Genomic DNA, 144179 nt, shown 5'->3' with positions numbered 1-144179 from the left:
GTGCTTCCCGTCTATGCTGCCAACACAGTTGGGAAAATTCCATTTCGTGCTGTAAGCTTGTTGGATGTGCTGCCACTGTGCTGATGTTGGGCACTTCAAGACAACTGGTGACAGGCAGTCCCATATCGCTGGCAAAGTTTCCCTTAATATTTGCGACACTGTTGAAGTGTGCATGCAGTACGACATTCCAATGTCTTGTATGCTGCAGCCTGAGGCAAGGAACCTGTAAGCATTTAGCCGTCATAAAATAAAAGTTCAGCAATCATAAAATCGATATGATGAGCATAGTTTCGCAGAAAATGAATTTTGACTTGTTTTAGTAGCTGTTTGACTTTGTGACAGGCTCACAGCAATACAAAATGTGCGAACCAAGGCAAGCAGAGCAAATTTTTTTCACCTCAAGCAGTGATGACCTCGTGAGTTCTGGTTGTAACATGCCGTTCAAAATACACAGCCTTAATTTCAGCACCACACTCACCTCAGTGTAACAGCCAGCCTTTCACCTGGAGATATCGGTCTGCGGTGGTTGGGAGGATGCAAAATTTTGAAGTATATGAGGTCCAGCAGGCGGTCGAAAGATGCTTTGGTCATTCTGCATGAACAGACAAACTGTACTGAAAATCTGCCTTACCGGTTTGCAGTGGCAATTACACACAGCCCGTGTTGCTTCAATTTGCGTCAGACCATATAAGTCGTTTCGATTATGGCAGAAGAGCGCTACAGCGCGCTCAGTAACTTTGGTACCTGAGCACTAGGTATACCACAAAAAAAAAAAAAGAAATGAATAAAGCTACTTGCGACGCACGCCACGGGTACGAACGAAAAACTCAGTGCTGAAGTGTCGCTACACATCACCTTGCCTCGAAACCCGATAAAGTAAATATAACACGTGGAACTTTTAGAAAACGCTACTGTATCGCGGGACAGGAGAGCAAGCTGCAGGACTAGTTGGTGATGCATGTCGTGAAGAAGTCAGCGCAAAAAACGGACGAGAGAGAGAAGAGATGACACAGTAGCACTCATGAACTTGATATGTATCTTCTCTGTCCCTCGTTTGTTGCGTTGACGTCTTCACGACATGTATTGCGGGAGCACTATAAAATTGTTTATGTTACCTGAAATACTTGAAATGGTACTCCGGGTCCACTCGCCGGAGCTCCTGTACCAGGTGGTGGTACTCGCCAAGGTCTGGCCTCTTGTCGAATATCTCTCTGATGTACATTGATCGCCTACGTTTGCGTCGAAGACGCTGCACTAGCAGTGCTAGTGCAAGTTTCTTTTTCGCCTCGTGCGTCAACGGCATACTGCGCGAATAAATTTGCGCGTTCTGCAAGTAGTGAAATTTGCGCGGTAGCAGCAGAAAAACAACGTGCTCGCCTGGCCGCGGTGAGCGCGAAAAAGGAAAAACCTGTTCTCCGCAGGCGCTGAGGCGCTGGGCACGTCAGACGCGCCAGACTCAAGACAGGCCGGTTTCCCGACGCGCCCGTCGTAGCCGGCGTAACGTAGCCGACGTCGCCCGCCGGCGCGCGCGCGCGCGCTACGTTGGACTATAGACCAGATTTTTTTACCCTCGCACGCAGGCTGCGGACGCGCGCCTACTCTCGACGCCAGTCGCCATCTGTCGGCGCGCGCGGCCCGAGGGACTGCGGGTCGCGCCGGCGCCGCGCATTGAACGCATGTTTACGTGTTCGCTTCTGCCGTTTTGTGCTCCATCAGCTAACGTATGAGGGTGTGTGCTGTGCGTCACTACTCACATTTGCCCTCTTCCAGACAGTGCTGCGGTTATCTTGTGCGCAGTTACTCGTTAACGTGACATCCGAGTGTAGTCGACCAAGTAGTGTACGGACTGGAAACCGGCACTTCTAAGCAGATTTCTTCGCTGTCGTGTCGTTTGTCGTCGCCTTTTACGTGCGATATCATCTATGATAATTTTATGCATCAGAATGTAGATCTATTGATTTGACTCAGTGGAGTAGTAACTGGATAGGCGAGCTGCAGACTGAAGGTTGTCCCGACGGAGCGCGTGTTTTCGATCACCATGTACGTGTTCGGCACCCTTGCGCTGAGCTTGCTCTTGTTCCCATTAAACACATTTCATGCAGAGGATTGTAAGCACGACCGCTACCGATTTCAGCTGCTTTTTCCGCACGCATGTTAGAGGTATCTGGGGAAAGGTTTATCTATAGTATCTTTCTGCTGTTGGTATCTACCTTAGCTTTGTTTGGTTTATTAAGGTTTTACGTCCCAAAGCGACTCAGCCTATGAGGGACGCCGTAGTGAAGGGCTCCGGAAATTTCGACCACCTGGGGTTCTTTAACGTGCACTGACATCGCACAGTACACGGGCCTCTAGAATTTCGCCTCCTTCGAAATTCGGCCGCCGCGGCCGGGATCGAACCCGCGTCTTTTGGGCCAGAGCAGAGAGCTGTAACCACTGAGCCACCGCAGCGGTGCGGTAGCTACATTATTCATAGGAAAATATGCGCGATTTCATTACATTTTCCACACTTAGCCAAACGCCTACGCAACGCTCTCACACGCGGCGAGAGCTCCTGAATAAAATAACGCGACTGCGGACCTCAGAATTAGTGAAAGCTGGATTAGCTGCTCATATCTATTCAAGCTTTTATAAATTAAGCGGAAGTACGTTTTTATGCACCAGGTTGCATAAACCATGACAAAATTTGTTTTCTGTTGGCGCTGCGACTCAGTTGAGCTCACAGCGGTAATTTGTTGATAAACTGGCGCGGCGACAAGAAAGCCGTTTGTGGAAGGGGGGGGGGGCTTTATGGCCGGCAGGAAGGAATAAGAGTGCATGGGAATTGGAACTGCATACTAGCCGCACACCTAATTCTTGATATTGAATAAAAAGTTTCTTTGCGGTGGAGCACCAAGACGGAATTCGATTAAGCACGAGCGCGTTCTAAGCGCCGGCACAATTAACTTGAATGTCAAACTAAATGTCATTAAAACGCGTCAATATTATCGCTTTGATAACGTAAATACTTCCTGCAACACAGCCACGCAGCGGAAGTATGCTCGACAATGTTTTTTTAGCGCCCGAAGCGCGGCTATATGCAGGCGCGGCCGCGGTACTGCCGCAGCCCCGCAGTCCCCAACGAAACGCCCGCACCGCGGCGCGCCAGTCGGTGCAAAATGGCCGCGCCCAGGAGAGGCTCAAAAATCTGGTCTATATCTACGCCTTCACGGACGTACGTGAGATTCGGATCTTTGCGTTGCGGTCTTCACGTTGCTTGCGTACGTGGCGTTGGCAAGATGGCGGCGCCGTGCCCGCCCGCTTCACAACGATAACAGCTTCTTCGCTAATCCCTCGACGTGGTATCGTGCTGTAAACTGCTGTACTTGCCTTCAGTTGGTTCATTCTTGCTCTCGCATGAAGTTTTAGGTGAGAACTAGCTTTTGTTTTCTAGATAGAAATCCGTTTCAGCAGCTCCTAAGCCTGACGGAGAAGCGTTTGTGGTCGTCATAGCAACGAGTGTGCCGATGGTCTCGCCAGCGAGGAGGCGTTGGTCTCGCGAGACCACGCGAAGCTCAAAACCTCGCGGGATATCGCGAGACCATCGGCAGTCAGCGGGAAAAGCAAAACGGTGCACGTTTTCGCTCCATACGCACACGTCGTCGGATGAGTGGGAAACCAGCGCGCCTTCGCTGCTCGAAAAGCGATGATGATTTAAATATGCTGCGGGACGTGAAGGATATGCAATCCCTTTGAAGGTAGCATGCAACATACAGCTCGGTGGAATGAAATCGCTCAACGTTTGTCAGAAGAAAGGGGGAATGTATTTATCGCCCGCACTGTGGCTTGGACTGGCTCCGCTCCAAGCAGCTCGACTAAACAAAATTAGCTTTCTTTATTTGTACCAGATGGCGCGGCACAACATGCTAGCGCATTTTTTAGGTTCTATGGCAGATCTACACAGTTTGCGTCTCGTACGTGTAGCTAAAATGTACGAAGCGACACGAGCGTACGCTACGTAGACAGCTCACGTTTACGTACATGAAGGTTCTACGTACGTAAAACTAAAACCGTATAATGTCCATACTGACCATACTATACAAAATGGGTGATTTCTACCCACATGAAGCATTTTTTGCATCTGGAATAACCGGCTTACAAAGCTGTATCCACATGTTCTCTCTAAGCATGTACACGGCACCAAAATGTCTGTCCGCGTACTGCGTTTAGTTGGATCCTCGAAGGCATAACTTCCGTGAATGCATGCAGGATCGGGAAAATGACACTGTTAGAAGCAGAGTGCAGAAACTCTTCGCGAGGTGATGTGAAGCCCTGTCGCTGTTTGTGCTGCAAGATGACGTAGCGCGAAAAAGAATAAGGCGTACACAAACGATCAACAGGCATTATGCAAACGCACCAACAAACCCAAGCCAAAACTCGTTCTATTGCCATTTCTCACTGACTGCTTGGAAAATAAAACGATGCAGCAGAATATCCTGTCACACATTAGGCGGAATAGAATTGCCACTTTCTTAAATGAACATGCAAAACTCTGCAAGCAAACTGGTTTCCCAATCCCTAACGCCAGCTTTAATTCCGTCTTGACATAACTCTTGTGGCAGATAATGCTGGACGGAACTGTATAATGTCAGATGCAGTTCCGTCTGGACGGAACTCTAGCCACAGCCTTCTCCCTTTCAAATCATCCCTTCAGGCATCCAGAAGGTGGGTCTGATCGCCAAAGCAAACGAGAGCTCCCTGGGCGCACCTGTGTTGAAAGCGATGTACCGTATACTAGCGCGCGAGTCCCAGCCCCATAGCCTTGGCAGCAGTACATAGTGCCGCTGGGAAGAGGTTTAGGTAGCCAGCATAGATGTGCGATGAGGATTTAATTCAGCGTGAGAACCTTCGGGGAAGTTCCCTAGTGCACTCAGCTATGTTAAGTGAGCCCAAAGGTATGAGAGATATCCATGCGTCTGCGGTCCGTGCTTTGCCAGCTGCACTGCCACTTTTGGTGTAGATCTAGAAAATATTACTTTCATGGAAAAATCGCGAAATTTAATGGAAAACTCACGCTCTGGACGGCATTGTAGTGGTAGACTGCTGGTGCAAGGAAGTCAAAGGTGATGACGAACAGCTTTATGCTGACGGCCAGCCCCATCATTTTCAGTGAATTCTGAAGGGCACCGCCAGTACGAAGCAAAAAAAAAAATAAAATGAACAACGTTATAGATGGCCAGTCGTGAGATAATGCGTCATATATCTCGAACACGGCGATCATTTAAATGGCGATGCTGACTTCAGGTGCTGGTACCATAGGTTGCACGGAGTAGTTTTTTTGCAGCCGCTCTGTTGAGCTCACTGAAAGGGTCGCTGGTAAAGGTTAGCGTAGTTAAACGCTGTAACCTAAAAGTGGGCTTTACAATTCCAGACGCAACAAGTAAGCTCCGAAGAGAAATAAAATTTCGCCTAAATAATGCTTTATGAAGCAGCATAAAATTATTTCAGGTCAACAGAAAGTTGGGTAATTATAAGTTAAATCTTAATGTAGTGAAGGCAGATGGGCTTCTGAGTGCCTAGGTATATTTCGGTTTGAGTTAGTGACATATATGTTAAGAAACGTGGAAATTCAACAACCAGCCGGAAATTCCAGCAAAAGATTGTTTTTATTTTGTTATCAGTGGAAAAGAGAAGTGTTATGAAAACATACAATGCTGATAAAGTGGGGATTTAAAGTTTACCATAAGCAATTTCCGGCACTACAAAACACAACCTGTTTCGCTTTTTTCCTTTTCCTACCAGCACGAAAACATCATAAAACAAAAAAAACTTCACATGAAATAAACACCAAGTACATGAGAATGGAATAAAAGGTTCTAAATTAATCTCTTGACATTTCGAGGGAAGTGTGCCTTCAGAAGACGAAGTTAAACTGAAGGCAATATGAGCTCAATCACAGAGACTCACAGGAAGCGCGCTAGCAAGCAGAAACCTACCTCCGGAACAGCGGCATCCTGATTAGGTTCAACCTGGGGTATCTTCTATGAAGTGACCATAAAGAGAGAACAAGTGGTGAGACGTTAGCTTCCATGACATGCTGAATGCGAGCTAAAACTCGAAGCAGAAGCTCACTGTTCCGGTACAGCATTCATTGGCTGTAATGACAACGACAATAATGGCTGATGTGGTCGTTTATATTAAGAGTCGATGAAACTTCGTCAATTCAAAATGAAGTGTTTGTGACCAGGCAAGATGGTTGGTTGGTTTATGGGGTCCAACGTCCCAAAGCGACTGAGGCTTCAAAATTGGCTATTAGTAAATGCTTTTAAGAAGGTCAGACAACCTCAGCGACCATTCGTGGCTAGGCAAGGTTCTCGAGGCTCCCATCCAATCAAATAAAAACATCAACCTTCTCAGCAACGTGAATTTGGCTGAGGTGTATCAGAGTATTAGCTAGGCAGAGTGTAAGAATTCTCTGCTTTTCAAGGATACCGGCTTGCCCTAAAAAATGTTATGAGCACATGCCATATCAATAATTGCATAATCACCTAAAATCAATCCTTGATGAAGAAGTATGCGTTCTTTCTAAAATGGACCGAAATATTTTTCTTGGGTGATTCAAGTTTTCTGCATGAAAACAAAACCTGGTTTACTGTCAGTTCATCTCCGCACTTTTCCCAAAGAGGCTTGTCTTCTTTTGTAGAAGTTGTGTGTAAAGTGTTGATTGGTTTATGGGGTTTAACGTCCCAAAGCGACTAAGGCTATGAGAGACGCCGTAGTGGAGGGCTCGGGAAATTTCGACCTCCTGGGGTTCTTTAACGTGCACTGACATCGCACAGTACACGGGCCTCTAGAATTTCTCCTCCAAAGAAATTCGACCGCCGCGGCCGGGATCGAACCTGCGTCTTTCGGGTCAGCAGCCGAGCACCATAACCACTGAGCCACCGCGGCGGCCTGACCAGGCAAGAGGGTTGATGTGAATGCCCATAACCTGAATCACAGACGACCTGTAAGCTACTTGTTTAAACCACATCTTACATTAACATACCACATTACATTAACGCACCAAACTAAAGGCATAGAAAATTTTTCTGCGTGGTTTTAAAAAAAATGTTGAAACAAAAATAGTGGTGTAGAGGGCCTAAAAAATTTATACTACCTAGCGATGACATATGAAACGTAATTTTAGAAATGGCTAATAGTAGAAGCTTTTAAGAAGGTCGGGTGAACTCAGCGACCATCCTTGCCCGGGAAGGGATGTCGAGGCTCCTAACAAACCAAATAAATACTTCAGCCTTCATTTCAGGAATGAGAAAGTGGCTGATATGTAGCACAATATGAAGCGCAGCACTCGGTCACAATTCTGAGTTTCTGAAGAAAACCTGCTTCTCCTAAAAAAGAAAACCAAAAGGCATGTCAACAATCGCAATATCACCTAAGAGCAGCGTAGGGTGAAAAAGGGTGCATTCAATATAAAATTGAGTAAATAACTTTTGTTTAGTTTTTCGAGTTCTTGAATACAATAATAAAATATGGTTTAATGTGAGCTCGTCTCCACATCTTTCAAAACGATTTTTGTCTTGTTTCGTAAGTAAGAAGTTATGTTTAAGGTGTGTGTGTCTCATGCGAAGGCGACATAAGATTACTTCAACAAAATATTCCTGGAGTCTACATGACTTCCATTTTCCTAGGTGGGCTTTGCGAAGTTTGTTGTTCAGTCCATCCCACTCCTTTTGCCACATAATGAAATTAGTGTCCCTGAATAACGCATGAGAAAAAGTATCGCCAAACGTACCCCGTAATTGATAGCCTTCAGCATCATAACATTGGCGGCCACGCTTACTCCGGAAACTATAAAGGCGAGGAGGTCGTAGATCTCGCCGTAGGCTGTGGACAGAAAGATTGTGTTATTTCGTAGGAACCGCATACTGCCCTTATAATAACGGTTTGTTGCCTTAAAGCAAATGAACCTTGACTGGGAACGCTAAATTGCGTTAATAAATCTGCGGCCGAAATCTCCAAGTTCGTATATTATTTATAACAGAGATTTCACGGTGCCTTGCCTATCGTACACAGAGACCGTAATACAGGATGGTATAAAAACATCTGCTTTCGTCTTCCCGTTAGAGCAGATTTCGATACATATCAGGCTTGCTCCAGTAGGGGTTGTAAAAGCGTCCTGCCTCCTAGATCAAACAATTTTTTCCGGGGGGGGGGGGGGGCACACAGTCGGAAGTTCGACCCTTTGGGTGAAAGCTGGGAATGTACTGTTTTCGAAAAGCGCATTGCTTTTATGGAATGTTGTACGTCCACATTACAGGCGATGTAGTGCGGTCGACGGTGGTCTAGCGCCTGCATTGACAGGGTTGGTCTCACCGAGCTCGGCGTGCTTGAACCGTTGGGACTGGGAAAAATAGGCAACAAACAGAACCGCGGCAGCGGACCACCCATTTCGCATACCAGACTGAGTGAAAATCCACGAAATGAAGTGACTGTGCGATGTAAAGGAAGATAGCATACCAAAAGGGTACGGAAAGGAATCAAAGGCCTAAGACAGAACGATGATCCCCAGGGACGTTTTCTTGTTTCTTTGTTTTTTTCTTGTTTTCTTGCTTTGTTTTGTATGATGGGAACCGCAAAGATTTTTTTTCTGTTGAAGGTGTTTATTTTCGTATCAACAAATCATGGGTATCCACAGGAAAATAAAAGCTGGAGGGGTCACATAAGATCTTAAACGTGTGATGGGGGAGCGTTCTCGGGTTAACGCCCATATATGCTGATTTGGTCATCGTTCACTTTACATTCATAGACCGTGGGGAGTCCTCAAGCCACTCCTAGCGCAGTGGTGCAGCAGTTAAGCGATGTAGCACGCCCCCGAAGGATGGCTGTTTTAAGCACAGCCACCGGTGCGGCTTGTGAGACGCAGGTTCCTCGAGCAACCTCTCCGGATTTTCCGCTCACGCCGACGAACGGCGCCGAGTTTTTCGCTCAACGAAACTAGACAGTTTTCGTTTCACGTACGTAGAGCGCTTACGGGTCACCAGTGCGCATGCGCAGAGCGTGAAGTGTCTGCGTGGGTCTCACGGACGGACGTGAGATTCGGATCTTTGCGTTGCGGACTTTGCGTTGCTTGCGTACGTAAGGTTAATTGCGAAAGCACTGGCTGAAAATCGCACTGCTGCGTCACGGACTAGGCCGACTATTTTCGTTCTTGTCCAAACATGTGAAACTGGCCTCTGACGACACTGGCGCTCTAAGCATTTCTTTTTTTTCTTCAATTCAGAATTGCACCTTTCTGGCCTTCCTGGTGACATTTTCGTCAGGTTTAGCGTCTGGACGTCGTGGGAATCCTTTTTTCTGTCTGCACTGATGAGCGCTCGATGACCACGCCCAAGCTCACTACAGATAACAACAAAGAGATCCCTGTATTAAGACGAAAGCCTTTAATGCCTCATACTGTCGTGACCAAGGAATGTTAGCAAATGTGTCCGCGTTTCGGCGTCACTACTTAAAAAACACTCTGTCGAGCCTGGGAATCGAAACAGGGCCTTTGGCATTTGAAGTGGAGACAATACCACTCCGCAACGAAGGCTCAGGGTTTGGACATGAATAAAGGCGCATCTAGTGAATGCATGGGTTTCATAAATAAAATAAAAATAAGGAAAAATAATAATTAAAGATACCTAAAAAAGAAATAAAAAATAAATATGACAAATAAAAAACAGTGCGCCAAGAAAAGCTTTCGCCTTGCAGCACTTTAGAGAGCCAAAGTGCCCCCTGAAATTTTTAAGAACAGACTGTACGACCGCGTACAAAACAAATTTAGATAGAAGGAAAGGTAATCGATGTTAGCCAGATGACATAGGAACGAGAGGAACGTTAATAAGTGGTAGATGAGCAGGAAGAAGATATCTTGGTCAGAACGCAGGGGCTTCTGAGGACAATCTTAGAAATGCATTACCGCACCACTTACATCGATCTTTTTGCAGAAAGCATAAACTATAGGTTCGTTATCCTCTGAAGAAAAGGCTAGGGGCGTATTTTAGATCTCTTTTGTTATCTTTTTTTTACATCTGCCTGCATGTTTCCGTCCATCAGATTACAGAAAAGGCAAACGTAACTGATTTCTCGCTATAAACCTAGACCGCACCGGCGGCAGTTGCCAACCGGTCATTTAATGTTCAATCAATCAATATTTACATACAGGAGAACGTACTCGACAGAGGTCCTGCCCAACGATAAGTGGTGATAAATAATACGTTTATTTCCCGACTGAGCAACTGGAAAAAGTAAGAATCGAAAAAAGAATCGTTACCAGAATACAGCCCCTGTTTTTGTTGTAACCTGGGTATTTGGAGTTCTTTAATTAAAGGCCCACACTCAATGTTGTTTAGAGTTAGTTCTTTGAACAATGCCACAACTTTTAGGTGCAGATAATGGAGCAAGAGGATAATGTAACAGAAAGGATGTACTCACGCACAATCTCTCTGGTCAGGTCCAGCAGCGAAATAAGTGCATACATCACGTCTAGTCCCTGTAAGTGTCAAAGCCAAAGTCGAGTAAAATGGATGAACCAAGTTGATAAGCGTCATTGCGAAATGCAGTCCACTCCAAGCATGATCCCGACATAAGGTGGTACTTGTGACTTCAGCTTGTGGCACTTCGGGTTAGGACACTGAGCGCCCCTTTGCAGCTTCATACACGAGGTGTTTAACTTGCTTTTTTTCTTACACTTGGAAGTAACTTGAACCGACGTTCAAGCACGTTGGTGTGGCAACGCAGCACCCGTTGACTGAAGGTTTCTAATACGAGGCTTCTCTACTACTGTGAAATCTCAGCACGACATGGTGCATAGATTTATTGGTTGGTTGGTTTATGGGGTTTTAACGTCCCAAAGTGACTAAGGCTATAAGGGACGCCGTAGTGGAGGGCTCCGGAAATTTCGACCACCTGGGGTTCTTTGACGTGCACTGACATCGCACAGTACACGGGCCTCGAATTTCACCTCCAAAGAAATTCAACCGCCGCGGCCGGGATCGAACCCGCGTCTTTCGGGACAGCAGCCGAGCACCATAGCCACTGAGCCACCGCGGCGGCGCATAGATTTGTATTTGTTATATTGTTGTGTAGGCGTAAATTGCAGCGCCGAAGAAAAATTAAGCTTGAAGTCGTGTTTACTACGACTGCAGCGACGCTCTAAAGTGCCCTTTTTCACGGACGCGTGAAATCAAGAAGCCAAAATGCTCTCTGCGCAAATTCAACCAGGCTGAACGAAGCCTAACATGAGCGCGTAAGCGCCGATTAGGTTTAGATTAGATTAATTGGGGTTTAACGTCCCAAAGCGACTAAGGCTATGAGGGACGCCGTAGTGAAGGGCTCCGGAAATTTCGACCACCTGGGGTTCTTTAACGTGCATTGACATCGCACAGTACACGGGCCTCTAGAATTTAACCTCCATCGAAATTCAGCCGCCGCGGCCGCGTCTTTCCCGCGTCTTTCGGTCCAGCAGCCGAGCGCCCTAACAACTGAGCCACCGCGGCGGGTGAAGCGCCGATTCAGGAGATGACTCTCGTCTTCGTCTTATTACGCATACGCGTTGCGGGCACACTCTATGCCTTATTGCTTTGTGCAATGGCTACGGTTTTAGCAGCGCAGTCCAACGAGCCGAATCATCTTGCTGCTCTTCCCTTATCGACAGCCACAGGAAGAAAAACTGCCGCGGAATACAAATGCTTACCGCCCAGACGTAACATATTGCCGACACGGTGACGATAGTGACCATTTCGGTTGGTTGGCCTCAAATAAAATGGCACATACCCACTACGGGGAGCGGCCAAGACGCCGGCGATGGATTGCTTCTTCTTCTTCATCTTGAACTTGTTCGTTCGTCTTTCCCCGATGTTGGTTAATTTCTTGTCGGCGGGTCAAGAGTACTAGGGGATTAAAAATACAATGGCGATTTTCGTTTTTTTTTTTTTGGGGGGGGGGTGTTTAACGAAACCCAATATCTTCAGAGCATCTTCAGAGATGTTCTCTCTTTGGTTGTATCCCCAGAGTCTTCTCTGTCGTGTCGTCCACCTCTAATCAATGATCGGTTCCCTCAGTCCAGTGCTCCGCTGGCCACTGCCGCCCGTTGAGCTCGCTGTGCCAAACCTTGTTGGTCTTCACAACGGTCGCTGGACAGCACTCTCGCATCGCCCGCACTCGGGTTTTGTATTTTGGGGACCACGTCTATGTTTTGGCAGGCCCATGTGATGTGATATAGTGTGGGATTTTCGTCGCACCAGGGACATTTGTCCGCGTATATCGTAGGGTGCAGTTTGTTTGGCATATGTAGGTTTGGCTAAGAGCCTGTCTGTAACTGTCTCCAGTGACAGCTTCCTCTTTCTTGAGAGATTTGTGCGGCGGGGGATACCGCATTCTTCTGCCTCTATACAGTTTTCTAGTATGGCCGAGAATTCCTTGAGTGCTGGCATGAGTTCCGCGGTCTCGTCGGACGCTCGGAAAGTAATGCATCCTCGAGCTATCCTGTCGGCCTCTTGGTTCCCTGTCACACCTGTGTGTCTCGGCACCCACACGATTTTGTGTGCGGTCTTGTCGTTTCCTTCTTCGCAGCTTTAATTCTGTCGCTCGCTGCGAGGAGTATATGGAGTGCGTGACGACCTATCCTGCCATTCATGCAATTTCGGCAGACTGTTTGAAAGTCCGTGAGTATTGTTAGCGACCGCCCAGTTCTATAGCCCTGCGCCACCGCTAAAGCAAAGGCTACTTCCTCGGCCTCTGCAGCCGTGCAGTGTCGCATAGATGCGCTGGTCATTTCTCGTAGAGACGAATCGACCGCCGCGGCCACTGCGATTTCGGTGTCTCCTGCTATCCAGGACGCCTCTGCATACACGGTCGTGTCTTGAGGAGCGTATGTTTTCCTCCTGCCCTCGCTTTTTCTGGCCCTTGCTTCTCTTCTGCCTCGATTTAGGTTCGGATCCATGTTTCTTGGTATTGGCGCTACCTTGAGTGTCTTGCGAAGCTCGTCGGGTATTGTTTCCGTCCTCGTCATTTCTCTCATCTGCTCGCGGTATCCGAGTCTCTGTGGGAGCGCTCTTCCAGTCGTTGTCTGCAGCAGCCTGAGTTTTTGCGACTCAAGCTGCGCCTCTCGTAGCTCCTCAAAGGTGCCGAACTGGAGTTTTTTCGGGTTCGGTTCAGGTTCTGGTTAACACGTTTTGGGGTGAGTTCCGGATTCGGCTCCAGAGCGACATTCTGTTCCGGTTCGAACCGGTTCGGACCGTATTGAACCGGTTCAAGTGGGTTCAGTACAAAAAAAAATTTAGGACTAGATGGGTTTTAGTCAACTTTGTTATACTGCTTGCTTTTTTCTGGCGCATCGATATATAAAATAAAAAATGCAAAATTTTTCTATTGCGAGATGTTCTCGCTTTACCCACTTTATTTATTGTTCGCGGAAAAACGACGAATTTGCGGCAAGAACCTCACAATGAAATGAACTCGAAATTAATGTAAATCGGTTATGTGTACGCTATAATCCGTCTGTTGAGGTAGAAGGCGGAAAGCTGGTGGATTTTGCATCTACAAAACCCTCCTGCTTCAGCAGTTTCGGACACCCCATCGCCCGAGTAATTGATCTTCCTTGAAGCTCGAGTTAGTAGGGAATTTCTCGTACGCAGTGGACTTACGCGGCCACCGACGTGAACGCCGCACGCGGCCTCTGGGGTCCTGTACACTACTGAGAAACGAAGCTGTCATGTATCGGCACCTATAAAGACAGACACATTTCCGTCGCCCCGAAACCGACTTGCCAGTCACCCTCCCCCCCCCCCCCCCTCTCCTATATGGTACGAGAATAAACAAGACCTCTTCCACTGCCCATCCCCCACCCAACGACATCCTAGTGGGAGCACTGGCTCTCCCTAAAATCCAGACCTTACCAAACACATTTTATTTAAATCACCTCTTCGATACCGTTTCTGTGACTCGCGTATAGCTCAGTATATATATCTTCGAAAACACAGCTAATTGCGGGTTCTCGCTAGTACAGTGAAAAATTACGACTTTGGCTTATTATGACGACGTTGACCTCATTTGTTCTGATAAAAAGAGTAGGCTAAAAAAGCACCTTGGGATGGGTCGAGAACGCTTCGTTTCTGCACGCACACAAATTGGCATTCTGCGAGACAGAAGGTATACTTGCACTACCACTTTCTGGCAGCTGTGCTTAATAGAAGACTAAATGCTCGTCTGTCTTTTTTGGACATGGTCGTGTGAAAACTTTGTGCTGATACATTCAGTTTTTTCACTCTTCGCTTTTCCTTAGGATAGCTGTACGACCTCTCCACAAGGCAGATAACAAAGCTTGTTATCGATCATTACTTCCTCTACCCCCTATATCTGCAACCTTACCTAGCCTTTCTTGATACCAGTGTATTAAAGCGAATTCAGTAAATGTAGTCGAGCCCACTTATAACGGCGGCACGTATAACGAACGCTCGCTTAATACAAAAGGGTGTGGTGCTACCGTCAAAATATGCATAAGGGCAAGGGGAATTTAACGCGGATACAGCGAACAATTTTGGTGCACGACTCGGTTATAGCGAACTAGGAGGTGCCGTAAACTACTTCCGAAGCTGAAGAGTTCTTGCTTCCAGTAGTGCGGAGATGAAAGAGCGCCTCTCAACCTTCACGACACCGCCCAGGAAAGAACATGTTGACCCAAAAATGCAATAAAAAGCGAACTGCCATGTGCAGCGATAAACGGAAAGTCCGGCGTCCGATAAAACCGTAAACGATAACGCAAACATGGTAACGATATGCTATAACTCTCTGTTGAAACAGTAAGTAACCACCAGCCAATCCCGCGTCGATGGCCTACGAGCGTAATTATTGCCTGCGAGTTCGCCGGCTGGGCAAAGCATCCCAAGTGGGGAAGAAGCGCGGTGCGCGTGGTAGAGGGGCATCGTCGAAAGTGAAGCTACTGACCATGGTTGTGGATCAACTAACAGCAGCGATGTGAAGATTTTGAAGGCCTTGCTGGCCATGCTGGCCACGCGTGGTATACATAGCCTGCCCAGGCGGCTCCATCTTTTCCATTGCTACCACGTTCAGGCAGCGTCATGCTGCGAGGCGTTCCAGGCGTATCAAGCGTAGCCAAGTGTAACGGAGCTTTCGCTCTAACTAGGTATAGAATAGTTAAACTGCTGCCATTTTTATTTTTTCACCGTACGGCAGCGCACGCGCGTTTTTGCATTTAACCTCCATCGAAATGCGGCCCTCAAGGCCAGGATCGAGCCCGCAACCTTGAAATCGGCAGCCGAGCTCCACAGCCACTGAGGCATTTTTTTTTATTATTGCACCGCTGAACCACCCAGAGGGGGGTTTGCTGTCTGAGACAACACTTACAAAAGTAAATGTTGTACTACCACTGCGGTGGTTCAGTGTTTTGGGCGCTCGGCTACTTATTCAGTGCACCCGGGTTCGAAGCTGGCGGCGTTTCGATGGAGGTGAGACGTGAAAGGCACCCGTGTGTTGTGCGATGTCAGTTCACGTTAAAGATCATTAGTTTGTCCAAATTATTACGGAGCCCTCCACTAGGGAAAATGCTTCTCTCGCTTCTTTCACTCCCACCTTCCTCCCTTGCCTTCCGGCGCGGCTGAGGTGTCCATCGAGAAGGGTTACTGTTACTGCGCCTTTACTTTCCTCAAAAACTGCGACCACAACGCTGTTTCGTCGATGCACTACTGTTTAATATATTTGTGGTAAATGACCCGAAGAGAGGGAACATATTCTGAATAGGTGCTTAAAGGGTAATACATAACTAATTTTATTGCGGTTTCCTTTTCCAAATGATGACCTATATAATCGTCATGGAATACTGTGATTCCGTAATCACCGTGTGGTATTCGCCTACGGCCGCTGAATAATTATGAAAAGAATTTATTTGCCCATGCTGTTTCCGTAACGGTTTCATTAACAGAACGATGGCTGTGACGTGTTGAACATTCCCAAGCAACCACCGATATCCTTCGGACGGCCGACAGAGGTCTGTTTCGGATGTTCTGTACGTCCGCTGAACATCCGCAAACAGCCGGTAGACGTCCGTCGGCCGTCCGAAAGGTGGCCAAAGGTATACGGTTCGACCGACGACGGACGTCCAGTTGAGTACGTCCATTGGCGGATCTTTCTCGAATATTCGCATATATGGTTAGTTAGTTATATTGATTATAATGGCGCAAAAGCAACTGAGGCTATGATGCGCCAAACACAAGGTTAGAGTTTTTGTTAAAGGTGAAGCTTTCTATACTTAGAGTTTGTTTAAAATGCTTGCTTCCTTGAGAAACCTAAAAATACATGAGATGTCAACCAGTGCTCGATCACCTAAAAGTAACATGGGGTGTAATGGGATGGTTTCCCTGTAAAATGTTGTAAAATATTTCTTTCTTAGCTCTTCTAGCTTTATACATGAAATTAAAATGTGGTTCACTGTGAGTTCAGCACCACACATGTCACAGAGAGGTTTGTTTTGTTTGGTTAGCAAAAAGTTGTGCGTGAGGTGGGTGTGTCCAATGCGGAGCCGACATAAAATAACTTCGGTAAAACGTTCTTGATGCCTACACGATTGCCATTCCCCTAAAATGGGCTTAACAGAATGTAATTTGTTGTTTGCGTGCTCTTCCCATTCTGCCTGCCACTTATTTCTGAGTTTACTGTAGATAAACTTTAAACAATCTCTGTGCGGTATGTTCACTTGCTTTATTTGGCCATTCCGGGCTTGTGCAGCACATACATCTGCTTTCTCATTACCTACAATTCCAACATGGCTAGGGACCCAGCAGAATTTAATGTTGTGCTTTTGTTTTGTGATTTTAACTATGTTATGTATGATGTTTCCTATTATGGGTTCAGTAGCATTCCTGGAGTGCAGTGCTTTGAGCATACTGAGGGAATCGGTGTAAATGATGCTATTTTTGATGTTCTCTCTTACTATTTTTTCTACAGCTATGAAGATGGCATAACACTCAGCAGTAAAAACTGATGCGCATTCTGGTAGTCGCATTATCTGTTTAGTATTTTCTTGGATTACTGCGCTTCCAACGTGATTTTCTGTTTTTGAGCCATCGGTATAAAATTGAATGCAGGTGTCATACTTTTCTTGTAGTGCAAAGAATTCCTGTAATATGTACTCATTTGGCGTTTGCTTTTTATCTAAATGTGTCATTGTGAGGTCGCATACTGAAGGCAGGCTGTACCATGGTGGTAAATATTCATTCCTTTGTGCAATATTTGGTAGGGCATCTAGCACTGTTAGCTCTTCGCATTTATCTTCAAAGCGCAGTAGTAATGGCCTGATAGAATGTGGTTTGTTGATGAATAATCTTTTAGATGGGCACTTGGTGACAACTGGATGGCAGAGATGTTTCGGAAGAGAACGGATTTTTAAGACGTATGTGCATGTTAGTGCGATTCTTCGGTCCTCAAGAGCGGGCTCATTAGTTTCAACGTATAGGCTGGCTACTGGTGATGTTCTGTATGCTCCAGATGATAGGCGGAGACCAAGATTATGAATGGGGTCTAATCTTTTCAAGTAGGATGCTCTTGCCGAGCCATATACTATGCACCCGTAGTCCAGCTTGGAGCGCACCAGAGAGCGATATATTTGTAAAAGGCTTGCTCTATCGGACCCCCACCGCTTCCGTGAGAGCACTTTTAAGACATTGAGGGCTTGAGAAGCTTTCTTTTTAAGGTTGTTAATGTGTGGTAGAAATGTGAGTTTCTTGTCGAAAGTTAGGCCTAAAAATTTGTGTTCTTGTTTAATTGGTAGCGCAGTGTGATTCAGGTATAGACTGGGATCGACCTGTAGGCCTCGTCGCAATGAGAAAAGAACAGCTACTGTTTTTTGAGGGGAAAATTTAAATCCATTTTTGTCTGCCCAAGAACCTAGTTTATTTAGTGTGATTTGTATTTGTCTCTCACAGGTTGATATGCTGGAGGACGTGCATGCTATTTGTAGGTCATCTACATAAACTGAATACATTATGGACTTGGGTATTACTTTAGCTAAGGAATTCATTTTTACTATGAAGAGTGTCGTGCTTAGAATGCACCCCTGGGGTACGCCGTTCTCTTGGGTGAAAGTCATGGAGAGAGTTGCTCCTAGGCGGACTCGGAATGTGCGGTTAGCCAGGAAGTCGTTCAAGCAGTTCAACATCCTGCCGCGGATACCTAGCTCTGCTAGGTCACGGAGGATGCCGAACTTCCACGTAGTATCGTAGGCCTTCTCCAGGTCGAAGAAGACCCCAATACAGTGCTGCTTGTGGATGAACGCCTCCCGGATGGTGTTTTCTAGGCGGACAAGGTGATCTGTGGTGGAGCATGTTTTCTTAAACCCACATTGGTGTTTATCTAGTAGTTGCCGAGATTCAAGTATGAAGGTCAGTCTAATGTTTATTACACTTTCGAAAGATTTAGCAATGCAGCTGGTGAGGGCTATTGGTCTGTAACTGCTAGGACTTGTTGGTGGTTTTCCGGGTTTGAGAAAGGGTATTATGACTGCTTTTTTCCACTCGTCAGGTATATTTCCAGTTATCCAGATTTTATTAAAGAATTTTAACAGTGCCTCTACAGCAGCCTCGGAGAGATGTGCAAGCATAGCGTAATGCACGTTGTCTGGTCCTGGTGCTGTCTTTTTTCCAGAAGATAATACCTTATTTATTTCTTGTAGTGTGAGAGGCTGGTTGTAATCCTCATGAACACCTGCTCCAGATGGAAATTTTTGTTTTTCAGCTATTGCTTTGTGTTTTTGAAATGTGCTTGTGTAGTTGGATGAGCTTGAGATCTCAGCAAAATGCTCGCCCAGTATGTTGGCCTGTTCTTCTAAAGATGTTTGTGTCCCGGGTGCTGTCAAGAGAGGAAGTGTGAAAGGGGTATGGTCACCAGTAAATTTACGCACTTTTTCCCACATTTTCTTTGATGTTGTTGAGCTGTTTATTGAGGAGACATATTTCTGCCAAGAGGTTTTTTCTGCATTTCTTCGGACATACCGCGCTCTGGCTTTTGCCTTCTTAAAGGTAAGTAAGTTCTCTGCAGTGGGATATCGACGCAGAGCGCTCCAGGCTTTGTTTTGTTGTTTTTTTGCTAATGTGCATTCTTTTGTCCACCACACTTTGTGTTTCTTTTGTGCAAGTCCTGTTGTTTGTGGTATAGCGAGTGTTGCGGCCGATATTATGCATTCAGTAAACTTCTGATTAATTTCATCTGTGCTAAGGTCTTCACAAAATTCCTTTTCCAGAGTGGCACTTTTTGTAAAGAGTGACCAGTCGGCAAGCTGAATTTTCCAGCGCCGTGGCCTTGTGGGGATGATTGGAGTGGATGATGAGAGCCTGATGACGGTAGGTAAGTGATCGCTGCCCATGGGGTCATTTAAAACATCCCATTTAAAATCGTTAAAAAGTAATGGTGATGCGAAGGCTAAATCGAGAGAGCTCATTTTTGCTGAGCTTGGGCAGCAATATGTGGCTTTTCCCGTATTTAAAAGACAGACATTATTCGAAAGTATAAAATCTTCGATTGTTTGGCCTCTAGAGTCGCAGCGTTCGCTTCCCCAAAAAGGGGAGTGAGCGTTAAAATCCCCGACTACTAGATATGGTTCTGGCAGTTCATTACAGAGTTCTTGTAGGTCACGGACTGTTAATGTTATATGTGGAGGAAGATATACAGAACAGATAGTTATAGTTTTGTAGCTGACAATGCTGACCGCAACTGCCTCCAGTTTTGTTGTGAGTCTGATCTCTTGAGCAGGGACGCCGCTTTGTACGACAATCGCGACGCCTCCCGAGAGTCTATTTGCCTGCTCACGATCTCGTCTAAAAGTTTTATAATGCTTCAGGATGTTTATATGTTGTGGACCTAGATTGGTTTCCTGGAGACATAAGGCTACGGGTGACATTGACCCTAAAATGTTTTTTATGTCATCGTAATTTCTCAACAATCCTCTACAGTTCCACTGAACTAGAAAAGCCATGTTTATGTTTGGGGTAGGGACAATAAAGTGTTTACTTATTTTCTGGGCCCGTTATGAGGGCCCTGTCCTTCTTCCGCTCAAGAGAGCTGTTCCGCCGCTGTAAAGCAGGCGGGCTGGGGGTTAGATCCATCACCTCGTCAGAGGTGCTGGAAGACCGCGGTGAAGCCGCGGGCGTGTGGGGTTCAGGCCTCCCCCGACGGGGGGAAGTCCTGCGGGATGCTGGCCCATGTGCCGGCATTCCCTGCTTTGGGGTTGGCAGAGCAGCTTTCGCTGTCTCTGCCTGGGGCGTGGGTGGCACTGCCACAGGCGCGGTGGAAGTGGCCGCGGCAGGTGCAGGAGTGCTGTGTGGTGCTACGCCCCTGCGCACCACATCAGCGAAGTTTGGTTTCGCTGTGAAAGAGAAAGTGTTTGTGACTGCGAATCGCTTTCTTGCTTCTCGAAATGATATATTCTCCTTTGTTTTTATGGTGATTATTTCCTTTTCCTTCTTCCAGGACGGACATGCCCTGGAGTACGCAGCATGGTCGCCTTCACAGTTAGCGCAGCGTAGAGCTGCGTCACATTCCTCAGAATGGTGGTCCTTTGACGCGCATTTCGCGCAAGTTTTGCGGCCTCGGCAACTCTGTGATCCGTGTCCAAACCGTTGACAATTAAAGCACCTTCGGGGGTTAGGGATATAGTGTCTAACATTTACTTTGAGGTATCCAACGTCGATGGTTTCTGGCAATGTGCATGTGTTGAAAGTCAGGACCAGGTGTTTGGTATCTACATCTTTGTTGTCCTTGCGGATTTTGATTCGGTACACATCAATGACGTTTTGATCGGAAAGGCCTTCCAGCATTTCTTTTTCTGTGAGATGTAGAAAATCATTTTCGGAGATGACGCCACGGACAGTGTTGAGGGATCGGTGTGCTGTGATGGAGACAGGTGTCTCCCCCATACACACTATGTTTGCGAGTTTGGAAGTTTGAACATTATCTCGGAGTTCCAGCAATAGATCGCCGCTGGCCATTTTTGATACTTTGTAGCCGGGGCCCAAAGCTTCTGTTAAGCATTTCGATACGATGAAGGGGGATAGAATTCTGGCCTGTTTATCTTGCACTTCACTGTGGACGACATGGAATTTGGCGAATGTTGGTTTCTTTTTGGAAAAAAAGTACTCTGCTTCGTTCCGCACTCTTTTAAGAGAGCGATCAGGTTTGGAAAGGGGGGGAGCCATAAAAAATTGATGTTTTTCGGTCATGGTGCCAGCCACCCACCATGGAGCCCAACAAGGGGACGCGACAGGAACTTGAAAGAAAGTCCTGCCCACGCCAGCTGTACACCTTAACTATAACCTAATATGACTCAACTCAGGGTAGTTGGTCACACACGGTTAACCCTCGCCGCCAGGAAAAAGAGGAAAAAACGAAGAAAAGAGGAGGATACAGGAGAGTTGTAAGAAAGGAGATAGTAAAGTGAAAGATAGAGGGGAGGATAGGAAAAGGCGACTGCCGATTTCCCCCGGTCGGGTCAGGCCGGAGGTGCCGTCTACAGGAAGCTGGGGCCAAAGTGGTGTGTTGCCTCCGCCGAGGGGCCTTAAGGGTCCAAACGCTCGGCATCGGCTCAACCACCAGGATTCCCTTTTCCCCGGACACGGCGATGCCACGCACGGCTAAGCGCGGATGCTCGGGTCCGTGGTGACGCATTGTTCACCATCATCCCCCTGAGGGGATGTCCCTGCGGATGCTCGGGTTAACCCCGTGGTGTCGCCACTCACCAACGTCTGCATGCTGCAGACGCCTCCTTGCGGGGATCGCATATATGGTGCATGCGTGCTTTATTCACTCCGCGCGATGCAATAAAACCAAAAACAATTGGATGCATAGCACGCATATTTTATTGTGGTTGATGAGACATCAGCAGAGCAATAGGTTATATTCGGAAAATTTCTTAAATGTGACTCTTCAAATGTGGCAAGCTTGGGACACACATCCGTAATCTTCCCAACCACAGGATTTCTGAAATAAAAAAGAACGCGGCAAACATCAGTCATGTGAAACAAATGGCACAATGCAGCAGCCCAAGTTAAAAACATTGGAACCAATAGAAGTGCTGCAAGTATAACAGACAATGCACTTTAACAAACACCTTAATAAGTATAAGGCAATAACAGCTCTCACGTTTCCACACCACATTTGACAATGTATCTGCTCTTTATTTATTCTCATGGGCCTTAGCGCACTAACCTGCGCAGCGGTGTACGCGACTGCGCACAGAAAGCCGCAAAGCTTCCGTTGCGAACCACTGCGAACTACACGTGCTTCCTATGGTCTGCCTTTCGCGCGTTGTCACTCTTTATACAGGCACAGTGAAACTAGCGATGCCTTAAAAATTAACAAGATGCGATAATACTCCGTCCCGCAACTTTGAAGAGGAGTGGGAATTAGCCGCGCGAGTTGAAGGCTCCCGCAGCTGTGTGATGTAGGCTCCAGAAAGTGTGAGAACAGCACACACTTGTGGAAGCCATCTCCTCGCGCTTACTGCTCCCACTGTCCTGTGAACGAATGTTATATGAGCATGCTGCATTGTCCTAGAAGCAAGTTCCAAGAAGTGTACTGGATACATACCTTCGTAGGCAATCACATGTGCACTAAGCCTTCTTTAAACCAAGGTTGACGCAGTACGGGATTCCGGTGTTCCAGAAGACCTTCAGGCGCTCCTAGTATCTTTCGAATTGCTTAAGTTACATACTACTTTCGTCCACAGACCGAACAAAGCCACACATTATAATAACAGAGCTATAAAGCTCTGCGCGACACTACGCGACAAATAAACAGCGCTACGGAGCCGTACTGATGGATTGGATTGGACTGACCGCAAACTGACATCTATGATAATGGTGATAGGAGAATGCACGGGATATTTGATACTTACGAATGGTTTCAATGGCAAGTTTAGCTGTCTCACAACTCCACTAATTTGGAGAAGTTTTACAAATATAAAGCTAGTCATTGAGTTCTTGCAAAATTCTGCAACACCTCCTTCCCCTCTTAGATAAATTTAGCTCGTTGGCGGCTCTTGCACTGCAGGTAGGAGTGGAATCGCACCAATTTACAAACATCTTCGCGTCAAACCCTCCAACTGATGCAAATAAAACAGTATACATACACGAAAGACGCGAATTTTCTGTGAAATAAAAAACGTCCATACTCATGGCCTGGGAAAATACTCGGCCTTACATCCTTCGGACGTACACCTCGTCTCTCATGCGGATATACAAAAGTGGACACTGCCCGTATGTCCGGCGGATGTACGAATACGGATATCCGAAATCGGATTGTGTTCGTACGTCCGATTTCGGCAAAGGACGTTCGGATCTAGCTCGTACGTTCGACGGATATCTGTGGTTGCTTGGGTTAGGTCACCTGAGGCGTGGAAAAACTGTGATGTCAACGCTGATACGTTGTTTTGGCTCACTACAGCACATAAAAGGCTAGATTTACAACAAACGACGCATTAGCAGTTATACTGCTGCTTTATTCGTGCGTCACGTAACCTAAATTAAACAACATGTCACAACCATTGTTCTGTTCATGAAACCAAAATAGCGTTAAGTATAAATTCAAATATAAATTATTTATTGGTCGCAGGCGAATACCACAGTGTGCTCCATGTATACCAATGTCGAAAGCATCGTTTTAAAGAAGAAAACACGCAAGCGAAAACTTGGTGCGTGTAGTACTTTATTGAGTTAGAGCAGTGCTAACAATTTGATCAAAACCATACGCAAACATGTAAAAGGGGAGAAGTGATAACTCAAGATTCACATAAACCTTGCGTACGCTGCTTTAGAATTGGCGCTAGTACATTAGAAAAGCGTCTATTAGGCTTCTTCCCAGACATCAGACTTCATTCAGTTTTGTTGTCGCACACAGTACCATTTTCCCACTTTCCAGCGCAGACAGCTTCGGATGGGTAAACCTCCGCTCTAGACCATCTGATTTTGACTAAAAAAATGGCTGTAGCTTAGCTAAGGTTAAGCCTGGATATCTCGAAGCTGCTTTTCAGCCAACTGCCAAGCTACCACTTCTGGATCGGTGTTTCTGCGCCGTCCGACTGTTGCTTCTCCTTCCTTGGCGAGTGTCTGGGCCTGTTCTATGGGCGAGCGCGCCTTATGTACCCCTCCTATCAAATGCGCACTGCGCACGGCTGCGGCGAAAGGTCAGATGGTGGCGAGGAGAAGCGGCGGCGGCGAAAGGTCAGGCGACGGAGTCAGCGCGCGACGGCGATGACGGCTGCGGCAGCAACGGCCACCTGCGCTCCGCGTGACGTCACTCGGTTACGCGCAGGCGCAGCTTTGGCAAATCTGTACTGTGACTCACGCGAAGCGCGGTGTTGACGAGCATAGTGAAGCTTTGTAGAAGCAAAACTGCACTCCGAACAAGTAAAATACTCTGTTGCTCATCAATAAATTATTTATGTATGTTTTTACATTAATCTCTGCAGGCACGATGTGGTTCCCTTATCATGGATGAGATGTCTATTAAACAGGCTACTATATACCACAAGCAATCAGATGCTGTGCATGGTCTCGTCAACTTTCGAGGTGCAGAAGTTGATTACAACCTAGAAGATGAATTAGCAACACACCTTCTATGCATTGTTTGTTGTTTTTGTTGCTATGAATAATTATGTGCTAAATCTTCTGTCATGTTTGCATTCTGCCTGTTGTGTATGGAATTTATAATGGTGCTTTAAATGGACATAATAATCATTATTCAACTTTGTTTTTCTAGACACCCTCTAGATGAAAGTCGGCAGCTCTAATTGTCATTTGACTACTGCCATATCCTGAAAATATCAGGCCGCAGTTTCTTGTTCTTCACCTTCTAGAATGGCACATACCCGCACAGGGGGATCGGCCGAGAAGACGGGTGCATAGAGAATTTTTGTGATGTTTCTTGTTTGTTTTACTGGGGAAATCAATAGATAAATTAAGTAATAAATAGAAATAACAGAATGCTGGGGAAGAGAACCTTCAAGAGAAAGCAGAAAGACTAAAACGAAACGAAAAATGCATAACGCACGCAGGAGATGGACTCTGCAAGATATCTGGAGAGGGAGTTGAAAAATAAATAAATAAATAAATAAGAATAATTATAATAGTAACAGGAAAAAACAATGGTGATTAAAAAAGTATCTATACACATATATATATATATATATATATATATATATTCCAATAAAAAATTTTGAATGGCCGTAAAAACAGACCTGTGGCTGTAACCAAGAATGGTGGCACCAAATGACAATATCATCGGGCTGACTCAAAAAGCCAAGCTGTTGCAGTGGCCGCTCTAAAAATCGTCGTCTCATCATGGAGAAGCGTTGACAAAACAACAAAAAATGGTCTATTGATTCTTGTTCACCACAGAATGCGCAGAGGGGAGAAAGTGCGAAACCAGACCTGTGCAAATAAAAATTTAAGGGGGGGGGGGGGGTTCCGGCAGCGCAGGGTGCTTTTAAAATGGTGTGGTGCCTGACAAAGAAGCACCTCTGGCCAAGTAACTTCGAGAAAGTGAATTTCAGTAGCTGTTGACATTTTCTTGCCGCAGGTAAAATATGCATTGATGACCTTTCTTGATGAAAAGAGAATTTTCAGAAACAAAGGGAAGCTGATCCTGCCAGATTACTTAAGGTAACAAACAATGCTTTCTTGCTTTGTAACTTTTGTAGTATTATGCTAACCCTTATTTATTTTTGTAGGTTGCTCTACAAGGTGCAGGAATGGCAGGGTGCTTTTAAAATGGTGCGGTGCCTGACAAAAAAGCACCTCTGGCCAAGTAACGTCGAGAAAGTGAATGTCAGTAGAGCTGTTGACATTTCCTCGCCGCAGGTAAAATATTGTCACGTTGTAGTGACGGCAATCCAGCACTCAGGAAAACAGCAACAAGTCTTGCAAACGAAGCTCTTTATTTGGGCTGACTTGCGCCCGCAAAAGAACTGAATCACTCGGCGGCGGCGTAAGCAACAAACGTGCTCGTCAGTCGTCGAACTACGAATGCCCGCTGCTCGCGGCATCGTTCAATTTAAAGCCGGCAAAGAAACTTCGCGATAACAGGCCGAGATCATCTAAAGTAATCTAGAAACACGTATATGCAGCTGTTCATGGCTGTGAACAATCGAGATTAGTCCGGTCGCTTCTCGCGTCACGAACACCGCTTTTATGCGGCCTTGCGCGAACGAACAGACACTACCCAGCAAACCACAAACCTCCCATAGATGTCCAGATTAAGTCTGAACGTCTATGTACCAAACCAAAATCTCTCAGACGTCTTATCTACCAACCTTTTTTCGTGGAAAAGCTGCAGACGTACCCACGACATCATATCTGCCTTAACCTAGACTTCTCGTAGATATTACTTGTCACGTCCTGGGTATGTAAGCGAGATATATAATTTAAGAATTCCATATTTTTCAATCGTTCGATATTTCGTGTTGCCTTACTGCATTTAAAGTTTGAAATCGCTGTTGACTACAAATTGGAGGCATGACCAGCGCTGCCTGTGTTTTTGTGTTTTTTCGTGCTCGCTTCACGGCAACATTATCCTGCCTAGAAAGAAGAAAAATACGGGAAGTAGTACAGACAAATCTGAATGCACACACATCAGGTTTCTGACTCAACTGTACGCAGTTGGTTTGAAATGCCAGTCACTTTGGTCAGGATTCGCATTGTTATTTCATTACTATTCTTACATTCAATTTATACCTTGTGCTACACCCTGCAAGCTATCTCAACCACACTGAAAAGTGAGGACACACTAAAAAACTTCTTTGTTATTTAGCAGCCAGGACTATATAGTAACCATTTTTTCTGATTAAGCATGTTTTATTCAACTTATCCAACTATTTAAAATACAAGAATTGGTTCAGTTCAATTTTTGGGAGTTATTTTTTTTTTCAAAAATGTCTTAAATCTGCTAATCGCGCTAGCAATGATAACTATTGGAATGTTGAGCTGAGGAAAGCTTAGACATTTGTGTTGCTGAATGTGTGACCTCATATTTCTTGAGAATAAACTTCTTGAGTCCCGCTTTTTATCATCATGTCAACACTGTAATCATGTCCAGTGCAGGCCAAAAATTTCTCCAGTTAACCCTGTGCCAGCGGCGGCCCCCTGGAATAGGGGCACCGACCCTGTGAGAAGAAGGAAGATGGACCTCTTCTTTCTCGTCTGCTACTAGCACCTTTCTAGAGCAATTAAAGTCTTTCCTACCTACCTACCTACCTACCTACCCTTATCCCAGCAAACTTCCGAACCTCATCTGCCCACCTGCCCTGATCCTCTCTGCTGTGCTTGCATTCTCTGAATCCAGCCCGTTACCCTAACGATAATTGGTTACCTTGCCTTCATGCAACATGCGCCGCCCGTATGCCTGTTCCAGGAGGCCTGTTCTATGCCGCGGACAGGCGGCGGCGGGGAAAGTGCGGTGAATTGTCTAAGCCGCCATCGCGTTGTAGTTCGTATCGTATTTTATCAATAATAGCGCAAACTGCGCATGGCGATTGCAGCTGTGAAAAAAGTAATATGCTACAATTTAAAAATAATTAACTTATCTTTCGTGCCACAGCAAGCCTGCTACTAAGTACAAAAAAGAGACGATACAAAATATGTGACAGTTTCGCACATCCGCACGAAGCTAGGTTCAGCCATGGCGGCAGTGGTAGAGCGCAGGGCGTGTGCGATTTCTATCGTGTTCAACATTGTGTTTGAAGAACCTCGACACAGAATTAATTATTCCCTTATTATTGCTTGCGAGATTGTTCAACCGTTATTTCCTTGATGGAGCTGAAGGAAGACAGTTTGCTTGCTTTTACTACTCGGCGAAGTGGACCCGTCAGTACGAATTAGGACTACAAGTCGTTTTCACCGGCTGGGATCGTGACCTTTCTTGGTGCGTACTCAGTCTCAGTTTACTCATTGAAGTGTATTTTATGCTATTTTTGCGTTCGTAATGAAAAAATTCTAACGCATTTATCGGCACGTTATATTTTTACGCTCACTCGTTTGGCTGTTTTCCCAAACTCGCTGTGAATTGAAACAAAGGCTGGTGATGTATGCAGCTGGCCTCTACTACCGAAATGTGGGCATGCGTTCGGATGGTGTGCCGAAGTGCGTGTGCAAGCACACTCCGCTCAGCACGACTGCCTTTTAGTGCTGCAAGGGCAACCTTTGACGCTTCATAGACTTGCGTCGGTAAAAGTGGCGTAAATTACTGGGTTTGTTTGTTGTGGTTGCTGTGCCATTCTCTTGTGACCTGTAAAAGTGAACAATTATGCTTTCTTTTGCAGCAACCCTGGCTTATTGGGCTCGGCAGAAGAGTATTGATGCCACCGCAGCTGTTAACCTGACGATTATGCTCAACGAGAAGATTCAGTGAAAGCGCCGAGCGCAATAAAATACTGACGCACTAGGAAGTCATCTGCAGTGTTTTGGGCTCCCATGATGGCCATGTACTCGCTTACTCAACTGTATTTGAGCTAGCTGGAGTGCTTGGACGTCCCGACGACTCCATAGGGAAGTCTGTGGCTGGGATGCAGTAGGTCTCCGTTCCATCTGGAATTGTAACAGGTGTCAGCGGCATCTCGTATTGCAGCTGGTTCCAGTCTGGAAATGTCTCTCTTAAAGGGACACTGAGGAGAAATTGAAGTTGGCTTGTATCGACAGAATACCAGCTTCTGATTACAAAAACGCCACTCATACTGACAACAAAGCTCTAGTAACGTAGAAAAGAGCAAGAACCAAAATACAGGTATCGCCGCCACAGGCCAAACTCGCAAGTACAAGCGTCATGACGTCATATAACAAAACAGTGTTGCTAGAACCAATGGTTCTAGCAACGCTAGGACACGAGAAGCACAAATCACCGAGGCGCAGCCAATGCATGCGCACATCTCCTTGACGTCGCCAGATGGCGCCACGTGCCGGGCAGCTACGCGCTCGCCTGAAGCATCGGGACCAATCAGCGCCTGCTCGCCGGCGTTAGGCGGGCTCCCGGTATTCCGCTAGCGGTATCAAGGTACACGGTATGCTAAAGGTGTCTATTTGCGAGAACTTCGTTGGCGACTTCGAGAACGAGATCCATCGTAACGCTCGCAAAATGCCGGTGCAAACGTAAGCGAAGCGACTGTAGCGACGGCCGCAATAGCCGATAGATGCCTTCAACGTGCGGCCGGCGGTAGCTTTCTTTTCGGCTGCTGCTAGGCCGCACTGCTGGCCGCCAGAAATCACGGAGTCTGCATCACGTCATGTCACGTCATGTTTCACGTCACTTAGTCCTCTGTCGTCATAGCCGAATCCCAAGTTTGAATCACAGCGGCGGGAAAAACCTTTTCAACTTCGAATCCAAATTTCTTAGAAATAAATGCATTTTTCGCTGCCGGCCAAGTGGCAACAAAGCCATGACATGCCGAACTATCGGATTTTGCTATAAAAAATATATTAATAGTGCTCTCCTCAGTGTCCCTTTAAAACAGTAGCACTGGAACCAGTTAGAAATTTTCACCTGGATATTGATTTATGTATAGTCATATTCTCTTTATATAGACGTCTAGGCTACGTAGACTGGGTGTACTTACATGTTCACAAATATCTGAGAAATGTAGAGCGTGATGTCTGCAGTACGTACCTACAACGTGAACTGGACCCCAATTTTCATGTTGTAGGTACGTAGATTTTTCGTAAACGGTACTAATATGGATGTCTAATGGAGGTGTCTAATGTCCAGCGTAAATATCTTGCTGATGTCTATGGTACGTTTTATGGTTTACTGGGTATAATGATAAGTGGCATTACCCCCCTCCCAAATAAGCATCGTCTCGATGCTTTAAAATGAAAATAAACACGAAGAATGCAAACTTAAGAGTCCTTTAGGGTTCATAATATGGCTTCAGGCGTAAGACATGTACGACTTCCGGGCGTGTGCGGCGTCGCTGAGATGCTGTCGTGCCGTCGGGGATGACTTCATAGTCGAGGTCACCGATGCGACGGAGAACCCTGTACGGGCCAAAGTAGCGTCGCAGCAACTTTTCACTCAATCCACGGCGGCGAACTGGCGTCCATATCCAAACACGATCACCTTGCTTGTAATGCGTGTCTCGTCGGCGCAGATTGTAGCGTCGGGCGTGGGTGTGCTGCTGGTCTTTAATGCGATGCCGCGCAAGTCTTCACTCTTCCTCGGCGCGATGAAGGTAGGCGGCGACGTCGAGGTTGTCTTCGTCGGAAACGTGCGGGAGCATTGCGTCGAGTGTTGTCGTGGGCTTCCTGGCGTATACCAGCTGGAATGGGGTAAACCTGGTTGTCTCCTGGACGGCAGTATTATAGGCGAAGATCACGTAGGGCAGAATGGAGTCCCACGTCTTGTGTTCGGCGTCGATGTACATGGAGAGCATGTCTGCGATGGTCTTGTTCAGACGCTCTGTGAGTCCGTTGGTTTGTGGATGATAGGCAGTTGTCCTCCGATGGCTTGTCTGGCTGTAGTTTAAAATGGCTTGCGTCAGCTCCGCTGTAAATGCCGTTCCTCTGTCTGTGATGAGCACTTCGGGGGCACCGTGTCCACTCAATGTAGCATTTTGGGCAAAGCTTGTCGCCTGAAATTAGGCCTAGTGTCGTTAACCTTTGAGCCAGAACAGTTGAAGTAACCTTAGTCCCACGGCATGGCCTCGTGTGCCTCCTGAATGGGTCTATGCACAGCTTTGAGGCTGTATGTGTTGTATATTTTGATAAATACACACAAGAATGGTGCGCACATATTGTACTGATTCCATCTTTGGCTCTTCTGGCTCGACTGGAAATAATGTCTTGCTGCTCAATAGGCAAATCGGAAAAAAGTTGAAGCCATGTCTTTCGTACGTAGTGCGTTTTGTGGCATGTTCCTGGTCCGAAAGAACAATCCTGCGGAGAATCCAGAGCCCTGGAATGGGCAGAAAACATCCACTCTTAGCAAGCAAATAGCGAAGCATATTGCAATTGCGTACACGTGCTATGCTCTTGTATTTCTTTGAAACAATGCAGAGATTTTTTTATTTTTAGCTTGACTGCATATTATAAACAAACCAACAAATATCTATGCTCAGAGCAAAAATAAATAGTTACATTTTGCCCCTTTCATCGCCACAAAATATTAATGCAAACTTCACAAGAGGTAATGCATGCATAATGACAGCTTAATCAGTGCAGTTAGCGAAAGGCTGACCAGTAAAAGTAATTCAAGGCACTGTTCTTTTATCAACGCACCAAATACTTGCCGGTTGCACTCACAAGACACAAACAGTCATACCTGTGCAAGGCAGAAGCAGCCACATCACCATCACCGTTCTTCATCGCTGGTGGGTCTGTGGGCTGATCACTGTCTTCATGGCAGCAGTCGACACACGCTATAATTTGTTAAAGTGTTGTCTGCGATCCCAAAATTATGTCAAAAGCCCGCAGTCTCAAACGCCACGCAAGGCATAAAAGATTACTATTTTCTGTTACTCAGAGAAAATATGCATGTTTAAAAGCTATATTAAAGGAAACAGACCACACAGAGAAAGTCACACACTACATCCGACCCGAGTGCAGAGCGCGCGTCACGCGACCATAGCAGACGACGGCGTGCGCGGCCCACGGGGCCACGCGGGGCCAGTTGACCACGCCGCGGTGACTCCTGCGCTTGGACTGGGACGAAATCTGCCATTTGCACAAGCTGAACAGGTTTTGGTGTGCAATTTCTGGAGCGGACCAAGATGGCTCAAAGCAACTATTGTGCAGCGCACCGGGCCAGTGTCGTACGAGGTCAAGGTGCAGGCACCCCACGGATCATGCACGTGAAGGCGACACAAGGAACATTTGCTACGAGCCTCAGCTGCGAACACGCTGTCACCATTTGCGGTGGGGGAGGGGGGTAACGTTTGACAGGTTACTGTCATGGTCCCCACATGTGCAACAGATGAAAATCAAGCTCTGCTCTTACGCCTCTATTTTTTGCATGCTCTCCACCAGCAGAAGAGGCTGTTCTACACCATCATTACTACGACTGTATGGAGCACTCTGTGAAGGCCTTCTGTGGTAGTCTCCCAGCTCTGGAGGGTATTTCGCAAACAAATATTAAAATCCTTGAAGCTATGCAAGTTAAAGCCTTGCGAATCTGTCTCGGCCTTCCCAAAAACACCTCCACAAAATCTAGCTGAAAGCAGACGTCTATCGGCATCAGTGCTCTTAACCCAGGAGCTCCTTCGTGCCCAGGTGCGGTTTGTGGCTCGCGTACCAAACCATCCACTCGCTGAGTACAGCATGGAGGAAATTTCCAACATTCTCTCATTACAATACCAGCATCCTGTCACAACCTGCATGGAAAATTAAGATCACAATCCTTGGCATTAAAAGAAAAACAAACACCCCCAATCCTGCACTTAAATACTTTGCGCTTGAGCACATTCATAGTTGCTACAATTCGTACAGCCACATCTACACTGATGGCTCTGTCACGTCCTTATCATCAGTGATTGGCATCTGGATTCCGTCAACGTGCACAATTTCAGCGATACTCAGTCACCGAACCTCGACTACTGTCACCGAGCTGGCTGCTCTGCGTGTAGCATTTACTTACATCCTACAACAACCGCCAACAGCGTGGGTTATCTTCAGTGACTCTCACGCTGCACTACAGTCGATAAAGTCATTAGGAAACCTTCAGGAGCAGATCATCGATGACTTGAACAGGTTACACACCGAGGCCTGTGAGTTATGTCACCGTGTTGTGCTTCAGTGGTTACCCGCTCACTGCGGCCTCGCAGGCAATGATCGTGCTGACTGTGCACCAGGATCGGCGCATGGCGACACCTCCTTGTTCATACCCATACCCTTTTCTCGTAGTGATGGCGCGAGACTTCTCGCTACTAAATCCTGGCAGATGCAACGCTCTTTGTGGTTTGATCGACCCCACTTGTGAATTCCGCATGCCATGCAATTTAGATAGACGTGACTGTAATTGCCTGCACCGAATTCGTCAGGACGTTGCCTTTACTAAATTCTATCTTTATAAAATTGGTGTATCAAGTAGCCCTCTGTGCCCGACATGTGGTGTGCGTGAGGATATTCAACACTTGATCTGCCACTGCCAAATATTTAATACTCATCGCAAGGCACTGTTAGGTGCTTTAGGACTTCGTCAGGACGACCCTGTGCACCTGGATCATGTCCTTGGACCCTGATGCGACTTCTGCTGAGCGAGGGACAAAAGCTTTCTTTGTTTTTCTAAGGGACATGGGTTTAGTGGACATACTTTGATAATCATGTGTGTTTGTGAGTGTTGAGTATGTTTGACGTCACCTTTTCTCTCTCTCCCACCCTCATGTGGAGTAGCATGCCAGGCCTATAACCAGGCAGACCTCTCCATTATTCATTAGTCTCTCTCTCTCTCATTTTGTAACCTGACATCTGAGGATATTAGAGAGTTTTAGTTGGGCGGGTTTATGGCCAGCGGAGCGGAGCGGGCCAGCGGGGACGCCACTGCGCATGCGCACAACGCTGAGGAAGCGAGCGGGTTTACGGAGCGGCGCTTACGTCCGCTGGGCGGCCTTTCCCAGCAGAGCGTACGCGTCGCGTGAGCGTCTCCCAGCGCGCGCGGGCGTGCATGGGTAATTCAACATGGCGGCCTGCGACACAGACGCATCGCCGACTGCGCCGACCGCGGCGCAGGCCCGTTTGCAAGCGAAGAAGTCGCGTAAGTGCTACGCCGCGCAGGAAGACCTCTGTCTGCTACGCGAAGTTGCAGCGACGAGGCCATTTGGTGATGACATCAAGTGGATGACTGTAATCGCAAATGTAAAGCAAGCGATAAGCCGCGAGCTTACACTGCGCGGTGTGAAAGACCGGATCGATCTCCTCATAGGATATTGGAGGCAACAAGACGCAAGAAACCTGAAGTGAGTTTTGTTGTTCTTTACCCTTACGAAAATGCACACTGACAAGCAATTAACATTTTATAGAGTATTTATTTAGTCTATCAAAAGCCTATTAATACTCAAATTGTAATGAGTTTGGTCTATAAAAAGTCAATATGTTCTTGACTGATATGACCCAATATAAATTTAATTGACAAGAAGTGAATTAAAACTCAAGCAACAAAAAATCAATTCACAGCCGATTTCTCACTGTGTCATTAAAAAGTCAAGTTTGAAAAAATGAACTTAAATATTTACTTAAAAATTAAATATGGCACTGAAATGTGATTTTTGAACTGCATTACTTGCAACTTACAAGTGACTTCAGAATGTTAAGCTCATAAAGGCCACAGCTTTTATGCTTCTCAGGCCAGCAATGTTTCGGACTGAAACCTTTGAACCTCGTTAAAACAGATGCTTGGGCAAGTTGGTAACTCATTTTCACCGGAACAGCACGCACTAAGACACGGACAAGAAGGGAGACAGCGCTCGTGTGTGTCGTGTCTCCCTTCTTGTCCGTGTCTTAGTGCGCGCTGTTCCGGTGACTTTGAACCTATTATGCGTAGTTTGTACACACCTAATGTATTTGATACTTCAACATGTGTTCCTTCATAAATATATGTTAAGGTTTGCCAACTTTGTTTCGTTATGCTTTGCCATCTACTCCCATTATGCTTTGGCCTGTAGCATGTGATCTAGCATTATTTACATGTGTACTAATTGTATGTGACCACTGTGATAGCAAAATGTGCAATTTACTGCTTATGATCCTACTTAGTGTAATGCTTGTGTTGCACTGAATAAAATTTTGCGTATTATTGTGTTGCGACTTACTTTGCATGTCAGGCTCGTACAAATGGTTGGCTTTTCTCAACACCGCGGTTCATATGCGGCCTTCCATGCTTGTGATGAATTGCATGATGTCTCGAGCTTAAAAAGCTGACGTATATTTTGACATATATTTTGTAACCTTTGTGCACATAAGCCTTTCCTAACTCTGGCACCTGAGCCACACCATGTGCTGAGATTACAGATTTTCATGTATGTACGATGTACATCAATATTTTTCTCATTTTTTCTTCTACTTTCTTCTTTCGGAAAACTGATGTGGCTATTACTAACGACGAGGTACAAATCTCTGATTGGAACTAGGCATCTAACTCTACTGGTTAAAAAGTTATTTATTAAAAATTAGTAAACCAGCTTACTACTTACGACAATTCACCGGTTTTTTTGGTGTCCGCCAACACTGGTAATACTATGCCACACAAGCCATATTTTTGCCCCAAAAAGCATATTCATGCATCATGGCCCACTCCATTTTCCTTTAAATGTGTATGAGAGCTGTAACGTTAGAATTGAGCTTGTACTAAAGGTAGTAGTCCCTAAACTGTTGAAAGGAGAAAGTAGAGAGCTTCCAACCACCTTTGTTTGGTTTGGTTTGGTTTATGGGGTTTAACGTCCCAAAGCGACTAAGGCTATGAGAGACGCCGTAGTGGAGGGCTCCGGAAATTTCGACCACCTGGGGTTCTTTAACGTGCACTTACATCGCACAGTACACGGGCCTCTAGAATTTCTCCTCCAAAGAAATTCTAGCCGCCGCGGCCGGGATCGAACCCGCGTCTTTTGGGTCAGCAGCCGAGCACCATAACCGCTGAGCCACCGCGGCGGCTCAACCACCTTTGTGTTTTCCTTCATAGCAACAACATTCACATAAGTGTGCATCTGGATGGGTGTATGGCCCCACAGAAGACAGAATTACATAACTTGTACTGTATTTTTTAACATACAAAAACTGAGGAAGAATTGGGAACAGTCTTGAGCCTAAAAAACCATCACCATTTTTCATTACCTGCCTTTCATTAAAGCCTTGTGTTTACTTTGTAGCAGCTACAAGCGAAACCTTTTATGCTGTATTCTGAACTTCTACAATCTTAGGACCACTACAGATGACGAGAAAGGCTGAACTTTAAATAATGCCTCAAGTGCCATCCCAACGATCTCTGCTGGTAATACACTGCTCTCAAGTTTTCTAGACGTACCAAAGCATTAATAAATGTCACACCAAAACGAATTAGCAGCTTACTCACTCTATCACTCACAAGCCTTCGTACAATGCAATATATATTTCCAACATCTAAACCATGAAGGTCTTGCTGGGGTGCAGTGCAGAAGTTAGACACCTCTGGTTACTCCCCAATTCAGAGTGTCACATCGAAAACTATTGAAGCCAGCTATATCTTCAAGACATGCCTTAAGTCGGCTGAAAGCCATTTGCAAGTTGGCACTAGTATCATTTACAAATTGGCATACAAGTATAGTTGACAACAGTCAGTTAAGCTCAGCAACACTCAAGAGAACAACACACAACAAATGGCTGAGTAGTGGCAGACACAGTTCAATGAAGGTGCAATTCAAAAGTGCTCGTCATGAAGTGTCAGTGTCATGCACCAAACACAGGGTTGGTAAGACCTCACTGTTGTGCAGGAGTACTAGAGCTTGAAAAAGATTTACAACTTCCTGTTGACATTTCCTTCTTTTTTAGGTCGCTGCGGTGATTTAGTGGTTATGATGCCTGGTTGCTGACCCCAAAGCCGTTACATTTTGATGGAGGCAAAATGCTAGGGACCTATACTGCTGCGAGATGTCAGTGCACATCCAAGAACCTCAGGTGGTGAATATTATCCGAAGACCTCAACTAAGGCGCCCCTCATAACCTGATTAGCTTTGGAGCGTTGAACCTGATAAACCATACCAAACCATTTCCCTGTTTTAGGAATCTAAAAACTTGCAATAACTATACTACTGGATTCTCTCTTAAGGGCAAGCTGAGGTGGAAAGGGACATGTTTGTCGTAAAATACTGTGAAAAGCTTTTTTCCCAGCTGTTCGAGTTTTAAGCATGCAAATAAAATGTGGTTTACTATCAACACTTCGCCACATAGTTCACAAAGAGGGTTTCCTTGTTTCATGAGTATGAAGTTATGTGTAAGGTGTGTATGTCCAAAGCGAAGTCCAGAATGCAAACAACTTTTAAAGATAGCAGGGAGTTAGCAGAACAAATGGGAAGTAGTGAGTGAATAGCAGACAAATTGTGACAGTGAAGCAACGACTATACACATTAAAGCCAATCCTTGGTGAATGGAAACCATACAGACAACAGGAACACTTCACAGAAGTGAATTTAAGCCGTCTTCGCATTGGACAAACCCACCATATGCACAATTTTATACTCGCAAACCTACATGTGAACATGTGAAACCTACATATGTGAACACCTACATGTGGAATCTACATGTGAAGTGTGCGGAGACACTGTCATGGTAAACCATATTCGACTTACATGCTCAAAACCTGAGAACTACAAAAAAAAGCATTTGCTACATTTTACAATCAACTCATTCTCTTCCATCCCATCTTACTCTTAGGAGAAAACACAATTGTAGACTTGCCATGTGTTTTCGGATTGTGAAGGAAGGCAATTTTTTAAACAAACTAACTTTTACCACTTGATCTGCTTATGTGCCATAAAAACCAAAACAACCATGACCACTGATAGGAAGCACTCGCCTGCCATTTCTGTTGTTACGTGGCCTCCAAAGCAACTTCTTGTGGGAGGGAAACAATATAACTGGCTGTGGCATCATGTACAACTATGCACTTTCTCAATGAAGCAGCACTGACAGCAGCAGTCTGCCCTGCTGGTACCACCTCAACAAATAAGATTTCACTGTTGTCACAGAAGGTGCCAAGGATGCTTCGTCTTTTATGAAAAACTTGTACATGAACTGTAACAATCCGCTCTCCACCTGTACCATTATCTGAAAAGGCCAGAGATGTCATAGATGCGACCAAGAATTCCATCTGCAAAAACAAAAGAATTGCAGCGTCTCGATTTGTCGAGTGTCGCCACACAAAAGCAGAAAGACCCAATTCTCATCTTCATGTAGTTGGTTGCGTTGTCCCTTCTGATTCCCTTTCCTAGCAGCATGATGTTCCCAATCCTGATGCACTTCTGCTTCAATGAATATCCTTTCGAAAGGTACCAAAATGCCCCAGAAATAGTTTCTTCCATTGTCATGAGAGACATTTTGCCAAAGTTTTGGAAGAGCCTGACAAATCAAAAATTTATTAATTATTTGCACACCAGCGTGCCTTGTGCCAGAGACAAGTTTACCAAGTTGCCCATTCATAGATTCAAATGGGAACAGTGAGAACCCCCACAGTGGTCCCCACTCACGCACACTGTCACAAGATGAATGAGAAGGTGCGCATTGTAGGACATGTATTTCTTCCCATACAGGTCTTGGTATTCAACCAAGAAGGATAGCATCTTCTTCTGCATCTCAGTTATTTTTTCAAGAGAGATTGAAGGGCCCAGCATACAGTGCATAATGTCCACAAAAACCATCCAGTTTTTGTAGTACCTTGGTGGCAGGTAACCTTTCAATATAACCGGAGAGTAATAAAGAAGCCAGCTTCTCCACTCTAGTGATTTCCAATGCTTCACTTCGGTTAACGGACGTGTTAAACGCGACAACTCCCAAGCTGGCTTCATGGCCATCAGCTTGGCATTCACTTCATGCAAACTCTTTCTGAATCTAAATTCCCTGCATTTCTTTGAATCAAGCCAAAGAAGTGTTGTTGCTTTTACAAAGCCAGAACAAACAGCATGCATATAGTCTACGACAAAGCCAGAACTGAAGCTAAAGAAAGTGAGCATAGTGAGAACGCTAACAGCCTTGACACCGCAGCTCACCTTCGTTGGCTCAGTTCTGGCTTTCTCGGCATGCTTCAGGAATGAGTCCTGGCTTCGCATTTTGGGTGCAGAGACAGGTGGAGGGTACACCCTGCAATGGCCCCTACCTTTCTGCACAACTTCTCCTCTCTCTGTGCACCAAGCACAACCATACTCTCCATTGAATTGTGTCATGCACATTACTTCTGCCCTGGCCACACTATCAACAGTACATGGCCCCGGAAACACTTTTGAACTCCTCTCTTTGTGGCTGGAGTCTGTCCACTTGACTCCCTTTGTTGAAAGGACATTCATGGTTTCCACAAAGGGCAAAAGAAACGTATTCATTTTTGGTTTTTTGGGACCAAACCATAACCCAGCCAAAATAACCCTTCGCACCCTCTGTTTGAAAGGGAGCTCATTAACAAGTGCCAGTAGTGGCCAGATCGAATAACCTGAGCTCTCAAAAAGCGGAAAGCCGTCAGTATTAAATGTTAGTGTTATATCATCTGGTTGCAATGGCAACGCATGATATCCTGCGCTCTGAGTGATGTCAGAGACATCATACGACTGTGCCTGCTTCTGTGGCAGATCCCCAAGTTGCTCAAGCATTTGTTGTAATTGTGCTGCAATATCAACGGTAAAAAAAAAGATGAGTTTTCAAGAAGGACGTCTACTTTTTCTGTGGCACCGCATTTTTTGCACGTCACAACACTTCTGTGATGAACCTCACCAATGTACTCACTGCAAACACTGCAGTAAAAGTGCCTCTTTCTCAAGCTTTGCATGGATAAAAAATTCTTGAAAAAAGAGTACTTGGTCGTGGGAAACACTGTTCCCTCAGGCAGGTGGGCGTCGATCAGCTTGAGCATACTCTCGGTTGCCTCTTTAGAAGCATCGTGCCGTAGGCTATGTGCAATGATAAGTAGTATGCTCTCTCCTCTTGTCACTTTTGCATCAGGGTAGATCAGCTGGTCCTAAATTGAACAGAAACAAGAATTGAGAACACAGTGGCAAAGTGACACCCCGATTCCTCATAAACTAAGTAGGCTTTGTCATAACTGCAGCTGCAATGGCACTCAGTAACATTTTAATATTCCCAAATAATACTAATTTTTCTTAATGGCACCAATGTATATGCATTGATTACCGGGAAGCTACAGACCATATTTTCTAAGCAGTAAATAAACATAAAAGGAGAACTGAATTGCATGTTTCATTTGAATCGCAGTCATAGGAACAAGCCAAATTATGACCAATCTTTCCTGGCACAAAACTTTTTCGGTGTATTTACTCCTCATTAATATGGAAACTCACTGTCCAGATAATGTATCGAGTGGCAATGCACAGAACATATATTAGGGCCCATGTAATTTTGTTGCAATAATATGGACACCAGTCAGATGAAATCTTAGCTTCCCCAACCTTCCTTGCATGTATTTTAAGAGCAGAACATCAGCAAAAAACTATGCGAAAGTGCATATGCCTGAGTGATGGCGTTACTTTTCTGATTTCATGCTCTAAAGTGCCAAGGTGCACAGTCGACATGCCTTACCAGTGACCCGATAGCATGAATTTATGGGAAGAATATCTTCTATGTAGCTTGCGTTGTATTAAAATCAGCATTCAACATTGGTCAGCCAACAGAGTACTGATACATGCTAGCGGTTCACAGGTAGGCTGCAAACAGCAGCAGTAGGTTATATGTCAACATCATAAGGCATTATAAGGCACCTCATGAACCACCAAGCACTTCAATCTGCCATACATTATTTCAAAGACAATGTTGATAGAAGAATGCACCTGAGGTTCCAAGACATTATTATTTCTAGTTTTTTGCCTTAGTATGCCCAGAAGCAGACCTTAATCAAAAAGTGTTCTAAGCATTTTTGGTTTTTCTTCACAACTTGTTATTCACTTTATGGACAGTTTTGCTCGTGAACGCATCATCGCTAACAAGAAAACGTGCGCAACCGAAACTTTCCACTTTTCTGGTCGAGTCTGTTATGGTGACCCTGTTTATAAGCCATTCTAGCCCTCAGGGCCTGTAGTGCCCCGGTGGGTATACAGACCGTCCACCTCGTATTAAGATCTCCAACACCGATGTGTGCACTTAGTGCTCGGCTTCCTGGTGCAAAATGTTTGGAATATGGCCTCGTTCTCCCACCTTCTGTGTTGTGTTGTGTTTAATGGCGCATAAGCAACTAAGGCTATCATGCGCCAAGCTCGGGGTAAAGAAAATTGTTTTATATAGGATGTTATACAAAAGAGTTGTGTTGTGTTGTGTTGGGTTTATTGGCGCATAAGCAGCTAAGGCTATCATGCGCCAAGAACAAGGTATGGAAAAAATATGCTTGAGCAGAGTTTGAAAACAAAGTGGATAAAAACGGTGGTGTAAAGGGCCTAAAAGTTATTTTACTAACTAGCTGATAAAAGACAAGAATTTTAAAAATGTCTGATAGAGAAACTTTTAAAGGTTGGGTTACCTCCGCAGACATCCTTGGCTTGGCAAGGATTTCGAGGCTCCCAACAACTCAGAAAAAGACCTCAGCTTCCTTCTCATGATTGAGAAAGTGGCTGAGGTGTATAACTGTATGCAGTGAAGAACAGGGTGAGTAAATTAGAGTTGATGAAGAATACTGGCTTCCCTTAAAAAGCTAAAAACACAGGGTATACTGACAAGTGCATCTTCGCCTAAAATCAATGCTGGATGAAAAGGAATGTGTTCTTTGTAAAAGGTAGTAAAATGTTTTTTCCTTAGTGATTCAAGTTCTGTACATGAGAATAATATGTGGTTTATTGTTAGATCATCTCCGCACTTTTCACAAAGAGGTTGGTCTTCTTTTGTAAGTAGGAAGTTGTGTGTGAGATGTGTGTGTCCAATACGGAGGCGGCATAAAATAACTTCGATGAAACGTTCTTGGTGGGAGCATGACTTCCATTCTTCTATAAATGGTTTTACTAAGTGGAGCTTATTATTACCTTCAATATTCCATTCAGACTGCCATTTATCTCTGAGCTTAAACTGTACTAACTTCATGCCATCTTTGTAGGGAATGTTCACTTTCTTTATTTCTTTGTTGCGAGCTTTTCCAGCACATTCATCTGCTTTCTCATTGCCAGCGATTCCAATGTGGCTGGGAACCCAGCAAAATTTTATGTCTTGTCCCTGTATTGTGGCGCTCGTTATGTTATGTATGATATCCCCGATTAGTGGTGTCACTGCATTTCTATGGTGAAGTGAGGTTAGTATGCTCAGAGAATCAGTGTAAATGATACTGCTCTGAATGTTCTCATTTATTATTTTTTCTAATGCCAGTAAGACTGCGTAACACTCGGCGGTGAAAATGGATGCACACTCAGGTAGCCGTACTATTTTTTCCCAATAATTCTGAACTACAGCACTTCCCACGTAGTGCGCCGATTTTGATCCATCGGTATAAAATGCTTCGTATTCTCCGTATTTTTCTTTGAGTGCTAAATATTCTTGTAATATCTGTTCATGTGGTGTATGTTTTTTCTGAAATTGTGTTAATGTGAAGTCGCACACAGATGGTAGGCAGTACCAAGGCGGGAGTGGATCAGGTTTGCGGGCAATATTAGGTAATATGTTCATTATGTCTAGTTCTTGGCATTTCTCTTCAAAGCGGAGAAGAAGTGGTCTGATTGCTAGAGGTTTGTTGGTAAATAGTGTTCGAGATGGACACTTTGTAACGAGTGGGTAACAGATGTGTTTAGGCTGGGAACGGATCTTTAAGATGTATGAGCATGTTAGCATTGTTCGTCTGTCTGCAAGTGGTGGTTCATTAGTTTCTACGTAAAGGCTTTTTATGGGTGATGTCCTGTAAGCACCAGTCGAAAGACGCAAACCCATATTGTGCACAGGGTCCAGTCGCTTCAAGTACGACGGCCTTGCTGATCCATACACTATGCAGCCATAATCTAAAACGGAACGTACTACAGAGCGATAAATCTGTAGAAGGCATACCCGATCAGAACCCCAGTGTTTGCGTGAAAGGACTTTAAGTATGTTCAGTGATAGCGACGCTTTCTTCTTTAGTGCGTTTATGTGAGGCAGGAAAGTAAGCTTTTTATCGAAGGTGATGCCTAGAAATTTGTGTTCCTTTTTTAAAGGCAGTGTGGTTTGGTTTAGGTGTAATGTGGGATCTGTGTGCAAGCCTCGTTTGAGTGAAAAAAGTAAGGCTACTGTTTTCTGTGGTGAGAACTGGAAACCATTCTTGTCTGCCCATGTTGCCAGTTTGTTGATTGTAAGTTGTACTTGTCTTTCACATGTAGATATATTGGAAGATGTGCACGCTATCTGAAGATCGTCGACATAGACTGAATGTGTTATGGACCTTGGTATAATTTTGTTAAGAGAATTCATTTTTACAATAAAAAGAGTTGTGCTTAAAATACACCCTTGAGGCACTCCATTTTCCTGAATAAAATCCCTTGAAAGGGTTGAGCCTAGACGAACTTTAAATGAACGGTTAGTCAAAAAGTCTTTAATTGAGTTCAGCATTCTGCCACGGATGCCAAGCTCAGCTAAGTCCTGGAGGATCCCGAACCTCCAGGTAGTATCATATGCTTTTTCTAAATCAAAAAAGACGCTAAGACAGTGTTGCTTGTGTATAAAAGCCTCTCTGACCGTATTTTCAAGGCGGACTAGGTGGTCTGTAGTGCAGCATCCCTTTTTAAATCCACACTGATGGATATCAAGAAGTTCACCAGATTGAAGAACAAAGGTTAGTCTTATATTTAGGACACTTTCGAAGGATTTGGCAAGGCAACTAGTCAGGGCTATGGGTCTATAACTGCTAGGAGAAGTTGGGGGTTTACTAGGCTTAAGAAGCGGTACAATAATAGCTTTCTTCCAGACTTCCGGTATTTTCCCAGACATGAATATTGTGTTAAAGAATCTTAAAAGTGCGTTCACGGCTGGCTCGGAAAGATGCGCAAGCATTTCATAGTGTATTTCGTCGGGTCCTGGAGCAGTTTTTTTGCCGGCAGATAGTACTTTATTGATTTCTTGGAGGGTAATTAGACAATTGTATTTTTCATTTGTGCCTCCACTTGTTGGGAGCCTCTGTTTTCCAGCTGTGTTTTTGTATTTTAAAAAAGACTGTGTATAGTGAGATGAACTTGAAACTGCAGCGAAATGTTCCCCTAGTATGTCTGCCTGTTCCTCTATGCTTGTTTGTGTGCCGGGTGTTGTTAAAAGCGGAATTGTGAATGGTGAAAAGCTACCGTTTAATTTTCGAACCTGCTCCCACATTTTTTTAGATGGGATCTGACTGTTGATAGATGAAACATAATTCTGCCATGAAGCTTTCTCGGCACTGCGACGGACGTACCGAGCTTTAGCTTTTGCTTTTTTAAAAATTAAGAGATTTTCATGTGTCGGATACCTACGGAATTTACCCCAAGCTCTGTTTTGTTGTTTTTTAGCTTCTTTACATTCTTTTGTCCACCATACTTTATGGTTTTGTCGCGTCACTCCCGACGACTGAGGAATAGCTGTGAGTGCGGCAGTTATGATAAAATTAGTGAACTTTTCATTTATCTGGTCGATGGAGAGATTATCTAAAAGTATATTTTCTAAATTTGCCTTTGCTCTAAAAAGTGACCAGTCGGCGAGGTGAAGCTTCCAGCGCCGTGGCCTTGTGGGGATTATTTCGGGTGGGGATGTTAAAGTGATTAGTATAGGGAGGTGATCGCTGCCATATGGGTTGTCAATGACATCCCATTTAAAATCATTAAAAACAGAAGGTGAGCTAAAAGACAAATCTAAAAAGGTCATTTTCCCCGAGGCAGGGGAGCAGTAGGTGGCTTTTCCTGTATTTAAAAGACATACATTGTTTGTGAGGATAAAATCGATTATTTGACCCCTAGAGTCACAGTGCTCGCTTCCCCAAAAGGGGGAGTGAGCGTTAAAGTCCCCAACTACTAGATACGGTTCTGGAAGTTCATTGATCAGTTCTTGTAAATCGGGGACTGTTAATGTAGAATGTGGAGGAATATATACCGAACAGAGAGAAATTGTTTTATGGCTGACGACACTGACCGCAACAGCTTCAAGCTTCGTTTTGAGTGCGATTTCTCGAGCAGGGACGCCGCTTTGCACGACAATCGCGACGCCTCCAGAGAGTCTATTTGCCTGTTCACGATCTCGTCTAAAAGTTTTATAATGCTTCAGGATGTTCATATGTTGCGGACCTAGATTGGTTTCCTGGAGACATAAGGCTACGGGTGACATTGACCCTAAAATGTTTTTTATGTCATCGTAATTTCTCAATATTCCTCTACAGTTCCACTGAACTAGAAAAGCCATGTTTATGTTTTGGGGTAGGAGCAACGAGAGGTTTACTTATGTTCTGGGGCCGTTATGGTAGCCCTGCCTTTTTTTCGCTCAAGAGAGCTGTTCCGCCGCTGTAGAGCAGGCGGGCTGGGAGTTTGGTCCATCACCTCGGAAGAGGTGCTGGACGACCGCGAAGAAGCCGCGGGTGTGTGGGTGTCAGGCCTCCCCCGACGGGGGGAAGTCCTGCGGGATGCTGACTTGTGGGCCGGCACTCCCTGGCTTGTAGTTGGCAGAGCAGCTTTCGCTGTCTCGGCCTGGGGCGTGGATGGCACTGCCACAGGCGCGGTGGAAGTGGCCGCGGCAGGTGCCGGAGCGCTGTGTGGTGCTACGCCCCCGCGCACCACATCAGCGAAGTTAGGTTTCGCTGTGAAGGAGAATGTGTTGGTAAGCGCAAAACGCCTCCTCGCTTCTTTGAATGAAATGTTTTCTTTGGTCTTAATGGTGATGATTTCTTTTTCCTTTTTCCAGGACGGACACGCCCTGGAGTATGCAGCGTAATCTCCTTCACAATTCGCGCAGCGTAGGGCTGCGTCGCATTCCTCAGAAGGGTGGTCCTTCGAAGCGCATTTCGCGCAGGTTTTGCGGCCGCGGCAACTCTGTGAGCCGTGGCCAAACTTCTGACAGTTAAAACAGCGGCGGGGATTGGGTATGTAGTGTCTGACGGTGATTTTCAGGTATCCAACATCGATTGTTTCGGGCAAACTGCTGGTGTTAAACGTGAGGACCATGTGTTTGGTGTCTATTTCTTTGTTGTCTTTGCGGATTTTGATTCTGTGCACGTCAATTACATTTTGATCAGAAAGTCCTTCAAGCATTTCGGTTTCTGTTAGATGGATGAAGTCAGCTTCTGAGATAACGCCTTTAACTGTGTTAAGAGATCGGTGGGGAGTCACGGAGACAGAGATGTCCCCTATGGAAGCAATGTTTGAGAGTTTCGAGCATTGGATGCTCTCACGGAGTTCGAGGAGTAGGTCGCCGCTGGACATTTTGGATACCTTGTAGCCAGGCCCTAAGGTATCTGTTAAACATTTGGTTACAAGAAATGGGGATATTATTCGAGCTTGCTTTTGGTCACTGTTGCTATGTATCACATGAAACTTTGTGAATGTAGGTTTCTTTTTTGAAAAAAAGTCTGCTGCCTCGTTCCGCACTCTTTTAAGAGAGCGATCAGGTTTTGAAAGGGGGGGAGCCATAAAAAATTGATGTTTTTCGGTCATGGTGCCAGCCACCCACCATGGAGTCCAACAAGGGGACGCGACAGGAACTTGAAAGAAAGTCCTGCCCACGCCAGCTGTACACCTTAACTATATAACCTAATATGACTCAACACAGGGTAGTTGGTCACACACGGTTAACCCTCGCCGCCAGGAAAAAGAGGAAAAAACCAAGAAGGGAGGAGGATACAGGAGAGTTGTTAGAAAGGAGATAGGAAAGTGAAAGATGGAGAGGAGAACAGGAAAAGGCGACTGCCGATTTCCCCCGGTCGGGTCAGGCCGGAGGTGCCGTCTACAGGAAGCTGGGGCCAAAGTGGTGTGTTGCCTCCGCCGAGGGGCCTTAAAGGTCCAAACGCTCGGCATCGACTCAACCACCAGGATCCCCTTTTCCCCGGACACGGCGATGCCACGCACGGCTAAGCGCGGATGCTCGGGTCCGTGGTGACGCATTGTTCACCATCATCCCCCTGTGGGGATGTCCCTGCGGATGCTCGGGTTAACCCCGTGGTGTCGCCACTCACCAACGTCTGCATGCTGCAGACGCCTCCCTGCGGGGAGTTCTCCCACCTTCTGTCAACAAAATACACCTTGTGCCATTTGATGGTGTTTAGGCCATTAAAATTATTCGCTATCATAAAAAAAAGAAAAAAAAAGAAAAAAATTGGAGAGGGTATTTGATAATGATCAAAAAAACAAACCTAGGTGGCAGGTGGGCCACCTAGGTCGCATGACCTTGTGGCATCGTCACAGGTTGCCCACTGGATCATGAGCGAAGTGCCCACTATGGCAGGTGGCAGTTAAATTTATGATTGGCCACGACATGTTGCTCGGGAAGAACAATGTTGGTCACACAAGCCCCAGGCAGTTGGCAGCCATCGCAGGGCAGTGGCACAATGCTTAGCCGCTGCATCACTGTGCCAGGAGTGGTATGAGGACTTCCAGGTATTTATGATTGCAAAGTAGAAAATGAACAATTACACATATACGGGCATTAAGCCATTAACGCATCACACTCTTAAGGAAGAGCTTAAACACCCTCTCCAATTTTTTCTTTTTTTGTGATAGCAAATAATTTAATGGCCTAAACACCATCAAATGGTACAAGGTGTATTTTGTTGACAGAAGGTGGGAGAACAAGGCCATACTCCAAACATTTTGCCCCAGGAAGCAGAGCACCAAGTGCACACATCGGTGTTGGAGATCTGAATACGAGGTGGACGGTATGTTATTTGTTGCCTCAGGGCAGAAAGAAAGTTGTGAAGGTAAAAAAGACCTCCTTCTTCCATCTGTGCTGTGCTAATTGCTATCCAAGAAACACTTTGCTCTGTAGCTGCCGTTACCTTGTTTTCTACAGTTCACATGCCCAGAAATCTGCCTGAACATACATCATCGCCTGATGGCTTGCATCCTGTAACCCATTCGAATTGAGTGGGTCCTACATGACCTGCTGAGTTCACAAACGTCTGCAGATTCTGCAACTCGCCTGGCCACCCAACCCTCACCACTAGCTATAGTCGGATACAACTTAAGTCTGCAGTGAAGCTCCACCCACATTCAGCCTCTGCACACAGAATTCCCCCACGACAAAAAAGTACTTGTGTTGTTGTCACTGTGTCTCTGTCCCTGTCTTTGTGGTGCCACAGCAGTATGAAAAAGTAGTCTGCTGCTTAAACGTTTCTTGTTACCTAAACAAGAAGCTTATTACAAGAAAACGAATTATGAGCTCTATTATTTTGATACGTGGATTGTTTGATATAGTCAAACATTAAAAAGCTGACTTCGTTTACAGTTGCAATTGGCCAGCTGAGTAATATAGGATGCCGCGGACCGAGGCCCAGTGTTAGCAACTGCTGTTTTTTTAAGTTGTATCCTACTATAGGTTGCTTCTCTGGGGATTTTTAGAGCGTAGCTCTCCGGCGCTCGTTTGTTGGTTGAGCCGCGTTGTCGTCGGTGTAACCGAGAGCGAGAGGAGGACAGCGCTTGAGACCGGTTGTGCCCAGCGAACGAAAGTACTGGCGCTCGCTCATAATGGCGCCAGAGTGGTGCGCCCGTCGTCCATCAGGTAGGGTGGCTCGGGGAGGGAAGTGCGTGCGACGGCGCACGCACCCGCGCGCTGCCTCCGCGCAGTCGCGCCACACTCCGCTCCGTTGGTGGGCGGTGCTGTCAAATGAGCAGCGTGCGATAGATTGTCCGCGTCGGTCACGCCACTCACAGCGTTGTCTTCCTAGTATTAACCGACTGCTAATGAACCCTGCAGGCACTGCTGCAGAAGGTTAATATCTCCATCTTTTTTCTACCACAAATCCACCTTCATGTCAAACAAAAACTGGGAGAGAAGTCTTAAAGAGAGAGTTCGGAAAATAAAGATTGCTTTGTAATCTTTCAAATTCTTTACCTCAGTATACCGCAAAAACAAAACACCTGCAGAGCTGCGCTCAAATTTCGCATTAGGAAGTATCGCAATCGTCCTTAAATTTTTTTTACTGAATTTTTTGCTCACGCCCAACGACGACGAAAACGCCGGCTTTTCCGCACTAACGTTCAGAACGATCGCGTTTTGTGACCTGCAATGCCAAACCGTAAACGGGCAAACTATCTGCTCTTTTCAAGAATCCATAGACGTGAATTCACAGGTCCGCGGGATGCTCTTCCGAGGCTGTGCGTATTTCTGTACGCACTGCTGTGACTAACAGCATAATGTAGCTAGCTCATGAGAACGGAAGTACATCAAACATACTTACAAGATCGTTGTTGTCGCCCCGTGGTGCATCTGTAGAGCTAACATTTGTCTCCGCTTCCGACAAGTCGGCGCCGTCCTCACTTGATCCATCCGTGGAGTAGACGTCGTCATCAGCCGGCGCTGTGGAGTCAGCATCGTCCTCAGTTGGCTCATCTGGAGAGTCGCGAGAACTGTCGCTGCATGATGTCACGGAAACCATGTCGCTTTGGTCGTCAGCGGACGGTCTGTGGTCAGCGCTGGACTCCACAGGCTGTCCTGTCAAAACAGCAGGACCACTGGAAAAGACTTCGGCGTTTGGCGCATCTGTTGATCCATGGCCCGGGATCGCGGATTCACTCTTTTGTCCGGCGATATTTCTGCTTTCTTTGATAGCGTTTGTCTTCAGCTTAAACCTGTGCTTCGATCGAATGGGTACTTCGGTACTTCTGTCCCACATGTATTTCCCGTACTTCCTCTTTGAAGCCATTTGCTGGCAGCACTAAAAGCAGCAGGCCAACTCGAAGCTTCGAAACAACGGATAGCTTCAAGCCGTAAACGATTTGACAAGGGCGAGAACGTTTTTTTCAGAACAGTTTCCTGCGCCCACAACACCCCAAACACTTGCCGTCCGTTCAGTTCAGCGCCAGGACGACAAAAGACTGCGTCAGCCCCAAAAATCTACTGAGCGGCGCGACTCCACGAGGGCGTCGTCACTTCCTGATGAGATGAATTTATGAGTCGTGCAATAATAATAATAATTATTATTATAATAATGATAACAATAATAAATCTTTATTAGTTACCATTAATACCTATAGCTATGACATTTTGTATGGCAGAGCCCAGGAGCGGGGCAGTCTTCAGGAACAATGGCACGCACTTGTCCAGTACAATAGGTTTAAGTATACTGTTAGAGGAAACACTGAAAAGTCAAAATGGTATTTTATAAGTATTCAATTGAATTAATTACTTGTACAGGGAGACAAAATAGAGGACACAATAAGCATATTTAACAATGCCGTTGCGCACGCACACTATAGGAGAAAAGTAACTGCATCGAGTGCTCCAAAACATTAGAACAGAATTAAAGCGGCATGCACCAATTATTTTTGAAATTCAAAAAGCTCTCTTCACCTTCTGTAAGTGATTGGGCACAGTACACAGTGCGAACAAAGCTTGAACATTTGCGCGCGAGCGGCTTGAACTTGATTACTTTTGTATTTTGTAAATAGTGTACAAAGCTCCCTTGTCCTTTCTTGCTATCGCTCTCCTCTATACTTCTCTCCTCACTATCCTCTCCTTTTCCCTTTCACTTCCGCCGGCTGCAGCTCGGGTGCTTAAATATTAATTGGATAGCAATTGCCGCGGCCGGCAATATTCGTTTCCTTCAGCTTTCTATTTTCTTTTTAAACAACCCACAACCACCACCACCAACACCTCGGGGGGGTTCAGCCTTCGGGCTGCAGTCACTTGTTTTTTCAGCCAGCGTCCGCTTCGGCGGACGCAGTTGTTGCTGCGACGCCTGTCTTTTCTTTTCTTCTCTTTCCTCTGATCTTTTAACTCTCCTCTATCTGCTCGTGGCAGCGGTGGTGGCTCGGCGCGATTTCCTTTTCATCCTTCTCTCAGTCGCAACAACACCACCACCACCTCAAAAAACTCTTTTTACTCCGGGTGCTGTTGTTTTTTGAAAATTTGGTTTTTAAAGCATGGAAACAGTAACTGCCTCACATATCTTGGTGGACACCCGAACCGCGCCGTAAGGGAAGGAGTAAAGGAGGGAGTGAGAAAAGAAAGAGGTGCCGCAGTAGAGGTCAACTGAATATGAGCACCTTTCGCGTTTCGCCTCCATCGAGAAGCGGTCTCCGCGTTCGGGTGCGATCCCGGAAACTCCGGCTCAGTATCTGAGCGCTCTAAACTAAACAACCACTGCAGGTCAGGCCCATGGGCCTCACCCGCAGGAACCGTCCTGCAGGACTCGTGATATGCTGCGTTCCAAGAACTGTTCACTTGCTGGCTAACTTTGAGGCTTCTTGCAGTTAACAAGATACAGATGTGTCGCATGTTTTCTGTAGTTTAGAGACAATGACAATTCCTTCGAAGCGCTACATCGATGCATCAGCGGCGCAGGGACTGCCTTCCTTTGTCGATGTAAAAACTACAGCTTTATTATGCGATAGCAGCCCAGCTCGCTCGGTCGAAAAGCCGTCGGCGCAGTCGGCATCGCGTGTCGGAAATAATCGGAGGCTGTGTAAAAAAAAATCGAACCATGCAAACCGTTTGTCGCAGAATGTTCCGGGTGGTGTCACACGATTCAGCGTTTCGTGCAACTATAGCTCGCGGCAGAGATTCGAAGCGACCTATAATCGGAGGCGGCGTAAAAGAAATCGTATCATGGTAATATGTGGTTTAGAGATTGATGATTGATTGGTGTGTGAGAGGCGATGGCGAGTTAATGAAATCATTGCAGTAAATTGATTAAAGTATTAATTAAGAAATAAAAATGAAAATATTGGAAAAAGGAAAGCTGTCAAAATGTTGTGTTGTGTTTAATGGCACATAGGCATCTAAGGCCATCATGCACCAAACACAAGGTAATAGGGAAAGTTTTCTGTGTGATTTAATAAAAATGTGGTGTAAAGGGCCTAAAAAGTTTAACTACCTAGTAATAACAGACAAAACGAGATTTGAGAATGGCTAATGGTAAAAGCTTTAAAAAAAAACATGGTCAGGCAACCTCAGCGGCCATCCTTGGCTGGTCAAGGATGTCGAGGATCCCAACCAAACAAATAAAAGCCTCAGCCTTCTTCTCAGGAATGAGAAAGCGGCTGAGGTGTATCATGCAATAAAGCGAGCCAGTGGTTCAATGTTTACAGTTTTTCGAGTAAGCCTGCTTCTTTTAAAAAGTTAAAAATAGAAGGTATGTTAACAATGGCATTATCATGTAAGAGCAGTGTTGGATGGAAAGGAATGCATTCTTTATAAAATTGACTGAAGTATGTTTTTCTTAGTTTTTCAAGTTTAACACAGGAGATTAAAATATGGTTAACCGTAAGTTCGTCTCCGCATTCTTCGCTAACAGGTTTGTCTTGTTTGGTTAATAGGAAGTTGTGCGTAAGGTGCGTGTGGCCTATTCGGAGATGGCATAAGATTATTTCTTTGAAACGTTCCTGGTACACACACGATTTAAATTCACGTAAGACAGGTTTTACTAAGTGTAATTTATTATTTACTTCACTGTTCCAAGCCGACTGCCATTTTCTCTTTAGTTCCCTTTCTACTAATTTCATGCAATCATTAAAAGGTATATCTATTTTTTTTTTTATTTCCATGCCGCGAGCTTTAGTAGCACACAAATCTGCTCTCTCATTGCCTTTTATTTCTACATGGCTCGGGACCCAGCAAAGTTTTATGTTTTGTCCTCGTGCTGTGGCTGTTACTATGTTGTGTATGATGTCACCAATTATAGGAGCGATTGCGTTTCCAGAGTGGAGAGCTGTAAGTACGCTTAAGGAGTCTGTATAAATAATACTCTTTGGGAGGTACTCGTTAACTATATTTTCTATGGCCACACAGACTGCGTAACTTTCTGCAGTGAAGATGGATGCACTCTGTGGAAGTCGTACTGTTTTCTCTGAATTCCCTCGTACCACTGCGCTTCCTACGTAAACATCCGTTTTTGATCCATCAGTGTAGAAATCTGTAAAACTACGGTATTTTTCTTCGAGAGCAAGGAATTCTTGTATTATATGTTGTTGTGAGGTTTGCTTTTTACGAAACTGTGTAAGGGTGAGATCACAGATTTCAGGAAAATTGTACCATGGAGGCAGCGGATCTCGTCTTTGAGCAATAGCAGGTAATGTGTCTAGTACACTGAGGTTTTGGCACAACTCTTCGAAACGCAGGAGGAGTGGCCTTATAGCTAGCGGTTTGTTGTTAAATAGTGTTCTTGGTGGGCAATTTGTGACTATGGGGTAACAAAGATGTTTGGGCAGCGAGCGGATTTTTAAAATGTACGAGCATGTGAGCATGGTTCTTCGGTCTGTAAGTGATGGTTTGTTGGTTTCTACGTAAAGACTGTTTGTGGGTGATGTCCTGTAGGCACCAGTAGAAAGACGCAGACCTAAGTTATGTACTGGATCCAGTCGTTTAAGGTATGATGGTCTCGCTGACCCATATACTATACATCCATAATCAAGGATAGAACGTACTACAGAGCGGTAAATTTTTAAAAGGCATGTCCTGTCGGCCCCCCAATGTTTTCGTGACAATACTTTAAGTATGTTAAGGGATCGGGAGGCTTTCTTTTTCAGTGTATTTATATGAGGCAGGAAAGTTAGTTTTTTGTCAAAGGTTACGCCTAGGAATTTGTGTTCACATTTTACGGGTAGGTGTGTATTGTTCAGGTGTATGAGTGGGTCGGCTTGTAGGCCTCGTTTGAGAGAGAACATTATGGCCACTGTTTTCTGAGTAGAGAACTGGAATCCATTCCTGTCTGCCCATGCTGCTAGTTTATTTATTGTCAATTGTACTTGTCTCTCGCAAGTTGATATGTTGGTTGATGTACAGGCGATCTGGAGGTCATCAACATAAACTGAGTACATAACTGATGTTGGGATTATTTGGGCTAACGAATTCATTTTTACGACAAAGAGTGTAGTGCTTAAAATGCACCCCTGTGGTACTCCATTTTCCTGAACAAACTTCTTTGAGGTGGTTGAGCCAAGGCGTACGTGAAAGGAGCGATTGGATAGGAAGTCCTTTATGCAGTTCAACATCCGTCCCTGGATGCCAAGCTCTGCTAAATCGCGGAGGATACCGAACCTCCAAGTGGTGTCGTATGCCTTTTCGAGGTCGAAGAAGACAGCGAGACAGTGTTGCTTGTATATGAAAGCCTCTCGAACAGTATTTTCGAGGCGAACTAAGTGGTCTGTTGTGGAGTGTCCTTTTTTAAAACCACATTGATGGCTATCTAGAAGTTCACAGGATTGAAGGACAAAAGTTAACCGTATATTCAGGACACTTTCGAAGGATTTGGCGAGGCAACTGGTAAGGGCTATGGGTCTATAACTGCTAGGAGAGGTTGGTGGTTTCCCGGGTTTAAGAAACGGTACAATAATAGCTTCTTTCCAGGCTTTCGGTATTTTCCCTGACACCCAAACTTTGTCAAAAAAACTTAAAAGTGCCTCTACGGCAGGTTCAGAAAGATGGGCTAGCATTTGGTAATGTATTTGGTCTGGGCCGGGCGCAGTATGTTTACCGGCAGAAATTACTGTTTTGATCTCTTGTATTGCAATTAAATTATTGTAGGGTTCATTTGTACCACAACCTGTCGGCAGTCTTTGCTTCTCCGCTGTGTTTTTGTGTTTTAGAAAAGCTGCTGTGTAGTGGGATGAGCTGGAAATGGTAGAAAAATAGTCGCCTAAAATATCTGCCTGTTCTTCTAAACTCGTCTGTACACCGGGAGCTGTCAGAAGGGGGATTGTGAATGGAGAGTAGTTGCCATTTATCTTTCTGACCTTCTCCCACATTTGTTTTGATGTGGTGGAGCTGTTTATCGATGAAACGTAATTTTTCCAAGAGGACTTTTTGGCACTACGACGAATATATCGAGCTTTCGCTCTTGCCTTTTTAAATTTTATAAAAATCTCCTGAGTAGGGTATCTACGAAAAGTTCCCCAGGCTTTGTTTTGTCTCTTTTTTGCTTCTTTACACTCTTTTGTGTACCAATATTTGTGATTTTGGTTTACTATTCCGGAGGATTGAGGAATAGCTTGGCGTGCAGCAGCAATAATACAGTTCGTGAAAAATTCGTTAAGTTCGTCTACACTCAGGTCGTCAGAAACTATTTTGTCTAGGCTGGCTTTTTCACGGAACAGTGCCCAGTTGGCTAGGTGCAGTTTCCACCGTTGCGGTTTAGTTGGGATTATTTCGGGTGAATTGGCTGAGCTAATTAGTATGGGTAGATGATCGCTTCCATATGGGTTATCTAAAACATACCAATTGAAATCTGTAAAAATAGAGGACGAACTAAAAGATAAATCTATACAACTCATTTTTCCTGAGCTAGGAGAACAATAGGTTGGCTTGCCAGTATTTAGGAGACAAATGTTATTGCAGAGTATAAAACCTTCAATCAACTGACCTCTAGTGTCGGTTTTCTCACTGCCCCAAAAGCAGGAGTGGGCGTTAAAATCTCCTATCATCAAAAATGGTTCTGGTAATTGATCTAAAAGGTCTTCTAAGTCATGGGTTGTTATTTTAAGATGAGGGTCAATGTATACGCAGCACACTGTAATTGTTTTAAATGTGTGTAGGATGACTGCCACGGCTTCTAATCTGGTTTTAAGCTTGTGTTCTCGGGCTGCAATACCATATTTAACTATGATGGCTATGCCACCCGAAAGCCGGCTCGCCTGCTTCTCGGTCACGGCGGAAGAAGTTAGTGTTTCAAAATGTTTTCGTGTTTGGGGCCTAAATTTGTCTCTTGTAAACACAAGGCGACAGGTGAGTGCGTGGCTAATATATCTTTTATGTCGTTTAGGTTATGTAAGAGTCCCCTACAGTTCCAGTGTATGAATGCCATGTTGTAGATAGTGGAGAACTAGGTTAGGTTTTCGGGCGCCCTGATACGGGGCTTCTCTTTTTTTTCGGTCTACGGAGCCCCGCCGTCCTTGCGACGTCGATGGCACGGGGCTGCCTGGACTTGTGTCCATCGTATCCTCCGATACGCTGGACGATCGTGCGAGACGCACGGTTATTTTCGTGTTTGGCCTCTCCGTGGGGGGAGGGGCCTTGGGGCCCGCTGACCTGGAGGTCCGCGTGGCCTCTTTCGTGGGTGGTGGCGCAACGCTAGCTGCAGCCACCAGGGGCACGGGTGGCCCTGCTCCAGGCTCACTGTGTGAGGCCTGGCTAGGTGCCAGAGGCCGTTGTGATGCTGTGCCCTGTTGCACCACAACGGAGAAGGTGGGTTTGTGCATAGATGATGTGACTCGTTTTCGAGCTTCCCTGAAGGTTATGTTTTCTTTCACCTTGACTGTCACAATTTCCGTTTCTTGTTTCCAAACTGGGCATGCACGTGAGTACGCAGGATGGCTGCCCTCACAATTTACACACAGGTGTGGTACAATTTCACATTTCTCTGAGTCGTGTTCATGGGAAGCACATTTCGCGCATGTTAGTTGGCCCCGGTAGCTCTGAGAGCTGTGGCCGTACCTTTGGCACTTGAAGCAGCGTCGCGGATTTAGAATATACTGTCTGAGTTGGTGTTTCATATAACTTATTTCTACGGAGTCTGGGAGGATGCTCGATGCGTCTCATTTTTATCCTGTATACATTAGTGACGTTTTGTTCCTTTAAGCCTTCCAGAAGTTCTTCGTCAGTTACATATTTGAGGTCATCGTCCGAGATAACTCCCCGAACAGTGTTCAACGACCGGTGTGGGCTGATTGTGATCGGGATTTCTCCAAAGGTTTTCACTTCAGGCAGTTTTTCTTGTTGATGGTTGTACAAAATTTCTAAGAGTAGGTCGCCATTTGCTAGCTTTTTGATTTTATATCCTTCTCCAATGGCATCTGTCAAGGTCTTGGTAACAGTGAATGGAGATACGAGTCGAGCAGTCTTTTCTTCATCTTCGCTGTGAACATGAAAACGTGGGAATGTGGTTGCATTCTTTGTGAAAAACTTCGATGTCTCGGTGCGCCCTCTTTTCCGAGGGAGATCCGTGTTGAAAAAATGGGAAGCCATAAAAAATGTTTGGTGTTCGGCAACAGTGCCAGCCGCCCACCGCGGAGCCCAACATGGGGATGGGACAGGAACTTGAAAAACAAGCCCTGCCCACACCAGCTGTACACCACTACTATAACCCAATATGGCGAGACACAGGTTTGTCAGCCACACAAGGTTAACCCTCGCCGCCAGGAAAAAAGGAAAAGACCAAGAAGAGAGGAGGATACAGGAAAGTTGTAAGAAAGGAAATAGGAAAGTGAAAGATAGAGGGAAGAACAGGAAAAGGCGACTGCCGATTTCCCCCGGTCGGGTCAGGCCGGAGGTGCCGTCTGCAGGAAGCTGGGGCCAAAGTGGTGTGTTGCCTCCGCCGAGGGGCCTTAACCCTTTCGCTGTCGGGTGTTTCTGCCCGTGATGCACCCCCAGTGTCGCACACTTCCGGGATGATGGTCCCGCCGTTTCAACGTCAGAATCTGACAATACGGAACTCGCCTCTTCCTCGGATGAGACGCTGTCAGAGTCCGAATCCGAGCTCGCTGGCTCGTATTTAGAATCTGAAGAGCCACCACTCCAATGCGCAGAGGAAGGTCCCGCGCGGTCAGCCATATCCGAAAGTAACCGCGCGCAGCGGGGGTGTGCTTTCAGTGGCCCGCAAAACGGAGAGAGATGGGACGCTGTGTAATAAAGATGAGAGAGGGAGATGGAAAAAGGCTAAAACAAAGTTGAGGGGCTTTGCTTTTGCTGCTGCCAGCCGCAAGCGAGGGTGCGACGAGAGAGCGAAAGCAGCGATCGAGTCATGTGTCAGTCTCTTTGACTCTCGGAGTGGCAACAGCGCGCGCCCTTGAACTTGAAGCGCCGTAGCTCATACGCCGACAGAAGAAAAATAAGAACCTGCAAAACAGCGGCAGATGGCAGAACAACCCTTGGACCCATAACCACACGCGCGCGTCATGATCCGGCAAACGCAGAGCGACCCCGCCACTCAGCAAAGAGAGAGGGGTGGGATGGCAGTCGCTCCGTACTCTTCAATACACGTACCAAAACAGTAAGGGGCGAAAATACGAACTTGTACAAAGATTCAACAGATGGCGCAGCTAGTCCAAGAGCGTCAGCTTTGCGCTCAAGCGCGAAATTTTGAACGCACGATAGAGAACGTACCAGTACGTCAGTGACACTGTGGGGGGAAGCGCGAAAACGTACCGGTACGTCCGTGACAGTGAAAGGGTTAAAGGTCCAAACGCTCGGCATCGGCTCAACCACCAGGATCCCCTTTTCCCCGGACACGGCGATGCCACGCACGGCTAAGCGCGGATGCTCGGGTCCATGGTGACGCATTGTTCACCATCATCCCCCTCCGGGGATGTCCCTGCGGATGCTCGGGTTAACCCCGTGGTGTCGCCACTCACCAACGTCTGCATGCTGCAGATGCCTCCCTCCGGGGAAAAGCTGTCAAAATGCACATAATGAAAAGCCAATGATTAATTATGCGAATTAAGACATTTAGAATGTGTAATTAATCAATTATTTAAAGTAATTGAAAAATATTGAAAAATGCGTTCAAAGGCGTCAAACTGCTGAGAATGGAGCCTAAACCCATTACGCTATTGCGTCATACCCTTGAGTGGGAGCTTAAGTATCCTTTGTACATTTTGCAATTCCATCACATTGAAATAAATGTTTTACAATCATTCCTCGTCTTGGACTGCGTTTTGACCGTAGAGGCCTCGGAGGGAGAGGTGGGCTGCGGTTAACTGGCTCCCCAATGAGCACGCACGAATGCATTGCTGAGCCTGAACTGGGAACATCAGTTGGTTTCTGCTCTTTTTTACCAATAAATATGTGCGAAGCTCGACGGCTCGACGATCGAGCTCACAGTTTTTTATGCAGAGCATTAATGCAACCAAGGCGCGCTGATCAAAAATGTAAAACCTCATACCGAGCCAGCTCTGCTTGTTTCTGCTCTTTTTAGTAAACCACTAAAGCCTCTAAGCCTGCCTTAAATGTCTTAGTTCATGCATTCAGTTGTGGCTGGTAAGCGAATGTGCGATGTTCGAAAAGTTCGACGACTGAGCTAATTGATCTTTATGAGGAGCATTAGAATGAAGGCGCTCGCCAAAAAAATTTGCCCCACTTCTGTGATGTGCTCCTTACGCTACCCCATTCTGGCGCTATTTCTGGCTGTTATGTAAAATGTCAGTCAATGTAATTGTTCTTACTACAAAAGCCAGATAAACACGAGAGCACGAAAGGACGAAAATGTCAACAAAATACGAAATGACGTGAAAGAAAACGAATGCGGACAAACTGTCTAAATCCCCCGCCTTGGCTATCATCATCATCATATTCTAGCGTGTCACGTGGTGTGCTTGGCGCCCTTTGGCGCTCTTTTTGGGTGTTTTGGAAGCGTGGCGGCGTGGTTGCTTTTTTTGACTGCTCCGTGATTATCCATCTCGCCGTGACAATGACCCACATTTTGGTTGAGTGGGTGTCGGAAAAAAAATGGGACGTGTATCCCGTTAGAAGTATAGTAGAAGCGTCGATAGGCTACAGGCTGCTGAGCGACGAACACGCGCTGGAGGAACTGAGGGGCACCGTCGTCAATGTGCACTGGTCGAGGGAAGAGGAGCCGGTGCCGGCCTTCCAGCTGGATGTCGGTACGTAAACTCTTTTCTGATCTGTCATCCCAGTTTGTGCGAATTCATAGATTTTAGGCGTCTGAACGGTTGTTTTGTGCGCGGGTTCCGCACGTTTGGAAGCACGGCCGTAGTGCTTTTTGTTATGGGAGCGGGTAGGACGTTGCTGCGCATGAATTTGTGCGCCGCGGATGGCTATCAGATATGTTTGTTTGCAGGCAAGAAAAAGGTACTGGAGCGCAAGCGCGCACGCCTTGCAGCGAGTTCCGGGTCACAGGATTCGGTACAAGTGGCCGACGGAGCTGAATCGGAGCAGTGCAGTGTAAGAAATTTGAGTGGCATCTTTCATTTTAGCAAAACTTGTAGATGGGCTAGATGGGCCGCGTGCCCTTGTCTTTCTCGGCCTTCTCGTGTGTGTGTTTGTCTGCGCCATTGTATCTTTCATTTTGGTTTTGTGATGTGCGCATGTAGGCCACAGAAAAAAGAAATTGAGCTGTGTTTAAAATTTTTTTTTTAGTCAGACTTGATTGGCAATTAAGTGAACTTCTCCAAGTTCTGCATTCAAAATGCTGGCATGTTAGTGCCTGTAAGGCCAGTGAGATATATGCACTACTTGCACCAAAAATCTAGCTGGAAGCCTTTAAAAATGAAGTATCAGAAAATGGTAGCACGTCATAAAAAGCTAGCTCTTCTAAGCAAAAGTAACTAGGTTGCATTATTTCACTGCTTAATCAAGCATAACATTGAGAGCCTGTTATGTTGATCATATTGAAATATGATGTTTCCCTTACTTTAATTCTTGACGTGCTCTGTGTTAAGTTGAGAATGACAATGTCTAAGTGTGTGGTGGAATGAGATGTGATACCTGAAGAGAAAAGTGCGGAATCATTGTCAGTCTGGCTGCATATAATGAAAGGGCACGGTTTAGCTGACTCGCAGTGCAGGGTATATACATAGCTTGCACCGATGTCACATCCAGCGCCCATGGGATGTAAGTCGGCCATGCTGCCAAACCACACTGCCAGATCGTTTCTGTTAGCTGGCATCGTGTTGGTTCTCGTCCATACGTAGCTTCAATATGGTTTTGTGTGCCACTCTTGGCTGCTCCAACCATAGCGACAGCTCCAGGTGAAAGGAGAAGCCAATTAACACGAACTTTGAGCGACTAACACGAACTCCAATGATTTGAAGGCTTTCATTTCTTCCAACGTCCCAAAGCTGGAAGAGTACACGATATCCCCGTGGGTCACTGTAGGGAACACATCAACATAGTGTACGCGCACCGATCGAACAAGTTCAGAACAGTAGCTGTACTGAATGGCTCATTCCTGTGTGGAATAAGCATCACGCCCGAAAAGTTTAAGAAAATAATTCAAAGCATCCCAGGAGCAGTCGGGCATCACAGGGCGAACAGGTGGGGATAGCCAAATGTTTGTGTGTGTGTGTGTGTTTTGTTTTGTTTTATGGCGCATAAGCGACTAAGGCTATCATGCGCCAAGCTCAGGGTATAAAATTGTTTTATATAGGATGTTGTACAAAAGTCTAAATGAACGGCGGTGTAAATGGCCTAAAAAGTTAATTCCTGCAACCTAGTAAAAATATGAGAGAATTGCAGAAGTGACTGATGGTAAAAGATTTAAATAGGGTCGGTAACCTCAGCAGCCATCCTTGGCTGGACAAGGATCTCGAGGTTCCCACCCGATGGAATAGGGACCTCAGCCATCTTCTCAGGAATGAGACAGTGGCTGAGGTGTTTCAAAACAAGTAAGGCAAGATGAGGTATGTCAATAAATTGTAAAGCACGGGGTTAAATGCATGTTTCTAGAATTTATGTGTTAGAGTTGTTGTAACCTATAGTTTGTTTAGAATATTTGCTTCTTGTAAAAAGTTAAATGTGCAAGACAAGTCGACAAGTGCATTCTCTCCCAAAACCAGTGATGGATGAAAAGGGATTTGTTCGTTGTAAAACCGTGTGAAATGTTTCTTCCTCAGTGTTTCGAGCTTTCGACATGAGTATAGCAAATGGTTCACGGTGAGGTCGTCTCCGCATGCATCACATATAGGTTTGTCTTGTTTTGTTAGTATGAAGTTGTGTGTGAGGTGTGTGTGTCCTATGCGAAGACGGCATAAAATGACTTCCTTAATGCGTTCCTGGTGAGTACATGTTTTCCATTCGCCCAACACAGGCTTAACCAAGTGGAGTTTATTATTTATTGTATTATTCCATGTTGCCTGCCATTTATCCCTTAGTTTAAAATGTACTAATTTCATGTAATCCTTAAACGGTAAATCTACTTTCTCGATTTGTTTGTTCCGGGCTTGAGCTGCGCATACGTCTGCTCTTTCATTTCCTTTTATACCGACGTGGCTAGGGACCCAACAGAATTTGACGTTTAGTCCGTGGGCAGTGGCTGTTATTATGTTATATATGATGTCGCCGAGTAGTGGCGTGACTGCATTTCTGATGTGAAGCGCTGTGAGTACACTGAGCGAATCTGTGAAAATAACGCTGTTGCTTATGTTCTCATTTACTATTTTCTCTACCGCAACCCAGATGGCATAACATTCAGCAGTGAAGATGGATGCATACTGCGGAAGTCTTATTATTTTTTCCCATCTTCCTTGTACTACGGCACTTCCAACACAATCGGCTGTTTTTGAACCGTCAGTATAAAAAGTTTCAAAGCCACTGTACCTTTCCTCGAGTGCGAGGAATTCTTGGATGATGTGTTGTGAGGGAGTTTGTGTTTTTCGGAACTGTGTAAGCGTGAGATCGCAGTCGGTGTGAAAATTATTCCATGGGGCAAGTGGGTCCCGTCTTTGAGCCATGTTAGGTAATGTGTCAGCTATGCCAAGATTCTGGCATATCTCTTCGAACCTTAAAATCAGAGGCCTGGTAGCTTGTGGTTTGTTCCTGAATATTACTCTAGAAGGGCACTTTGTTACGATGGAATAACAGATGTGTTTTGGCAAGGATCTCACTTTGAAAACATATGTACATGTAAGGGCGTTTCTTCTGACTTCTAGTGGGGGTTCATTTGTCTCGACGTAGAGACTGGTTATGGGCGATGTTCTGTAAGCGCCGCATGAAAGGCGAAGGCCTGAGTTATGCGTAGGGTCTAGTTTCTTCAGATAAGATGGCCGTGCTGATCCGTACACTACGCATCCGTAGTCTAAGATGGAACGTGTCAAGGAGCGATAGATGTGTAGGAGGCATGCTCTATCAGACCCCCAGTGTTTTCGAGACAGTACTTTCATTATGTTAAGTGATTTAGTGGCTTTCTTTTTTAGGTTATTTATGTGGGGTAGGAATGTAAGTTTTCTGTCAAATGTTACGCCCAAAAATTTATGCTCCTTTTTAATAGGCAGCACTGTTTCATTTAAGTGGAGTGTGGGGTCGGTCTGTAAGCCTCTCTTCAGTGAAAAAAGAACGGCGACTGTTTTTTGAGGGGAAAACTTGAAACCATTTTTTTCAGCCCAAATTGCCAGTTTGTTTAACGTCAGCTGTATTTGTCGTTCACATGTTGAGAGGTTCGTGGAGGTGTACGCTATTTGGAGATCATCAACGTATGTAGAATACATAATAGACTTTGGCATTATTTTCGCAAGAGAATTCATTTTCACAATAAAGAGAGTTGTACTCAGAATACACCCCTGGGGCACTCCATTTTCTTGACTAAAATTTTTCGAGAGTGTTGAGCCAAGGCGGACTTGGAATGAACGGTCAGAGAGGAAATCCTTTATGCAGTTTAGCATCCTGCCGCAGATGCCTAGATCTGCAAGGTCACGAAGAATACCGAACCTCCATGTGGTGTCGTAAGCTTTTTCCATGTCGAAAAAAACTGCCAGGCAGTGTTGTCCGTGAATAAACGCCTCTCGTACTGTATTTTCAAGGCGGACTAGATGATCGGCCGTTGAGCACGCTTTCCTAAAACCGCATTGATGTATATCAAGCAGTGTACGGGATTCAAGGACGAACATTAACCGGATATTAAGAACACTTTCAAAAGTTTTGGCAAGACAACTTGTGAGCGCTATGGGTCTATAACTACCGGGGGAACTTGGTGGCTTTCCGGGTTTAAGGAAAGGTACAATTACTGCTTTCTTCCATTCCTCAGGTAGCTTCCCGGAGACCCATATTTTATTAAAAAACTTTAAAAGTGCTTCTACGGCAGGTTCTGAAAGATGGGCTAACATCTCATAATGGACTTTATCAGGCCCGGGTGCTGTTTGCTTTCCGGTGCAGAGTACTCTATTGATTTCTTCAAACGTTATTAAACTGTTGTATGTCTCATTCAACCTGCTATTCGTGGGAAGTCTTTGTTTTTCAGCAGTGTTTTTGTATTTTAGAAATGAGTCGGTATAGTGGAGGGAACTAGAAACTTGAGAGAAGTGCTCTCCCAAAATGTCTGCCTGTTCTTTGATGTTTGTTTGTCTGTCGGGGTCTGTCAGAAAAGGGATTGTGAAAGCGGAGAAGCACCCATTTAATCTACGCACTTGTTCCCACATTTTTTTCGACGTAATTGAGCTCTTTATTGATGACACAAACTTTTGCCATGATTCTTTTTCAGCTATGCGGCGTATATACCGGGCATTAGCTTTCGCTTTTTTAAAATTTATAAAGTTTTCCTGCGTTGGGTATCGTCGGAAAATCCCCCAGGCTTTATTTTGTTTCTGTTTTGCTTCTCTACATGTTTGTGTGTACCAGGGTTTATGGCCTGGTCGTACCGTTCCCGAAGTCTGAGGAATGGCTAATTGTGCTGCAGCAATAATACATGAGGTAAATATTTCGTTGAGTTCATCTATACTAGAATACTCTGTGGATATTTTATCGAGGCTGGCCTCAGCTCGGAAAAGTTCCCAGTCGGCTAAATGAAGCTTCCAGCGGCGTGGTTTTGTCAGGGTTACTGATGGTGGTGATGACATGTTAATGATAACTGGTAGGTGGTCGCTTCCATACGGATTGTCTAAAACATCCCAGTTAAAATCATTAAAAATAGAAGGCGAACTAAAAGACAGGTCTAAACAGCTCATTTTTCTAGTGCTGGGACTGCAATACGTTTGTTTCCCTGTATTTAGTAAGCAGACATTGTTGCATAGAATAAAATCTTCTAAAATACGGCCTCTAGTATCTGTTTGTTCGCTGCCCCAATAAGAGGAATGCGCATTAAAATCACCGACTACCAGATACGGCTCTGGTAGCTGTTGTAAAAGTGTTTCTAAGTCATGCAGTGTTACTGATAGTTGCGGCTGTAGATATACCGAGCATATGGTGATGGTTTTAAAATGGAGGACGGTGACTGCAACAGCTTCATACTTGGTTTTTATCTTGATTTCACGGGTTGCAACTCCACTCTGCACAATAATAGCAACACCTCCTGAGAGCCTATCAGCTTGCTCTCGGTCGCACCGAAAGACTTGATACTTCTTTAGGATATTCTGGTGTTTGGGACCTAAGTTTGTCTCCTGTAGGCATAAAGCCATAGGGGAAAATGTGTTTAGAAGTTCTTTTATATCAGAATAGTTATTTAATGCTCCACGACAGTTCCAATGTATAAGGAACGCCATGTTGGATGATTTTTGGGAGTGTCGTAAGGAAGTTACAGTAGAGGATTTGGGGGTGCCATTACTGGGCTCTTGTCTTTTCTTTTTCGCTCAAGCGAGCTGCGCCGCCGCTGAAGCGGGGGCGAGTTTGGCGTTGTGTCCATCGCCTCGCTAGAGGCTCTGGAGGTCCGCGGAGAACCCACGGGTGTGCGGTTTGTAGGCCTCTCCCGACTGGGGGAAGCCTTGCGGGCTGCCAACCCGGAGGCCGGCGGGCCCTTCTTCGAAAGTGGCAGAGCAGCTTTCACTGCATCTGCCCGGGGCGCGGATGGCCCTGCCCCAGGCTCACTGCGTGTGGCCTGGACAGGTGCCGAAGCCTGGTGTGATGCCCCGCCCCGTCGCACCACATCGGCGAAATTTGTTCTTGCTGTGAAGAGGAATGTGCCTTGTGTTTGACTGAATCGTTGACGTGCTTCTTTGAAAGTTATGTTTTCTTTTGTTTTGATGGTTATTATTTCCTTTTCTTTTTTCCAGGTCGGACACGACCTCGAGTACGCGGGGTGATCCCCTTCACAGTTAGGGCACTGCGGTGCTGCATTGCAATTTTCAGACTCATGATCGTGTGATGAACATTTAGCACAAGTTTGGCGGCCACGACAACTCTGGGATCCATGGCCAAATCTCTGGCACTTGAAACACCGGCGAGGATTTGGGATGTATGGTCTGACTGCTATTTTCATATAACCTACCTCTATGGTTTCGGGGAGTTGGCTGGACGCAAAAGAGAGAACTAAGTGCTTTGTTGGAATTTCTTTGTCATCTTTTCGGATTTTTATGCGCTGGACATTTGTGACATTCTGGTCTTTGAGACCTTCCAGCATTTCTTCTTCAGTCAGGGTGAGAAAGTCTTGTTCTGAGATGACACCTTTGACAGTGTTGAGGGATCTGTGGGCACTGACGGAAACAGGTATTTCTCCAAAGGTTGCTATGTTTGAGAGCTTGGAAAACTGTGTTTTGTCTTTGATTTGCAGTAGTAGGTCCCCACTGGCTAGCTTCGACACCTTGTAGCCAAGGCCCAGTGATTCTGTCAGAGACTTGGAAACTATGAAAGGAGAGATGATTCTTGCTTGCTTTTCTGTTACCTCACTATGTACAACATGGTATCTGGGGAAGACTTCTTTTTTTTGCAGGAACTGCGCAGTGACATCGGTCCGCCCTCGTTTCTGAGGGCGATCATTTGTTTGAGGAAAGGAATCCATAAAAGAAAATTGTTATTCAGCTGTGGTGGCAGCCACCCACCATCGAGCCCAACACGGGGACGGGACAGGAACTTGCACGCAAGTCCTGCCCACGCCAGCTGTACACCTCAACTATAACCTAATATGACTCAACTCAGGGTAGTTGGTCACACACGGTTAACCCTCGCCGCCAGGTAAAAGAGGAAAAAACGAAGAAAACAGGAGGAGACAGGAGAGTTGTAAGAAAGAGATAGGAAAGTGAAAGATAGAGGGGAGGAAAGGAAAAGGCGACTGCCGATTTCCCCCGGTCGGGTCAGGCCGGAGGTGCCGTCTACAGGAAGCTGGGGCCAAAGTGGTGTGTTGCCTCCGCCGAGGGGCCTTAAAGGTCCAAACGCTCGGCATCGGCTCAACCACCAGGATCCCCTTTTCCCCGGACACGGCGATGCCACGCACGGCTAAGCGCGGATGCTCGGGTCCGTGGTGACACATGCTCACCATCATCCCCCTGCGGGGATGTCCCTGCGGATAGCCAAATGGTTCCGCAGCATTGCTGCCAGCGCTTGCTGGAGGCGGAAGTGATGTCATGTGCAAGCTATGTATAGAAGTAAAGGCGTAAAGGCACTGCTTGGTTTGCTTCGTTGACAATGCCAGTGACAGTCAAATGTGTGGTTGTTTTGTTGCAGCATATAGTGTAGTAGCTATTGTGGTGTAGCCAAAACATTTTCTTTCGACCACCTGGGGTTCTTTAATGTGCACTGACATTGCACAGTGCACGGGCCTCTAGCATTTCGCCTCCATCGAAATGCGACTGCCACGGCTGGGATCGAACCTGTGTTTTTCAGGTCAGCAGCCTAGCACCGTAACCACTGAGCCACTGCAGCAGCTATTATGGTCCCTTTAATGCAACCTGTTGTCTTCTATAGGTTCATTGTATTGACACCATTATGTGCATTGCTACTGTCTGAATTAAGTAGCCCATTGTGCCCTAGGCAGTGTGAGCTGGGCAGCCAGTTGTTTATTTCAGTTCGTGCGCCGACTCTAACAATTGTCTAAAACATGTATTTTGAAAAAGCTGCATGCTTATATGTAGGCATTGGGCTTCTCGTTCTCCAATTTTTTTTTTCAAAATTTGGGGCACTTTGTTAATTTGAAAACAAATTCTTTTTTCTTTGGTAAATAAAATTTTCTGTATAAGTGAAATATATGATGTTCCTGAGCAGACAAAAGTGATGTAGAGTTTATCTTGGCCATTTTGTGAGCATGAGCAGCTAATTAACACACGAAGATATCCTTGAAAAAGGAAATCCTTTTGCCCCAAAACAAGTAAAAATGAACGGGTCAAGTTTTCATGTAGTGATCAAAAGCATAGGGGAAGTTCAGTTTTAAAAACTTTGTTGCTTTGTTCTTATTGCATTGTGCTGAACAAGAGGGCTGTGCGTTATGTGATTGGTGTGATGATGGCAGCAAAGGAACTTCTGGTGACTTATCGTGGAAACCAGAACATGGTATATTTTCGGAACACTCATGTACAGTTTTGTGTTGACAGTGGCTTTTTATGGTTGCAAAAGTTGTCAGTGCTTTTGTATGCCGTGGAAAAATTTGCTTAACCAAATGACAGCCCGAAGATGGTGATGAATCTGGTAGCAGACAACACTTGGCAAAGAGATAGAGCCTCCTAATCTGCCTGGGTGTTTGAGTTTGTGGAGCAATGCCTCAAAGATCAAAACCACATTATTTAGTCCAGTGATACCACTGTGTCACTGCCCTCCTAGTGCCACCAGTCAATTTTCACTTGCGCCGCCGCGGTGGCTCGATGGTTATGGTGCTCTGCTGCTGACCTGAAAGACACAGGTTCGATCCCGGCCACAGTGGTCGAATTTCGATGGAGCCAAAATTCTAGAGGCCCGTGTACTGTGCGATGTCAGTGCACGTTAAAGAACCCCAGGTGATGGAAATTTCCGGAGCCCTTCACTACGGCGTCTCTCATAGCCTCAGTCGCTTTGGGATGTTAAACCCCCATAAACCATAAATTTTCAGTTGTGACCAACTTTAAGTGTGGATTCACACGATGGACCTGCAGACTAGGCATCATGTGACATTCAACTTGTAACTTGGCTTGTGATGGTCATTAACGTTATATAGTGAAATACCGTGTGCATGCCTGATCCGCTCCTGCCACCCGTCACAATGAAACATCATGTAGCACCTTGGGCAAATGGTCCATGGTGTGAACCCACCTGAATTGGAATTGAAGAGCTAGCAAGTTATGCCCTGTGTGTCAAGAAGATTGACTTTTTTTATGTGCAAGAGACTGGGCAGCAGAGAGCAAGAAAAGTGGACAAATATCTAGCCGTTGACCTTCATGTTGTCTTTGACTAATTTTGTGCTGTTCTGCACATCATGAAAACTCTTCTAGCCCAGCTTCAGCGAGTTTATCATGCACTTCATTTCTCATGAAAACTCTTCTAGCCCAGCTTCAGCGAGTTTATCATGCACTTCATTTCTTCTTGGTTAAGTTTTCTGTGTTGTGCTATATGGCAGTGGAGATGATTTAGCAGTGGATTTAGCATCATATGTGCTAAATATTTCTGCAGCCCGACCCTCCAAGTACTTCATCCATTGTTGAGAAGCTGCAGAGTGAGAATGAGTTGCTTCGCATTGAAAACGCAGCTCTGAAGCGACAATTGGCCAGCATGGAGAATTTCCGGGATGAGTCAGCAGTGGTTCTTTGTTTCACTGATTTTTGATGGTGGTGCTGTGTTTTATGGCGCATAAGCGACTAAGGCTATCATGCGCCAAGCTCAGGGTATAAAAATTGTTTTATAACTAGACGGGGCAACGGAGTGCTCCGCTATCACACTAACTCCACTTTTGACCACTAGATGAGACAGCAGAGCACTCCGCTAGAGCTGCTGAGGGTTCCGCCGGGCTAAAACTCTTTTCTTGCGCGACGTATCCACTGGCCGTAAACCCGCCCAACTAAAACTCTCTATTGATTTCTACAGGCATACCAGTGTCAGCATTCGAAATGTTGGTTTCTGCCCCCAAAGCGCATTCACAGACAGAAAGGAGGACACTATCCATAGAAGAACAGCTGCTGCTGACACTGATGCGACTGAGGCTAGGTCTTCTGTATGGAGACCTGGCAAGGACATTTGGCATATCAATTGCAACTGCCTCCCTCATTTTCGCAGTTCTCACGAACCTAGCGAAAATCATGGAAGATGTCATTATATGGTTGCCCAGGACAAGGCTACAGGCCAATATGCCCACAAGTTTCAAGAAATGTGGATATGAATACACCACATGCATATTTTATTGCACAGAAGTAGTCTTTCAAAGGCCAAAAAAGCTTATGGCTAGAGCACAGAGCTATAGTGCCTACAAGGCGGCTAATACAATCAAGTTTTTGATAGCCATTGCTCCTCATGGGCACATCATGTTTGTGTCGAATGCATTCGGTAGGAGGGCCTCAGACAAACTTATTGTAAGAAAATCTGGGGTAGATGAACACCTACTACCAGGCGACCAAATAATGGCCGATAGAGGCTTCAAGCTGAAACCACATCTTGAGATCTTGAGGTCCAAGAGATCAGAATGAATGTGCCTGCTTTCACAAAAGGTCATGGTACTGTCCGAAAGCTTCTTGAAATGCACGCACAGAACAAAATGTTTGATGCTTATCTTTTATTGATGTCTCCACATTTTGTTCATTTTTCATTTCGTAGGAAAGAAGCAATTATCACAAGAGGAGGTGACAAAGACTAGGCGCATTGCCTCAGTTCGTATACATGTGGAGAGAGCCATAAACAGCATAAAGACATATAGAATCTTTAAGCAGGTGCTCCCCATAAAATCAAAAAAGTATATTGACGACACTGTATTCGTTTGTGGTGGTCTCTGCAACCTGAAGGGTCCTCTCATTAAGGGACGACATGAACAATAAAGTTTACCACACTGTGTGAAATGCAGTTTAGCACAACGATCAATAAATCATTGAATGCAACATCCACGGGTTGAAAAATGTTTACTTCATTGTATATGCTTGTGAGACACCAGCGTCTGGCTCAACCTCCATGCATTCCTGCTTCTGGAATATCGGGAGTGCAACAGAGCTGAACCTCATTATAACAAAGCTTTGGAACCCTGCAATTACCTCATTATGGCCGTTATGGTAGCGCAGTGCAGGACTTCGGCCAGTCGTTTTCAATACTTGTCATCATGCAGAACAGGAAAAATGTAATGTTCATCTAAAGCACTACAGTGCTTCTTGCCCTCTTGCTTTCAGTCCCTTAATTCTGAAATACTTCTTAGTTGTTCCTCGTTAATATGGATACTTTGCTTTCCGACCAAAAGTCCAGAGAGCGAGTTATCCATAATAACTAAATGTGAAGAAATAATTTAAGAACATTACGGTACGCTTCTGTGCATATCAGTCAGTAATTAAGTGGAAATTATACAAATCCTTGGGAGCTCCAAGTTGAGTTGTGTTGAGTTGTGTGATCAAATCACGGCGTTTGGCTCTTGAGGAAAGCCAGCTTACATGGGAAAGAGAACGAACCCTCACCGAGGTACGTTTGAAGGAGGCAGAATCAAGCCGCAAAGCAGAGAAGCATGCAGCAGAGCTCAGGGTGCAAGAGGAACTGCTACAGCAGCTTCCAGAACAACGGCATGTTGACTTTCAAGTTATTGTCGCGAATTGTTATCGTTTCGAATTGTCGCGCTGGCCTTAAGCTTGCATTGTTGCACTCCAGCAGTTAATCGGAGAATGAAGATGACCTAGTCACCACCGCTAATCATGAGCACGACTGCCTGTACCAGTAGCCGAAAGTGCGAACTTTGTGATCAGCATAGCGCCACAATGCAGCGATGAAGAGGTATGTTTAATAACAGCAGTTTTTTGCTGCCATCTGTCATGTCCCGCTATTTGTCTATTTTTTCATTTGTTCCTGGTGTCTACTTTCAGTTTCGGAGACATTTTCGCCTGACCAAAACGACAGACAACGCAGTTCGAAGACTCGAGCTTGTTTCCAAAAAATTATTGGGATGGCGGAACACCTCAGAAGACAGCCGAAGAATTCTTTTTTTAGATCGCTGGATTTCCAGACGTGCTCGGAGCTCTTGACGGCAGCCACATTCCTACGCGGAGTCCAGACAAGAAAGTCAAGGCCAGTTTTGTCGACAGGCATGACATGCCTACTTATGCTTTCCAAGAAGTTTGTAACGAGAGAAGAATGTTTACAGACGTGTTTTGTGGTCCCACGGGACAGTTCCACGACACCAACGTTTCCAGTTACTCTTTCCTGACTGAGAAGTTGCCGGCAGCATGTGAAGCGGGCCACTTCCATGTTCTCAGAGATGCTGCCTACCCTCTCCACGAGTTAATAATGGAGGCATTCTGTGACCATGGACGACACATGACTGCACGAGAACGACTTTCGGCGTTCTGAAATGCAGATTTCAGCAGTTGCTGCATCTCAAGTTTCACCGCATAGAGAGGGCCGCAGAATTCATTATCGCCTGCTGCGTGCTACACAATATTTGCATAATGCAGGAAGGTGAGAACCATGAGAAGCAGTTGACCGACGACCAACAAGCATACATACCACAAGATGACACACCACGACCTAAAGACTGCTGAGGCAACTTGGAGAAGTGAAACGGCGCGCTTTGGCGCAATCATTTTCTTAAAAACAAGGACAAAAATGCACAACATAAGGACAGCTTTTATTTAGTTTCTGAGCTCTGAATTCTCTCCCTGCACTCCTCTCTCTCCTCGTGTATCTTCCAAAGAACCTCGCCGAGAGTGGCCTGTGTTTTGTTCGCAGCTGGAGGCGCAGTCTCCGCAGTGCCAACGTCAGTATGTGATGCCACTTACACTGGCCGCCCCGTTGTGTGATGTGCCGACCTTGCCTGTGCTCGGTGCCGTCGTCATGCACTCAATGCACCCCACACCTCGCAATATCTCGGGGCATACACACTATAGACTACCGTAGCCACCATGGCCATTTCCTGTGCAAAAGGAATTTCTGCTGCACTTGCCCCGCTACGTCTGTTGTGCTTCTTCAATCTTAAAGCAGTTTTCACACTGCAACACATTTCTTTTCTGACCCAAGTCCATATATATAAAGGGCAACTTTTTCGAGAAGCAGGAGTGTTTCTTTTTCGTCCCACACGAAGACACAGATACAGTACTTGTTCTTTTTAAATATGGATGTGTTCCAGTAGTCTCAGTATTCATTTTTTTACATTTAAGGTTAGTTTAGTTGTTCCTTGCATGTTCGCCGTGTTCATTTATTTTCATTTCAATGACATTTTTACTAAACTGAACCCGAAACAATTTTTTTTGTGTGTGTTTCCTCCTTGAAGGAGCGCCATATGGCTAATTCGCATTTTGTATTTGTTCTCACTGTGGTGTGCTACGCTGCATTTCACTGTAATTCTGCATTGTTGTGCGTGTGTAACATTGCCTGGCTGTCAACATCGCCACATCGGTACGACGAACAAGGTAAGTCATCTTGGGATAAAATCTCAGCTACCATATAGTAAATTATTGCTTCACTCTTTACATATTTCAGGCATGTACGCAATTGTGGAATTTAAAGACACATGCGAAGTGGAGTTAGTCCCATGCATGTGGGTAAATGCCGACAAATGCCTGTGGCCTAATGTCAATGCGGACAAAGCCATAAAAGCTGGTGGTGCAGCGCGAGGATTCCCTCACATCCGACTGACTTCATGGAGTACGCTTCAAGCGTGAAAGGAATACTAGTTAAGAATATACTGCTGATTTTGAAATGACAGCAGAGATCAAGCTTATCTTTTTTTGTTTTAGGCACATATGTAGAAGGGCGGAAGAAGCTTGAACTGGCTCGCTACACTCTCGGACCTTTCCACCGATGAGGGCATGCCGAAGCGCACACGAATCGTGCAGCGTTAACCGCTGGAGTGACAGCGACTCAAAACCGGAAGGTTATCCTGCCGCCCCACACGGACTGTTGGAGCTGAGCACTTGTACGTTGTTTTATTATTCTATAGTCTGTGCATTTGCAGCGTTGCATTTGTTTGCGGATGCGTTTCAAAATGAGTCTGTCTCCCAACGCGCACTTTATCGTCAAAGGTCATGCCCGAGTCTTATTAGCATGCCATACTTGTATGTTGAAGTTTACTTTATTTCATTATCTCCTCACCATAAAGTACTCAAAATGAAAACTTTTGCTTTTCTCTCTTCTAAATATCTGAACGTTTCAAACATAGCATGGTAGCAATATATATGCTCCCAACCACTTTACAAGCCTGCAGCCAGAAAGGGAGTTAGGCAGCACTGAGCAGTAGTGCATTTGAGTTTCTATTTCGTATTGCAAATATTAATTTGTTTCATGCGCGTTCATACACAGCTGATGTGACTCCTCAGGCTGAACTGCCAGCGAACTCTGCAGAGCCAGGTAAGTAAATTTTATTTCGATTCTGTAGAGTTGGCACGTGCTATAGCATTTAAGGTATTTCATTATTTCATAACAGGACTGCTCATTACAGCATATCAACATGCCTGAGCTGCAGATTGTTTTTCTTTTATATCTTTATAAAAGTCTGCTGGATGTAAGGACTGTTGCATTTTCTTCCCTCCAAGCATCTGAATGCTGAAACCAACGCATGGTGGTGGTATGCGCTGTTCCAGACAGCACAAATATCACAATTATTTGAATTCTTACTTCGCAAACTGTGTTCTTTTGCTTAGCCCATGGCTTCAATTGAAGAACAGTGGCAGCTCAGAGCAGTTACCTTTAATTTACAGTATTAATTCCTTGTGCATGTATACACAAGTGACTCGGCCGTTGAGAGCAAAGTTTCAGCAAGCCCTTCTCAGCATTCGGCGAGCGGCTCCTGTGGCTTGACCGGGCACTGGGCACATTCCAGATAAATATGGAGGCACGGCAATGCTTCAACATCCTCACAGGAACAAGACTGTGCCGTGTTCATGGTGCGACTTTCTCTTCATAATATGGAGGCACGCAACGCTTCGACATCCTAAAACAAGACTGTGCCATGTTCATGGTGTGGCTTTCTCTTCATAATATGGAGGCACGCAACGCTTCGACATCCTCACAGGAAGAAGACTGTGCCATGTTCATGGTGCGGCTTTCTCTTCATAATATGGAGGCACGCAATGCTTCGACATCCTCACAGGAAGAAGACTGTGCCATGTTCATGGTGCGGCTATCTCTTCATAATATGGAGGCACGCAACGCTTCGACATCCTCACAGGAAGAAGACTGTGCCTTGTTCATGGTGCGACCTTCTCCTCAGAGAACTTTAACTCACAAATTATGTTGAAACGTACGGCTGGTACTCTCCTATTTGCTCGTTCGCATACACACAATGTCCCAGCTGAACGAAATCAAGGCTTTCAAAAAACTAGGGGGCTCTGCACGAGCGAAATTGACGGTACCGTAGGGAGTCGCTTGGCCTCCCAGTATATATTTCCAGCCTGCCTGGTAAAGACTAATCAGCATACTTTTCAACTCTTGGCTTGGGGAATGAAACGTCAGCTGTAAACTTCTAGATAAGCTTGGAAAACAAATGCTCACTTTACGTAGCTCTATGGGTTTCTGGAACACCTGTGAAATACAAGAACAATCTTGAAAATGCAACAAATAAGAAAAAGCAGCAGAGTAACGCGTGGCCACGCAGCGCGTGCATCACATGAGCTGACAGCACAGTCCATTACTACGACTCGAGCGCGGCGGCCGTCATTCTGTAACCGCCAGTGAGAGCGAAAAGACTCAATCGTGGGTGAGTAGCACTTACTGGTCCTGCACTGATTGCCACCGACAACCATGTGAAAGTAAATGCTCACTTTACGTAGCTCTTTCTATGGGTTTCTGGAACACCTGTGAAATACAAGAACAATCTTGAAAATGCAACAAATAAGAAAAAGAAGCAGAGTAACGCGTGGCCACGCAGCGCGTGCATCACATGGCCGCTGCGCTCGAGTCGAAGTGACGGTGACACGCGGTCAGCTCGTCATTCTGTAACCGCTAGTGACAGCGGAAAGACTCAATCGTTGTGGGCGAGTAGCACTTACTAGTCCTGCACTGACTGCCACCGACAACCACATGAAAGCAGCGCTAACTAAATCCTATATCTCGAAAGACGCTGTTCTCGACGGGCCTCGGCGTAAGCTCTGGCCACTAGATAGGATACGGCTGCCAGCAACCGCCGATTCTTCTTGTAAAACCAGCAAATGTCATTTTTGAAGCCAGTGTAAACTGCGAACGAAAAGAACGAGTTCATTGGTGTAACTCGCACACATTGACACTGCTGGACTGAATGATGTTGAAGTTCGCCGGCTCCCTCCTGAAGGATGTGCTGCCAAGCTGTCGGGTCTCTGTCTTGTCACCAATACCGTCACAAATCTGGTAGAGGTGAGATCCCTTTCCTAATTCCCGAAGGTCAGCCGGAGTTCCAGCCCTACATCCGTCGAGACGCCACTTCACCGTGCCAGCCGCTGGCTACAAGACCTACCACCCGAACTTCCATCGGTATTTCCACGGAACAACTTGGTAGCACCCCGATGCCTGACATGACCACCTGCTGCTACTTCACGCTCCAGAACCCTGCATCCTGAACGAAGTCCTTTCACGACATCTATGAAGAAGTGGAAGACTGGCTGCAGCAGTACGAGAGAGTTGCTGCATTCAACTAGTGTGATGATGCCGCCCAGCTCAGGAATAGCAGAGAGATATCTGGGCAAGTTAGTACGGTGACATTATGAATCAACAGCATTAAAGACAGGACGAGTGCTACAGGAACGTCTTCAGCCTCGACGACGGCATTTAGACATGGTTCACAAACCGCGAAGAGCAGCTGTTTTCCTGGGGCGAGAGCCAGCATCGTCGTTTCCTAGAAACATACAGCAGCTCGGACCACCGCGAACGGGCAGAACGCGCTCTACAATCTCGCGTTCAGCTCCGAAATGAGAAAATTGCAGGGTATGTCGAAGACATGACCCACCCCTTTAAGCCTGCGGACCCTGCAATGTCCGAGGAGAAAAAACTCATAACCTACATACTACATATACAAATAAACGTACATAAGCATGAAGACGCCAACATGCTCTCTCACGGACGACGACGTCAGTTTCCTTGAGGCTATCCACCCTTCTGATTTATTAACCTAGCCGCGTGTCGATCTGCGACCCTTCATCAATTATTAAGAAGGTCAACCAACCAGTTACCATACCTAAACGTTCTTCGAGACACCTCTCGTCGTTTTCCCTGAAACGAGGTTGTACTCTGTAAGAACCCTGGTTCCAGTTTGCGGGCTTACCTCCTCGTCGTTCCCACAACTCTTCGAGAGGAACTCTTTCTCCGTGCCATGACGAATAATATGGACATCTAACAGTGACTACTAACAGCACTCAGATGCATTCACGTAGAATACTCTTTTTTTTTTCTAAACTTCGTTTAATTTTAGCAGGAACAACTTATGTGCAAGGCTTCACTTTCACCTTTCACCCTCACAGAGCTTGTACAACCAAGCACAATTATTCTTCTTTCAGCAGATTCGAATCAAAATATAACTCCTTATAACAAACGACTGGGAACTCGTACCTTGCCGAACTGCAACTATATTTTCAGTCAGTGAAAGTTGTAATGAGGGTCAGTCATGCAACAGCCGTGTTGTAAGTACCATGTCTTTGTTATGGCGTCACTTGTACCCACCTTGTTTCGGGGAATGGCAGCGTAGCAAGAAACGCCGCTTCAAGGACTGTGAAAGGACTGCGATCCAGCGTATGCGAAACGACGGTTCCACACTGCCTTAGCCAAAATGAAGCTCATCGCACTGTACAGCTGGAGGGGCGAACCTAAAAAAGGCCATGGGTTCAAGTACAGGATGTTCCTGAAAGATGCACTAGGCGAGTTGTGGGTGCCTCAGCTATCTCCGCTTTTCCGCCAAAGCACCGCTCCTAAGCTACTCTGCCCAGACGCCATGGTTATGTCGCTTCTGAAGGTTGTCAGTGGTTCGACTATTTCGGGGTGGTTCATGCAATGCAGGAGACACAACTGGAGCAAGGAAAACGAAGCTGTCCTAATTCAACCTACAAAGAAAAACCTAGCCAGGATTTGCAATGTGAAAAGATTTACCAGCTCACTTGTTGATGCACTGTTGCCATGCATTGTCTTCTTTGTGGGACGTGTCTTTCGGGTGATTTAAGCGTCAGGAAGGAAGAACGGTTACTCTCTTAGGAAACTGACAAAACTGGAATCCATTACTACCACCCATTGTTGAACACGTGAGATTTAGGAAACTGACAAAACTGGAATCCATTACTACCACCCATTGTTGAACACGTGAGATGTGTATCTAACTTATGCAGGGCTGCAGACATGGGTCTGGGAGGTGACGGTGCAGAGGCCGGTTTTAGACCGTGTGACGACGTCCGAGGTGCGGACGTGGAGGTTGCTGCACCTACGATGACTAGGGCCCGTGCACTGCCAAGGCGAGAGCCACTGCGGCTGGTTCGGCCCGATGAGTGTGGTGACCTTAAGTCTGAAGGAGGAGATTCAGCACTATGTCCTATGTAGTAATCGATATTATAGAAAAAATACAAATTCACGCCAACTCCCAGAGCAACTTTCATCGGCTGAAACTAAATGCTTGTCCCCACACCAAAATGAGCGAGTAATGTAGCGCTTAGGCTCACCAATTGACAAACTTCCAGTTGGGCATGTAGGGAAAAGGCTTCTGCAGACCGCTGAAGCCATTATTAGAACATACTCTGGCCACAGTACTCTGATTTCACTGTAAGTCCTGCCCTGCTCGTGCGCAAGCTTACAAAGGAAAAATTGATGCGGTCCAACCAACATAAGCAGCGGCGGAGGGGGAAGGGATGTATCAAGATTCTTTGAACATGCTTCGAAACATGTAATAGGCTCCTCGTTTCCAATAGGCCCCTGGTGCTGCCTGAAGTGATTCAATGAATACCACTGCCAGCTGAGAATGTCGGAATTTCGGCCCAGGAGGCGGAATGCACTCAATCCTTTACACGGACGGGCTGACCTGGTACCGAAAGTTGAGGCGATAGTCTCTGGGAACATCAATGCTGCTCACCTTTTAATCATGGGAGATGCTAAAGAGGTCAGTTTTTCAGATAAGGGTGGCAAGTATACTGCCACTGCACTTAAGCCGAATGCGCCGTTTATTTAACTTCGTACGTGTGCACTCTAAGAAAGTGGAGGAGGTGCGCACAAGCATCGCTTACGACACTGGAACAAAGAACCAAACCTTCAGGTGCGTGTTTTCAGCTTTGTTATGATGCGTACAATTGGATCAACATGCGTGTTTCGCCTACTGCTCCTCGAGTAAATTGCGTCACCTGAAGCAGTTGCGTCGAAAGGTGGCAAGCTAGCACTACCAAAATGGCTGAAAGGTTTATATGTGCTGCTCAGGCCCACACAAACGTGCCCAGCCCACAACACAGCACCTTGGAACACATGCTTTGTTTACACTCACAACAGTGTTAACTTGTTGCCCTGTATTTATGAGGTTGTCTTGAATTGGTTTTTGCTGTACACAAATTATAAGGAACTATAACAAGTGTTCCAGATACTATATGCACATATGACACTACACAGGTGTCCGTAAAGCACACCACGGCACGAGGCTTCATGCATGATGGTTCTGTTATGCTTTTCTTTATGTGCTCACAACTTCCCAGCCCAACAGCTTTATCTCTTTTGTATTTGCAGAGCGTTATACAGAGGCAAGCATTTGTACAACGCCTGTCGTGAGTAGAGCAGAGTCGCGCGATCTTCCTCCACACGCCGGTGTGAACCTGAGCGGAGCTGCGCTGTAATGCGCTGTGTGGCACAGTGCAGAATTTTGACCAAGGCTTTCTTCACGCAGGTGAGCTTTGAATTTCTTCCTTCGAGAACTACAGCAACAGAATCTATGCCTGCTACCGTATCGGGAGACAAAGAGGGAGCCAGGCAAGTGCCACATGCAGCTAAAGCTTGAAGGGTGTGACACCCTCAAACGAGTGTTCGTGTGGAGGCTTGTCGACGATTCATGTTGTTAGTTTTTCATTTATAGATTCCTGTGGGGGAGACCACATTTGTGCGCATTGGTGCCGAGTCACTAGTTAAGCTTGACACGTCAGGCCCTCCAAAGCAACCTGGAGAAAATGTACTGGAACAAAATCGTGGTTTGAGCGCTTGTCCTTGTCCTTCCTTCTCTGTTCTTGGTCCTCGTCGCAGAGCTGGTGAAATTTTGGAGAAAATGTATGTCAACTCATTTGCTGAGAAACCAGGTTTTATGTTGATGCAGAAGTTTATCATTTCAACAAGTTGCTCCACAACAGACCATGATTATTCAGGTTGACCACTGCTTCTACACAACCATGTGATACTCCTGTGGGCACAAACTCTGTATTGCAGTGGCAAAAATTATTTTATCGCCACTTGCAGCAATTCAGTTAGTGTGTAAGTTGTGTATTTACTTCCTAATGCACATGCCATCAGTGCAGTCTACGCTCAGCGTGGGAAAGCGCTCAAAATTTGTCCTGCTTTTCTGTTGCAGACCCTGCTGCTGTTTTCTGCCTGGAAGACGGTGTCAAAACGATATCTGCAAAGATGGCGGCTACTAATAGCTTGAGCAGTCTTCAGCAAAAAATGAAATGATGCCAGTAATCAAAATTAGTATATCTTAATCTGGTTGTGAGCCTCGCACAGCCAGAGCAGGCCATGCAACTCTAGATTTCATGAACACCAGTGGAGAATTTGATTGAATCATTCACTGCCGCGTCTCTCATAGCCTCAGTCGCTTTTGGACGTTTAACCCCATAAACCAAACCAAACCAGCCCTCTCGCATCAAACACCCCTCTCTGCTGATGACACTTATGAGCCATCGAGCGATGAGTCATCTTTGTGTCTTCTTCATTTCCACGCTTTCTGCTAGAACACTTCACTCCTCCACTGATGTTTTTAGCGTTTTAAACAGTGTTTTCCAAGCACTAAAAGCTCATTAATTCAACTGGAAATTTCGCCCACCTGGGGTTCTTCGACGTGCACTGACATCGCACAGCTATAGCCTCTCTGTCTCTTCTCCTCGGCTGTGTTCTACTTGCAGTGCAACGAGGAAGTGATGAGTGACTCAGCACCCATGTCGGATTCAGAGACAGGGATTCTTCTCAAAGTTTGTGAGAATGGCAATGAATTTAGAATGAACGAAAATTCAAACTAACAAAAGTGAGCACAAAATGTGGTGCTATACTGCAGTTGGGAAACACACAGATAGTGAAATTAGCCTTTGTATTGTTATGAAAATTACTCTGATTGCCTTTTTGCTTACTTTCCCTCCAGCCAATAGCTGAAACCTGTTATTGCGGATAGCATTAAGCATGTTCAAACTCGTACAGTGGGGGACCATGTCGGAGTTGAGCTTGGTCGAAAGTTTGGAAAATGGAGCAGCGTGCAACCGTATCAGTACAATGGTTACTACATATTGCCAGATTTTCCGGCTGTCCTTACTCCTAGTCGTGAAATTCTAAATCATTGAGCACGCTTTTTGTCAGTAACTTGATTCGATACTTGATTGCCGTCAATGTCAGGCTCAGTTTCAGTCCTCTCATGAAGTGTTTGGCATGGTAATTACTGCAGCCAAATGTTCTAAATCGCTGTGCTGTGTGACACACTGCTTAGTTTTTAACTTGGGGCTACAGCTACAAAACCAATCACGTGAAATGCAACACAGAAAGCACTGCAAATGGAGGGAAAAAAAAGCAATGCAAATACCAGCGAAAGCTCCATTTTGTTTTGCACATGCCGCGCTTTCCATGTGTAACCGCAGTTTTGGAGTGCTGGAGAGGTTGAGAAGCTATGTTATGTTATATGGGGTTTTATGGCGCACAAGCAACTATGGCTATCATGCGCCAAACACAAGGTTATATTGATGTTATGTTAAGTGTATAGAAGTTACATTATATTAAACTTAAAACATTGGCTTTCTTTAGAAACTTAAAAACAAGTGAAAACTCGACGAGTGTTTGCTCGCCTAAAAGCAATGCGGGATGAAATGGAATGTGTTCATTGTAAAATACCGTAAAAAACTTTTTTCGAAGTTCTTCGAGATGTGAACAAGAGATTAAAATGTGATTCACTGTGAGCTCCTCTCCACACATTTCACACACAGGTCTGTCTTTTTTTGTTAATAAGAAGTTATGGGTCATGTGTGTGTGGCCTATGCGTAAACGACATAAAATTACTTCGATAAAACGTTCTTTATGACGGCATGATTTCCATTCTTTCAAAATAGGCTTTACAGTATGCAGCTTGTTGTTTCTTTCATTCTCCCAAGAAGCTTGCCATTTGGCTCTTAGTTTGTTATGCACTAACTTCATGTAATCCCTCGGAGGCAAACCCACATGTTTCACCTCCATGGCTCTGGCTTGTGCAGCACACGTGTCGGCTCTCTCATTATCCCTAATGCCAACGTGACTGGGAACCCAGCAAAATTTTATAACATGTTTTTGTGCTGTGACCTTTACTATATTGTGTATGATGCTTCCAATCAGTGGCTCCGTGGCATTTTTGGAGTTTAATGCTGTAAGGACGCTCAGTGAATCTGTATAAATGATGCTCTTTTTGATGTTTTCATTTGCTATTTTCTGTACCGCAACACAAATGGCATAACATTCCGCGGTGAAAACTGTAGCACATGAGGGCAGTCGTACTGCATTTTCATTTTTTCCTTGTATTACTGCGCTTCCTACATGAGCATGAGTTTTTGACCCGTCAGTATAAAATGACGCGTAATTTCTGTATTTTTCTTGTAGTGCTAAATATTCTTGTATTATATGGTCGTGTGGCGTACAGGTTTTACTGAGGTGTGTTAGTGTGACGTCACACACTGTGGGGAGAGTGTACCACGGTGGTAGTGCTTCGTGTCTTGGGGCAATATTTTTGATTTCATTTAGTATGTTCAGAGTTTGAGATTTTTCTTCGAAGCGCAAGAGCAACGGCTTAATCGCATGGGGCTTGTTGTTGAAGAGCATTCGGGATGGGCATTTCGTGACAATTGGGTAACAGAGATGTTTGGGCTGTGAAAGGATTTTGAGGATGTATGTACAGGTTAGTGCAGTTCTTCGATCTTCTAAGGAAGGTTCATTAGTTTCCACATACAGACTTGTTATCGGGGAAGTTCTGTAAGCACCGGAAGACAGCCTTAAACCAAGATTGTGGACAGGATCGAGTCGTTTTATGTAGGACGGTCTTGCTGAGCCATATACTATGGACCCATAGTCTAACTTAGAGCGAACCAGAGAACGATATATATGTAACAGGGAAGCTCTATCAGACCCCCAGCATTTTCTTGATAGTATTTTCAGCACATTTAGGGCCTGGGAAGCTTTTTTCTTTAAGCTGTTTATATGTGGCAAGAAAGTGAGTTTTTTATCGAAAGTTATCCCTAGAAATTTGTGCTCTTGTTTGAACGGTAATGGGGTTTGGTTTAAATATAGTGTGGGGTCGGCCTGTAGGCCTCGTCTCAAAGAGAACAGAACCGCTACTGTTTTCTGAGGGGAAAATCTAAATCCGTTTTTATCTGCCCAGGTAGCCAGTTTATTTATTGTTATTTGTATTTGCCGCTCACAGGTAGGTATGCTGGAAGACGTGCATGCTATTTGGAGGTCGTCTACGTAAACTGAGTACATGGTGGATTTTGGGATTACTTTTCCTATGGAGTTCATTTTGATGACAAATAAGGTCGTGCTGAGGATGCACCCTTGGGGTACACCAGTTTCTTGGTAAAAAGTCTTGGAGAAGGTTGCGCCTAGGCGGACTCTGAACGTACGATTGGTCAGGAAGTTGCTCAAACAGCTCAGCATCCTGCCGCGGATACCTAGGTCCGCTAGGTCACGGAGGATACCGAACCTCCACGTGGTATCGTAAGCCTTCTCCAGGTCGAAGAAGACCCCGATACAGTGTTGGTTGTGGATGAACGCTTCCCGAACTGTGTTCTCAAAGCGGACAAGGTGATCGGTTGTGGAACATGTCTTTTTAAACCCGCATTGATGTATATCTAAAAGTTGCCGAGACTGAAGGATGAAGGTTAGTCTGATGTTTAGAATGCTTTCGAATGATTTTGCTATGCAGCTAGTGAGTGCTATTGGCCTGTAACTGGTGGGACTAGTTGGTGGTTTGCCAGGTTTTAGGAAGGGTACTATGATGGCTTCTTTCCATGCATGGGGAATTTCTCCACTGATCCATATTTTATTGAAAAATTTTAGGAGAGCCTCTATGGCAGTCTCAGAGAGGTGAGCAAGCATGGCGTAATGTATATTGTCTGGGCCTGGTGCTGTCATTTTACCGGATGTTAGTACTGCGTTTAGTTCCTGCATTGTAATAACCTGATTGTAGTTTTCGTGTATGCATGTTCCAAAGGGAAGTTTTTGTTTTTCTACTATTGTTTTGTGCTTTTGAAATGTTTGTGTATAGTTGGATGAGCTTGAAACTGTGAAAAGATGCTCACCCAATATGTTGGCCTGTTCTTCTAATGTTGTTTGAGTACCGGGTGTTGTTAGCATTGGAAATGTGAATGGAGTAAAATTTCCAGTGAATTTCCGCACCTGCTCCCACATTTTCTTGGATGTTATTGAGCTGTTTATGGAGGATATGTACTGTTGCCATGATGCCCTTTCTGTGTTCCGTCTAATGTATCGTGCTTTGGCTCTAGCCCTTTTGAAGGTGAGCAAGTTTCCTGCAGTGGGATATCTGCGAAGGTTGCCCCAAGCCTTGTTTTGCTGCTTTTTAGCCAATGAGCATTCAGTTGACCACCAAACTTTATGTGTTTTTCGTGCAATTTCAGACGTTTGTGGGATGGCTTCTATTGCTGCAGATGTTAAGCATGTCAAAAAGTTTTCATTTATTTCTTCTATCGTAAGGGTTTCGGCATATTCTTTTTCTAGTGTGGCCTTCGTTCTGAAAAGTGCCCAATCGGCGAGGTGAATTTTCCATCGCCGTGGCTTCGTAGGGAGGATGGATGTAGCTGATGTTAGCTTTAAAACAGTAGGTAAGTGATCACTTCCCCGAGGGTCGTCTAAAACATCCCAAATAAAATCATTAAAAACCGATGGTGATGCAAACGCTAAATCTAGGCAGGTCATTTTTCCAGAGCTGGGGCAGCAGTACGTTGCTTTTCCTGTGTTCATTAAACATATGCTATTTGAAAGAATAAAATCCTCGATGAGCTGACCCCTGGAATCAGTATGCTCACTTCCCCAGAATGAGGAGTGTGCGTTAAAATCCCCAATTATGACATATGGTTCAGGCAACTGTCCCAGAAGTTCTTCTAGGTCAAGCATGGTAATTGTGTTGTGTGGTGGTATGTACACAGAACATATTGTTATTGTTTTATGGCTAATGATGTTTACTGCGACCGCTTCTAAGTTCGTCTTTAATGATACCTCTCTTGCAGGGACATCGCTTTGCGTAATGATAGCGACGCCTCCTGAGAGACGGCTAGCTTGTACTCGGTCTTTCCGGAAAATATTATATTTTTTAAAGATGTTTGTGTGCTGTGGCCCAAGGTTTGTTTCTTGCAGGCACACAGCTGTAGGTGCCATTGTTTTGAGCATATCGGTTATGTCTGTGTAGTTTCTGTGTAGACCTCTACAGTTCCATTGTATTAGATACGCCATTGTGATAAGTTGGGGATTGGGGAAAGTCACTTATTCTCAGGAGCAGTGATTCGTGGTTTCCCTTTTTTCTCTAGGGAGTCTCGCCGCCGCTGCAGCGGTGGCGAACTAGGAGTCGTATCCATCGCCACTTTCGTGGCGCCGGATTTCCGCGGAGAATCCGCGGATGCGTGTGTTTTAGATGCCAGCGGACTTTCGCTGACATCCATCTCCTCCACGGTGGACGTGGAGGATGCTTCTTGTTTGCGATGGCCCGTGGCCTTCGCATTTGTCTTTTTTGTTGGCAGCACTGAACCAGGCTCTGCTCCAGGGGCAGAGTGTCTTGGGCCAGCAGTTGCCTTCTGAGAGGGGTGGGGCGACAGGTCCAGTTCAGCAGAGCTGTTCTGGGTGTCTGTCACCGAGGATGCCGCTGCTGAAAGTGGGGCCTGAGGGCCTCCGGCGAGGATCGCGTGGTCTTCTCGCGAAAGTTTCAGCCCTGTGAACTGTGTCACCGACTTCTGTGGTGGGGACTTGGGTGTCGACACCAGGTCCACCGGATAGACCTGTGTGCCGACAGAAACTGAAGGCGGCGGCGGTCCCCGCGTCACCGCTTCAGAGTATGTCCCTTTCTGTTGGAAAGAGACGCGTTTTTTTGCCTCAAGGTAGGACAGGTTTTCTGTAGTCTTCAAAGTTATAATTTGTTTTTCTGTTTTCCAGACTGGGCACGACCTGGAGTACGCGCCATGTGCGCCATTACAGTTAATGCATTTTGGTGTGCGTTCGCATCTTTCTTCTGTATGTGCATCTTCTGCGCATGTGACACAAGTTGGTTTACCGCGACAAGCCAACATGCTATGTCCAAAGCGCTGGCACTTGAAACATCGTCTCGGGTTCGGTATGTATGGGCGGACTTTACAATGGAGGTATGCGGCGTGGATTGAGTCAGGCAGGGTTGTGGTATTGAAGGTTAAGACAATGTGTTTTGTCTTGATTTCTGCATTATTTCTCCGGATGGTTATTCGTCTGGCTGCTATAACTCCCTGTTCAGATAGTTCTTCTTCCATTTCCGCATCGGTACTCTGTAGGAGCTCATATTCAGATATGACGCCCTTTGAGTGGTTCAGGGTGCGGTGCGGGGTTACCTGTATGCTCATTTCTCCAAGATTCTGTAGTGACATCAGTTTGGTGCTCTGTTCTTTTGTGTTTATTTCTACAAGGAGGTCTCCGGTTCGTTGTTTTTTTGCTTTGTAGTCTTTGCCTACACAACTTTTTAGGGTGTTGGCGATGACAAATGCAGATAGGTTGGCTACCGGTACATTAGTGTTTGAGTGAAGCATAAAAAACTTCGCAAACGTTTCTGGCTTCTGTGGATTCAGTTTCTTCACATCGGTGCGACCCCTTTTCGGAGGCCGATCAGATTTTTTTGCAGATTTATCCATACGGCATGTATAAACTAAGGGTTCCTGACACTTTGTCGCCTCTGATTCACCCTTATACACAGAGGAAGGTCCCGGGACTCCCCGCCTGGTAGACAGACGAGGAGCCCATCGGCCGAGGATTGACCACTTCCTCGACCGCCACCGTTCAAGGTTTCTTCCCTCCACCTTTCAACCTATCGCCACGGTACAGATGACAGCTTCGGTATGGGGGCTAAGGGTCCGTGGTGGCGCCAAGCACCAACACCTCGTTACACAAGGTGCCCTTGCGGGAGGTTGAGAAGCGACTGATCAGCCTCATTCATTGTATCTCTGCACTGGCCATGTACGTTATCAATTGCTCAGCAACAACAGCTAACAGAGAGAGCTACTGAAGCGTTCAAGATCAGTGACTACAAGCGACAACTCTGGTACAAATCTCGGAGGTTGTAGTTTACACCACTATGCCACTATTATGATGCTGAGCACCCCCCTACACTGGTTCCCCAGCCCTCTTCAGGTTTGCATGAGTATTTTATCCCCTCCACATATCCATAGAGCCTGCGCACGCTGGGGAGCATGCATGTGGCTGCGATGCTGGTAGGCGGTGTTCGGAGGAGCTACTTAGGTGCAGTGGCGCATAGTTCCAATTGGTGCAGAGCTGATTTGCATTCAAAATAATGGGCTATGTATGCACATATTTGCCAGTGGAACATGGACGAACTTAGCTGCATAGTTCGAATTGTTTAGAAATTCAAATAAATTAACAAGTTTCACCGATGTTTACTTATGTTTCCTCGGGAGATGCCGTCTGCCAGCACACCAGTACACACCCAACACAAATTCATTGTGTTCGAAGAAAACTTGCTAGAGAGTATTGCTAGAGTTGTTTCAAGCCTGTAGGCAGTGCCAAGCAAACTGCAAGATCTCCACAAGAGTTCCATGTGTTTATCTTGGGCCAACCAGCCAGAGTTCGGTAAAAAGGCAGCGGGAAACGCGCTACTCTCTGCTGCGATATGACATTTTTATTGTGAGCATTCAGTGCAAGTCTGGGGAGTGCAAGTCAACAGGTAATGAATGAGTAAGGCCAGACCTTTGCCAGCCACATGCTGGGAAGCACCGGACAATTTATATTAAGTTTTCATGCTCCATATGAAGATCAAATAAAAATGTATTCAACCTCAATTGCTACACTGGTTTTTCCTTATTCTTCCAGGAAGTAATAGATAGTGAAATAAGTTTAAGAATGTAAAGTGGCAACAAGCCCTAATTTCTTCAGTTTTGCAAGCTCGTGCTGCATTCTTTCCCCTGCCCCTGCCAGGTGTGGGAAGCTGAGCAACCGAGTGTGCTGCAGGAAGAACAAGTTCACTCGGCTGGAGATTGGCGGTGCGATTCACCTGGCTTATCAGCGAAATACCTAACATAGAACTTTATGGACACGTCTTCCTGCAAAGTTGTTCATTTTGTTCAAGTGGAGCTAGGAGAGGTGGGTGTCTTGCTGTCTGGCATTTTCGAGTGTGACCACCTTGCATGGCATCCCGCTGTCACTTTTTAGGATAGCTGTATAAATACTGGGATGCGTCACATTTTCAGAGCAGTGAAGTTTCATCAAGCAACTCGATGGAAAAATATGGTCTCGTGAAAGGCTTGCAGGAACTCAAATCGCAGAATGTCCGAATTGCTTCGCTCACAACTGACCGTCACGTGGGGGTCAAAAGGTACATGCAAACAACAACGCAACAGCCTGCATTGACCACAGATTCGACACGTGGCATGCTGCAAAGAGTAAGTGATCACAGTAATGAATTGACAGCATTTTGTACCTATGAGAATTGCATTTGAAGAATGAGAATGTATTTCAGGTCTGACCTGGACGTACAAGACCGGATCCTGAAGTGTGCCTATGAGGTCGCCAGTAGGCTTGACCCGCTGGCCATCTAGTGGGGAAATGCAACCCGGCCCTCCATAACTATCCAGCCAAATAAAGGTTTCTTCTTTCTTTAGCCCTCCCTCACCCTTATTATCACACTCGGCAGTTTTAACATTCGAGCTGTATGTTGTCGGTGCACTCCACTTGGGATATTAACTCAGGAGAGGTCCTCCCGCAGCACCCTAGCAGGACAAACTTGCAGTACAACCACATACATGCACAGGAATATACGCTTCTGGTTGTTTTTGGGTTCCCTCTCGCACATGCATCTAGAACACAGTTCCACCTATATTCCGGGCAGTTTTATGTGGAAAACCGTGTTTCACATACAAACAGCTCACATCTCGGCCTATTAAAACTGCTCAGCATCGCAACACGACAGATTACCAGCATTGCCCAACTCTGCTGGTGGCTTAGCATCATGAACACATATTTTCATTGCTGTGAACACTGATGCCAGAACCTGTTGAGGCATCACTGAACTGGATCACAAGAACCCTTTACACGAAGCAGATGCTCCATGACCGACATTGTTTGGGCAATTCACTAATTTGGACAGCGTTCCGTTCATTTTCGAGCACCTCCAGAACGGTACATTCGGCGAGCGGCTCCTGTGGCTTGACCGGACACTGGGCACATTCCAGATAAATACGGAGGCACGGCAATGCTTCAACATCCTCACAGGAACAAGACTGTGCCATGTTCATGGTGCGCCTTTCTCTTCATAATATGGAGGCACGCAACGCTTCGACATCCTCACAGGAAGAAGACTGTGCCTTGTTGTTCATGGTGCGACCTTCTCCTCAGAGAACTTTAACTCAAAAATTATGTTGAAACATACGGCTGGTACTCGCCTATTTGCTCGTTCGCATAAGCAATGTCCCAGCTGAACGAAATCAAGGCTTTCAAAAAACTAGGGGGCTCTGCACGAGCGAAATTGACGGTACCGTAGGGAGTCGCTTGGCCTCCCAGTATATATTTCCAGCCTGCCTGGTTAAGACTAATCAGCATACTTTTCAACTCTTGGCTTGGGGAATGAAATGTCAGCTGTAAACTTCTAGATAAGCTTGGAAAACAAATAAATGCTCACTTTACGTAGCTCTTTTTATGGGTTTCTGGAACACCTGTGAAATACAAGAACAATCTTGAAAATGCAACAAATAAGAAAAAGAAGCAGAGTAACGCGAGGCCACGCAGCGCGTGCATCACATGAGCTGACAGCACCGTCCGTTACTTCGACTCGAACGCGGCGGCTGTCATTCTGTAACCGCCAGTGAGAGCGAAAAGACTCAATCGTGGGTGAGTAGCACTTACTGGTCCTGCACTGACTGCCACCGACAACCACGTGAAAGTAAATGCTCACTTTACGTAGCTCTTTCTATGGGTTTCTGGAACACCTGTGAAATACACAATCTTGAAAATGCAACAAATAAGAAAAAGAGTCAGAGTAGCGCGTGGCCACGCAGCGCGTGCATCACATGAGCTGACAGACAGCGTGTCATCGTTACTTCGACTCGAGCGTGGCGGCCGTCATTCTGTAACCGCCAGTGACAGCGGAAAGACTCAATTGTTGTGGGTGAGTAGCACTTACTGGTCCTGCACTGACTGCCACCGACAACCACCTGAAAACAGCGCTAACTAAATCCTATATCTCCAAAGACGCTGTTCTCGACGGGCCTCGGCGTAAGCTCTGGCCACTAGATAGGATACGGCTGCCAGCAACCGCTGATTCTTCTTGTAAAACCAGCAAATGTCATTTTTGAAGCCAGTGTAAACTGCGAACGAAAAGAACGAGTTCACTTGTGTAACTCGCACACACAGGCACGTACATATGCGCGTGCACACATATGCACACTGCCAGGTGGCCGTCAGGTTAAGACATTGACACTGCTGGCGCTCGGACTGAATGATGTTGAAGTTCGCCGGCTCCCTCCTGGTATGTCGAAGACATGACCCACCCCTTTAAGCCTGCGGACCCTGCAATGACCGAGGAGAAAAAACTCATACCTACATACTACATACCTACATAAACGTACATAAGCATGAAGACGCCAACATGCTCTCTCACGCCTGTCGAACTTGAAACCCCCGACACGGACGACGTCAGTTTCCTTGAGGCTATCCACCCTTCTGATTTATTAACCTAGCCGCATGTCGATCTGCGACCCTTCATCAATTATTAAGAAGGCCAACCAACCAGTTACCATACCTAAACGTTCTCCGAGACACCTCTCGTCGTTTTCCCTGAAACGAGGTTGTACTCTGTAAGAACCCTGGTTCCAGTTTGCGGGCTTACCTCCTCGTCGTTCCCACAACTTTTCGAGAGGAACTCTTTCTCCGTGCCATGACGAATAATATGGACATCTAACAGCACTCAGTTGGATGCATTCACGTAGAATACTCTTTTTTTCTAAACTTCGTTTAATTTTAGCAGGAACAACTTATGTGCAAGGCTTCACTTTCACCCTCACAGAGCTTGTCCAAGCACAATTATTTTTCTTTCAGCAGATTCGAATCAATAACTCCTTATAACAAACGACTGGGAACTCGTACCTTGCCGAACTGCAACTATATTTTCACGTCAGTGAAAGGTATAATGAGGGTCATGCAACAGCCGTGTTGTAAGTACCATGTCTTTGTTATGGCGTCACTTGTACCCACCTTGTTTCGGGGAATGGCAGCGTAGCAAGGAACGCCGCTTCAAGAACTGTGAAAGGACTGCGATCCAGTGTATGCGAAACGACGGTTCCACACTGCCTTAGCCAAAATGAAGCTCATCGCACTGTACAGCTGGAGGGGCGAACCTAAAAAAGGCAATGGATTCAAGTATAGGATGTTCCCAAAAGATGAACTAGGTCAGCTGTGGGAGGGGCGAACCAAAAAAAGGCAACGAATACAAGATTAAGATATTCCCAAAAGATGAACTAGGTGAGTTGTGGGTGCCTCAGCTATCTCCGCTTTTCCGCCAAAGCACCGCTCCTAAGCTACTCTGCCCAGACGCCACGGTTATGTCGCTTCTGAAGGTTGTCAGTGGTTCGACTATATCGGGGTAATTCATGCATTACAGAAGGATACGCGAGTGGAGCAGGGAGAACAAAGCTGTCCTAATTCAACCTACAAAGAAACCTAGCCGGGATTTGCAATGTGAAAAGATTATTTACCAAAGGAAGAACGGTATACTCTCTTAGGAAACTCACAAAACTAAATTACCAGCCATTATAAAGCCTAAATTACCAGACTAAATTACCAGCCATTGTGTTAATATATATACCGTACCCGGGCCATCATCCTGCGTGTCTAACTTATGCAGGGCTGCACTCACTGGTCTGGGAGGAGACGCGGACGTGGAGGCTGCTGCGCCTACGATGACTAGGGCCCGTGCCAATGCGAGAGAGCCACTGATGGTGTTTCGGCCCGATGAGTGTGGCGACCTTAAGTCTGAAGGAGGAGATTCAGCAGGTGAGCCTTTCCAGTAATCTATATTATAGAAAAAATACCAATTCACGCCAACTCTCGAAGCAACTATCATCGGCTGAATCTAAATGCTTGTGCCGACACCAGAATAAGCGAGTAATATAGCACTTATGCTCACCAATTTACAAACTTCCGGTTGGCATGTTGAGAAAAGGCTTCTACAAGCCGCTGAAACCATAAAAACATACTCTAGGCATAGTACTCTCGTTCCACTAAAAGTCCCGTCCTACTCGTGTGCAAGCTTATGAAGGAATCAAGGCGGAAAGCTGGGCTAGTTGATGCGTTGAAGGTGATAAGTGTGTCAGCATGACATCACTTGCCCTGACCAGGAAAAAAGCAATGTACCTCCGAAGCAGTTTGCCACGTTTTGATTAGTTTGTGCTCTTTTTAGCCCAGTGTGCGCATGTGCCACTGAAGTGTTTTTAAGTACCTGTTTGTTGTAGTAAATCTTCAGTTGATGTTTAGCGCTCGTCCTGTCTCCTTCTCTGTCTTTGTTCTAGTTTTACACGCTAGACTTTTAATTAATAATTATGACGGAAAAATCGATGCGATCCAACATAAGCAGCGGCGGAGGGGGAAGGGATGCATACACGTAACTGGCTCCTCATCTCCATTAGGGCCCCGGTGCTGCCTGACGTGATCGAATTATTCATTTAGTTTTTCCAAGGTGTGCAGAATTCCTGCTGCAGAAGGCTTGACTGGGACGTTCTGAGCTCGCCCCAGTCGTCTGGCAACGCAGCCTTCCTCGCCTAGGATAAGGCCTCGTCCAGCGTCGTTGAGAGCTCCTCTCAGTGTGCACCCCGCGCCATGCCCACCTGGTGATGCGTACATTTCCATCCAGCAGACAGAGTGAGAGGAGGCTCCCAGTTACTACATCAGGACTGCGGCGGAAGCCGTGCCACTCTTTAGGCAGCACCACTGCCACCGACAATGTCGAAATGTTGGCCCACGAGGTGGAATGCGCTCAATCCTTTACACAGGCTGACCTGGTACCACCGAAAGTGGAGGCGGTAGTCTCTAGGAACATCAATGCTGCTCGCCTTTCAATCATGGGAGATGCTAAAGAGGTGAAACGCGATGTTTCAGATAAGGGTGGCGAGTATACTGCCACTGCACTTACGCCGAGTGCACCGTTTATTACTCCGTACGTGTGCACTCTAAGAATGTGGAGGAGGTGCGCACAAGCATTGCTTATTGGAAGAAAGAACCAAACCTTCAGTTGAGTGTTTTCTGCTTTGTAATGATGCGTCCAATTGGATCAACAGGCGTGTTTCGCCTACTGCTGCTCGAGTAGTTGCGTCACCTCAAGCAGTTGCACCGGAAGGTGGCCAGCCAGCACTGTCAAAATGGCTGAAAGGTTCATGTGCTGCTCAGGCCCACACAAACGTGCCCAGCACACAACACAGCACCTTGGAACACACACGCTTTGTTTACATTCACAGCAGTGTTCAACTTGTTTCCCCGTATTTATGAGGTTGTCTTGAATTCGTTTTTGCTGTACACAAATTACAAGAAACTATAAGCAAGTGTTCCAGATATTATATGCATATATGACACTACACAGGTGTCTGTAAAAAGCACACCACGGCACAAGGCTTCATGCATGATGGTTCTGTTATGCTTTTCTTTATGTGCTCACAACTTCCCAAACAGCTTTATCTCTTTTGTATTACTATTGCAGAGCTTTATATGCACAGAGGCAAGCATTTGTACATGCTTAATGACAAATTGTGTGCTGTAGATAGCAGGTGATGTCACCAACGCCTGTCGTGAGCAGAGCAGTCGTGCGATCTCCTCCACACACCGGTGTGAACCTGAGCGAAGCTGCGCTGTGTGGCGCAGTGCAGAATTTTGACCAAGGCTTTCTTCACACAGGTGAGCTTTGAATTTCTTCCTTCGAGAACTACAGCTACGGAATCTATGAGCTCCTGCGACCACATCGGGAGACAAAGAGGGAGCCGGGAAAGTGCAACGTGCACCTCAAGCTCTAAGGGGACGCCCTCAAACGAGTGTTCATGCGGGGGGCTTGTCGACGATTCATGTTGCTAGTTTCAGCTAATATTAAGCTCATGACATTTTATTCCAGGGGCACATGGCTGAATTTGAAGAAGTGGATTAAAAAGAATTTTCTTTTATAGAATCCTCTGGCGGAGACTACATTTGTCCATGACATTGGAGCCAATGTGCACACATTGGTGCCGAGTCACCAGTTAAGCTTGGCATGTCAGGCCCTCCAAAGCAACCTGGAGAAAATGTATGCGAACTCATTTGCTGAGAAACAAGGTTTTATGTTGTTGATGCAGAAGTTCAGACATGTTGATACTCCTGTGGGCACAGTCTGTATTGCAGTGGCAAGAATATTTTATCGCCACTTGCAGCAATTCAGTTCTAGTTGAGTTGAGTTGGGTTTAATGGCGCATAAGCAACTAAGGCCATCATAATTCAGTTCTAGTGTATAAGTTGTGTTTTACTTACCAGTGGCATGTTGCCATCAGTGCAGTCAAAGCTTAGCGTGGGAAAGCGCTGAAGATTTGTCCTGCTTTTCTGTTGCAGACCCTGCTGCTGTTTTCTGCCTGGAAGACGGTGTCAAAACGATATCTGCAAAGATGGCGGCTACTGATAGCTTGAGCAGTCATATAAAAGAAGTTCAGGAAAAAATGAAATGCCAGCAATCAAAATTAGTAGATCTTTCGTGACAGACTATGCGTGATATTCAGCGTCTCGGGAGACACTCCACACACCAGCCCTGTAATCTAATGATTTATTGTGTGTGTGCTGTCTCATGTAGTCATTGAAGTCATTGTTGACCTCGACAAATTCTTTCTTTGAATTCTCACTTCTTAATTCATAATTATGCTCTAGCATGCCTAGCGCCATTCCAAATGTCTTGCTTTTTTCCCAGGTGTACAAGCCAGCTTCAGTGTAAAGGTGATGAGGAACGAATGGACACAAATAGAGCCTCACACAGCCAGAGCAGGTCATGCACCTCCAGATCTCATGCACACCCCTTCGGAGTTTGTTGATCTTTCAGCTGCAAGGTGTTCAACACCAGTGGAGAATTTGAATGAATCATTGCATTCACAGGTACAGCCCCATCAAACACCCTGCTGATGACACTTATGAGCCATCGAGTGATGAGTCATCCATCATTATGTCTTCATTTTCCGCACTTTCTGCTTGAACACTAACTTCACTTCTCCATTGATCTTTTTAGTGTTTTAAACAGTGTTCTCTAAGCAGTAAAAGCTCATTAAATTCAACCGGAAATTTTGCCCTCCTGGTGTTCTTTGACGTGAACTGACATCGCACAGCTATAGCCTCTGTCTCTTATCCTTGGCTGTGTTCTATGTGCAGTGCAACGAGGAAGTGATGGACGAGCTAGCCAAGTATTACGCCAGCAAAATCCACCCTGATCTGACTCAGCACCCTCGTCGGATTTGGCAATGAATTTCGAATGAACGAAAGTTCAAACTAACAAAAGTGAGCAGAAAATGTGTATACTGCAAAGAACTTCAGGCGGCACCGGCCTGTTCTTCCTTTAATGCAACAAGTCATGCAACAGCTGTGTTGCAAGTACCATGCCTTCATTGTGGCGTCACTTGCAAAAGGACTGCATCCAGTATATGCGAAACAACGCTTCCATGCTGCCTTAGCCAAAATGAAGCTCATCAAACTGCACAGCTGGAGTGGCGAGCCTAAAAAAGGCAATGGGGTTCCAGTAAAAGATGTGCCCGAAAGATGAACTAGGTGAGTTATGGGTGCCTCAACGATCTCCGCTTTTCCGCCAAAGCATCACTCCTAAGCTACTCTGCCTAGACACCATGGTTATGTCGCTTCTGAAGGTTGGCTATTGCGGCCGGGGTGGTTCATGCTTTGCACGAGACGTGAGTGGAGCAGAGAAAATGAAGCTGTCCTAATTCAACCTACGAGGAAACAGCCAGGATTTGCAATGTGAAAAGATTATTTACCAGCTCATCTCTTGATGCACTGTTGCTATGCATTTAGTCTTCTTTGCAGGACGTGTCTTTCAGGTGATTTAAGCGTCAGGAAGGAAGAACGGTATACTCTCTTAGGAAACTGACAAAACTGAAATCCATTACTACCAGCCATTGAAATATGTTAATATATATACCGTACCCGAGCCATCATCCTGTGTGTCTAACTGTAGGGCTGCAGACATGGGTCTGGGAGGCGACGGTGTGGAGACTGGTTTTAGACCGTGTGACGAGCACCTCGGACGTGAAGGCTGCTGCGCCTACGATGATTAGGGCCCGCCCTGCCAAGGCGAGAGCCACTGAGGGTTTTTCGGCCCGATGAGTGTGGCGACCTTAAGTCTGAAGAAGGAGATTCAGCAGGTGAGCCTTTGCAGTAATCACGGGGCAACTTCCATCGGCTGAAACTAAATGCTTGTCCTGACACCAGAATGGGCGAGTAATGTAGCACTTTGGCTCACCAACTTACAACAAACTTCCAGTTGGCATGTTGGGAAAAGGCTTCTACAGGCCGTTGAAGCCATTAGAACATACGCCATAGTACTCTCGTTTCACTGCAAGTCCCGCCCTACTCATGCGCAAGCTTATGAAGGAAATATCGATGCGGTCCAACATAAGCGGCGGCGGAGGGATGCATCAAGATTATTGAACATGTTTCGAAACTCGTAACAGGCTCCTCGTTTCCAACAGGCCCCCAGTGGCCTGACGTGATCCATTTATTCATTGTTTTTCCATGCTGTGCAGAATTCCAGCTGCAGAAAGCTGAGTGGGACAAGCTGAGCTAGCCCCAGTTGTCATCTGGCGACGCAGCCTTTGCCGACTGGGAGCAGGCCTCTCGACCAGTGTCGTTGAGAGCTCCTTAGTGCACCCCGAGGCATGCGCACCTGGCAACACGTACTACGTTTTCGTACAGCAGACGGAGGGGGAAGAGGCTCCCCGTTACTACATCAGGACTGCAGCAGAAGCCATGCCACTCTATGCAGCGCTACTGCCGGCCGACAATGCCAGCTTTACACGGCCTGACCTGGTACTGAAAGTGGAGGCAGTAGTTTCTGGCCATATCAATGTTCCTCACCATTTAAACGTGGCAGATGCTAAAGAGGTGAATACGCGATGGTCACTTCCTTTTTCAAATAAGGGCGGTGAGTACACTGGCACAGCACCTATGTCAAGTGAGCCGCTTATTTAAATCCGCACATGTGCGCTCCAAGAAAGTGGAGCAGGAGCACAGAAGCATCACTTTCGACATTGGAAGAAAGAACCGAACCATCGGGTTGCATGTTTTCTTCTTAGTTATGATGCGTACGATTGGATCAACATGCATGTTTTGCCTACTGCTGCGAAATAACTTGTGAATTTTTCTCTCAAGCTGCTTCGGTTGTGCACAATTCCTGCTGCACAAAACTTACCACTGGGATGTGCCTAGCTCATTCCAGTCGTCTGGTGACGCAGCCTTTGTCGACTCGGATCAGGCCTCAGCCAGCGTCGTTGAGAGCTCTTTAATGCCCCAACGCTATGCCCACTTGGCGACGACGCGTACTACATTTCCGTCCAGCAGACGGAGGGAGAGAAGGCTCCCAGTTACTACATCAGGAGTCCAGTGGAAGCCGTGCCACACTACTCTATGCAGCACCACTGCCAGCCGAGAATGTCAGATTTTCGACCGAAGAGGTGGAATGCGCTCAATACTTTACACGGGCTGACCTGGTGCTGAAAGTGGAGGCGGTAGTCTCTGGGAACATCAATGCTGCTCACCTTTCAATCATGGGAGGTGCTAAAGAGGTGAAACGCAATGGTCAGTTTTTCAGATAAGGGTGGCAAGTATACTGCCACTGCACTTACGCCAAGCGCACCATTCATTTAACTCCGTGCGTGTGCGCTCTATGATAGTGGAGGAGGTGCGTACAAGCATCATCGCTTACGACATTGGAAGAAAGAACCAAACCTTCGGTTGCGTGTTTTCTACTTAGTTATGATGTGCATGATTGGATCAACAGGCGTGTTTCGCCTACTGCTGCTCGAGTAGTTGCGTCACCTCAAGCAGTTGCGCCGGAAGGTGGCCAGCTGGCACTGTGAAAATGGCTGAAAGGTTCATGTGCTGCTCAGGCCCACACAAACGTGCCAAGCCCACAACGCAGCACCTTGGAACACACGCTTTGTTTACACTCACAGCAGTGTTCAACTTGTTGCCCTGTATTTATGAGGTTCTCTTGAATTGGTTTTTGCAGCACAAAAATTATAAGGAACGTTATACAGGTGTCAGTAAAGCACACCACGGCACGAGGCTTCATGCGTGATGGTTCTGTTATGCTTTTCTTTACGTCGGTGCTCACAACTCCCCAGCACAATAGCTTTCTTATTACTATTGCAGAGCTTTATATACACAGGCAAGCATTTGTACAGGGTCGTCCACTCTTAGTTAGAACACGTTAGCGCATGGCCGTGCTCTTGGGAGGGTCACTGCGTCCCAAACGGCTGCGCATCGAAGCGAAGTGCCAGATGACGCGAAGCACCACGTCCAGGTGCACCTTCTCCTGCGCCACTTTGTGGCGATGAGTGACTCTGTCGTATGTGGTGGCCCTCTGAAGAAGAGCGCGACCATGCGCTAACGTGTACTAAGAGTGGACGACCCTGTACATGCTTAATGAAAATCAGCTGACCGGCTCCTCCATGCAGTCTAAAGTGAGGTTACCCACGTCATGGTCATGTATATAGCAAGTGGCACAACATGTTCGAGGTATGCAGTGTGTGAAGCAGAATTGTAAAATTGTGATCACAGCAATTTCATCATGTTCAGACGTTTAATATGTGCCAAGCATTTATTATTTTGTGTCATGACCATCGCACGCAAAGGTGACCCTAAGAGGAAAAATGAATGCCACAAGCTAACCCTCCTCAAAGGAATCCATTGTCATGATATGCACCATTACTTTTTACTTGCAGTTATGTCGCAGGCAGGAAATCAACTTCCGTGTTGAAGTACTTCACTCAGGATGTTGATTTGCTTTTGCAAACAATGGAAAATCCCTATAAACATGTGTTTGCACTGAACTTTACCTGTTGAAAATAATAATTCATGTTCACCCGACATCACTGCTATCAGTTAGAACCCTGCGGAACAAATCCATGCCAACAGATAACAGAGTGCAGGAACCACTGTGTATATCTATGTAGTGCATGACGTACATCCTGCTTCTTACTTCAGAACGCTGGCCCCCTATAACATACTTGCCAGTTACCACCCAAAGGACTTGTATATATAAAACAAACCTACTGAAGATAAATGCTGTCAAAACAAAAGCAATGATTTTTCACGCCAGGAATAAAGAAGTTAAAACGAACCTTACAATTAAGTTCGAAACTCTAGAAATAGAAGTTGTTGACGACTACAAAATTCTTGGAGTGTACTTCTCTTCTAGCTTAGGCTGGGATACTCATATCAATTATCTAAGTAGAAAACTGTCTTCAGTTACAGGAGCTGTAGCACACTGCCGCAGTATACTGCCTTTGAAAGCAAAACTTCAAATATATCAAGCGTTATTTAATTCTCATCTAAATTATTGTACTTTATAGTATGGGGCACAACAACAAAGAGAAATTTAAACAGGCTTCTAGTAATACAAAAGCGAATAATTCGTCATATTGCGAATATGGAGCCAATGGCCACAACAACGAGTACCTTTAGGTCATTTGAAATACTTCGTATTGAGGATATTTATGAATTCCGACTATTCAAAACATTTTACTTTTCCTCCCTTACTACAATAAATCAACTAATGTCATTAGCATCACTGCAGCGCCGCGACGCTAACGTACCCACAAGAAACAAAGATTTGTCGGAAATCCCACGGTTCTGAACCTTTTATAAGTATCAAGCGTTATCACACAACCTCCCAATTATACTAAACAAAAATACTCACACTTTAGGTTTGAATAGAAGAGGTCTCGTTTTTTGTAATTGCTCTCCCCTGGTGATACTTTGTATTGTTATACTGTGTTTTGTTGCACATTATGTTCTTTTTTTCTTGTTCTGTTCTTGTGCTTTGTTGCATGTAAATCAATTGTACAATATTTCTTGCCACGTTTCTTGAAATGTGTTTTTTTGTGTTTTGTTTGATGTCTGACTTGTGTTATTTACATGGTATAATTTCAGTGCTCCGAATGTTGTACAAAACTTGAATTTACTGTTGCAAATTAGAGGTGAAATGTCTGTTTTAATTATAATATGTTTTCACTGTAACTGCTATGTAAACGGTCTTCTTGGCCTTAGTCAAGCTGCGTGAGCAGCTTTTAGCCAAGGAGACCCTCCAGGCACTTTCTGGAAAAATAAACATTGAATTGAATTGAATTGAATTGAATATAGGACCAACCAAGAACGTGCAACTTTCTTGCATCTGCAATGTGATCTTGACATGGCTGACATCGCAATCACCTTTGCTGACTGACTCCCACATGTGGTTATATGATGACGCTGAAAGATCAGCCTCGTTCAGGCCAACCCTGTGCTCTACAATATGACACTTCCCGAGTATAAAGATAAGGGGAAGAGGAATCTCATGTGGATTGCCACTGGAAATGAATTGGGCATCGATGGCAAGTTCATTTTTCGGTCCTTTCTTGCAAGTTCATTTTTCGGTCCTTTCTTTTGTCATTCTCTGATAAACATAAGGAACTGAAAACTTCCGATAACTATAGGCAAGATGCAGAGCTACCCATTGCACCTGACCCTTTTCTGTGAACAACACAGGTAGCGACAGGAGGCACGAAATAGACGTAGCCCTGGTAAGGAGGAAACGTATCCCATGAGCTTTAATTGTGCCAGTCATCACGTGTTTAACAGCATGCTGTCTGTCTTCACATGGCACTTCTGCAAGTGCCATACATCTCCAACACGCTGCTGAGAGCAAAATTTTTGTCCTAGAAGGCGGTAAAGAATGCGGGAGCACATCTACATACACGTACACCTTCACAACGCTGGACATTCTTCTCTGCTAGGCATCAGAGCTGGCACATGCTGCGATTCGGGGGGAAAAAAAAATGACCCAAAACACCCATCCTTTCGACACACTTAGGCCAGGTGAACGTTTTTCAGTATATAATCTTCCTGTACATGCAACCACGTTGTCTAGGTCTTTGCTACCACCGCGCGGAGAGCGTGCCTTCACCAACCGTATGCACTTTCGCATCACAGCTCACCTCTCCTAGACAGTGCAAAAAGCACCGCATGAACATTTTTCTGGGATACTGAAGTTTCGCGCCATGTCATCGCGTCACACAAGGGCGAGCTTTCATGTGTTGTCTTTCAAAATGACGGGGTGTGCGCCAGTGAAAAAAAATAAAAACTCAAGGGCTAGCCGGCATAGATGGCACATAGTTAGGCGTTTTGCGAGGAGCCTTAACCAAGCTTTGATGCGCAACGTGGTAAATCAAGTAGCTAGTGTTTTGTTTGCCACATGCGGCAAAGAAAATACAAGCATTAACATGTGTACGCACAGCGCCATTCACTGGCTTTATCTTGGCGCCTGACAGCTGGGTGTGGGAAAAGACAAGAATCCAATTGAATCATTATGAATTTTTTCTCCTGTGCTCTTTTGAGCTGGACACTGCAAAAAGAAGTGGAACTATCGGCGTGACAAGTTTCTCAAAGATGGAACAGAAAGCCGATGAAAAGTGGCTCAGTTGGCAGTGCAACCAAGCGCTGGGCTTACTTTCAGCTGACGTCTTTTCTTCACGACCACACCACAGGTCAGAGGTACACAAGTAAAAGCAGAAATGGCACCCAACATTTCTGGGTAATTTATATTCAGTGACAGCACAGAAAAAAAAAGAAGGATGCATACACACAATACAATTATGCCCCTGCCTATAGAGCACCATACTCATTGCAACCCTTTGTAACTTTGAGATGTTACCATGCCTACAGCATACACAGAATATAAAGTGCAGCAGTCATAGTCATCTCAATGAATTTGAATATAGGTGCACAGTAAGCAAGAGGCATGATAACAGCACCTGTTGAGCAAGTCAGTTCTGCACTCCAAAGAAAGCTAACATGGCCACCCTCACATTCTGTTCAGGAGAGACTTCTATGAAAGCAGCGCATGGCGTCGTCTCTCAACCTCAATGCTGCCTCAACCTGAGAAATGCTTAAAAGTGCAGGAGGTAAATGTATTGCTTCTTTTCTAAATATCTCAATGTGTCAACGCACTGTTTGTTTGCACTGTCAATGAGGTGTGCATATTATTCCAACTGTTCAACAGCTATCCTCCATGGCGTGGTCATAGACTCTGAACCATCGAGCCAGGGCACCTATAACATTTAGATTAATGAAAAACAAATGGCCACTTTCTTCAACTTTATCGTTACTTGGACAGAAAGATCAAGTAGAAGAACTAGAACGGACAGGACCATAATACTAAGGTCTTGTCAGTATTTAATGACGTAACGACAGAAATTTCTGCTGGAGTAAATGTGTCTGTCTAAAACGGCCGTTTTGTCCAGGATAATGACAAATAAAGTAAAGAAATACTGGAGTCTAATAGAAACGCTCCTGAGATTATTGCAAAGCTTGCAAACGAACTCATAGACAGTCTGACATGGCGATTTGACAACAGAATCAAACAAGTTAATTTCTCAATAATTGTGGACCCCCAGTTTAAGTGACAAGGCTTTTGGGATGATACGAAGACTAAGGCGACTAAGAAAGCGCTTGTTTTACAGGTAAAAGCGACTATCCAAACAAAGTAGAGAGCCCAGACCAAGCAATGAGTGCGCGACGCTTGTTCAGACCTCTTCAGAATGGGATGAGATTGACGAGAGTTTGAGTTCCCTGAAAGGAAACCAAGACCATCAAACACAGGCCGTCGTTCACATAGATAAGTACCTGCGTACGAGCCACACATAAACCCTATAAATGATCCACTGGAGTGGTGGGAATGTAGAAAATTCACCTACCTGAACTAGTATGTGCAGGCTTTAAAAAGGCTTTGTATTCGCGCGACAAGTATACCCTGTGAAAGAATATTTTCTAAAGCTGGCCAAATTTATACCGAAAAGAGGAGTCATCTCACTTCTGATAAAATCAGCAAAACATCGTAAACCCTAACCTACATTTGATGTAGAACTTTTTTACTGCAGATAAGTTTTGTGCATCTTAAGTACTTTGTTGAAGTGTATTTTTGTACTGTACCTCAAGAAATTATTTCAACTTTCATTTGGTATGGCGCTACAGCTCACTCATATTATAGTGAGCGTGCGTATGTAATAAGTAAATAAAAGAAAATTTACAATTTTCTTTGTATTGGGCACTGATTCAAAAACTTTCGAACAGAATGATTGAGAAAGAATGCATCCATGTAGATATGATTTAAGGGTGGTCGTCGCAACAACTGGACTACCTCATTTTGGCATGGCTCAAGTGCGGCAAAAAGCCGCCACCCACATCGCCGCAAATGACATGGCCACATTGTCAGAAGAGGAGTGGTGGGAGAACAGGCTAATGCACTTCCGCTCGGGCTACCAACAGGGCCACATTGTCAGAAGAGGAGTGGTGGGAGAACAGGCTAATGCACTTCCGCTCGGGCTAACAACACGGCCACATTGTCAGAAGAGGAGTGGTGGGAGAACAGGCTAATGCACTTCCGCTCGGGCTAACAACACGGCCACATTGTCAGAAGAGGAGTGGTGGGAGAACAGGCTAATGCACTTCCGCTCGGGCTACCAACAGGGCCACATTGTCAGAAGAGGAGTGGTGGGAGAACAGGCTAATGCACTTCCGCTCGGGCTACCAACACGGCCACATTCTCAGAAGAGGAGTGGTGGGAGAACAGGCTAATGCACTTCCGCTCGGGCTAACAACACGGCCACATTGTCAGAAGAGGAGTGGTGGGAGAACAGGCTAATGCACTTCTGCTCGGGCTACCAACACGGCCACATTGTCAGAAGAGGAGTGGTGGGAGAACAGGCTAATGCACTTCCGCTCGGGCTACCAACAGGGCCACATTGTCAGAAGAGGAGTGGTGGGAGAACAGGCTAATGCACTTCCGCTCGGGCTAACAACACGGCCACATTGTCAGAAGAGGAGTGGTGGGAGAACAGGCTAATGCACTTCCGCTCGGGCTACCAACACGGCCACATTGTCAGAAGAGGAGTGGTGGGAGAACAGGCTAATGCACTTCCGCTCGGGCTACCAACAGGGCCACATTGTCAGAAGAGGAGTGGTGGGAGAACAGGCTAATGCACTTCCGCTCGGGCTAACAACACGGCCACATTGTCAGAAGAGGAGTGGTGGGAGAACAGGCTAATGCACTTCCGCTCGGGCTACCAACACGGCCACATTGTCAGAAGAGGAGTGGTGGGAGAACAGGCTAATAATGCACTTCCGCTCGGGCTACCAACACGGCCACATTGTCAGAAGAGGAGTGGTGGGAGAACAAGCTAATGCACTTCCGCTCGGGCTACCAACACGGCCAAATTGTCAGAAGAGGAGTGGTGGGAGAACAGGATGCACTTCCGCTCGGGCTACCAACACGGCCACGTTGTCAGAAGAGGAGTGGTGGGAGAACCCGCTAATGCACTTCCGCTCGGGCTACCAACGCGGCTACATTGTCAGAAAAGGAGTGGTGGGAGAACAGGCTAATGCACTTCTGCTCGGGCTACCAGCTTGCGTACTACACCGGCGAGCATGGCCCCAACCTGATGCCGGCCATAGGCCCCTCGACTCATCACTAGGTCTCGTGACTGGTGGCACACAGCCCCCAGGGATTACAACTACATGTACCCCACCTACGTGACTATGTCGACTACTTGAATGGCTATCATGGACGAATCCAACCATGAAGCAACTGATGCTACTGGCTGGCTACTAGCGACCTCTCGTCATAGATACTGATCCCACGCAACGGTATGGGCGCGCAACCAGGGGGTCTGTTCTCCACGGAGGGGCCACACACGATGACCCTCGAGGGTGAGAATGCATACCAGGCCCTGGGATAAGTGCTCTGCTGGCGCACTGGGGAAACTCGCAGAGAGGGGGGCTGAAGGGCGAGCAGCAGCGGGTATCGTCCGGACTCTCGCCTCTCGAATCAGCAGCCAAGGTGTGTCCCACTGAAGCAAGGAGAACTGGGTCGGTGTCGGCCTCGGGTGAAACCGAAAATCCAGCGGAATAAGGGAGAAGCTTGGGGCTCTCGCTTGCCCTCTCAGTGATGAGGGGTACCTGGCCCTCAACACATGCCTCATCGAGATCGACACCATCTTGTCAATGAGGTCTCTTCAGTGATGTGTGTCACGCTCGCCGCCGTCAGTGTATGCCTACTCACCTGGCTTTGTGGCTGTGGTGCTCATAGGATCCAAATCTGTGGGGGCGTCAGCCTCCGGCCCCCACAGTGGATGGACACCCTTACTGTGTCAAGTGTGTGCACCTGTGCGTAGTGAAGTGTCGCCCGACCCTGAACTGGTGCCAGCGAGGGGGGAAAACTGGGACGATTTGTTAGACGACTTGCTCCGCGACCCCTGACGACCAACTGGTGGTGGCCACCTTCCCCCCCAGCACCAAGAATGACCAGGGCGTTAGAAACATTTGCATGGCCGATCTGATTTATTTTTACCTGTTGAAAATAAGTTACATTCACCCGACATCACTGCTATCAGAGAACCCTTTGGAACAAATCCATGCCAACAGACAACAGAGTGCAGGAACCGCTGTGTATATCTATGTAGTGCATGATGTACGTCCTGTTCCTCTCCTCTCCAGATCACCTTCCGCGGGCGGCAAGATCATCGACGACCCTGCTGCTCCTGCCTCGGCGCCATTGCCAAGCCCTTCAAGTACAAGGAGCCTGAGCCAATTATAGGACTGTTCGGATGTGTCAGAAAGTGGTTTCGTGTCGCCAGCATTGTCAACGCCGTTCTCTGCGCCTGGGCTTTGATCAAGCCAGTTATCACAATCATATAATCGATATGTTGATGCAGTTAAACCAGTGTCAGCGCAGATAAAAAGGATGACTGGCGTTTAATTACTTACGATGTTTTCTAAAAAACACCATCAGTTTTCACACGTTGAGGATAAGGAATTTCGAAAACTCATTAATATTTTGAATCCAAATTATATATAGCTTACCAAGTCGTAAAGCAGTCGCAAATAGTTTGTTGCCTGCTGTTCATAGCGAACTCCTAGATAAAATTAAATAAGCTCTGCTTGATGCCCTAGCTATTTGCTTGACGTGTGATGGATGAACTAATATTAACAATGTTAGCTTTAATGCCCTTACAGTTCATTACATTGATCAGGCTACTTGCTAACGATCATGCCTGACTGAATGCTCAAAATTTCCTGGTAGGAACATAAGTTGCAATATAGTAAGGCTGCTGAATGAAGTTTTAGAAAAATTTACTATCCATAATAAAATTTCTGCAGCTGTCACTGACAATGCAGCTAATATGAAAAATCAGCTGTGATAAAATTAAATCTTCCGACACTTGGACTGTTTCGCGCATACTTTGAATATGGTCGTCAAAAATCCCATTTTGGCATCCATTGGGGAAAACTTGACACGGCTAAGTCCATTGTCCAGTACTTCAAGCAAAGCAGCTCAGCACTCAGCAAGACTTAACGTCTTATCAGTATTTACTGATGTAACAGAAATTTCTGCTGAAGCAAATGTGTCATTGTCTAAACGACCGTTTTGTCCAGGATAATGACGAGAAAAGTGAAGCAATATTTAGAGACTAATACAGATGCTCCTGAGACTATTATTTGGAAACAGAGAATCAAACGAGTTAATTTCTCAATCAATAATTAAGGATCCCCGGTTTAAGTCACAAGGCTTCGGGGATATTGTGAAGTTTGAGGCGACTAAGAAAGCGTTTGTTTTGAGGGTAAAAGCGACTATCCAAGTACTGAGCCAGACCAAGCAATGAGCATGCGACGCTTGTTCAGACCTCTTCAGAATGGGATGAGATTGACCAGAGTTTGAGTACCCTCCAAGAAAAAAGACCATACATCTCAGGCCGTCATTGAGGTAGATAAGTACCTGTGTTTGAGCCATACTTGAACCGTATTAATGATCCACTGAAGTAGTGGGAAAGTAGAAAATTCACCTAACCGAACTAGTATGCACTGGCTTTAAAAAGGCTTTGTATTCGCGCGACAAGTGCACCCTGTGAAAGAATATTTTCTAAAGCTGGCCAAATTTATATCGAAAAGAGCAGTCATCTCACTTCTGATAAAGTCAGCAAAACATTGTAAACCATAACCTACATTTCATGTAGAACTTTTTTACTGTAGATAAGTTTTGTGGATCTTAAGTGCTCTCTTTGAGGTGTATTTTTGTATTGTACCTCAAGAAATTACTTCGACTTTCATTTGCTATGGCATTACAGCTCACTCATGTTATAGAGTGCATATGTAAATAAGTGAATAAAAGAAAATTTACAATTTTCTTTGTATTGGGCATTGCTTCAAGAACTTTAGAACAGAATGACTGAGAAGGAAAGCATCCATGTCGATGATTCAAAGGCGGTCGTCGCGCCAATGCAACAACTGCACTACCTCATTCAGGCACATAGCAGCTCTGAAATCCGACGGATTCCACGGGATCAATCGTAATGCCTTTTCTGAACAAAAAAGCCCGAGCACAAGTTGCTAACCCATCAGCCAACACAGTCATGACCTTTGATGAAATTCATGACCTAGAGCTCAGAGAGCTGGAACCGATGGCCGAATGAAGAGCACGAGCAGAAGAAGTTTTACGCTTGCAAAGCTGGGGGCAGTTTGTCACCAGATTAGATGTATGACTGGACTACTACTTGTGAAGCCAGGAAATTAGAACTTTAGAGGACATTAGGGCCCTCATGGTGGCAGACCATACTAAGCAAATTATATCAACAGAAGTTTGGTTTAGGTTTGGTCGCTCCTCAGCCTTTTGGCTAAGAACATTTGATGTATCTGTCCTTATCAGCTTAATATCAACAGAAGTGGGCAACTGCGCTCTCCAACAGGAGGCATTAGATAAGTGGTTAAAAGATAAGGAGCCTGCGCAACTGGCTGCACAGCAAAGACAGTAGGCGTGGGCACCATCAAGGGGAGACAGAGGTGCCAAGAAACAACGATGACTGCAAATGCTATGGCTGCAGCAAGCCCAGTCACATGCAATGGAACTGTCCACAGACCAGGCCGAAAGCAGTGTCTGGACAGGAACCACGTCGAAACAAGCAGGAACCTAAGATGAGAGCAACGGCTACATGCGAATCCTTAACACATGCTGAGGTGGTCAGCTAAGATGGAGAGCTGTTTTGTGAAGCATCACGGCTGACCCGGATGGACCTCACATGTGGAGAGCAACTGTTCAAAGCATGCCTCGATTCATGTGCAGATTTCACATAGATGAGTTCAAAGCATGCCTTGATTCATGTGCAGATTTCGCATAGATGAAACGAAACGCCGTTCCGGAGGAAGTCTGAAAGCAGGGAAGTAAGACGGTGCGCTTATGGGGTGCATTTGGACATACAGTATCGGCAGAGCTCTTTTATGTGCCACTGAGTTTGCCCTCAGAAGATGGCGGTGCAAAATAGCAACCAGAGACTTTGTGTGCAGTTACATGTGACTTAGTTGGAGCGGTCAATGCTCTATTGAACCCTGATGTTTTCGAGGCCCTCAAAAAAGAGCAAAGTGACGCACTGACCTCAGCATTAGGATAGTACAAGCAGAAGCCGAGACTGCTCAACACGATCAAAACCCAACACAGGATTTAGAATTTCAGCCAAGCAAGATCACTGAGGAGACCATGACGTCAGAAGATACAGAGCTTGCGCCGCCTGAGCTAAAGGGAAGTACCGAGGACCCTACAGTCACCGGTGAACAAAGGGAACAGTGCACAGAGTCTTGGTCTCAGCTGCTTCCAAACTGCCTTTTTGAACTGCCAGCTAGCCTGTCTTCCATCATAAATAAACCATTTTTGTCAAGTTCAAAGTTAACTGCCCTAACCAGCAACATGTTGCCATGCGAGCGTACGAAGAGGCAAGGTGCTCTTCTCTAACTGCCTTACACATCACTGGCCATCGCGCCATCATTCTTCACCAATCACAAGGAACATCTGATCAGACCAAGCAAGCCACCTACAAGGCCCCTGCTCAATTCTCTGAGTACTGAAATGCATGAGGTCTGCACCCACTAAAGCTGTTTTCTATTGTAAAAGGAGGCCTCCGCACGCACGGTGCAGAGGGGCAATGTCTACAGTCATTGACACACCGGCGCCATCTTGGCGAGACCCCCTGACGCCGGAGGCACATTTGCTTTTCCTGTGAGTGGCAAGGGGCAAAAACAAAACCACCATATAGCATGTGCTTTCGTGCCGCTACCCCTCTGCAACTTTAAAGAAACGCACACGCTTTCCAACAAGGTTCCGAACACCGGCAGAAACTGGAAAGTCCTAGCGAGATTAGTGGTGGCTGAAATCAGGAACACTGTCGGTTGTGTCCATTGGTTCACCCCCAGGCACGAGTGAAGCAACTGGGGGGTTTAAGAGACTGGAAGGTCCTGACAAGCTGTGTGGTGGCTCAGATCAGGAACGCTGTCCGTCATGTGAATTGGTTTGCCTCCTCCTGGGCACAAGTGAAGCGACCGGGGTGCAAGAAATTGGAAGGCCTTGACAAGCTGTGCAGTGGCTGAAATCAGGAACACAGTCAGTCATGTCCACTGGTTCACCCCTCGGCGCGAGTGAAACGACCAGGATGTATGTGTCTGTGGGGTGGTTTATGCGGCTCAGACGATGACGGACGAGAGATGCCTCCAAATGGCATACGGGGCGACCAACAGCCAGCGCCTGGAAAATGCCAGAGGGCCAAAGACAAACGGCAGCTACAGGGACGTTGCAGATTTGAGTGCGCGCGAGCCCCAACTGTGTGCACAGGCCGAGGAGCCAGCAGGTTGGCAACGGAGAGACTGCTGGCAGCAGAGGCAAGACGATAGCCCCTGTGAAGTTCTCCCCACAGGGGAGCGTGTCAATTGAATGGACCACAGCCTGCACTTTGGAGTGGCAGACGCCTCCGTAACGGCTGCCCGATTCCGGGCAACAGCTGGGACAATGACTTCGCAAGGAATCCGCTAAATAACAACAGATATGGGAGGGCGAACCAGAGCTGGATGGAGAGGAGGAGATGAATGAATGCGGGAGAACAGAGAGAGATCAGAGATTCCAAGACGATAGGCCGCATCCTGATAGCAGCAAAGTTGTCGCAGTGTTGTACACAATGTTAATGAATTCTTGTGTAATCAGCATTTTTGTGCAGGTTCAGCTGCGTTGGGAGGAGCAAGGTAGAGTCAGAAGAAACCTGTCGAACACATTCTCCGCTCAACAACACTAAGCAGAACAAGCGCCTCAGCACTCGTACCTTGCCGAACTACAAAGATATTTTCGCAGCAGTAAGATGTATAATGAGGGTCATTCAACAGCTGTGTTGCAAGTACCATGTCTTCGTTGTGGCGTCACTTGTACGCACCTCGTTTCCGGGAATGGCAGCGTAGCAAGGAACGCCGCTTCAAGGACTGTGTCCGGTGTATGCCAAAGAGCGATTCCACACTGCCTTAGCCAAAACGAACCTCATCGCACTGCACAGCTGGACGGGCGAGCCTAAAAAAGGCAATGAATTCAAGTACAGGATGTTCCCAAAAGAAGAACTAGGTGCCTTAGCTATCTGCGCTTTTACGCCAAAGCACCATTCCTAAGCTACTCTGCCTAGACGCCATGGTTGTGTCGCTTCTGAAGGTGACAATGTTCACTGGTTCGACTATCGGGGTGGTTCATGCATTGCAGAAGGAGACGCGAGTGGAGCAGGTAAAACGAACCTGTCCTGATTCAACCTACAAAGAAACCTAGCCGGAATTTGCAATGTGAAAAGATTATTTACCAGCTCATCTGTTGATGCACTGTTGCCATGCAATTTACGTGTCTTTCGAGTGATTTAAGCGTCAGCAAGGAAGAACAGCACACTCTCTTAGCAAACTGACATCCATTACTACCAGCCATTGTGGAACGTGAGACGTATTAATAAATTAATATACCATACCCGAACCATCAGCCTGCGTGTCTAACTTATGCAGGGCTGCAGACATGGGTCTGGGAGGTGACGGTGCAGAGCCGGCTGCAGACCGGTCTGACGACGTCCGAGATGCGGACGTGGAGGCTGCTGCGCCTACGATGACTAGGGCCCGCGCTGCCAAGGCGAGAGCCACTAAGGGTGGTTCAGCCCGATGAGTGTGACGTTAAGACAGAAGGAGGAGATTCAGCAGGTGAGCCTTTGCAGTAATCGATATTATAGAAAAAATACCAATTCACTCCTCTTCTCGGAGCAAGCAGCCGATCAGGCTTCGCCCAGCGTCTTTGAGAGCTCCTTAGTGCACACTGTGCCATGCCCACTTGGCAACGCGTACTACGTTTTCGTCCAGCAGACTGAGGGGGAAGAGGCTCCCAGATACTACATCAGGACTGCGGCGGAAGCCGTGCTACTCTATGCAGCACCAATGCCCGCTGTCAATGTCAGAATTTCGGTTCAGGAGGTGGAATGCACTCAATCCTTTACACGGCCTCACCTGGTACTGAAAGTGGAGGCGGCAGTTTCTGGCAACATCAATGCTGCTCGCCTTTTAAACGTGGGAGGTCCTCAAGAGGTGAATACTTTGGGGTGCTTCCGCCTTCTTAATGATCGCTTTGACGAGATGGTCAGTTCCTTTTTCAAAGGGCGGGGAGTATACACCCACTGCACTTACGCCGAGCATGCTGTTTATTTAACTCCGCATGTGTGTGCTCTTAAGAAAGTGGAGCAGATGTGCACAAGCATCGCTTTCGACGTTTAAGGAAAGAACCAAACTTTAGGTTGCAGTTCCCTGGTATTAACTCCGCATGTGTGCGCTCTTAAGACAGTGCAGCAGGTGTGCACAAGCATCGCTTTCGACACTTAAGGAAAGAACCAAACCTTCGGTTGCGTGTTTCCTGTGTTGTTATTATGCGTAAGCGGTTAGCATACAACTGGATCAACAAGCGTGTTTTGCCTACTACTGCTAAATAACTTGTGAATTTTTCACTCAAGCTGCTTCGGCTGTGCACAAAGCTGACTAGGAAGTGCAAGCTTGCCCCAGTCGTATGGCGAAGCAGCCCTCGTCGACTCTGATCAGGACTCGACCAGCGTCCTTGAAAGCTCTTTAGTGCACACTGTGCCTTGCCCACTTGGCGACACCTACTACGTTTTCGTCCAGCAGACTGAGGAGGAAGAGGCTCCCACCTTCTATGTAAGGACTGCGACGGAAGCCGTGCCACTCTATGTAGTGCCACTGCCGGCCGACAATGTAAGAATTTCGGTTCAGGAGGCGGAATTGACTCTATCCTTTACACGGCCTCACCTGGTACTGAAAGTGGAGGCTGCAGTTTCTGGCAACATCAATGCTGCTCGCCTTTTAAACGTGGGAGGTCCTCAAGAGGTGAATACCTTGGAGTGCTTCCGCCTTCTTAATGATCGCTTTGACGCGATGGTCAGTTCCTTTTTCAAAGGGCGGGGAGTATACACCCACTGCACTTACGCCGAGCATGCTGTTTATTTAACTCCGCATGTGTGTGCTCTTAAGAAAGTGGAGCAGATGTGCAAAAGCATCGCTTTCGACATTTAAGGAAAGAACCAAACTCATGTTTCCTGGTATTAACTCCGCATGTGTGCGCTCTTAAGACAGTGCAGCAGGTGTGCACAAGCATCGCTTTCGACACTTAAGGAAAGAACCAAACCTTCGGTTGAGTGTTTCCTGTGTTGTTGTTATTATGCGTAAGCGGTTAGCATACAACTGGATCAACAAACGTGTTTTGCCTACTACTGCTAAATAACTTGTGAATTTTTCACTCAATCTGCTTCGGCTGTGCACAGAGCTGACTAGGAAGTGCAAGCTTGCCCCAGTCGTATGGCGAAGCAGCCCTCGTCGACTCTGATCAGGCCTCGACCAGCGTCCTTGAAAGCTCCTTAGTGCACACTGTGCCTTGCCCACTTGGCGACACCTACTACGTTTTCGTCCAGCAGACTGAGGAGGAAGAGGCTCCCACCTACTACGTAAAGACTGCGGCGGAAGCCGTGCCACTCTATGCAGTGCCTCTGCCGGCCGACAATGTAAGAATTTCGGTTCAGGAGGCGGAATTGACTCTATCCTTTACACGGCCTCCCCTGGTACTGAAAGTGGAGGCGGCAGTTTCTGGCAACATCAATGCTGCTCGCCTTTTAAACGTGGGAGGTCCTCAAGAGGTGAATACCTTGGAGCGCTTGCGCCTTCTTAATGATCGCTTTGACGCGATGGTCAGTTCCTTTTTCAAAGGGTGGGGAGTATACACCCACTGCACTTATGCCGAGCATGCTGTTTATTTAACTCCGCATGTGTGTGCTCTAAAGACAGTGCAGCAGGTGTGCACAAGCATCGCTTTCGACACTTAAGGAAAGAACCAAACCTTCGGTTGCGTGTTTCCTGTGTTGTTATTATGCGTAAGCGGTTAGCATACAACTGGATCAACAAGCGTGTTTTGCCTACTACTGCTAAATAACTTGTGAATTTTTCACTCAAGCTGCTTCGGCTGTGCACAAAGCTGACTAGGAAGTGCAAGCTTGCCCCAGTCGTATGGCGAAGCAGCCCTCGTCGACTCTGATCAGGCCTCGACCAGCGTCCTTGAAAGCTCCTTAGTGCACACTGTGCCTTGCCCACTTGGCGACACCTACGTTTTCGTCCAGCAGACTGAGGAGGAAGAGGCTCCCACCTTCTATGTAAGGACTGCGACGGAAGCCGTGCCACTCTATGTAGTGCCACTGCCGGCCGACAATGTAAGAATTTCGGTTCAGGAGGCGGAATTGACTCTATCCTTTACACGGCCTCACCTGGTACTGAAAGTGGAGGCGGCAGTTTCTGGCAACATCAATGCTGCTCGCCTTTTAAATGTGGGAGGTCCTCAAGAGGTGAATACCTTGGAGTGCTTGCACCTTCTTAATGATCGCTTTGACGCGATGGTCAGTTCCTTTTTCAAATAAGGGCAGCGAGTATACACCCACTGCACTTACGCCGAGCATGCTGTTTATTTAACTCCGCATGTGTGTGCTCTAAAGACAGTGGAGCAGGTGTGCACAAGCATCGCTTTCAACACTTAAGGAAAGAACCAAACCTTCGGTTGCATGTTTCCTGGTATTAACTCCTCATGTGTGCGCTCTTAAGACAGTGGAGCAGGTGCGCACAAGCATCGCTTTCGACATTTAAGGAAAGAACCAAACCTTCGGTTGCGTGTTTCCCGCGTTGTTACTATGCGTAAGCGGTTGGTATACAACTGGATCAACAAGCATGTTTTGCCTACTACTGCTAAATACCTTGTGAATTTTTCTCTCAAGCTGCTTCGGCTGTGCACAAAGCTGACTAGGACGTGCAAGCTTGCCCCAGTCGTCTGGCGAAGCAGCCGATCAGGCCTCGCCCAGCGTCTTTGAGAGCTCCTTAGTGCACACTGTGCCATGCCCACTTGGCGACGCGTACTACGTTTTCGTCCAGCAGACTGAGGGGGAAGAGGCTCCCACATACTACATCAGGACTGCAGTGGAAGCCGTGCCACTCTATGCAGCACCACTGCCCGCTGACAATGTCGGAATGTCCGCCCAGGAGGTGGAATGCACTCAATCCTTTACACGGCCTCACCTGGTACTGAAAGTGGAGGCGGCAGCTTCTGGCAACATCAATGCTGCTCGCCTTTTAAACGTGGGAGATGCTAAAGAGGTGAATACCTTGGAGTGCTTGCGCCTTCTTAATAATTGCTTTGACGCGATGGTCAGTACCTTTTTCAAATAAGAGTTGCAAGTATACTGCCACTGCACTTACGCCAGTGTGTGCCATTTATTTAACTCCGTACGTGTCCACCCTTGCCACCTGGGTTCAATCAGTGCTAAGTGGAGCAGGTGCGCATAAGCATCGCTTTCGACACTGGAGTACAGAACCAAGCTTATGGTTACGTGTTTGTTACGATGTGCAAGACTAGCATACGATTGGATCAACACGCGTTTTCGCCTATTGCTGCTAAAGAACTTGTAAGTGAATTTTTCTCTCAAGCTGCTGCGGTTTCAGTTACAACAACCGAATGATGGCTTTAACGGCAATGTTCCGTGTAGGTCACATTAAGCATGAAGAAAAACAATGATGTAATTGCGGCTGCATCGTTTCAATTCATCGCACCACTAATGCCGGCCTGTCTCAAGTAGCAGAATAACAACCAATCAAGAAGCAACGATTGCCATGCAGTTTTCTTCATGCCTCGTGCCCTGTACAAAACTTCGACGACAGAGCCATAGTTTGTTCGTTGAAACCAAAATGCATGCAAAGAAATTCAGCTGCAAATTATTTAGCACTCCTATGCGATATGCGGTGGTCCATTTATACTTATGATTCGCGTGGCACCACAAAGCAGAAAACATGCAACCAAAGTTTGGCATCAATGCTCAAAGAGAGAGGTTCCCTGCCAAGGCTGCCAAAACCTTACCTGGGAGGTGAATATGACTACATGTATGCGTGGGCAGTACTCGCAGTACCTAGAGCATCTACACAAAGCCCACTTCGCTTGCTGCTGCTGCCGTGCTGACTCAATCCCACATTTTATAGCGAGTTTCCGTGGTCATCGAGTGAGATGCGTTCATGTTTGCTTCTGTGTGCACGACACTAATGCCTGTTAATTTCGTTAGTATGCTATGTTTACAAGTTTATACGACCGATAAAACTACTATCCGTACTTTGAATAGGTGACCACTAATTTGCTACTGCAATTGATGCTTCACCTTTCGGGCGAAACTGTGACTTCATTTTTTTAAATAAGCTTTTTCAATTCCTGCATAATTTGAATGCGCCATTCTCCCTTTCTATTTCATTCCTAGATTCATGATGTCAGCAAATTGTTCAACCAGCGAAATTTTGGCACCACTTCAAAAAATTGGCGGACGGCAAGGCGCAATGCAGATACGGTCAAGCTGTGCCCTCTATGTCACCAGGCTCGACTGGAAATCTTAGACGGTGTTTGACGAAGAAAAGCACCCCAAAGTGTCCTTCGGTCGAGCTGAACCTAGCCTCTCCCGACCACCTTCCGCGAGCGGCAAGATCATCGACGACCCTGCTGCTCCTGCCTCAGCGTCGTTGCCAAGCCCTTCAAGTACAAGGAGCCTGAGCCAATTATAGGACTGTTTGGAATGTATCAGAAAGTGGTTTGCTGTCGCCAGCATTGTCTACGCCGTTCTCTACGCCTGGGCTTTGATCAAGCCAGTTACCGCAATCATATACTCAATATGTTGATGCAGTTAAACCAGTGTCAGCGCAGATAAAAAGGCTAACTGACGTTCAATTGCTTAAGATGATTTCCAAAGAATACCATCAGTTTTCACTGGTTGAGGATAAGGAATTCCGAAAACTCATTAATATTTCGAATTTAAATTATAGCTTACCCAGCCATAAAACATTCGCAAATAGTTTGTTGCCTGCTGTTCATAGCGAACTCCTTAATAAAAATAAATAAGCTCTGATTGATGCCCTAGCTATTTGCTTGACATGTGATGGATGAACTAATATTAACAATGTTAGCTTTTATATAAGCCCTTACTGTTCATTACATTGATCAGGCTACTTGCTAACGATCATGCCTGACTGAATGCTCAAACTTTCCTGGTAGGAACATGAGTTGCAATATAGTAAGGCTGCTAAATGAAGTTTTAGAAAAATTTGCTATCCATAATAAAATTTCTGCTGCTGTCACTGACAATGCAGCTAATATGAAAGCAGCTGCGATGGAATTAAACCTTCTGACACTTGGACTGTTTTGCGCATACTTTTAATACGGTCGTCACAGATCCCATTTTGGCATTCATTGCGGAAAACTTGACACGGCTAAGTCCACTGTCCAGTACTTCAAGCAAAGCGGCTCGGCACTCAGCAAGACTGTTAACGTCTTGTCAGTATTTACTGATGTAACGACAGAAATTTCTGGTGAAGCAAATGTGTCATTGTCTAAACGACCGTTTTGTCCAGGATAATGACGAGAAAAGTGAAGCAATATTTAGAGACTAATACAGATGCTCCTGAGACTATTGTAAAGCTTGCAAACGAACTCATAGACGGTCTGACGTGGCGATTTGGAAACAGAGAATCAAACGAGTTCATTTCTCAATCAATAATTAAGGATCCCTGGTTTAAGTCAGAAGGCTTTGGGGATATTGTGAAGTTTGAGGCGACTAAGAAAGCGTTTGGTAAAAGCGACTATCCAAGTACAGAGCCAGACCAAGCAATGAGCATGCGACGCTTGTTCAGACCTCTTCAGGATGGGATGAGATTGACCAGAGTTTGAGTACCCTCTAAGAAAAAAGACCATACATCTCAGGCCGTCATTGAGGTAGATAAGTACCTGTGTACGAGCCATACTCGAACCGTATTAATGATCCACTGAAGTAGTGGGAAAGTAGAAAATTCACCTAACCGAACTAGTATGCACTGGCTTTAAAAAGGCTTTCTATTACCGCGACAAGTGCACCCTGTGAAAAAATATTTTTTAACGCTGGCCAAAGTTATATCGAAAAGAGCAGTCATCTCACTTCTGATAAAGTCAGCAAAACATTGTAAACCATAACCTACATTTCATGTAGAATTTTTTTACCGCAGATAAGTTTTGTGAATCTTAAGTGCTCTTTTGAGGTGTACTTTTGTATTGTACCTCAAGAAATTATTTCGACTTTCATTTGGTATGGCGTTACAGCTCACTCATGTTATAGTGAGTGCATATGTAAATAAGTGAATAAAAGAAAATTTACAATTTTCTTTGTATGTAAATTTTCTTTGTATTGGCCATTGCTTCAAAAACTTTAGAACAGAATGACTGAGAAGGAATGCATCCATGTGGATGATTCAAGGGCGGTCATCGCGCCAATGCAACAACTGCACTACCTCATTCAGGCACATAGCAGCTCTGAAATCCCCACAGATGCCACGGGATCGATCATAATGCCTTTCCTGAAGAAAAAAGCCCGAGCACAAGTTACTAACCCATCAGCCAACACAGTCATGACTTTTGATGAAATTCATGACCTAGAGCTCAGAGAGCTGGAACCGATGGCCGAATGAAGAGCACGAGCGGAAGCTTTACGCTTGCAAAGCTGGGGGCAGTTTGTCACCAGATTAGATGTATGACTGGACTACTACTTGTGGAGCCAGGAAATTAGAACTTTAGATGACATTAGGGCCCTCATGGTGGCAGACCATACTAAGCAAATTATATCAACAGAAGTATGGTTTAGGTTTGGTCGCTTCTCAGCCTTTTGGCTAAGAATATTTGATGTATCTGTCCTTATCAGCTTAGTATCAACAGAAGTGCACAACTGCGCTCTCCAACAGGAGGCATTAGATAAGTGGTTAAAAGCTAAGGAGCCTTTTGGCTTAAAGTATTTGATGTATCTGTCCTTATCAGCTTAGTATCAACAGAAGTGCACAACTACACTCTCCAACAGGAGGTATTAGATAAGTGGTTAAAAGCTAAGGAGCCTTTTGGCTTAAAATATTTGATGTATCTGTCCTTATCAGCTTAGTATCAACAGAAGTGCACAACTGCGCTCTCCAACAGGAGGCATTAGATAAGTGGTTAAAAGCTAAGGAGCCTTTTGGCTCAGAACATCTGATGTATCTGTCCTTATCAGCTTAATATCAACAGAAGTGAGAAACTGTGCTCTCCAACAGGAGGCATTAGATAAGTGGTTAAAAGCTAAGGAGCCTTTTGGCTGCATGCCTCGATGCATGCCTCGATTCATGTGCAGATTTCACATAGATGAGTTCAAAGCATGCCTTGATTCATGTGCAGATTTCGCATAGATGAAACGGAACGCCGTCCCGGAGGAAGTCTGAAGGCAGGGAAGTAAGACGGTGCGCTTATGGGGCGCATTTGGGCATACAGTATCGGCAGAGCTCTCTTATGTGCCACTGAGTTTGCCCTCAGAAGATGGCGGTGCAAAATAGCAACCAGAGAATTTGTGTGCAGTTACATATGACTTAGTTGGAGCGGTCAATGCTCTATTGAACCCTGATGTTTTCGAGGCCCTCAAAAAAGAGCAAAGTGACGCACTGACCTCAGCATTAGGATAGTACAAGCAGAAGCCGAGACTGCTCAACACGATCAAAACGCAACACAGGATTTAGAATTTCAGCCAAGCAAGAGCACTGAGGAGACCATGATGTAAGAACATACAGAGCTCACACTGCCTCAGCTAAAGTGAAGTACCGAGGACCCTACAGTCACCGGTGAACAAAGGGAACAGTGCACAGAGTCTTGGTCTCAGCTGCTTCCAAACTGCCTTTTTGAACTGCCAGCTAGCCTGTCTTCCATCATAAATAAACCATTTTTGTCAAGTCCAAAGTTACCTGCCCTAACCAGCAACATGTTGCCATGCGAGCGTACGAAGAGGCAAGGTGCTCTTCTCTAACTGCCTTACACATCACCGGCCATCGCGCCATCATTCTTCACCAATCACAAGGAACATCTGATCAGCCCAAGCAAGCCACCTACAAGGCCCCTGCTCAATTCTCTGAGTACTGAAATGCATGAGGTCTGCACCCACTAAAGCTGTTTTCTATTGTAAAAGGAGGCCTCCGCACGCACGGTGCAGAGGGGCAATGTCTACAGTCATTGACACACCGGCGCCATCTTGGCGAGACCCCCTGACGCCGGAGGCACATTTGCTTTTCCTGTGAGTGGCAAGGGGCAAAAACAAAACCACCATATAGCATGTGCTTTCGTGCCGCTACCCCTCTGCAAGTTTAAAGAAACGCACACGCTTTCCAACAAGGTTCCGAACCCCTGCAGAAACTGGAAAGTCCTAGCGAGCTTAGTGGTGGCTGAAATCAGGAACACTGTCAGTTGTGTCCATTGGTTCACCCCCAGGCACGAGTGAAACAACTGGGGTTTAAGAGACTGGAAGGTCCTGACAAGCTGTGTGGTGGCTGAGATCAGGAACGCTGTCAGTCATGTGAATTGGTTTGCCTCCTCCTGGGCACAAGTGAAGCGACCGGGGTGCAAGAAATTGGAAGGCCCTGACAAGCTGTGTGGTGGCTGAAATCAGGAACACAGTCAGTCATGTTCACTGGTTCACCCCTCGGCGCTAGTGAAACGACCAGGATGTATGTGTCTGTGGGGTGGTTCATGCGGCTCAGGCGACGACGGATGAGACATGCCTTCAAACGGCATACGGGGCGACCGACAGCCGGCGCCTGGAAAATGCCAGAGGGCCGAAGGCAAATGGCAGCTACAGGGACGTTGCAGATTTGAGTGTGCGCGAGCCCCAACTGTGTGCACAGGCCGAGGAGCCAGCAGGTCAGCAACGGAGAGACTGCTGGCAGCAGAGGCAAGACGATAGCCCCTGTGAAGTTCTCCCCACAGGGGAGCGTGTCACCTGAATGGACCACAGTCCGCACTTTGGAGCGGCAGATGCCTCCGTAACAGCTGCCTGATTCCGGGAAACAGCTAGGACAATGACTTCACAAGGAATCCGCTAAACAACAACAGATACGGGAGGGCGAACTACAGCAGGATGGAGAGGAGGACCCTGAGAGGAGGAGGAAATTAATGAATGTGGGAGAGCAGAGAGAGATCAGAGATGCCAAGACGAGGGGCCGCATCCTGATAGCAGCAAAGTTGTCGCAGCGTTGTATACAATGTTAATGAATTCTTGTGTAATCAGCATTTTTGTGCAGGTTCAGCTGCGTTGGGAGGAGCGAGGTAGAGTCGGAAGAAACCTGTCGAACACATTCTCCACTCAACAATACTAAGGCTTCTGCTCCCACGGCAGTATCCATGTGTGTCATATATCGAACTGCATCAAAGAAATGTAACAGACTGCACAGTGATTTATTACACATCAAATCGCAGAGAAATGCAGTTAACTGCAGCTCAAAATTGGAGTCTGATGCATTCAAAACATTACAGGTAAAAGGTACTCCAAGCACCACACACTCTGGGCTGGCCTTATGTTTAATGTACGTGTGGAATGCTGCCTTCAATAATCAGGTTTGTGTCATAGAAAAGGTTGTGCGCGTTTGCTGAAATGCAAACCCATTCTGCAATGACCATATGCAACAGTGACCATATAAGCCACTATGCAACAGCAAGATAGCTACATCTACATTGGCACCACGCGTGAGGACAGTAACCCTGTCCCAAGGCGGTTTGACTGATATGCACCAGGAAAAAGTGTACAACTTCCACTAGTATGACAATGGACATATGTCTCAAATATCTCAAATAATGAAAAAGTGCCCATACACACTGGTGTTCCGCAAGGTTCATATTTTTTTAACTGCTTTTTAACTTATCTGTCAATGATTTTGCTCGTATTGCATCCAACTGCAGGAATACGCTGATGACACCGTTCTTCTTTCTAGTCATTTATGCTACAACACAACAATCACAATGTTGCAAAATAACGCCAACAAAGCGATGAAATGGTTTACACTGAATTCGCTTGAATTGAACTCCTCAAAGACCAAACTGATTAGAAACCCTTTGAAGACCACGGAGATTGACTGTCCAGTTTTTCTCCATAGCAATCGCCATTCACCATGTTGTTGCTCTCCAGCAGAGTACGTCCCCTCAATAAAATACATGGGTGTGTTCTTTGAATCCAGCATGTCTTGGGAGACTCATTCGGGACATGTTTGTAATCGACTTAGGAGTGTTGCTTGGTTGCGTTATCACTGCAAAAGTAGCAGAAGTACAGTTCTCTTCCCAGTGAAGAAAATGGTTGCGCATGCACTTGCTTACGGCATACTTTGTTATGGGATTATAGTATTTGCTTTTTGTCCACGTCCTTGGCATAACCATGTTGATTCGCTTTTGAAAAGTATTCTTAAGAGTGTAGCGTACAATTCGTCATTGGTCTCATCGGATAACATTTTTAAAAAGCCTGGATTTCCTCATTTTCATGAACTTATCCATACAGTTGTACTACGACATTTTTGGCAATCTGATTTTAAAGCTGAGCATATTTTCGCAGCATATGTTGCGTTACGCCTCCCGTTTTTCTGTTCCACGATCAAGCACTAGATACGGCGAGGCAAGACGTTGCATGTATGTGCCGAAAGTGTTCAATGACTTGCCGGATTAAATTTTTTCTGCCACATCTATAGCCACGTCAAAAAACCTACTTCATTTGATTTGAACCTTCACGCCAGGTTTTCACTGACAGGTGTGTTTCATAGAAACCTTTTCCACAGGATTTAATTGTCGGGGGTGTCTTTTCTTTCACGTTAATTGCTGTGAGTCCCTCTTCTTTCACTTTACCTGTCGGAAACAGGGAACCCTTTTTATGTTACTTCGATTTTATTTATTGTATTTCAAATACAATAAAAACCTGTGTATTGCTGTGCCAACTTGCCGGGCCAAGTCCTACAAGCCGCTTGTGGCTTAGACGTTCCTGCTGAGCTTTGTAATGAAATATGATGGCAATAAAGTATTATTATTACAATGATTATTATTATAAAATGGGCCACCACAATATAAAGTATTCTTAATATGATTACTATTATTATATAATGGGCCACCAAAATATAGGTGAACTTTTTACACTAAAAGCAGAGACATCTGCGTAGCGAGGAGAGAGCAGTATATATTTCCCAGCTGCAACCAAACAATGCCCAACACAGCTGCAGCTGACTAAACTCAGACAGCCAATTAATACTCGTCTAAATGGCACACTCAATTTCGTTACTTTTAAGGACTGCTTTAATGCTTGGTGCAAAAAGTAAAAACACAGCAGTAACACTAAATGTCGAAACTTATCACTGTATCTGTGGCTGTGCCCCCATGCCACGGATTAGGAGACAGCAAATCGTGTGCACAAATGTAGGCATGAAAGCGCATAACAAAAATACCGAAAAGGAATGGACAATACTGGAAAAAGAACAATGCATGTGTCAAACCAGCTTTAGACAATTACAGATAGAGAGGAAAAAGCAAAATTAATAATAATAAACAAGTTCCAGTTCCATTCAGAAAGTAATACGAGGAATGAAGAACACATTTCGTAGCAAATTCAACACTTGCCAATAGCAGCCGAGTACGCACCACTACATACAGCCACAGGAACATAATTGTGTGCCGCATGCCATTTCTGAGTGGGTCACATTTGAGAGCACAGAAAATCCTACATGCACTCCAAACAAGGCCATGGGATCACCCATCCTAGAACGGAACTATGTGACCTCGCTTTGAAGCACATGCAGTGAATGTGAACACACTGCAAGCCTGCTAACCAACACTTGTTGACACATTGAACCAACAAGCCCAATAATACACATTAATAGAATTCATTTCTGGTTCTGTGGGCCCTTTTAGTGTTTTTCCATCAAGTGATGTATCAGTGTCACTGTGCATGTCTCATCTTCCTACTCACTCCTGTGAGTAGCGCTACTTGCTGTCAACACATATGAATGATAAGGAAAGCAATGCCTGTAATGCCACGGAAAAGTACGCATTTAATGGCCGCATTTTATCTTCTTGTGCCCCTTGTGCTCCTGGGTTTATGGGCCGTTCCCCGAGCTGACCTGCAGTGCTCTGCAGCGGAGCTGGTGTACGATAGCTCACTGCATCTACCCGGAGACTTCATCACATCAGAGTAGCTACCTGCCCAGCCGGAAGAGTTCCTGCAGCATCTGGTTGACTCTGTTAAAGACCTCCGCCCTATTCCGCCTCACCCTCACGGCCGCCACACCATCTTTGTTCACCCGGACCTCGCCACTTCCACCCACGTTTTCGTTCGCTGCAATGTTATCCGAGCGCCGCTCACCCCGGCTTACAACGGACCATTCCACATCCTTCACCGCACCCTCAAAACTGCCACCCTCCACCAAAATGGCCGCGAAGAGACAGTAAGTATGGACCGCCCCAAGCCGGCCTACATGGAGACCTCGCTTGAGTGCCTCGCAGTGGCGCCCTCCATTGGCAGCCCCCCATCCGCGGCCTCCGACTCTTCTCTTCCCTGCCTGCGCCGCCGGCCTTCGGTGCGGTTTCGACTTGACGTCTAGGGGGGGTGCCCTGTAGCGCCCGCCTCTGGAAAGCGTACCGCCAAGGCATGCCCGCGCGAGAAAGAAAATGAAGACTGCACAGGGCTGTGGCACATGATGCTACGGCAAGCAGTGCTATTCTTGCCAAGATCTGACTGCTCGTTCCTTCGTTCCTTAGGCATAAGCCTACAAGGGCACCGATTACTTGCAGCTCCATGGTGGCAAGGGTATTCATCAAAATGATAACTTGTAAAAAGAAGTGAAAGGTTGCATGGGTCCTTAAAAACTAAACCTACCTCTGCTAATACCTGCAGCACGGATACTTGGTTTGTTCCTCATTTTAGGACTAATTATAAACTCCAAACACTGCAACACAATCTTCCGCATGTACTCAACAAATATAAACACACAACAAATTTTAGATTCAAACAATTGCGACGGTATTTTGTTGATATGTGGTGTATTTTTTCCAGATTCATTGCTTCTGATTCTCTAGGTGCACTATGATCTAGAGATAATTTTGTGCATTTCTCTAAAATTTTGATCATTTCATACAACTTCATGTGCATATTCTGCTTTAATGTATGTATATATGTTCAAAATATGTATCAGTGAAAATTAAGTAAATCTTTGCGATTCTATTACATGTGCATTTCTTGATTACGTATCATTTTGCACTAGACGAGCCTAGGAGCTATTGCTTTAACCACACAATTGTATTCATTCAGTGTATTTCATTGTTTGTATTCTATAGTGTGAACTTTTGTTCTTTTGTTGTATCTTATGTTTATTTCCATCACCTTATATGCCGAAGCCACTGCTATCTAACGGTTTTCCGGGCCCAGTCAAGCTGCGAAAGCAGCTTTTTCCCTGGAAATCCTTCCAGTTGTTCTGGAGAAATATCAACTAAGTTCAGAGGTTACCAATAGACAAAGCACAGAAAACTATGCCTCAGAAAAGCCTCATCATTCTGGTGTGCTGGGCGCAACCTCAGTCCCAGCTAAACAGAATCGTGTTTGCACAAAAATGGCTCCCCAGCCACCACCTTAGAGCAACCAAGCCAGTGTTACTGTAACTAATTACGCTCGAAATTTGAGCCTTTTTATTTTTTTGGGCTCACAGGCCAGTGCCTTCGCCAAAAAATAAGAAGACAAAAGTGTCATTCAGATGCATCCTATCACAGGCACAGTATAGCTACGACATGAGAAATGTGTTGCTATCCAGTGCATGCTTCTGATGCACAGCCACTAAAAAAAAGTAAATTTTTCTTTTCTGTTGGGCTCCTGAACAGGTATTGAAAAAAAAATTAAGAGAATGCTGCTAAGTACACATATCTAATGTTCCAAAAAAATATGCATCAATGAATCACCTGTCTGCATATGTACAATCAGTCAAATACAACTTAAAGGGACTATGCAGTAAATTAATTGAGACTATGTAAAGCAGAAGAGAGATAGGCAATCCATCACTCGTCACCCCAGCGCAAGAATTTTTGAGCTAGCATCAATAACAACAAAGTTATAGACGATTAAAAATCACGCTCCTCCTCTCCCCCCTCAACTCGTACGCGCGGAGCACCATAAAAAAATTAAGAAAACAGCTCCGGGACTGGGCTCCGCCCATGAATACGTCATTCGCTGACGTTCGGTTTACGACTTCCAGTTGTCGCACCTAACTCCCGAGGAGCAGCGTGCCTGAGCAGCGTCTCTCCACTTTCTTGGATTGCGGCGCTCGTCGGTCGAAGCTTCAGGTGCTTGACATTCATGCCTGACTGTCGAACGAGCGCTGGGTTATAGTAGTAAGTGTCAGGTGCGAAGTGTCGACCGCAAACACGCGAGTCTTCGGGGGGCGTGCGACACTGGCAGTCCGACGCGCTCCATCCAGGCTGCTCGCTCACGCATGTCTCTAGGAATAACATGCCTGAGTTCAACACCTCGCCAGTCACTGGGTTTGCAGCCGACGACACAGCAAGGCGTATTCATCTTGGGCGGTCGAAAAAGGCACTGCGAGTGGCTCCCAAACTCGCGACAGAAAGAGGCAGCAGAGGTAAATTAAAACCATACGTGTGAAGGCAATACCCTGGCTCGCGCTTGCCCGAGGGGGTCGTGCGGCGGCTCGAGCAGACGATTTTCACCGCTACTGGAAGTGTGCCCGTGACGTCGTAGCTGCCGCGGCTCGAGCGAATGGCAGCATGTGGTGGCCTGCCGACGTCATGGAACTAGTGACGTCTGTTTTCCCGATTTTGGTTTCAAAATGGGTCCCTACGAAGACACCAAACGGCCCGCAAATTTTAAAAAACACGATTTTTAAAAATTCATAATAAATTGCCGGCTCAATTCAGAAGACTAATACTTGGTGTGAATGCTTCTGAGCATCACTTCTAACATTTACAAGCGGCTTTTAATTCTTTGCATAGTCCCTTTAAGAATGGAGACGCCATGCCTCCTCCACTGACACCTCATTGCCTTTAGAGCTCTTCACTAGTTAAAAATAGTGGCCAGGGAGCAAAGCTCACAATGCAAGGGATGCACTGCCTTCCAGCAAAACAAGAACTGCGCCTACCCAGAAGAAGGCAATGAAGCAGCTCTGAAGATACGAGCCTTGCTTTACAGCAAATGTGGATCATGCTTCACCTGCTATACATGGTTTCAAGTGAGAGAACAAAAAGTGAGATTGTGCGCACTGTGTCATGAGAGTTAGGAAATTTCAGATAGCACAGCACTGGCAAAGATGATTCCAGGCAATTATCACTAGCTTCAATAAAATGTGCTTCCTCCGAAAGCAAACTGCACAGCGTTGCGTGGCAAAGCGAGCTGTCATATGAATGTACAATTCGTCCACAACGAGTGGTCACTGTGTCATCACGGGCAGCGAGTGTACCAACAAACTTACTTCCAACACACGCCCCCTGCTTCCTAGCAACCTCCCACTCGCGCTGGAGGACATGTGCACTGTAACTCACATCACCACCATCTACGGCACCCGGTCCCATGCACCACATGACGAGGACGCACCACGCCTCTCCTATTGGTGCACGCTCCCTGGCATGTTGCCAGCATGCGGTGACTCTGAGTGCACGTCAGCTCTGCGGGGCCCAAGGAAAGACAGCCGCCACAACTGCGGTGCAGTTGAAACACTGCAAACACCTGCTCTTAAGCTGCACCGTTTTCACCCAGCTGCATCCTGAGATGCCTACAGGACACTGGGACTGATCGCAAACAATCGACAGTCTTGTGGTAGTGGGACAGTGCACACACCTGCAACCGAACAATGGTGAGAATCTATGCATCGAGCAGACGAGCTTTATGTCCCGTCTGCTTCTCGACAGGTAGACACGCATGACAGAGCACTCACTGCACCCTACCAATAGATGAAAAGCAGTTGAGTACCCACTGCATGTAGCTCACTTGGTACACTAATGTACACGAGTGCATACATGTGTACAATGTGCATACATGTGTACAGTGTGCATACAAGTGCACAATGAGCATGCACATATACATACCATATTTACTCGCATAATGCTTGTGCCCCCCCCACACTGGCTATCAAAAAATGGAATTTTTTTTTTCCTCGCATTATCAACACACCCCCGTAAATTACTGCCGTGAGTCAGCTGCTCGCGGCAGCGAGCGCCATCTTTCAAGACAGTTATTTTGCTTTGAAAATTCAAAATGAAAATATCAGAAGAAAACGCGTTTCAATCTCCCGTTCCACTCACCCAGTACCGAGTTTGGGTGCTACCTATCAGAACCACGTTAAGCACACAGGCAGCGGAAGCTTGCACGCAATTATTGCTTTGCTGGGGGCTACCCACAGCCACGCATTTTGACGGCGCCGTCCCCCCCATGAACCCAGCGCCATAGACAGGGCCGGGGTGACTAACAACAAAGGATGCTCCGTGATGTTTCTTTCTTGACAGGATTGGAAGGCTGTCGGCCGTCCACCCCCTCCCTACTCTCCCAACCTTGCCTCCTGTCTCCAGTCCGGGCTTTCTCTTCACTTATTTGGGCAAGATGTGTCGACTGCTGCGATAGCATAGTGCTGTCGTGCAGTGGCCAGCGAAGCTGATCTGTTTGTGCCGACGGGGGTTCGAAACCCAGTCGCGGCAATATTTATTTTATTTCTGCACCCTCAAAGTCAGGGACACCACAAGATTCTTGGTTGGGTTTGACCCCGTGAAGTAGTGTTTTCGCACCAAAATACATAGGCACATTGATGTGTACAGCTGTCTGAAAATGCAACACTGTGACAGGTTCGTGCTAATGTACGCTGGTAGATCTTCGACTATCTGTGGGACGGCGCCGGGCCTGAGTTTGTTTCTCGCGTTGCAGCTACACTGCTGCTTCGTTGATCACAAATTCCTGAGACCTAATCCGTGGGGCAAAATGCCTCTCCCAGACACAGACATGCTTAGAGTCAAGGCTAAATCCACCGCCTTCCTGTCTGGATACTGCCCGCTTCATTATTTTATGCTGTTTGGCGTCGCTCAGCAGACAGAACAGCGAGGCCTATTCCTGCGTACCTCCACAGCCGGCGCGGCAACCCGTCACGCAGCAAGTATTCGGCATCACAGGCTTGCGTGTCATGTGCACTCTACTTGTTTTGCAGACGAAGGCAAAGTCAGAAGAGAAAATAGTTGCTGCCACACCGCCAGCATCCGATTCTGCCCGTAGACTCATGGCCATAGAGGCGCTCGCTTGCTCGCATCGTTGCCCCCACAGGACTCGTAGCACCGCCTCGTGAAAGGCACGGTCAACATATGAACCATTGCAGTATGGAGAAGTTTCATGACCATAAAAACATTGAAGGACTACGGTACTACATACCGAGTAGTAAAGAAGAGACTGTTGCAGGCTAAACGGTATGCTGCAGCTGCAGATGGCTAATCACAGGGATCTTGTGCAGCATACCGTTGCTGAAAGCCTGCTGAAAGCTTGCCAGAATTCGACGAGCTACCAAAGTGTGAAAATGGCTGTGGACCTAACAATGTGTTTAGCAAGACAGCAAAATGTGCTACAAACATAATTCCGACAAAGTGACGACGAACAATGTCACAGCACAAATATATGGGTGAATAAACGCTGCACGCATGCACGGCGATTGCTGCATGCGTGCAGCAAATTGCCCCTGCAGGTCATCGTTGCTGTGAATATTTGTTCTATCATCTTCTGCTGGTTGCTTTGAGACATTTTCATTTGCAGGCATTGTTTGCAAAGGGCAGCTTTTTCCATACAAGAGGAGATATGTTTTCTGTCCTTTGTTCCATCACTCTTAAGCTGGGAGCTGTCAATGGGGCGCACGTCCTGCTGCATTTTTTCTTTAATTAGTGTTTCATTTTTTAATCTGAAGTTTGCCAAGTATGTGCTTTGACATTGAGTTGCCATTTGTTCAAGGAGGTTCTGCAGTTGTTGGTTTTGAAATTTTGCAGGTTTCACATTGTGTAATTTGTAGAGGAGGGAAGCTCGTATGTCGTTCCTACAAACTGGGTCGAGGAAGCTGGGGCTGGAACAGTTTGTTTCTGGCCTCCAACAACGAAGAAAAATGAAGTTGGCCGCATGGTACAGATTAGAGCAGATGTGGAGGATGGCTGGAAGCAGTAGCCAGCTAGGATTCTGTCTACCAAAAGTAAGCAGCTTGTCATATAACTTCAGATATTTCATGACAAGAGGGGAACTGTGTGGAAGGATCAAATGTCATTACCTGCATTTATTTTTCAGTGCTGCTTGTCGTCTGACGTTTAACTGCCTTGATGTTTTGTCCACTAAATTAATTTTTTTTTTCAGAACTAAAGTAATATTTTCTGTGAACTGATGTTTCAGCTAGTCACTGTTGGAAAATTTAAATATTAAGCAGCCAATTATATGCTTCATTGTACCTGTTTGTATTCTCGGCTAAAAGCGAAATCATTGCAGTTGAAAACAAACTGGCATGCAATCCTTTGGAGTTTATGTATCAAGAGTACTCTGCTCAGTTAATGTTGCAGTTCCTGCTCATAGAAGTAAGTTGGAACAAGTGGTGAGATAGGCAGAGTTTTGAAATGTCAGGTTGTAGGACTTAATTTTTCAAAGTTCCTTGAGCTTACATGTCGCCTTAAAGGTTTTTGTTGTGTTGTCTTCAACTTTCAAATGACCTTCATTTTTGAAACCAGGCACCTACGTGCGAGCCAAGGAATGTTTAGCGAACGCATTGGTTACATCTCATCTGCAGTCCGAAGACTCTGATGCTGCAAAAGAGTCAAGGAGCAGGCGAAAAAAAAAGGATTTTCACTGATAGTGAGGATGATATGTCAAGCTCAAGTCTGCATAGTTCATTCACGCAGAGTGAGTGTTTGACAGTTTGCTTCTTGTATACTTCAATGTTTTGCATTTAACCTTAACATAGAAACCTATTTCAGCCCTGCGTCTCATGCACATCTACACAAACATCACAAGCTGCAGAAGTTTGAAACAGTTCCTGTCGCTTACTGGCGGGGGTGCAAGGAAAGCAAGGAAAATAGCAGCTGCACCTTGAGGAGCTAAACAGAAGGTGCGATGGAGTATTAATTGCAATGTCTTAGTAGTGAACTTTTCTTGGTGGTATTAATGGCTTTAAACAGGTTGAAAAAACTTTTGTATTCTTGCTGTTCTGCTAGAAAGCGAATGCTGGCACTTAGGTCTAATGTATGAGATTATCGCATTGTGATTACATTATTCGATGCACAAAGTTAACTGCCGTGCTAACTTCAAAGGAACAAAAATGTTACACGATTGACGACGAATGCAGATGAAATTGGCATATAATGAACTTCCTCTTACTGTATCATCTGACATTCTGTTTTGCACATGATTGTGTAATTTTTCTAACATGCATATCAATTCAAGTGGTGCAAGTGGTCGACTCCACAGTGGTTTCGTCAGAAATGCTCTAGAAAAATTTTGCAGAGAATTCATTCTGGAGATTTTTGGATGTAAACAGCATTCACTGAGTTTTGATTTTTTATATTAAATTAGACCCACTCTCTTCTGTAATGCCATTGGTTGTGAATAGTCCATTGTTTAAGGGAAGCTCCCAATTAAGTCGCAGTAGGTTTGCATAATAGGGAAGTAATCATTGGCATTCATATAATTGCATATACAGTTAAATCTCGTTACAAGAGACACTGTTACAAGAGACGCTCGGTTATAAGAGACACTTGAAAATGGTTTGGTTGGTTTTCCTATGTTTGCCATGTTAACAACATTGCATACAAGAGACATGGTTACAAGAGGCACTTGGTTACTAAGGACAACTTTTTCAGGTCCATCTTCCCTATTTAGAAGAGACACAACCCAGGTGTGCTCATGCAATGCAGCTGAAGCATGCCAACTCGTACATGATGCACATCAGATCCCTTAGCTAAATTCTGTTCCATATCAACGTCCTTTTTGTTGTATATGTCAGGAACTGAGGAGTGCTTCCCCATGATTGGAAAGTCAAAATGACCCCGCGGTTTCAACCACTGGCATCGCATTACTGTCACCTACGAAGCAAATCAAAATGCATGAATGCCATCCAGCATTTTTAACTCCTCGCTGTTAAAATTTAATCACAAAATGGAAGCCCAGAATCCTGATGTCTTTCTCTTTGTGAACAATGCTTCTTGCAGCACCAAAAGCACCAAAGTTCTCGTGCTCAAAGCCACCAAAGTTATCTTTTCCCCCAAACTCCACACCCCACCTTCAACCAATAGACAAAGGCATTACGCACTCTGTCAAGTTGCTGTACAAAGTACAAAACAAGGTTCGTAGAATGCCTGTTGCTCGACAGGCAGCAAGACTGTACAATAGTAATTGATGTGAAATTGCTGCTCAGGTGATTTCAGTTGTCTGGAATGGCCTGAGAAATGAAGCTGTGAAAAACCGTTTCAGACAAGCAGGCTTTAAATGTGGTGACATGATGTAAGAGGGCCCAGGATTGGATACTGTGGAAAGCTTACTTGAAGATGAAGCTTGGGCGAGCATCCAAGAGATGCTGAGGTGCCAGAATCTTTTGAGGAGTTCGTATCTGCAGATGTGGATCTTATGTGCTCCTGAAGAGCTTAAAGACTGTGCAATTCTCACGCAAGTAAATGGCACATTGCCATAGAGGAATGAGGACATTTTAGAGGGAAAATGTCAGCATATGAGGGTGACGAGCATGTATGAGTGCTTCCAAGGTATTAGAGCAACAGGAAGGCTTCCAAAGTGAAGTGCTTTACCTCCAGAATTTGGGAAGGAATACACTCTGCACTCATAGAAATACATTCTAACATGAATAACTTCTTTAAGCTTTCGTGAACAATTGCCTATTAATGCGTGTGAATGCACTGATATGCTGATATGCAGTAAACTGATCAACACGGTGCTTTTAGAATTTTTGGTTACAAGAGACATTGCTTACAAGAGACATCTTTTCAGGTCCCTTGAGAGTCTCTTGTAACGAGGTTTTACTACAAAAGAAAGCTTGTAGCTATGGATAATAAGGACGGAAAACTGGGCGAGTTGGTGGGGATTCATACTTTCAACTGCGCAAAAAAACGCAGACAAAAGGTAGAAGGCACGACACGAGCGCAGATTCTTATAAACGCTAAAAAAAACCCAGGGCACAGACGGATAGAAACAAACGCAACACAGTCACGAACTTTGGCGCGTGCACTGTCAATTACTTCAACAAAACAAAAACCCCCAAAAAAACAAGGAAAAACCAACAGGTGGCATCCGGTCAGGCCAACGTTCCGTACTTCCTACTCGTGCAGAGATAATTGCGTAGAAAAGGTATCTCCTCATCCAGCAGGCCAACGGAAGGCGACACAGCTGCGCTCGTGTCGTGCCTTCTACCTTGTGTCCGTGTTTTTTTGCGCAGTTGAAAGTATGTAGCTATGGATGTGCTTGGGACGATGCTATTGAGTAATTACTGCCCCATGAAAAATCTCCTCCACCTTACAGTGCACCAAAGACCATTCTAGCTCACTTTGAATTGTTGGTCAATTCATTCTTGCCCCACCAAATGACAGCTGTCTCACTTCAGATCATTCATCGGTGAGGTGGTGGTCCCAGGTTGAAATGCCAGATCAGGATGCATTTTTCTTCAGTTACAAACTTATATTGCATGTAGCTGCACACTGGCGTGAATGGCAGTGGGTAATTACTCTCCTATCATTGGCTCTGAATGTTCAGTATGGATTATGTTCATGCAATTATTTCATTGTAACACACATGTAGCTCAGCTGTGTACATGTCATGGATTTTGCAGGTGAAAGCCCATTCATACTAGTTGAAAGCGATAGAGGTGAACCTCGGTACAATAATGGAAAGCAGCAGATGCGGGAGCACCATAAACCTGGTAAATAAATGGCTTGCTTCAATGTGCAGCTTCACCCAGGGGCCAGAGCAAGCGGTGTTAATCAGTACTTGAAAAGTTGCCTTACTTAAGGCGACATTTTTGTGTGTTACAGGTGCCCAAAGGCACACTGTGCAACAAGCCTCACAACCATCTGGATCAGCCCCCAGGGATGCACAGAAAAGGCTAAATACCTCCCACACTCGAAAGCATGACTCAGGCGCTAGATTTTATTCACATCAATTCAGCAAAACCTCCACGAATGAACAAAGTATTCACTCCTCCGGTAGTGCCCATTTCGCCCTTCAGTCTGTGTTCATAGTAAAATGCACTGTTACTGCTGTTTAATTCGAAAATAGTTTCATTTGCATTGATACTGATGCAGGGTTTTAAATGTATAGTACCTTGCAACAGTAGTAAGAGTAGCCCAAAGCAGTCGATTGGTTTGTGTTGAGCGCATTTGTCATAATATGAAGCTGTGACATGAGGTGTACTCTAATGTACACGTGCGTTTACTTATTTTCTTATATTGTAAAATGGCCTGATTGTTTTTTTTTTCAGATATATTAATTTACTAAAACATTTCTACATGTGTTTAAAGGGTCCCTGAAACGGTGTCCATGCAGGCAAGGAGAAGTCGAAGTATTGATAGACATTGAACGATCCATTATCCTACCGCAAAAATTTTTGATCTACCTTGTGTGGAACCAGATATAATGGCTATTAAAAATGACCACCAGCCTTTTCCCTCTCAACTCGTACACCGGAGCGGACCATAAAAAAATAAAGATTACAGGCCGGGACCATGCTCCGCCCACAAATACGTCATCGACGAGATCGGTTTGTTTACTTCCGGTTGACGCGCTCTTTCGCTCGCTCGCTCGCTTTCCCGCTGTCTGCTGTGTTCACCTGTCTCGCAACCGTCGCTGCGGCTTCTCTCGTATTATGGACCCCGAGCTGAAGGAACGACTTTTGCGGATGAGTGCCGAAATGGGATTTCAGCCTTAAGGCGGGGACATATGTGCGAAAAGTGTGTGCGATTCGCTGCGGCGCACCGTTGTGAACGACGTCGTAACGACCGATCGCAGCTCGTCTCCTGCGTCCAACCTGCTGGATGTCAACGACGAGCCGCGCGCTGAAAACGCAACGACGGGAAGCGGGAGCCAATACGAGCGCGGAGAGCGGCAGCGTCATGGTGCCGTACAGCGCGCTGCTCAGGGCGCTCGGGACCGGCCTGCCAGCCTTGATGCCGGCCGCCGACGACTGAAAAACGCGCTAATATGGCTTGTTCTCGTCCATAGCAAGCCCTTGGATAGATGCATGTCAAAAGTGCATAATTTCTGACGATCGTTGGCCAATACCGAGTTGCTAGTAAAAGTGATGACTGCGATACAAGCAAATTTCATCCCACAGCTAGCCGCTTTGGTGCTGCTGCTACTTGGTGCGGTTCGCCTACCGTCTGCTAGCTCCGTTGCTGAAGGCATTGTGGAAATCGAACATATCTTTTATTATGGGACGAGTTCGCAGTAAAGCGATGTGAATAGTAGGCCTTTTATTATAGCGCAGGTGACTTCCGAAGCGCCGTCAGCTGCGGTTTCAATGCGAAACCAGATAGGCCTAGCGACGACTAGGGCAGCCTGGGACCAGCGCGCAGTTCGTCGCGCGGCGTTGCCGCAGGCGGTGTCGTTGCCGAAAGATCCACTTTTGCACAGACATATTTTCGTTGCTCGAATCTAGGAAGCATCCTCTCTGGTATCATGGCTGTTTTGCATTTTCTTGTGCGAACGTGATGTACGCCGAGCATGCCGGCCGGCCGGCCAGCCTGGAGCCCGTCTGCCGGCGTCATAAAAACGAGCTAAAGTGTGTTTTTGACGTAAATAATAAACCCTGGGATAAGAAATGTGAAAAATGTGTCATTTTTGAGGATCGCTGACCAATACTGAGCTGCTGGCAAATGTAACGACTGTGATACGAGCAAATTTCTTGCCACAACCGTCTCGCAGCTGCCGCTGGCCCGACGTGGGATCCGGCTCGCCTGGCGCCCGCTCGCTTCGCTGCTGAAGGAGTCGCGGAAAGTGACCATACTATTTTATTGTGAGATGATGCTGTTGACTGCAAAGCGATGTGTAGAGTAAGCCTTTTATTATAGCTCAGGCGACTTCCGAAGCGCCGGCCGCTGCAGCTTCGATGCCAAAGGGCAATAGGCCTAGCGACGACCACGGCAGTCAGGCAGCAGCAGAGCTCGTCGCCCGGACCGCCCGCGAGCGGTGCCGTTGCCGAAAGCTCGCAACATAAGCAGGCATGCTTTGTCGCTGCTCGAGAAGTATTTCTGATAACAAGGCGATCTTGCCTTGTGATATTTGTACACCATCCCAAGCAGCGCTCAGGCATTGCTGCACGGCGGCGAAGTGCGACTGCGACACCGGTTGTGAGCGAAGCTTGGGTAGAGTGGCGCAGCGATGCTCACCGCTCCGTGTGTCCCTGCTTGTAGTGGGGCGGCAGTTCGCAAGCGACGATCGGTGCGGCGCGTTGGCCAAGTTTTTAAGGACACGCCGTTCAGAAATCGGGCGCTGAATCCTGACGACGACGACAGCTCGCTCACTTCCATCTTTCGGCAGACAGTGCCGAAGGGCAATATCTTGCCGGTCCCTGGCTTTGCAATCAATGACGCAGCACGGCCGATTCATTTCGATTGAGCATGCGACGGAGGTCACGAAAGAAATCAGTAGCGCGGTGACGACCGCACCTCGATATTCGATTCGACGGCGACGCCGGCGGAGTGACACAAGCGGTACGAGCAGACGACAACAATGTAAACCGGAAGTGCAGTACTAATTTCTGACACCGAACACACAATAACTGCGTAAACATGCATATAAACGACAACTCTGCTTGCTGAAATGCGAAATGTTTCCGAAAAGAGTAAGAGTGTGAAGTATCTAGAGCTTCTAGTTTGTTAAATGCGTGATTTCACGTTGGCACCGCGAACCAATCATAGCCCAGCACTTGTGACGTAAAGAGTACAAACTGACGTAATGAGTACGGATTCGGGCGGAAGTTCACCGCCGCTGGTCGCCGCGAGGCTCGGGAGAGGTAGTTTTTGAAAATGTATTATAAATTATCTACTCGCCTGTGATGTATTGTACGCGGCATGAACGTTCAGTGGCTTACGCTCTACATAATGCAAGTATTTGTTTGCCAACCTCAGACACCCCTTTCAGGGACCCTTTAAAGGCTGAAAACATGCAGCCCTCCTAATGTGGCAGGTACAAAATTATTTGTTATTTTTCGAGCTAAAACACTGCAAGAACCGATGAGAACTTATAACAGCTTTATATATTTTATAGAAGAACTAGTTTTTCTGTTGTCACATATTTCTTCTGCCATCATATGTGCAGTACCTTTTCTTTGTGGTGAATACAATAAATGATATTTCAAGGTTAAGAACTAGATCTAGCTTCAGCAGAGCAATCTCAAGTGACTGGTACGTGATATGTATATAAACCTGACTGTGCTATGCTCCAGTCGTTTTTGGATGGTCCGCTAATGCCAAGAAACATGTTGGGTTGCTTGACTTGCAAAAATAACAAGCACAGCTGTCCAGTCTAAGTGGCTTTAGTTTACAACGTAGTTACGCGCGTCTATCGCGCCCAGCGACTACCGGCAGAATCTGCAATGCACGCGGGTTCCAAACGGCAGTCTGAACGCGACACGCGAAGAAAACATGCTCGCGGAGCAGGAGTTCGTCTGCTACGTGCACCTCAATCATGGCAGCCGGCGGCGGCGCACCGCAGCGCCGCGGCTGGGCGTCAGTGCATACCACCTATATTTCTGGGCTTGAGAATAATAAACATTGGTATGGAACCCTCAGTTGTATGGCCTCAAACTATTGCAAGCAGGTTGCAGTCGACCAGGTTGGCCAGTACCAATCCCCAATGCTAGGCTAACCCGGGCATGCACCCATAATCCGAATGGAAAAGTTGGCCATACGTCCGTGGCCGGCATGTCGGCCAGTCTCCGGCCAGTGTCAATTCCCGACATCGCGCCAACCTCGGCATGCCAACTAAGAACCGACCGGTAAGGTCGGCCACCTAAGTCGGCCATATTGTCAGTGGCCGACAGGTCGGCCAGTCTAAGGCCAGTGTCAATCCCCACGCTCGGGCCAACCTTGGCAGCGAACGTCGGCCCGGCCAAAATATGGTCGGCGCCAAAGTAGGTTGGCAGAACGTCGGAACGAGCTTTTTTGTCTGCTTGGGCAGCTCCCTCGGTGTACTCTCTTCGGGTGCTGCGTCTCGGCTATGTAGCACTAAACGCATAGCGTCTCGGCCTAGCGTTTCGGCCTGGCGTCTCGCATAGCGTCTCGCGGGTGGCATAGCGTCGCGGCGACTTGGCAATGAGGATTGTGCTTACCTGCATTAGGAAGAACGCCCCACCACTGCCTTCCCCTTCAAATAAAACACAACTCTGAAGTCAAGCCAAACCACTTACTCACCAAACAACGCTTTTCACACGGCATACAAGCTCCCTTGCCGCGATGCATGTCCTCGCCTGGCGCCACTGCGTTAACCCAGGGACGCACATCTCCCCGATGTCAACAAGACGCAAGTACCTAGGGCTTGATGGATCCGCGCACACAGCAGGCCTGTCCTCAGTGACACAAAGTCAACCAACAGTGTCTGCAAAAAACAGGCGAACGCGAGGGTGAGCGAAGGATGCCAACGAAGAGCATCGCAAGGGACGACACGGAGCAAAGAAACGCCGCTACTTGGCCCCTTCATTCGTGTCGCCCCTGCGCCGTTTTTCGTTGATTTCAGCATAAACCAACCATTCCAGATCACACTTACGTTTTTCAAACGACAAGCACGCCATCCTCACGCCACATTTTTCAAAAACGCACGGTCACATGCTGGACGGCGTTACAGTGCACTAGAAGGGGGCAGTGGGCTCACTCGCCGGCACATGCTATGCGGAGCGGTGGCTCCGCGAACGTCGACGATATGTGCTTCTCCGAGAGGCCGAGCGGCGGCGCTGGTGTCGGCTTCAATGTAGCAGATGGTAGCAGCAGCGGCCCGCGCGCTCATTTCCCTCAGCTACCTCAGCTCCGCGCAGCTGCGTTTGTTTGCGGTGGACGTCGTCGCGTGGGTTTTTTCGTGCAGTGTTTTTGGCGAGCACAGCATGAAGTTATAAGTGTGCTTTTGCAGGGACTGGGCTGTGCCGCGACATCGGCAAAAACACTGTTACGCGCCTGGGTGCCAAACGGGCTACGTTTATGTCAAGGGTGAACCGAAATTTTCTTTGTTTGGCGTCTTGAAGGATGAAAACAGGCGGCAAGAGTGGGAGAAGAACCTCCACAGAGCCCCTGGACGACACGAGCGCAGTATGCGAGCTCCATTTCGAGCCGCGTTATAAGGGATTATGTACACGTAATCCAAGGCAAAGAGGTGAGGATAGCACGCGTGGAGCCGATTTTTCTGCGCGCCGATGCCGTGCCATCCAGTCTTCCTAATTTGCCGACATACGTTACTAAGAAGCCGACACTGCCCGTGTGATAATGCTGCTGCCGTGCAGTCTTCTCGCACCGAGGACTCAGTTGATACGCAAGAAAACAGCTTCGATCGCCAAGTCCTTTCGCGAACAAGCCGTCAAAAATACCCACCAGCGTGTACGTCTTCCGCTTGCGATGTTTTAAATCAGTTTTATTTCAATTTAGAAATGCCATCAGTATACTGGAGCAAACATAGTTTTCCCGGCCACGCCGATGTCGTGTGCTGCACGGCCGTGTTGACCTCCAATGCAGAAGTGCTCTCCGAGAAGGTCGGTTACAGTTCCCATGCTCCTTCCCTCACAGCAAAAATTATTAGTTTTTATGTTGTCACACGTCTGCATTTTTATGTGAAAGGAATTAAGAGCGACAAGGCAGGAGAGCGGCCGAGGGCCAAACAGCTCGAGTTGAGCCGTTGCACAAGATGCTGCATGACTCATTGGCCGGCTGTTGAACTTCACTTGTTTGAAATAAAAGCTTCGTGTAAGCAACAAACAGCCCTGTTGTCTTTATTTTATTTACTCTTATATTGCTGTAGACAAGCATGTCTCGATTGTAACTGCATGGTTGTTAACAAATGCAGAAGTATACTGTCACACGTGAAACAACGTAGGTTAAACAGTGAGATATTTAAGCTATATATGCAATTTCATTTTGGCAAACCAACCTCATAGCATGCCTGCTTTTCTTTTTGAGCTTGACTAGGAGGTATGACTACCAGACATAATCTTCATACAAAATTATATTGGGTTAGTGCAACACGATATGAAACGGTATATTTCATCTCCCACACTATAATTCAAGATTTCTACTATATATTTTTTTTTAATGGTTGCTTGATAATTTGGAACATTTTAAGGCCCTTTCTGCACAAGCAAAACCCGTCGGCGACGCCTTATTTGGTTAAAATGCCTCGCGGTTAGGATAAGCAGCAAGCCGATCGAGTTGCCCTCGTCCTTTTACGCAAGTTACTAAGGTGGGAAATATCATGTGGCCTAAAAAATGCGCTGATTGCTAAAGAAATGTAAAGACTCTGAAGTGTTTTAAAATTAAAGTCAACAAGTCTGTCGACGGCTTGAATTGAAATAAACAGAACCGCCAGGAAATGAGAGCTCCAGGCAAAGTTCCCATTGAAGTTGCCTGTGGCGCCACCTCTCGGATGCGACGCTGACTGCGTCAGAGGAGCGGGTGAGTAAGCCCACTGCCCCCTTCTAGTGCACTGTAACGGCGTCCCGCGCGCAGCAATTACGTAGAGGTAGTAGAGGAATGATGGGTAGCAGCAGTGTTGCCGCACTGGTCAGTTGGCTTTACCCAGTTCTGAACTCAAATTTTCGCCTTTTTTTTTTTTCACAAAACATTCCTTTCGCAAATGAACAACTTTAGAGAAAATATCGCCAGGGCGATCAATAGAAAAAATTAAGTCCAATAAAATTAAATTCAAAACCCATGAATAATGAAAATCATGGAGACAGCTTTTCATAGCGGCTTCCACCTCCACAGCACAGCCGCAGCTTCCTCTGCCTGCGCTGCACTACAGCGCTACACTGCGCTACACGGTGTAAGCTACTTCTTACACCGTGCTGCGCTAACCCCCGACAAAAACCTGTTGCGCTCATGGTTGCAAAGCGCTTCATCGTATCGTCATCGCCGCTTCGTTTTGATTGGTTTTGATGTGTTGTAACAGGCGTTGATAGAAACGGCGGGAAACGCGGGCCCCACGAGTCTGCTCGCGAGATGCTGCGATTAATTATGGTAGCGCAGGTTTGTCAGTCACCACACCGCGGCGTTATGCTTACCGCGGTTTCGATGCTCTTGACAGCAGTCTGGCGACCGCGCCGCGAATGCATGTGAGCGGGGGAGAGGGGGCGGGGGGTTGTATGTATTGCTACCAGCAATACCCAAGGAGGTGCCAGCCCGCCGGCCGGCCGCGTCAGCGTGCAGAGTGGCGGAGCGGTAGCGCAAGATCTGCGTTTCTGTTTGCGTGCGCCTTCGACAGAGAAAACTCCTGGGGATAGAACCAAGGAGAGAACGTTTCTGAAGATGCCCCCAAACTGCAGGAAAAAACACTAGAGTAAAATAAATTTTTCCCTTCCTTCCTTGTATGGACTTATTTGCGACAGCTTGTAACAAATATATCGGTTAATGGTAGCACTGATGTTGAAGGACGTCTACTCTTTTTGTTTTTTTTTATTCCAACCCATCGATATGACACGTGAAAGCAACATCACTGTTAGGAGTTGGGCTCCGGAGAGAACAGTTGGGAAAGAAACATACGAAGAGACGTGCAATATGCTTGAGCGCCAACAGGTGGCTTTCATTCTGCCACTGCGCACTTTCCACCAGCACGTGCAGATGGCTTGTCATTTAGTGTTGCACTGCGTCATGCCAGGTGGCTCTCCAGATGTAGTGCCGCACAGGCCGTGGCCCTTCTCCGAACGCTGCTGCCGCTTCGCTCCCTTTTGTCTCACCATATATCTACCTTCGTGGTTCAGTACACTTATGTGAACAGAATGTGCATGTTCTTTGCGGCTAGCCGGCTGCAGGTGAAGCACTGAAGTGAGCATCATTTGCCTGTGAAAGAACAGGATATCCTTGCTGCGTTGCATGCTTGGCAGGTGGGGTTTTGGGTGGCCAGCAGCTAAGTCAGCGTTAGAATGTGTAGTATGGCTTTTTTTCATATGTCCTGTCTTCGCACTGCTCTTATAAAAAAAAAAATGTGCGCAGCTAGAAGCAGATGCTTCAGGAATTCCAAAGCAAGCCACGCATTTCATAAAAGGTGAGCAAAGTGCCATGAGGTAAGCACAGCCTAATGACAAAAAAAGACACGAACAATGCGTTGAAGGTAGCATATGGAGAAAGGTTGGAGAAGTCACGATCACTGCTTCTCCGGCGTCTTTTTTTTCTTCTTTCTGTGTCGCATCCTGCGTACATATATGCCGCTGGTGCCTCTTTTGTTTTCTTAAGGTTTTGGTGCATCGCTGGCCATTATAGTACCTATGTATAGGGCCTTTGAGGTATCAAATAAAAAAATATGTGTACAGTAGTTTCGTTTTCCAATGCGCATGTTCCTCGTTCGATGAGTACCGTTCCTGCACTCCTTGTGGCTGCAAGCAATGGTCTGCAGTCAGCATTGGGTTGAACATGAACAACCTGAGTTTTCGGGGGAGCATGGCTTGTTGGGAAGTGGGGAGTATTACTTACCTCTTCTCTAAGTTCTGCTGGTTGAGAAATAAACGTCAGTCGTTACTCAGCGCTCGCGCAGTGACACTTTCTTTGAACAACACCAGTCTCGCAAGCCACGATCTTGAAAAATAAAAGACACATTGGTATTGGAATGAAATTGGTTTGAGGAAAGGAAATGACGCAGTAACTGTACCACATATATCTCAGTGGATACAGGTGTTCGTGCTTTTTTTGCCCTATAACATCTGCAATATATGATTTAATTTAATGTGCCAGGAGAGTCATTGTCAAGTCCCTTGCATACGGCTTGTTTCATTATTTGTATTTTATCCAACCATTTTCCTGTTCTGTTTTTTTTTTTTTTCATCTGCAGCTGTACCATGCATCCTCTAACAAATGGTTGTGTGTCTTCAATTTCTGAGTACTCTAACCAAGAATAAATCCCTCAGCCGCATGTATACATTTTTTGTTGCCAGTATTTACCTCAGTGCTTTAAATTATTCTTTAATGAATAAATATGCCTTGCTCAACACGCATGCCTTGTCTTTCGTTCACGCCACGATATATTAGAGTACAAGAAGACTAACTGGGATGATGTATTATATATCACTAAGAATTTAAGGCAAAAGTTCAGTCATGCATTAATAAGCAAAAAGTACAAGAAAAGGAGCTAGTAACCAGCCCTTAATAAGAAGTACGAGCTGTTATTCGCACGTTTATTGCTCTCCTCTGTAATTCCTCAAGCACATTTATCTCGCCACAGCCCTTTATTTCCCCATGGGAAGAAATAACTGCAAAAGATTTTTCGAAGACCATGCCGCCAAACATCTCATCTGGGCATGTTCTGGCTGCGCGCGTGAAGCAGAAACTTTGAGCCAGTGTCGAGTAGCGATACAAATGTCGTGCTCTGCTCACATATGCCTGCATGGCATGTGCAGAAAGGCATACAAAAATTACAGTGATCAATTCAAACACAGCGAATAAGTAGCCCCCCTAATAAATATCTTAGCAACTACATCGCACAAAAAATAACTGAGAACATAACCGCGCAGCTCTAATGTAGCCCCAGTATCACCACACCTGCACGCAGTGCCTTCCCTCGGGAGCCGCTGGCACCCCACATTGTCGGCTTATTGATTTTCTTTAACCTGTGCACACGCTGGCAAAAAATACACACGTTGGCAAATGTTATAAAGTGCGGGCATGCGGGATGAACAGCATATGCCATTCACTGCATGAGCTAAGGCAGAACTAGCAGGACTAAGATATTGATAAACCTTTAATTTTCTCATAAGGAAAGGCACATGGCTTGCCGGCCGGTGGCTGCTTGATTGCAGCATGAACAAATGCATTGCTGCTACTATAATATTCAACATTTTTAAAAAATATGACCACTTGTAATGCTTCGTATGTTTTTCCTCTTCGTTGATGATAGCGGGAACAGCGTCGTCTGCTAGCGCATGCTGCACGACAACCTTGCACCGCGCCTCACCATCGGTCTCCATGGTACGTGTTGTCCTCGTCCCAGCCGAACGTGGGGCACCGCACGAGTGCTTAGAAAACTCCATGAATGCTGTCAACCGAAGACATCATAAATTTTCCTTTTTCCATGGTTTGAGATGAGATTGGTGCATGCACGCCTTGTGCTTAGGTGGTTCAAATTAAAAGGTATATAAGTAACTCTAACATAAAGTTGTTATATATTCCCACCTGCCTGAAAAATATAGCGTAGCATGGTCTAAAAAGCGCACTTACTGGCATGTTGGAGAGGTACTTAGGCCTGGACCAAGCACTGATACGTGAGAAACAGGTGTTTGCAGTGCTCTAACTGCACCGATGAAGTCCACACATTTCTGTTCTTGCAAGTTCACGATTCTGGCATTAAGCAACTACAACACAGTGAACTAACTCATGCTGTAAATATAAATTGTCACAACTAACAATTAGAAATCAGCGTTAACACTTGAACAAATGTTAAACAATCCAAGTAAAATCTGGGTGGCAGAAAAATGAACAAAGAAAATGTTTCTCACACGTTTTTTTACTTATACGCACACTGTACAGATAAAATCTTTTACATTTTCAACTTGTTCACACTTATGACAATGGAGCTCATTCCTGCTGCGAACCCTGCAAATGCTGCCAGACGCCTGTCTGCCCAGGTATGCAACAGCTATGTTCCCTGGCATTTTTCGAAAATTGATGTAGAGGTGTGACAGAAGAGCGGGCAGTGGTTGGTAGCAATGCACCGCTGAATGCATGAACGCAGCTCTCGAAGCCGCCGCGTTCAACCATCTGTGTGAGACATTATTAGTCTCTCTTGATTAATAAAATAGCAATGGAAGGAAAAGATGTTGCTAGCCGTGGCATCTGCCATCGGAACTTGAAGAGCCTGAGCTGCGGCTAGCCCATGAAAAATGTCAGGGAGA

General features: G+C 46.1%; 2 protein-coding genes and 2 long non-coding RNA genes across 7 annotated transcripts in view; 1 reads left to right on the top strand and 3 right to left on the bottom strand.

Annotated features, from left to right (window-relative positions):
- The window catches only part of LOC149362453 (uncharacterized), a 23885-nt gene extending 17904 nt beyond the window's left edge, over nt 1-5981 (bottom strand). Inside the window, exon 1 of the mRNA XM_089573063.1 lies at nt 5973-5981. The gene's annotated coding sequence lies outside the window, so the exon portion shown is untranslated. The remainder of the gene's footprint in view (nt 1-5972) is intronic.
- Nucleotides 5982-27704: 21723 nt separating this feature from the next.
- LOC149362452 (uncharacterized) lies at nt 27705-28466 on the top strand. Its single transcript, XR_016288504.1, has 2 exons — nt 27705-27939; nt 28337-28466. It is a non-coding gene; the product is annotated as an uncharacterized LOC149362452 (long non-coding RNA).
- Nucleotides 28467-34529: 6063 nt separating this feature from the next.
- On the bottom strand, nt 34530-137973 carry LOC149362450 (uncharacterized). Of its 4 annotated transcripts, none has more exons than XR_016289000.1 (3): nt 137870-137973; nt 137518-137701; nt 34530-39684 (listed from the first exon to the last, which is right to left on the bottom strand). It is a non-coding gene; the product is annotated as an uncharacterized LOC149362450 (long non-coding RNA). The 4 variants fall into 4 exon arrangements; XR_016289002.1 differs by lacking the exon at nt 34530-39684 and adding an exon at nt 86723-89278; XR_016288998.1 differs by lacking the exon at nt 34530-39684 and adding an exon at nt 93460-94226.
- Nucleotides 60791-66320, bottom strand: LOC149362451 (uncharacterized). Its single transcript, XM_089573062.1, has one exon. The coding sequence runs from the start codon at nt 66154-66156 to the stop codon at nt 64957-64959; it is 1200 nt and encodes a 399-aa protein (XP_089429188.1). The 5' UTR covers nt 66157-66320; the 3' UTR covers nt 60791-64956.
- Nucleotides 137974-144179: the final 6206 nt, after the last annotated feature.

Source organism: Amblyomma mixtum, chromosome 2 (genome assembly GCF_055824585.1).
Source record: "Amblyomma mixtum isolate Tamu chromosome 2, ASM5582458v1, whole genome shotgun sequence".
NCBI classification, from domain to species: Eukaryota; Metazoa; Arthropoda; class Arachnida; order Ixodida; family Ixodidae; genus Amblyomma; species Amblyomma mixtum.
This window is presented reverse-complemented; position numbering and strand designations above follow the sequence as displayed.

What these genes read in the sequence shown, in the direction of transcription:
- LOC149362451 (XM_089573062.1), bottom strand. Translation starts at nt 66,156, where the DNA reads ATGGATTCCTTTCCTCAAACAAATGATCGCCCTCAGAAACGAGGGCGG.